The 144,179-nt window shown below is 39.9% G+C and overlaps 3 protein-coding genes across 7 annotated transcripts; all 3 read right to left on the bottom strand.

Annotated features, from left to right (window-relative positions):
• Positions 1–41,287: 41,287 nt before the first annotated feature.
• Positions 41,288–46,340, bottom strand: DUSP6 (dual specificity phosphatase 6). Its single transcript, XM_071549941.1, has 3 exons — positions 45,410–46,340; positions 44,366–44,803; positions 41,288–42,944 (listed from the first exon to the last, which is right to left on the bottom strand). The coding sequence occupies exons 1-3, from the start codon at positions 45,810–45,812 to the stop codon at positions 42,637–42,639; spliced, it is 1,149 nt and encodes a 382-aa protein (XP_071406042.1). The 5' UTR covers positions 45,813–46,340; the 3' UTR covers positions 41,288–42,636.
• Positions 46,341–83,240: 36,900 nt separating this feature from the next.
• POC1B (POC1 centriolar protein B) lies at positions 83,241–135,957 on the bottom strand. 5 transcript variants are annotated; one of them, XM_071552111.1, is made up of 12 exons: positions 135,849–135,957; positions 135,522–135,606; positions 126,814–126,985; positions 125,867–126,046; positions 124,025–124,132; positions 123,075–123,190; positions 122,558–122,691; positions 121,745–121,813; positions 118,912–119,064; positions 111,689–111,775; positions 86,377–86,559; positions 83,241–85,138 (listed from the first exon to the last, which is right to left on the bottom strand). In XM_071552111.1, exons 1-12 carry the CDS (start codon positions 135,861–135,863, stop codon positions 85,037–85,039), a joined length of 1,404 nt encoding a protein of 467 aa, XP_071408212.1. In that variant the 5' UTR covers positions 135,864–135,957; the 3' UTR covers positions 83,241–85,036. The 5 variants fall into 5 exon arrangements, with proteins under 5 accessions (XP_071408212.1, XP_071408213.1, XP_071408215.1 ...); XM_071552112.1 differs by having other exon boundaries at positions 135,818–135,935; XM_071552114.1 differs by lacking the exons at positions 135,522–135,606; positions 135,849–135,957 and adding an exon at positions 127,079–127,153.
• On the bottom strand, positions 130,441–135,470 carry GALNT4 (polypeptide N-acetylgalactosaminyltransferase 4). Its single transcript, XM_071552110.1, has one exon. It carries the CDS (start codon positions 135,014–135,016, stop codon positions 133,265–133,267), a length of 1,752 nt encoding a protein of 583 aa, XP_071408211.1. The 5' UTR covers positions 135,017–135,470; the 3' UTR covers positions 130,441–133,264.
• Positions 135,958–144,179: the final 8,222 nt, after the last annotated feature.

The raw sequence follows: 144,179 nt of genomic DNA, 5'->3' as shown, positions 1-144,179 counted from the left end.
CTCTTATTGGCAAGTGGCAGTCCATATTGAGAGGAAAGGTAAAATTTCACTTTTGGATTGACAAAAATCTTGACCATTTAGAATTATTAGTAGGATTAGTCTAGAAGAATTTCTGAAGGGACATGATACATGAGAGCCTAGGCAGGCAATGGTCATTGCCGCCTCATGTCCCGTGTCCAGCTGCAGACTGCTTCTCTTGGGACATAGGAATAGTCAGTGCACTTCACAGTCATAACAAGGGCAGTGTTGGAAGCCTGGTGCTCTGTGCTAGTGGGTGATTGCATGAGGTTCTGTGAACTGTGACCCCTACTCCTAACTCTTAGCATGCCATATTTTGGGGCAGGTGGCCATTATATGTGGGCAAGCTTATCATGTACCTGCTTTTAATTTAAAGGGGTCCTGGGTTCTGGGGTGTCAGGCCTGCTATCTCCCACCTGGTGTTGCCTTCACCATAGGCTGCTTCCTCAGAGGCTTGAGTGAGGTTTTTCTGGGTGCTTTGAGCTCAAGTTATGACCAATTTGTTAAAACTATCTGATTTGCAGAGGATTTCCAATACTAGTTTTGCAAAAGTATCCAGACCACACAGGGTCCAAGATAAAGTTTTGATTGCAACAATAACTTTTTGTGTCACTGTTCTACCAAGGAGCCCAAAAAAATCTGCCTGTTTCCATAGTGTTACATGACAGAAGCAACTGGCATCATGCAGGGTCCTTGGGCTTAGAATGATGACTGATTCCCCCTACTAAATGATATCTGTTGCAAAAGAGTTTTATGCAAAATGGGCAGCAAGTTCCTGAGATAAGCAGGATAAAGAGTGGTTAAAGGCAATAAGCCACAATTTGAAAGTCTTAGGGAACTAATTCAGTAATCAGAGCAATATTTGCAAAATAAAGACAAAAGAGAGGAACGGATGTGCTGGCTGTTAATTGCAATACAGAAAACTGAGAACTAACAGATTGAGTAGTTAGAACAGCAAATTAGAAAGGAAGAGTGAATTTTCAACAAAGAATTGAGAACTAAAGGTGAATTAAAGGCTGGCAGCAAGTCTCAGAAAAGGGTGTATTTCAAAAACATAATATAATTAATGCCACAGTGTATAGAGAAGGCAAGAAAACACCATGAAATGCTATTACAAGGTAGTGATCTAAACCCCATAAAAGTCTGCACAGCCATATATGACAGCAAGTCAGATGGGGGCATTCAGAATAGGCCAGATGGGTCTAATGAGGAAGTCAATAGAGTCAGTGACTCTGTACCAACACAATACCTGGTTAAACAAGAAATCACTATTGATAACACACTCAGAGAGGAACCACAGAGATGAGACACCACTAAAGTTCATGATTTTAAGACAGATTCTCTGTGACAAATTCAGATAACCTGTCAAGGACAACCTAGGGAATCAGTACTTGAATTGTTGTACCAGCCTTGGTATGACAGGACAGAAAGAGCAGAGGCAGAAGATTTAGCCCTAGGCATTGCAATTTTCCTCATCCTCCAAGTGAATGCTGCTCAAACCTTATGGATTCTATCTATTAGATCAACAAGAGGGATTCAATATCAAGACTGGGATGAGGAACCCATATTATCTTGGCAGGGCCCAGATGAATTGCAGGGAGAATGTTACAAGCGGCTGTAGTTAACACAGCATTGAGCTGGGCAAAGGTGATGAACCTAGTCCTTGAGACATTCCTGCTACCTCCCCTGATTTGAGATCTGTTGGAAAGAGGGCTGTAGGGATAGGAAAATTAGTTTTTGTGCAAATACATCTTGCACTGCCAGTGGAAATCCTCTTTCTTCGAGTGCTCCCACAGACCATTTTGCAAATGCAAAAACAAAGCCCTGACATTTTAGACCCTGATGGTGTCAGGTCTTAGTCATCTTGGACTGATCCAGAAGTTGAATAAGTGATCCATGACAACAATGGACTTAACCAACTAAATAAAATAAGACTGTTAGTGAAGTTACCAACCAAACTGAGAACAAGTCCCTATCTAGATCAAGGATGCACTAGCAACTTATTTCATGTTTACAAATGACAGGACAAGAGAAAAGGGTCTCAAGATACACCAGGCCAGGTTCAGATGGGATATTAAGAAAAATTTCTTCATTGAGAGGGTTGTCAAGCCCTGGAACAGACTGCCCAAGGAAGTGATTGAATCACCATTCCTGAAGGTCTTCAAAAAATGTATAGACATGGTGCTTAGGGACATCGTTTAGTGGTGGACTTGACAGTGTTAGGTTAATGGTTGGACTTCATGATCTAAAGGATCTTTTCAAACCTAAATTATTCTATGAATACAAGTACAGAAGAGTCTTGTGTCAAATTCTGGTTTTAATTGCATCTGTGTGAATCTATTACTCACAAGCTCTGCCTGAAAGCTAGCTGAATCAGAAGGTCGTGATTGGCCTGTGGGAACATATTATTTATTACTGTGAAGACTGCTCCAAGTTCTGCTGGTGCTTTTGCACTCCTCAAGGGATTGCATTTTTTCTGGAGTCTGATAGAGATTTGGCTCCTATTCCCATTTTAATGAGCAGTCCTTTACCATATGTGGTAACTCTTGGAGCAGCTAGAATAGAAATTTTGTTAACAGCACTGAATAGCTTTACGCATGAAAACAGTGAAAAAGTTCTGTGATGCCACTTCTATTGTGCAGTTTCTCAGTGTTGTCCTTTACAAAGGAGAAAGGTCAGAGGAAAAATACGAGTTACAGATCGGGTTTGTAAGTTGTCATAATATCTGGGATTGTTCAAAGATGAGGTTTTCTTTCAGGCACCTCTAGATAAAGAAATATCTTGTGTACTTTCAAGACTCCAGATATCACCAAAGTAATTTTGATGTTCAGTGACTAACTTGAAAGACTTACAGTGCAACAACAAAACATTTGAAGAGCACAAGGCCTGCTTCAAAAATAGACATAGAACAATTGCAGCAGAGTTCATTAAGAAGAAAATTTCTTTATTATGTTAGGAAAAGCATGGCAGTTCCATTAGGAATAGAAGAAAGACTCCCTAAGCCTTTAAAGCTTAGCGTATTAGGGTTTATATTACTCCTAAGGAATTGATATTTATGCCTTTTTCTTGGCTTTATCACAGTTGCTAGGTAACAGAGATGCCAGTGACATGCTAATCTTTAAGGACTGAGATGGAAGAAAATTTTATCCAATAAGGGTATGTGTGAATGATTGCTCTTTTTTTAGCCCCACTCTAGCAAAAAGAGGAGATGGAAGAACACACTTAACAGATCTTGGAGATTTCTGCCTAGTCCCCTCTGATAAAGTTTTAACATCAATTGAAGTCATTGGAAGAATAAAATTCTTTTCTCACATTCCTTAAAAGTGACAGAAACCAGCATAAAGGCAAATGACAGCCCATTTATCCCTCTGTAGTAGGCACTGGTGTCCTGGTGCCCTGCCATTCCTACAATTGTCTCTCTAACCCCAAGGACCTTGTTCCACTTGCCCACAGCTGTTTCCACAAGCTCATTTCCTGCCTTCCCTTGACCTTAGAGAAGAAGAGAGCATCAGGTGCCACAGCTGCAGTTTTCATTCCTAGTATCCAGCTGACAGAGTTTAGCTTTGCGATTTACAGGTGAGGCAGACAGCGGGGGGATTTTCTTTTCCTCCCGTGTTCTGGTGGCCTGTTATTCACCCATCAAAGAAGATGAAACAGTGGCAGAAGCAGGTTTTAATATTATCAAGCACAAGTCATTAACCTTAACTAGACAAGAGGAACAGCCTTCTGGACCCCTTTGTTATCTCTACAGGAGACAGAGGAAATGAAAATGCAACTTGCCTCTGTGAGAGGTCTGTAGAGCTCCAAGTTCATTTCTTTTAGTACCTTAGGAAAGGAAAACAAAGATGGATTTTATGTTGTAGTGCTTTGCTACTAAGATTAATGGCTTGTACCACTCATAACAACTATATTATTCTTGCAACAATAAGAATTATTATCTAATAGTTTTTGCATTGTTCTTCCCTTGTACTCACAGCTCTGGTGTATCTGTCGCACAACTGCTTGGTTGGAACAAAGATAAAAAATGGTTTACTTGACTAATCTCAACTTTTACCTGGCAAAGAGCAAATATGTTTCTCAGGTTAAGGGATAAGCACAGTATTTTGGGGGCTATCTCCACTTCTGTTGATTTCTGGGATTGATTCTGATCCATGTTTATTCTGCCTCTTGTTCACATGGTTTACAAAGGTTTCCACAAAAAGGGCAAACTGATTTCAGCAAACATTTCACCACTTAACTTGCATAGAGACATCAGCAAAGGTACCAGACTAAGGCCATCACTGAACAGTTTCTTAAATGTGAACTCCATTGTGTTCTTGTAACTGGTTACAAAATTTGTGTGTATCATTTTTGTTCCATGGGTGTAGCAGTGTAACTCTAAGAATTATACTACAGTTACAAAGATTTTTCTAATTCAGGTAAAAAGAATTGGATCATTATTTTTTTAAACATCTTGTATGTGAGAATTCATGCCCATGTACCAGTAAACAAAAGAAATCAGATGTGGAATGGGGGACTGAAATAAAATCTTTTATATTCGTATTTATATAATATTTGTAGAGAACCTTACCTAAATATCTAGAGGATGTAAATCATAAAGTGCTAAAGCACATTAAGTCAGGTATTGCAATGCCTATGCTGTGTTTTACTTGCCTGAATCCCAGAGGGAAATCCCTAATTGAGAGTTAGGTATTTACCTCTCCTAAGCAGCTGATATTCATTAAGATGAATCCCAGCTTGGATTAGGCAGTGACATAAAACAACCAATTAGAAACTGCACAGAAGACTGTCTCAACTTACTTCCTTTTCAGCAGTTGAGATCCCACTTCAGAGCTAACAGAAAGTATCCCTAACCCCTTAGGATCTCAAGCTCATATTGTTTTTCTTACAGCTCTCCTTTAAAGAGCTGTCCTGGTTCCAGCCAGGACAGAGTTCATTTTTGCAGTAGCTGGTATTGGGCATGGGTAGAACCCAGAGGTTATTCTATACCCCCACACATAATTTCCAGAGATGGAGGGGAAGGGCTCTCTTCCAGGTTGGTGTAGCATGGCAGAGGAGAAGTCAGGTATTTTCAGGGGTTTCTGGAATTTTTTACCTCTTTCTTGTACCCTCTCTCATTAGTATTGTTGGTGTTACTGTTCATTTTCTTACCTCATTGCTGTTTCCAGTAAGTTGTACTTATCTCAAACCTTGATCTTTACCTCTGCCTCCAATTCTCCTCTCCAGCTTGCATCAGGGGAAGGAGAAGCGGAGAGTGAGTGGCACATGGTTTGGAGAGTCTCAGTGGGAGCACTAAATCGGGAAGTACCATTCCTAAACCATGACATAAGCTGGGGAAAAAAATTACTCTTTGTCTCTCTGCAGGAGTGTGCAATGAAGATCTCTAATTCCACAGGCTTTCTCCTAGGAAGTGGGAAGTTGGGATATCAGTCTTTCCTACTCTGCCACAGCTGAAACCTCACCACACTTCTCAGCTCCCTTTTGTCTTCTAGATCACCAAAAGGTTCACTGAAAACACAAAAACAGCTGCGTGCTTGTGGTTTCCAGGAGGTGCAGTCAGGACAGGGCTGGGGATGTCTCTCCAAAGTCCAGTGGCCCAGATGCCTGGAGAAGAAAGGGAGTTTAGGGCTGCCCCTGCCAAGGCTGTTGGAGACAGTTCTTTGGGTACCAAAATACCATCAGAGTTCAAAATCCAAGGGCTTTGTCCTGTAAGTTTAAGTGTTAACTTAGGTCACTTGACATCCTGACAGCAGGATGGTGATGGGTTTTAATTAACATCTGCCTGCATGTTAACTAATCATAGGGTAACCACAGAATGTGGCTCTTTATTTTGCATCTACTAGGTGCTGGGGGCTTGGGAGGAGTTGAATAAACCTGAATAGCTTGTCATAAAATCTAAGTACTGCAAGAAATTAGGAATACATCTTTATTGCTTCCAGATCAGACTAAAAATACACAAAGTTGTCCCAGTTTATAAAAATTTTTTTCCTGCATTAACGTAAAAGGAAACTCAGTGTAAAATTTTCTTTGCATATCATTTTACACTCTATCATTCTGCTCTGTTTGATTTATACTACATTTTTATGCACATATTTTCCAAGCAACTAGATTAATAATTAGTAATTATACAGAGAATTAATCACATGCACAAGCCACAATTTTTTCCAGTCATACATATATCTGCATTTTGGAACTACTATTTTCTTTTACATAAAGATAGTCCCCAAACACACACAAATTTTCTTTATGTAATCAGAATGTCATGGACTAAAATCCTGAATGATTTAACCAACTGCGTAGAGCCATCCAACCTGATTCTCCATTGTGCACTGCAAACGATGCAAAATGAAGGCGAGTGAAATCATAGCCCAAGTTCTTCATGCTTGACTTGTGGAGAATGATTGTTCAAAGTGAAAAGTCAAAGGCATCAGGCTTTTGGTAGTATGAAGAACATGGAAAGAATTTTGCTCATAATGCCCATTATGATATTGGGAAACATATACCATCACCATGCCTGCGGCTGCTGTTTACAGAAGAGTTGCAATGAATAATAAGGATGTCATTTTGCATTACCTGGATCTGCAAGAAATTGTCCATTTGAGGGTCTAGGTGTTTTTAAGTATAGAGTAGGAGAAGGTATACTCCTGTAACATGTTTCAAAATATGTCTTACACACTACATTTTTCTTGTGTCATTGATGATTTTCCATTTAGATTGGCAATATATTTGAGTAATACAGCCACTGTAATTCTTTAATGTTGTAAATACGTACAGTTACCTATCTATCTGCCCAGATATACAAATTTATCTTTCTATCTTAGAAGAATCTATCTGTGCATAGACAGATAGCCACAACATTTATAGGATAGCATATACACATGTCTATCTTGAAGGTCTCAACCACACACATCTTTTCAAACATACAGAGTAAACATCAGAAATCTTCTAGCCTGGAATCTATGCATCATTTCAAGCTTATGAAAAGTCATGATGACACTATGTCACCAAAACTTTTACTCATAATTTTTTACTTTACTTTTCATTTTAATTATTTATCAAAAAAATATTTGCCACTTTTAACAATAGGTGTAACATGATGGGGTTTTTGTTACTAATTATTCATACTCTCTAGTGCAAATACACACAGTGACACTAATCACATGGCCTGCTTATATCTTACTTTCATTTTGTGAGAGACTCAGAACTTTCTTACCCTAATGAAGCTGTTAAACAACTCTGTATTTGTCACAGTGTAATAGGAGCCCAGTCAGTGCTAGCTGATGCCATCATTCTAAGGGCCTGTTGAATCAAGTTATTCAAACCTCCATTCACAGTAGTTGCTATCAAAAATGCAGTATTTTAGCTTCTTTTTGTAATAATTAGGAAACTTTATGCGCTCTTTTTCCTGGGTCTAAATCTCCTTTTCTTTTATAAGCATTCAACACTTGCCCTAATTTTTCTTCCAGGCCAAAGAAAACAACAGTCATAAATTTGTGTTAATGTTTACCCTTAAAATTTACACCTCCTTTCTCTGGGCCTAGGAGAATACTGGTGTATGTTAGGCTGTCATGCAGGAGTTACAACAGGGACCTGAGTGAAAAAAAGTCATTTTATAGAAGGTAGTGTTTTTTGAAGCAGTGCAGGAGTCAGTTAGTGAGCATCATACTGACCAACATGTTGAGTGATGTTCATCACCGAAGAGCTCCCTTAGGTGCAGTTAGTTCCTGCATTGTAGATTAGTGGATCATAGCAGACATTGTAGGTGCTACACTCTATTTGATGCTACTATTTTACCACAACTTGGAAGGACTAGATTCTTTCCTGAAAGGCATTTTTTAAGATGTGAAATGATTTGTGCAACCATAAACTGCCCTCCTTGTGAGGGGAGGCACACTCCCATCTGCAGTACTGCATGCAGTTCTGGTGCCCACAAAATAAGAATGGCATGGAACTGTTAGAGCAAGTCCAGAGGAGTATGACAAAGCTGATAAGAGGACTGGAGCACCTCTACAAAATGGGCTGAGGAATCTAGGGCTGTTCAGCCTGGAAAAGAGAAGGCTGCATGGAGACCTCATTGCAACCTTCTAGTATCTGAAGGGGGCCTACAGGGAAGTCAGAGAGGGAGTCTTCCTCTGAAACTGCAGTGATACCACAAGGATTAATGGGTACAAACTGAATAAGGAGAAATTTAGACTACATATTAGGAAAACAATTTTTACGGCAAGGGTGGTGAAATACTGGAACAAGTTGCCAGAGAGGTTGTGGATGCCCCAACTCTGGAATTGTTCAAGGACAGATTGGATAAGGCCTTGAGCAACTTGGTCTAGAGGGAGGTGCCCCTGCCCATGGCAAAGGGGTTGGGACTAGATGATCTTTGAGGTCCATTGCATCCCTTTAACATTTTTTGATTCTAAGATTCTATGACCTTGAAACAGCCTCTACTATAGAGGCTTTTCAGAAGATGGGTCGTTCGCAGTGAACTACTGTCGAAGGCACCAAATCAGTTCTGTGAGCTGCTTGCCAAAACACAAGTTTTGACCTAGAATTTTATGTCAATCAACATGGAGGATTTTTGTTGGTTACCACTGAAGAAACCCCAGTTTCCTGCTCCACCACACTGTCAAACTACTGTTGACTCTCAGGTTCGTATTTCAAATGGGAAAGAAAGGAGGGCAAAAGCAATTAAACTTTATTCGTGTGGCTGCAGCCAGAAGGAATGAAAATATTTCTACTTTGCAGGCACCACTTGTATGTTCATGATTTGAGCAGTTTGATCTTAAAATACAGGGCTGCAGTGAAGTGACAACAGATGACATGATGGAGCTAAGAAGAAGCACGCAATTGTTATGCACCCTCCAAAACCAGAAAAACCTCCACCCCCAAAAAAATTCCTCCCTGAAAAGCTTTTTGCAAGCACAGAACTTAGAACTGCAATAGAGGTCATCACAAGGAATATTACACCCACTGTTTGGTGCCACTAAAGCAAATCCAAGTCTATGCCTGCCAGACTTCCTTTTTACAGATCTCCCTTATCTTCGTACAACACTTCTATCCATTGTGTTTCTTCTTGGTACCTGTTAGACACCAGATCAGTAATTGTTGGGTCAGAACCACCTTGTGGGGAGTGCATGTGTGTGTGTGGGTGTCTGTGAAGGGGAAAGGGATGGGTTGAACCTCACAGAGATGGAGTAGCATCGAATCCCTCATGGCAGACCCTGGAGCCCACAGGAGAAGTCCAGGAGTAGATGTCAGTCACAAAGAGGCCAGGAAAACTATGACACTCCACACATCCTGGAGCCCCTGATCCAGGCTCGGATTGGCAGAAACAGCAGGAACACTGCCTCTCACCCTGGCCTGGAGCCCCTGAGTGGTCAGTGGGACACAGGTGCCATCTGGGGGGGTTGGCCATAGGGACCAGAGAAGATAAAACCAAGGCATAGGGGTGCCACGTATCATGACCCTGCCATCTGGATGAGTGAGAGCTGGCCATCCACAAAGTTCCAGTGGTAGCTATATGATCTGTCTCTTTCTGCTTCTCTCTTCTTACTCCCTCTGCTTCTCTTTCTTTGCTCCTTTCTTGATGCTTTGGGTTGCTTGCTTGGAGCTGAAGGGACTGGATTTTTACTTAAGTGTTGTAGAGGGCTTGGATTTTGACTTAAGTGTTGTGGAATAATATGTGCTGGGTCAGTATTGTGGTGGAACATTTTGTCTAGCTTGTGTGGTGCCCTTCTGAACTTTTGCCAAGTTCCTTCTTTTCTCCGTTAAATAATTAATAACACAATACCTCTTGGAAACAAGTCTGTGGCTTATTTTCTTGACACTGTCTCGAGGTATTAAAGAACCCTAAATATATATTTTAAAATAAAACTACTGGCTTCAGTAAAAACTGGAGTGTTACAATACTTCCCCACTCTCCCTTTTTCCCCTTTCCCCAGTCTAATTCTTTAGGGTTTTCCACCAATCTCTCACCTAAATTTTAACTCCAGTGCAATTTTCTGTAATACGTCCATTCCTCTCTTGGGTCACACAACAATTACAAACATGGAGATATCACACTTGTAGAGATGTGCAGCGTTGTATACTTGTTCTGCTAATCTAGTTCTTTATAAAAGCAGGCTGAGAGAGTGATAACTAGTGAAGATTCGAACATCTGAATGACTTGAAGATTAGAAGCTGTGCATAATTCAGTGTTCAGCTCTGAAGAAAGATGATGGGAATTGCAGGTTTATGTCCTCACATGCACTTTCACACCCACACATCACACATTTCATCAGTCAAATTTCAGATTTCAGAGATTAAAAGGGCAGCCTTTAGCTTGAGAGATGCAAAAACAGCCTCTACTTCTAGTAGCTGCATAAGATCTTGCAAAAATGAGTATAATTGGAATGGAGGAGATTTTTCTTTAAGACAATATGCTTGTGCTATTGTTTTTCTGTGATTAGTGACAAATCTCTCAATTTGACCTCTTAAACACCTACTAGTTACAGGTCAGCATTCATATGCTATACTGGGCAAAATAAAATTCAGTGATAAACCAGAGTGGTTTTCATGTTCCCAAGAGGAAAATTATTTTAAGCATTCTGAAAAGTACTTTTACCTTTTCCTTAAAATTTATAAATCCAAGACAATCTGATCCTGGAATTATTTTCATAACTTGCCTATGAGGTTTTAACTCAGGTTATCATTTTTTGATGAAGAATGAGATAGTTCCCACTCTGTGAAGTGTGAACTTCAAATTAATTCTTGAATTTAAGTAATCCTGCAACTAGTTTTAACACTTCTTTGAATTTTAAAGATTTATTCTCAGTAATATATTTGACATAAGTTTTGAATAGCCAGTTCAGAACTTGAAATAGTCAAAAGTTTCTGCTTTTGGAGTCATGGAATACTTGCTACATTTTTAAAGACTGCATGCTAAGTCTGTGTAATACATTGTTTTAGTTACCATGACTACCTCTAATAAATGTTTGTATACCTCAGCAGTGTCTACATCCAGTTAAAACCCCTTTATTGACATTCGCTTCCTGCTGCATTTGGCGCAATAAACTCAAGTCAGGAACAATTACGATTTTAAAGGAAACAGATATTGCATGTTCACACTTTCAAGCCTGTTTTTTCAAAATCCCTGGTGGTTAGAGTAGCACGTACACAATTAGAACATCCATGATTATTTCAGCCATTTATGTAGCAGCTTGTAGGAGGGCTGATGCTTGATTTGTGCATACAAATGCATGCTCAGGCAAGATTTAGTACCTGACTCAGTAGTGTTACTTGTGTGAAAGTACAGATTCCTATCAACCTGAAGCAAAAAATGTGCCACCAGTCCATCATGTCTAATAATTTCCCTGGAAATATCACAGGCAATGGACACAGGTTGAGACTGAATTTTAGGAAAAAATTATTCACAAGAAGAGTAGTGAAGTACTAGCAAAAGGCTGTCCATAGGAATGTGTGTTCTTCATCCCTGGAGGTTTTCAGGAGTTGGCTAAACAGTCATGACTGACCTGATCAGGTGGTGGCAACACACAACTGTATAGTATGGGAAGCAGTACACACTGAGCACCAAAGCTTCCTCTAAACATTTCAGGGACTTCTTTGTGTTCTTTAAACTTAAGACACCCTACTGTATGAATTGGATGTTATAAGTTTAATATTCCTGTGCATTTACATAACTGCATACGTGCACATACATATGCATATACATTAAAAAATTGCAAATGGAAATTCAACCTGTATCTTTAAGAAATAGTAAATATGCATGCCCTTTCATTCATACCTCTGCAGACCAGTAGGTCCCAAAATAGGACTTCTAAATATCTGCCTGAAGTTTATGTGTGTTAGCTTTGCTCAAATTTGGTTGCGGCCTCCACTGGAGCTTGCAACATGATTCAGGGAAGGGAGAATTGCAAAACATAGAGTGCAGCTGTCTGCAGCAGCTCAGGTCCTCCAGGGTGGAGGCATGAGCATAACCAGCTGCTGAACATATTTGGATTGGTTCTTACACTCCTGCCCAGGAGGAAATCAGCATCTGCTGGTTCAGGAGATGGCACAAAGATAAGATAAAAGTGTGACACATTTTCTAGGGGGTTGAGAGGTTTTGATGCTGTCTGCCTATTGCAGTGCAAAACTTCTAAGTTTAGATGCATTGGATATATTTATTAGTACTGGACTCCAGGACCTTCTCCATAAAGTTAGGCTGATTTTGACAACTAGACCAGGTTGTAAATAAGGAAAGTCCAAGATGGAGCAGCTGCTTTGAGCAATACTGATATATCTTTGGGTATGTGGAACGCAATGAGAAGGGGAGTAAACCTCTCAGGAAAAAGACAAATCTTCCATTAAGTGAATTTTGCTGTGCTGAGTTGATGCCAATTTGTAGTGCACATTTTGATGGGAAGAAATCACAATTTTAATTGAAGAGAGAGTTTTGCTCTGTTTCTCAGGCACTGCAATGCCACTCACAAAAAAAAAAAAAAAACAAAAATAACATCTGAGCTGTTACTTCTTTTTCTTTAGTCAAAACCAAATTCTTCAGAGAATCACAGAATATGCTGAGTTGGAAGGAGCCCACAAAGAACATTGAGTCCAACTCCTGGCTCTACACAGGACCATCCCTGAGAGTCACACCATGTGTCCAAGAGTATCATCCAAAAGCTTCCTGAAGTCTGAAAGTCTTGGTGCTGGTACCACTTCCTGAAGAGCCTGTTCCAGTGCCCAACCACCCTCCACATGAAGAAACTTTTTCTAATGCCCAACTTAAACCTCCCCTTAAACAACTTCAGGACATTCTCTTGGGTTCTGTCACTGGTCACTACAGAGAAGACATCGGTGCCGCCCACCTTCTTCCCCTCACAAGGAAGTTGTAGACCCGAGTTGTAGACTGAGGTCTCCCCTCAATGTCCATTTTTCCAGGCTGAACACACCATGTGACCTCACCACTCTTCAAGGCCCTTCACCATCTTTGTTGCCCTCCTTTGGACACTCACCAATAGCTTAATATCTTTCTTATATTGGGGTGCCCAAAAGAGCATACAATATTCAAGGTGAGGCTGTCCCAGTGCAGAACAGAGTGGGACAATCCCCTCCCTTGACCGGCTGGTGATGCTGTGCCTGATGCCCCCCAGGATACGATTGGCCCTCCTGGCTGCCAGGGCACTGCTGACTCATATTCAACTGGCCATTGACCAGGACCCCCAGGTCCCTTTCCATGGCACTGTTTTCCCCAGTCTGTACAAACATCTGGGGCTGTACCATTCCAGATGCAGAATCTGGACGTTTTCCTTGTTGAACTTCTTATGGTTGGTGATTACCCAGTCTTCTAATTTGGCCAGGTCTCTCTGCAGGGTCTCCCTGCCTTTAAGGGAGTCAACAGCTCATCCCAGCTTTGTACTTCTAGAAGTTTGGTAAATTCTAATTTAAGAAGCACAAAGGACAGACAGAATTCTGCATTCAGAATTTCTACTTTCAGAAATATTTACTTGCCTTAAAGGACACTTAAATTTTAGATTTAATCATCTCTTTAAAAAGTTAACAGTAAAAGAAAGAACATTTGACAGACTCATTAGCCACAAGACTTGTGGCCAATGGGAGTGTTTGAGGATATGTTTTGGAGTTTTCTTATGTAGAAATCTTACAGCAGCCAAATAAGCAGCACTGGCAGTGCAGCATAAAATTTTTTCAAATACTGTCTAGCATTTACTTTTGTAAGTGAACTGTAGCAGTGGACAGAAATATATTGTCAATATAATTGTAAAATTCAAAATTTACTTAATATTAATGTCATTGTTGCAAATACTATTTGTTCCAGGAGCTAAATACTTCAGTTTCCTGTCCTCTATTGTCAGCCAAGATACCCCTTGCAAAACTGAGCTTGAACTCTCTGTTGCACACCAAATGCACACCTTTTCATTCACCTCTCCCTGATCCCTGTTATTTCTGGCTCACTGCCCAGAGCCTGTTCTTTCCCAGAGCTCAGTTTTCCAATACATCCCACCTACCTCAGCTGGTTTTTGACAGAAAGGGGACAGTGGGAACTAGCAGTTGGCAAAGAGCAGCTCCCAGCAGATGCACAGCACAGGAAAGGAAGGAAATTCTGCAGCAAATGGTACAGATGGAGCCTGACCCTATTGTGTTCACGTGACCCTGCCATTCAATGAACAAATCCTTTCCTTAACCCTGCCAGCTCTTTCTGTGGCTGCTGCAGACCCAAGGCTAGTCAATATCTCATTACTCAGCTGGACACTAGAAGTTTGCTTTCCTAAATGTCAGCACAGCCACAGGTTTGGTCTGTCATGAGGAACAATAGCTTCTGCATGTATGAAGAAATAACCCTCAGAAACAGTAAAAGAGTAAAATAATGTGAAATTGCTAAGAATTACTTTAACAAGTTGTTAAGTAGGAGAGCATTCCAGATGAAAATGCCTGAACATTTTTTTCTTTTTTCTTTTTTAATTTTTTAAGATAAACACAACTGCCTTATTGCCAAGATTGTTGACAAGCAAGGCACACAAGAGTATATGCAACAAGCTGTGCTAGCAAGCAAAAAAAATCTAAAATCAATCTTCAAAAAACATCAGAAGAGACCTGTCTCAACCTACAATTTCCTGTTTACTTGAAATTGTAATATGCAATTTATTTCCAGTCTTGTGTTTGTTTTCTTTTCTATTTTTTTTTTTCCAAATTATTTCAATGACTTGCAAAAGCTGATAAGGAAGTTCATTACAAAACTGAAGTTAATGAAGGCAGCAGATCTTGATGCCTTACAGAATTAGAAAACTGTGTCCATGGAAACAAAAAGAAGAGCAAAACCTGAGATTCCCTTTTTCTTCTCTTTTGTATGATGTGATGAGAAATAATCAGTGTGGTGGTATCTAAGGACAAATATTTTGTTGTAGCAATTCCAAGACATGAGGTGTCAGGAAACTAGCATCAGGCAGGCTCCAAATCATGACACATACAGAAAAGTAACACCTGCCATTTCCCCAACTATGTGTCTTGGCATGCAGCTTTACAGCAAGTATCCCTAAGCTATCAATCTGAAGGTTTGTACTAGGTTTGTAGCTGTTGGTTCAACACGAAAACAGAATGTAGTTTTGATACTGGCTCATGGAAATATGACACAATAGCTCTTTAAACCACAAGTTAATGTGTCACCATAACTTCCTAATGTTACTAATGTCCCAAACATATTTTGAAATTTATCTCCCTCACACAACTACTTACAATTTATTTGTTATTGTGATCTAGAAGGTTACAGCAAATTGTGTGATGATATGTCAGCAAGCCTGACATGGCGTGGCTTTTTTCTCCAATTGTGTTTTTATCTTTCCAGATTTTTTCATATTATATTGAGAACAGAGGGCAAATACTAGTTCGCTATCTCCATAGAACACTATAGTATATATATTTTTAAATCTCTGTTTAAAGAAATCATCTTAATAGGCTAATTCCCTTCTCTTATTTCACTCTGACATGACTCCCAACAGCCTTGCAACATCTCCCTTACTCTTCATGTAGAAACATTGGCCTCCCATCCTTTTACTTTTCCCAGACAACTGCTTTCCCTACTCTTTTTTAATAGGTTGGGTTTTCTGTATTGGTCTTGGAGAAGTCTACTGAATCTTCTCTGTTGTCACAGATAGACATTAACCACCTCAGCTTTAATAAGTTTTTGTAGCCCTTTAATATTAAACCTATGAAGCTTTATATACATTTGGGAAATTTGGAGGAATGATTTAACAGACATAATCACAGCTATAAAAGATGAATCACAATGAGGTAAAACACACACACCCTCCTCATATATACCCATGCATATTGGTCATGAACACAGCAGTTTGACTTAATTTTAGTTACTAAAAACAAAGCCTTATCACCTACTCCAGGTAAAATTTTGCTTTCAAAATTTTCAGTCCTTTCAAGCTGAAAATGCATGAAAAAGTGGCCCAAACTTCATCTTGACCAGTATGTCAGACTCCCCAAGACTACTACACAGCTACTGCTTCTCTCTTTACATTTTCAGCTATTTAACCCAATCCAGTAATTTCTTCTTCAACTGTCTTGGTACTTCCTGTGAAAGCAACTCTGCTTGTTTCAAATATAGAGCCCATTTATCCAGCTATACTCCATGCTTGCCACAAGAGCAATGTCCTGAAGCCTGACTCTACCTCCAAATAATCTGAACAATTTGATGAAGTACAAGTCCAGTAAATGGTCAGCATGGGAACATCAGTAAGGTTTGATTTAAAAATCAAACTCTTCTTATTAGCTGCCCAAATGACTAGAGCTGAGCAGGAGATACCGAGCTGTAGCAAAAGTGATGGCAATTTTTCATTAAATTATGCTGGGTAGCTAGAGCTGACTTAGTTGGAAAAATACCCTTACTTCATCCTAATCTGAAAAAAAAATCCCTAAAGATGAATACACTTCAGCAATATTTTCTAAGTGTACCAAAAATACCCTGTCTACCCCATGCCAGTGATTAAATTCCTTTGCATAAACTTCAACATAGTTCTGAAAAAAAATGAGACAAATGTCTCAAGACAAATGTCTTGTAGCAACAGATAAAAATGTTCCACAATCTTACCTAGAGGCTTCATCTTTTAGATATCTTTGGAATATCTTCTACATGAAATCCTTCAACAGAAATTATCCAAACCCTTATTCACACTATTTGAACATATTTCATTTCCAACATCAGAGGGTCATTGACTTCACTGCAGTGTCAGAGATGTCCAGAGTGGGCTAAACAACACACTTCCTAAACTGGAAGTAACATTGTGTTGTTATGGTACTTAAATACTCCCCTTGGGCTAATTACCCTTGATTCAGGGGCACAATACTGTACTACCAGGTGTGCTGCTGCCAGGTTCCCCAGATAAGTCACACACAGAGCTAGCTCATGTACCTGTGCTGTCCAGACAAATCTCTAGCGTAATTTTTTCACTCACACTCCATAGAAAACTTTTTAGAAATCCAGGAGTATGAAGCCTATGCCTTTCTTTTAAAATTCTCCCTGGCAATTCCTGCAATTAGTCATGTGTGACTTCTTATTTCATAGCTATAATTAAATCATAATTTATCCTGTGCTTAAACTGTGATCTACATGAAGAGTCTAGCTTTCCCTGGATAGGATAGTTACTCCACTCAATAGTTTCCTGGATATTCCATAGGTGCAAATGACACGGTAAAAGAAAGATTTACTTCTGGAGAGTGATGAAACATCCCTCTTGAAAGGATGGTTAAAATATTTACACTTGTTCCTTTACCTGGGGGCAAGAAGTGTTTCTGGCACAAGAGTTTTATTATTTCTCCTAGATTTTGCCTTTTTTTTTTTTTCCGAGCTTGCTTCTGGTAAGATCTCAATTTCTTTGAGTAATTCTTCTTCCTACAAGGGAAAAAAAAATCTTTCCTATATCTATTCCTTTACTTTGCCTTATATGGTGAAAATTACTGAAATGTTTAAGCAATGTCTTTACAAATAAAGACATTGCCACCTTTTGGAAGCCTGACAACCTCTTTCAGATGTTTCCTGTTTTCCTATAATAAAAATGACTTGATGTGGGTTTGATTCCTGTGCAGTCTTTCTTTCTGTTAGCACCACCTGGTTTACAGCTATGCTACCATGACACTGCTAAAGTGACAGTCTGCTTAGGTTGACTGGTGGTCCTATCTCAAGAAGTACAAGCAGACCACACATATAGGGGAGTAAAGGACAAATACACTACCAGCTTGACTGTGATTACTCAGGAAAGTCACTCAGAGCATACCCAATACCTTAACCCAGAGATCATGCTTTCATTGTACTATTGCTTCTTTTTTTTATATTGTTTTATCTTTGAGGTCATTCCAGACAAGTTTCAAAGTTTACCTGTATTCTCTGACATCTGGTTCCTGAATTGTGATTACAACAATCTGAAAAGCAACTTTCAGATCTACCATCTTTAATAATTTTCAGCCAAGGTAGCAAGAACATAAAGCACAGAGTAAAAACAAGAAAAGCAAGTATTCTTGGGTTTTATTCTTGGAGGGTTTTGAAAATGTTGCTAGCTTTTTTAGATTTGTCTCAAATTATTCACCTTTTTCTCCCCCAGTTGCTGGAAATAGGTCTTCTCTAATTTATTTTCTTTCCCTGGCCAGTTTTGCTGGTTTTGGAATTCTCTTTCATCTTTATTTCCCCACTCTTGAACAAAATGGTTAACAATATTAACTTAGAGATTTGCTTAGGCATGATTATCCACCGTAGTCTTGGTTTACTGGGATACTCTTGATCTAAGTTCATATTTTAACCTTCCAGCTGACTTCTCTAATATCTTTGCACCTATCTAACTGTTTGGCAACAATTTATCGTGGTATCAGTTCAAATGACAATTATTTCCTAGCTCACCATAAGTAATTTTATGTTGAGACTGCAATTTTCAATTTTCAGTTTTTCTACATATTCTTTGTTTGTTACAAAAATATTCTCTGTGTTGTTTCTTGCTGCAAAAATATTCTCTGTGTAAAGTTGTTTCTTGGGTAGACAACTAGCAGAACATCACAGTATAAGAACTGATGTACTTTGATTAATCAAAAGTCAATTGAGCCCAATTTACCAATCTAGATAATGCATAGCAAAGGTTGTTTTACAGAATAGCAGAATCATATGCAATTAATTCAGTGATCTTTCCCAAGATATCCAGCCTGATTCTGACACTCAGCTCATGGACTTCCTGAACCAGAGGTTCCATCTAGTAGGCAAGGGTTTTCTTACAAGAATTTGTCTGATCTGTTTTTGAACACATGTAAGTTTTGGCTTCCAGAATATCCTGTGGCAGTGAGTTCCACTATGTGAAAATGTGTTGTGTGAAAACAATTCCTTTTTTGTGTGTGTTTTAAACCCAGTCACTTATTTGGGTACATTCTGATTTCCAAAATGCTACAAATAGGGAATTATGGTTCCAAATTTTTCTTTCCTTGCCCATATATATTTGAACTTCTTCCAAAAGCCCCAGCTCCTTTTTAAATTCAATTTCTTATCTATCTAATCCTTCTTTATTAGGAAGGAGATGAATAATCGTTTCCAAAAGGCATCGAGGGACACAAGTGAACCCATAGATTATTTGATTTGAGGATCAATGCTCAAGTTTCAAACACAACTTCTTAGTTATAAGACCCATAGTGGTGCTCTGCATCACTCTCCAGCCACCTGTTTGGCTCACTTTTGGACTTATGTCTTTAATGTCTCTAAAGAGTGGGGTTGCTTTTCAGTTTGCCCTATCAGATGAGACCTGCAGCTTTAAGCTATGAATCAGAACAATGTAACAAAAACCTCTAAAGGAAGAGTACAGCACAACATGGCAAGATCGTTCAGATCCAGTACATCTCGAGCTGAGCTGAGCTTTTGGGACACAGGCAAGCAGACAAGCATGTATTTACATAGTACGCAACTATCTCTCTGTTGCCACATCGTTTTAAGAAAAATGTGTAATTATTCCAGCGAGCAGTTTTACATCATAGGTAGGCAGACTGTCTGTGCTACATTTTAACAGCCTCTAGCTATAAATAACATTTTTAGAAAAGTACATTACCTTAGAAGGAGAGAATAGAAATGATCACCTTTCTGACTGTCTAGAAATATATTTAGATTCCATGTTTAAAGATTAAAAATAGACTCAACAAACGCATTCGGTTTTTGGCATTGGGTTAAGCTTCTGACCCAAATAATACAATTTACATAATAATGCCAATGGTTTATTAGAAGTTTCAAAACACATTAAAATACTAGTCAAAAATCCAAAATTTTAAAAGGCTCTTTAAAAGGTGAGAATTAGGGCCATGACACATTTTTTCCAGGAGGTAAAACACAGGTAGCTGACAGAGCTACTTCTCAGCTGCATACATGTACCATCCTCCCGATGGACACCCCTGCCTTGAACCAGGGACAGCTGAACCACCACAGATTTCAGCCTGAGTTTCCATCCAGTGTTGGGAATGGTTTATGTAAAAAGTCAGCCTGCAAATTCTGATTGTAAGGGGGACATTCTTCATGAGTCCCTGTCACATCAGGGATGTTATGGGCTAAAGCCCATATCCCTGCGGTCTGTGTCTATATCCAAGATAATGGGGCTACTTGGCATGTGGTGCACTGTCCTCTTCCTGGAGTGAAATAGAAAAGCAGTGGCTGCAGACTCTCACCTCTTTCTTGCTTTTATACCTTCAATTCTTCCTTTTTCACATAGTGGGAAGAAACACCTTGAGCCCTGTGGCTCTGCTTCTGCTTTTGTACCACTGTACCCATTCACCCTGTCCAAGCACCACTGGCCCGTGGACGTGCTGGCCTGCTGAAAAGGCTGAGTGCCCCACCTGGCAGAGCCTAACCTGGAAAGCCTGACATCCATTTGCTCAGCAAACAACTCTCAATGAAGTTGTATAACTACACAGCATGCAGCTCCCTACACTTTAGCATACCTTCTTACCCAAGAAATTGGATATAGCTTTGTAATAAGCCAAATGAGCAGCTTTCACTGAATCCAGATTAACCTAGCCACTCTTCCCTCCTGCAGTGTGTGGATGTTGAGGTCACATCTTTCATGAATACTGTTAGGATGAACAGAAAGGTCTGCACCAGAAGCCTGTGGCATACACCACTGGGACCATTACAGCCCTTCATGTTGTTTCTTTTACTTCAGTCCATCAAAGGTCCAAGTAGCCTCAGAAACAGCAGCAATGCTTCCAAGCCTGCCAGCCTGACCTATGACCAGTTGTAACCAGCAGCAGGTGGACAGGTGGAATTTGGTCAAGTGGACATGCATATCTCTGTGGAAAAAATTAATGGCCAGACTTATTGAACCAGTGAACTACCTATCAAACTAGGTTGGACTTCCACTTTCCGTTTATAGAAATGTGAAATAAACACATGCACACACTGAACCACAGCACCTTAGGAAAGAACAAGTCAAGGATGTAACTGGCCTGCAGCCCATACAGGATATTCATTCACACAGGATACCTGTGTTGAAAATTCCTTGCTATAAATTTTGTTTTGGTTGTTTTCTTGACAGAAGGGCAATCCCACACCCAGGCACTCCCCATATGTACTTAGAAAAGTTGTAAAACAAGCTCTCTGAGTCAGGAGTTACACATTGTGGGTAAATATACCTGATAAAGCCATATGGCTCCCCAAAAGAACATGTCCTTCAATGATACGTGGTGTGGGACTTCATTGGCATGCATGCTCTTGTGTCATGTCAAAGCCAGATGAGATTTCCCACGTGGGATAAATTGATTTTGTAGTTTATAAAGAGATAATGATAAAACAATATTTTGTCTTCTTCATTTGATTCATCTGAAATCAGACATTTTCACTTTCACTTGATTATCACATACTTGCCTCTGCTCCTCATCTGATCACCTAGAAAGAAAAACTGGTTCCTGATTTTGATGTCTTTCCAGACTTCACAATAGCTGACCTATTATGGTTCTTTATCTCAGTTATTTCTCAGGAAGGAGAGAATCACCACAGAGATGTGTCTAAACACAGAAACACTGAAGACATAAAACATGTTAACGGTTATATCACATGTATGCAATATTACCTGAGTAGCTGGGATTACAAGTAATATCCAAGTTAAAAACAAACAGCATCATTATAAACTGGGCAGTGAACAGACAGCTGGCTTCTAAAGGATATTCTACTTCCTGCTCCTTTCCACATGCATATTGTTTATTTTAAATTTCTGTGGGCTTATGCAAACTGGACAGTTCTACACACTTCTGATTAGACTGTTTAACTTTCTGATGAATGAGTGATACAAATTCCTCTTTGTGACAAAACCCAGAAGTTATATGCATTGCAGGCTCTGGCCACAGACATTTGGCTCTTTAATTCAAACTGTAGCAGCTAAAGGTCCTGGTGTGATGATGAAGAAAGAATCATCATCCTTGCTTACACACAATGTTCAACCAGTCAATAATATTTGATTTGGTTTTTTCTTATTTAATTCTCAAAACATCCACTTTAGTAATTGCTAAACTGGGAAATTAGAAGCCTCATAATAAGACCTTTCTTCAGTTAAATCAATTTCTCCACAGAGTTTAGTTCACTTTTATCAAACACAGAACCTCTAAAGCAAGGTAGGTTACACTGTCTTTTAGCATAAGCATTTCTTCTATTATTTTTTTAGTTAGTTTTCATTGCTATTCATTCCCATGAATATTTCTGATCTAATCTTTCTCTCTCAGGCCCTTACCCAGCTCTCAGCAAAATAGATGGGAACCTTTCCATTAATTTCAGTGGGAACTAAAGTGATCCCTAAAGATCAATTAGTAGATCACTGTTTAGTTATGTGTGAAGCTCTGCTAGGGTTGGCTTTTACAACTATTATGTTGGAGACATCCAGACTGGAGGTTTCTTTCCTGTAATTCATAGCCCCATTGGGTAATGCAATAGAATACTTTATAAGTGTTAATGTGAGCACCAATATCTAGACAAATATCTCGTTTATTCAATGCCATCAGAGGTCTTGAAAAGAACACGCCATAAATTCTTCATGATAAGTACCTAAAATAAGTGTCACTGAGACACACTGGATCAGAGCAGAAAGCAAACACAGTATCATATTCTGAAATCTTTAGTGTTCAATTATTATGCCTGAAGAAAGTTCCGTCCTTTTTGAAAGAAATATTTTTCTAAGGGTGACATTGTTGTAGTTTGGGATTATTATGTAAATTCTCTCCCCTGCCACTTAACTGCCCAGGCCAGCGGTTGACAAAAGAAGTAGTTAACTGTGATCGCTGGGGTGGGGGCAGGTTTGTCTCTTTTGGTTTTTTTTTTGGATATTCTCCTCAGTCTTGGCTCGGCGGAACGGGGGAGTGGGGGCTCCAAGGAGGCAGGCTGCCCTGCTGGTTACTGCTGGGGTTTTCCCTGGCTGTCTTGCCGCTGCCTACTTCGGATTACTTTTTCCTGCCGTGCTGCTACCTGCCTTGGATTTGCTGCTGGTCGCTCGTACCTTTTCTGCTTCTTGGACGGGGAACACAAGGGAAAGAGACTGAGTCCATCTGAAAGCCCACTGCTCGTCTGTTTCGCTGGAGAGGGACTGAAACTCACTCTGCAGCCAGCGGGCTGTGACAAGGACACTTAAGTATAACCTTTTCTCCCGGAGGAAAACCTGCTGGGTTTTGTTGTTGTTTTTTTTTTTTCTCTTATGGTGTTGGGGAAGTGGGTTGCACTAGTCTGTTTACATATATATATATATATATAGCAGTTATCCTTCTTGTATTAAAATTCCTTTTCTTAAATTTGATAAAGAGTGGTGTGATTATTGAGGAGGAGGCCCCTCCCCTGCTTGTGGGTAAAACATTTTGGTTTTTCCCTCAAACCGAGACAGACATTTACATAGATCATAAAATAAAGTCACACAAAGAGTGCATGTGGGGAAGCCAGAGCACAGAAATGGTTGCCTCACTCTTTTGTACTGCCTCCCAGCTTAGGAAGTTACAAACACATTCCAATTTCTAGATAATACACCTTTGTCTAGAACCAAATACCAACACTTTTTGTTGTTTTCATTGAATCAGTAATATTATTTAAATAGTATTTTGAAGAAACATTATTTAGAGATGGGGGAAAAAACAAGAAATCAAGTGAAGTACAGCATGTGTTTACCATGCCAATCTATCCAGATTTTTTTCTTGATAACTGTCTTTCAGAGTGAATGAAAGGTGAGTAAATCATTGGAGGAGTGTCACTGGGGAATCACTAATTCAGCAGAGAGATAATGGATAGTGTTGAAAGGGGAACTTCTGGTTAAAGGAAGACTAGGAAAGGAATTTCTAAAAGATCAGTGAGGGCCTGTCTAGTTCAATACTGTCATCAGAGAATTCAGCACAGAAATAGAAATGAGCTAATGAAAGCTGGTGACAATTCTTATTTGAAAGTATTTGTCATTACAGTGAAGGAAGAGGCTATTTTAAAGGAATAACTGGACAACTTTGAGGGCTAGAGTATTAGAAATGGCATAAAATGCAACTTTATTATTGCAAAGCCTTTCAATTATTATTAAGTAGGGGTTTTTTTCTTAAATACACTACTTGGAAATAAATGACAGGGAGAAATAACTGAGAGTATCAGTTACTCACAGGGTGATTATGATCGATCAGAGGCAACTGACTGTGAAGAAGGTAAGCACAGTCCCCATAAATCCTTTTTCCTGGAGAGTTAAAAACTATTAATGTCATTGTACTTGTGAAATCTCCTCTGTATATAGTTATGATTGCTTGTGTTCAAGAAAGATGAATGCAAGATGAAAGAAACATAGTGAACAAAGTAATGGCAAGCAACTGAAAGCATTTAACTTTTTTAACAAAACAAGAATTGTGAGGTGATATGTTTCATGCACGTCAGGGATTAAACAGGAAAGACAGAAAAGTAGTAGAGCTCGACAATGTCAGTATGATTACAGCCTAATATAAACTGGACATGGGTGAACATAGCCTAGAAATTACAAAAAAAAATTGTAAGCATCAGAATGTTGTGACCTGGAAAAAGCTTTTATTCTACAAGTGTGGAGCCATACTTTTGCAGTGGAACTTAAAGGGTTTATAAAGAAGAAAATACAGTGTGGGCACCTGAGATAGCAAAGATTTGCACTTCCATGCTGAAGTCTTATACACATTATGTTCAGTCTTCACTTCACTTAAAATCTCCTGGGGTGATTTTGATGAGCATATAGGTGAATCTGGGTCATTCATGAGCCCAACTAGTTTTTCTACCAGCCCTTGAGGCTGCTGGCTGGCTGAAGCAAGTTCAAGAAAAGATTAGCAATCATGCTGTAAGCCAGATGTAATTTTTGCCAGAATATTTTCATTTGCTGCAGCACCATGCAGTATAAACTGCATTGAAGAGATGAAACAAATTCTTTTTTCATTTCCTTTCTCTTTACCCTGTGTTTACCTTCATAAATTAGCTCATTACATTCACTGATGCACAAATATTCCCAAAGGAGAGAAATAGGGTAGTTCACACTCTTGACTTATTCATGCTAACAGTCAAACCTAGGATTCTCTTCTGTGAATACCAAAAAAGCTTTACAAGGGTAGATAACAGTAACCGACCAAGGGGAAAACAGCTCCCCAGTGAACACTCCACACTCAGCATGGGAGTGAACCCAAGAAGCACTTTATTAATGAAAGAACCAACCTATAAAGGGTTGGATAGGGGAGGTACTCGAAACTAGGTGGAAACCCAAAGGGGATTGGGGGAACAATGTGTTGGCAGCCATTAAACATCCAATAAGAACAGTCCTTAAAAGAGAAAGGAAATCTGAGGGGAGGGCTTTGGAACATGGATGTGATTGGTCGAGGGGTGGGGCAAAGTGGTTAACTGACAAACCAGATAGCCAATGGAAAAACACTTGTCTAGTGACAGGAGACCTGAACAATAGGAGGTCAGGGATTGGGGCAAGATGGGTGGAAGGAGCAGGCACTTTTCCAGTGGCTGTGCTGGCAGAGGCACAGGGACAATCCCCCTGGGTGAGGCAGTCGTGGTCTGGACCCTGGAGCTGCTGCATGGCAGCAACACTCGCTGCAGCGGCTGCATTGGCAGCGTGCAGCAGGGTCTGTGCTCAGGAGATGGCCCCAACACCTCAGCGGCATAGCATTACGGACAAACCAGAGGGGGAACACACAGGAGGAGAATGAACATGGGGTGTAGAAACCTCAGGGGGGTACAGAACTTTTCTGAAATAAAAACCATACAGAGAAAACAAATTAACTTTAAACTCCAATAGCTAGTCTCTCATGGATGCGGCTGGTAGAATTCAGGGTACCTTTCAGTGCTATCTTTCTTTGGCATCCATTTCACAGCATTTTCTCACAGAAATGATAGTGATAATGATGTTTCTTCAATAAATCCTTCTTGGTATCACCAATATTTCTGTTCAGATCTATAGTCTTGCTAGGCGTCTGTGTGGTTTACTTGTAAAGGCAATAACTCTCACAGGTTGTTGGAAGGACTCAGATACCAGCACTAATTTTTGTACAGTTTACGTTCACTAACAATCTTTTTTGCTGACCCTTATGTCATCTGCAAACATTCCTGGTGTTGTGTGAAGGGTGCTACCTTTGAACTAATTGAAAATAATTGAAGAAAAAAGTTATATAACTTACTAAAAAAAAAAAGTATAGAAATACTGTGATGAGATCACAAGCAAGCTCTCCCATGGCCTGGATAGCATTCCAGCCATTGAATAGACCTTCACTTTTGCCCTAGAAAAATTCAGCTGAGGCTACCAGGGGTTCCTGTATGTGTAATGCCGATGGGACTCACACAGTGAAGCCACATACATTTCTAGCCTGTGCAGCTGAAATGACAAACAAAAACCTGTCAAAACTTTCTACAACATAGAAGAGATGTGGCTACAGAAGGACTCTTGGCAGTCAAGCCCATTAATTTTGGCTCTCTGAATAAAGGCATGTGCTGTCCTACAAAAAAAGCATTCTCTTTCAGTTGTACAAGGGGCCACGTAAGAAAGGAGACAGACAAATATACAAGAGAGTGTGAAGAAGGAAACCTCTGATGTACTATGTGTTTCAGGTCTTTATCAATGATTTAACTTGTCTGTGGCAAGGAGCTGCTGTTTTTAGACCTTATAGTCCTCTCTGATGAGTGATTTGGGCTGTGTTGATTTATAGACTGAATGGTCTGACTACCTGCTTTGCCTAATTGATGTGCAATATCACCAGGTTTTTCCTGTGAGATACTCTCTGCAGCTTCTCAAATTTTGCCTTATGTCCTCTGTTCAGGCTTCAGCACATATTAGAAATACAGGATAAAGTTATACACACACTACTTTTAGGGACATGAGTCTGTAAGATGCCTGAACATCCAGGACCAGCTGCCGGAGTTACACAGGTCTGACAGGGAATGTAAACAGCCCACTTACCGAGCCAGTCACTGTAAGTTAATCAGTAAGAAACACCAAGATTAGAGCTGTGTTTGAAATATTTTTTAATTTGAGCTGTACCTGACTGACATCTGCAGGGAAAGGTCTTGCAATATACTTGAGCCTCAAATCTCCAGATTCTTATAGGTGGACAAAGTGAATATGCACTTTTCCCTTCTGTGGTATCCCTAGGGAAGGAACCAATTTTTTCTATTGCTGTCTAGTTGTTCCAGTGTCTTTCTTTTGCCTGCAGAGGATTAGAGCCATATCTCCCCTTCAAAGTGAGATTACATGGATAAGTATGTTATCAATTAGTCTGGAGTTGAGGACACACTTCCCTCTACTAAACTTTGAAGCAAAGAAGTAAAGACTGGTGAGAAAGAGAAGGAATTACTTCATGGTCTTAGTAGTCAGCCTGTCCCTTATAAGAGAGCTCTGCAAAGTGACTTTCAAAGTCATTGCAGTCCTGGACCCTTGCTGAACAGTGGCATCACTGACAGAACAGATCAGTCTTCTTGTGAGTTGCGTTTGAAATCTCTAATGTTGAGATCTTCTAGAGAAGAAATATAAACCATCACAGAAAAGCTGGACTTCTGAATCTCTAGGTTTTTCAAAAGAAAGTGGCCAGCACTGCTTTTCTGAGAGACTTTATGCTATGAGTATATTAAGCAGCATGAGAATTCTCCAAGGAACTTAGGGGATGGAACCACTACTGCTGGTCTCAGATGAGACCTGCATGACCATCTGTTCAAATAAGACCTATGTGAAAAAGCATAGGCATATAACTCTAGCGGCCAGGAAGAGTTTCAGATTAAAGAGGTAAGAACATACTGACATTAGCAGCTTTTTCCACCAACAGGGTTTTCTATCATGATTTTAAGTTAAGCTCCTCAGACAAACTTTGTTCCCTCTTTAGGATCAAAATCTGTGGCCTATAGACCTTGGTCCAGTCACATGCATTAGCTGTAATTTTCAGAGTCAAAAATAAGCATGAATTGTCGGCTTTGTCCACAGAAAAACACTCATCAAAAGTGCAAACACAAGAGGTCTCTGGAGGCTGTTATTCTGGGCATATACTGTCAGATTTTGGACCCTGCTGACTTCAGAGACATGCAAAAACACCACATCTTCACCACATGTATCTAAATGGCTTCGGTTTATATGCATTATCATCAGTTAGCTCACCTCAGCTGACTTAAGTATTTAAGGTGTAAGTGGAGATAAAGTAGTAAATAATGTGTTAACACTTCATTGTTACATACACAAAAAGCCTTTTGTCTTAATTGTTTCAACTGTGCCCATTGGTACTGATCATGTGGTGGTATAGGTGTCTCCTAGATACTGCAGTGATATTCGCTGTGAATACACAAACCTGGTAAGAAGGGTTAAAGAAATCATACTTGAGGAACTTCCATTTCACTCTGATCACACTACAAAGATTGTGAAAGCCAACAGGTGGGTAGAGGAAAGCAAGTAATGCAAATTAGGGAAAGGAGAACCAGAGAAAAATTTTTAAATGAGCATCACAAGACCCTCTGGATGGACAATCACCTTGTATCTGTCTGCTTTCTGATCATCACGCAGATAGGCCACAGCATCTGCAGCACTGTGCTACCTCAGCCTGTAGTTAAAGGACATGAGGGTGAAATGAGGTGAAGAAAAAAATAGGGAAATGGAGGAACTGGCAGTAAGGATTAATGTGAGGATGTATAGCAGACATGACTGGGGAAGTCTTATGGCCTTTTGAGAGAAACTGTGATTATCATGAGAAGGTCAGGTAAAAATGCATAGGAAGTTGGGCTTCCTTGTTCTGCTTCTCATAAAACAGGATATGGGACATATTTAGAATGGAACCAGCTCAAAATGGCAACAACGCAGACCTTCAGAGTACAGTCAAGCTATAATTTCATTACTATCTTCATTCTAGATTAGGCCAAATTTGACAACAGATGTAGTTGCACCTGTGTAGTAACCATATTCAAAGTGAAAGGGACATGCAGTTAAGCTTCCAATAAAGGCCCTTTCTGACTGGCTTCACTTCTAAGAACTGAGTATCTGAGTTTAAACTAAGGAAATATTGCCTGCATCAAGTACTGAATATGGGTTATTTTCAAGCATAAGTGATACCCTTGCCACAGTTGAAACAGGCCCCTGTCAAAGATTAACAGGCGTCTCCATAGTCACATACTTCAGCTCCCTGTTTGCTGCCAGCATCTGATCCTCTCATCATTCATGCTGCATATATGCTCGCTCACTCCCAGGCCCCCTTCTGAAGCAAAATGACTAGTTTTCTTGGAGAGGAAGCCTGGACGCAGTTCACAGAATAGTTTGCTCCAGGCTCCACTCCAGACATAAAAAATGGACTTGGACTGCAGCAAGTTTAACTCCCTCAGCCCATGAGAGTTATCTGATGTTACTCCCATAGGCCTTGCGTTCTTAAATCCCCTACACACTGTTGTGACACAGCACAAGTGGCAAAATGTTCGTTGAATTAGTAAATCACAAATGCTTAATAATTAGCTCTTGGTGCAATATGAGGCCTGAGGAGATCGTGGCCAAATACTACACCAAATCTGGCTATGCTGCCCTAAAGAGAGTAGTTACTCCTGCACAATGTAGACAGAAATCTTGGACCACTTGGTCTGAGTCAGAGACTACCCTTGGGGCAGCTGCTCTGGTAGCAGTCACAGCCAGGGCAGAGGCCGAAGCTCCCAACAGAAGGATTTTGCTTCCAGGCTTACAGCTGGAATTTGAACTATTCACACTGATAGGTGCCACCCCTCACCATCAGCTCTCACCAGGAAGACTCGGGTGGCCTCTCCAGCCTTTCTTCTCAGAGGCCAGTTAAAGTATTCTCTCAAAATAGATAATGAGGTAATAATTTTATTTTCCTAGTTGCTTAAGGAGAGTGTTAGAAGAGTTAATCCACGGATCAAAGGTCTTTGTTAGCAGAGAGTCTTTTGAATCCCATGTGTGCAGGTCACAAAAATAACACAGAAAACGTACAGACCTGAAAATAACAGCCAGCATGAAAACCAAATCAGCCACTACTTTCTAAAAGCATCTGGTGTCTTTTAAATGTTTAGGCCAAGTTTGATTTTGCTAGTTTATGTAGTCTGTTGTGATACTTAGCCAGCTACTGAATCTTTTCATGGAGGTAAAACTTTCCAAAAGGGCCTTAAACTCCAGTGACGGAATACAGTTGTTTGTATGTCAACTGCATCTTCTATTTATAGGATGACGAAAATATCCCCCAATCAGTAACTAAGAGATAGGCATTTCATAAAAATAGATTATAGAAAACAAGCAGAGATGAAGAAGGCATGTTTTAGGTTAATCAAAAGATTGACATTCCAAACTCCCCTCATAACATATATTTAAGACATTTGTAAATTCAGATAGTAAACCCATTCAGACACAAACACACTAACTTTACATAGGAGAAGGAATTTGGGAATTCAGGGAAAAGGAATATTAATATATCCTATGGTGAATGAACACAAAAATAAATTGAGGTTTTTAATTACTCAAAGTTAAATTAACTGCTTTCTGTGATACCCAGTAGAGTTTGCATGAAGGCATGTACCAGAGGTGAATGTGCTTTGAAAAGGTGTTGATTTAAGACCTGATTTGTTTGAAGACTGACTTGAAAGAATTTCAAAGGATGTAGCTTAATTAAAAATATTCCAAACTTTGCATTCCTCACAGAACCTTTTGACCTCTCACGACATTTAATGCTTGAAGGTGAGGAGCTGAGGAACTGCTGCTCACTTCACTAAAGGCACTCCTGATCCTTCGTCCTATGCAACAACCATCATTAATTGTTGATAGGTGCTCGTTACACTAAGCTAAAAGTAGTACCTAGAGAAGTTGCATGTCAGTAAGCTGCAGGCACCTACCACACTGGGAGTACTTTTCCTGGCTGTGCATCAAACACAGCTCATCCTTTCAGAAAAACCAAGAACAGAAAGTGCACTCAAGGTCTGTGCATTGTAGCCATTGCAAAGCCTGGCATTCCCACTGACAGAAGACTCAAATGGAACTATCCATTAACAGGGCAGCGAGGAGTCATTAGAGAGACTCTCCCTACCCCCACTGCTTCCCGTGAGGAATGGCTTGCTGTCACCCACTCCGAGGGGGCCTCTTGTCATGAAGGCTGTTTGCATTCAGTCAACACTTTGCTTTTATAGGCCTGTGGAGCCAAAGATTGCTAGACTTTTGAACCCCAGGCTAACTTCTGTCTGGTTACAGCCTCATTTTCTGGAGCCAAAATCTCTTTTAACAACTACCAAATAACAAGTAATTAGGGTAAAGTCTGCTAATGTTCTTTGGTCCTGGAGGTTGTGTATTCAGAACCCCTTGGGTTGAAGGTAGTATTACTGCCATCAAAGCCCAAGGTTACTTTGTAAAAGGGGTTGAACTCTAGGTCACGGAAATGTTAACTGGACAAAGAGAGATCAGGGCAGATAGTGTTAATATTAAAACTGTCCTACTGAGATAATGCGGAATTGACTGCTTTTGCTCTGGAAACTAGCTGAATAAAAGACGCGAAGGGAAGGCTAAAGCAGTTCTTTCAAAAGGTGAAAACATAGCAATAAAGGATTTATTGACTTTCTTTCATTTGAAAATTTATTTTTAGTCTCTTTATTCAGTAAGACAAAGTAAAATAACTTATTTTTCATGTCACATTGTATTTGGGCCACCTTGTTTCCTAAAGCTGTTTGATTTGCTAAATTGAATGAGTTATATCTTAAATATCTGCTCTCTCTCCTCCAGAAGCCCCAGTGCAAAAATTAATTAGAAATTCAGAAGTCTCTGCTCTTAGCTTAAGAGTCCTGGGGACAAATAAGACTTGCTAGGTGGCAGGAAGGATAAACAAGCTCAGACTCATGTGTACACGGAGGAAATATACTCCAGAAGAGTAGTGTCCATGCAATGCCCTGGATATATCATGAGGCTGGGGTTTGTGCCTCTGCTACTTGCGCATAGCAGAGGTCAGGGAGAGATTCGAATTTTTCAAGGCATTAGAGCCCAACCATTCAAAATCTTCAAACATTCAAAATAAAATCACAAATTTGGCCTGGAAATTCGTCACAGAGCAGGGCAGCCCTCATTCCACCACATGGAGTCACTCCAAAATTAATTCCACTCTTTGCCATTACCCTTTTCTAGTACCAAAGCTGACAGCTCGGACAAGATTGGCAGCACTTTGTTCTCTCCCAGGGCTGTGAGCGGGTCTTTGCCTGCAGCTGCAAGTGGATTTTAGGTCCCTATATGGGAGAGGAAGAGCAGAAATGTTGAGGCCAGCTATTTCCCATGCCAGGTCCTGCTGGGCTATGCTACAGCACCCTGGCACCTTCATCACTTTTGGGAAATGGGTGGAAATACTTTGGCTGACATAGGCAAGGGGTATGGAAACATGATGGCAATTAGCACAGCAGTCGAAATACCTTACCGCTCAGTTCTCAGGACAAGATGAATTTCATAGCACTGCAATGGCCAGCTGGATTAAGCCAAGTAGACAGAGCTTTCCACTTCCAAGCTGCGCTATCAGAAGAATCCTCTTGTGAGACTTCTTCAAAACTGAAGGCTCCCAGAGTAGCTGGTACAGGTGCCACCATGGGAAGAAAAAGTGTTTTATACAAGACAAATGGCAGCAAAACCCATCCTCATCTCTGTGGTGGTACACTTGATTGCACAGCGAAAGACATCTCCAATCCCATATTCTCCTCCCAAGGAAGTAGCACTGTATAGCTTTTCTCCTGAGCCATGGGCAGGAGTGTTTCCAGCCTCTCCAGAAAAAAGGGAGTAGTGAGTGTTTAGTCCCCTGTCATTTTATTGGCATTTAGCAGAGGTTTTAGGGACCCCAGATTCCCATTACCTTCATTAAAATTAAGAATTTCTCCATACATGAGCTATATGAAACAGACTCATTGATAAAAGCTTTCTTTTAATTACATCAGAGTAAAATAAATAAGTGGTAATAATTAATCATAGCATAAAGCATTTTTTTCTTTCTTTTGAAGTATTCTTCTGCCATAGACATAGAAAATGACAATTGCATTTTTATGTTAATTATGGCCATGTGAATTATCCCAGATACATGGCACAACAATGCTAAAATTCACTGAAGTGAAGCCTGTTTTTTCCTGAAACATAGCACAGGAACAGTGTCCACAGTACAACAGACATTGAGATATATTTCTTCAAGTTTCAGATTAGAAGTAACTGTTCTCTGCTGCACTAGCAACAACACCAAAAGTAGTTAACTTTTGCCTAGTTTAAATGCTTCACATATTAAATTAACCAGTGTAACTGTACCATGAAGCTGTCCTGTATTTGTGTGAATATAGCAAATTGCTCTTTAGTCAGATACTTCTCAGAATAAAATGCAAGCCTGTATCCTAATTCAAATACCTCTATCCATGTTCTTTCCTGTTTTAACTCTGAAAAATGGAATTTCGTGGTTACCATTGAAAATAGCCTTTCAAAATACCACACAATACTGCTTCAATTAGGTCACCTTTTGGTTTTAGAATATGATTTATAAGAACATTGTGGTTGTTGTAAAGGTCTGTTCAAAATGAGAAGAAAAAGCAGACAGAAAATGATACTGCAGAATAAAAAACTGTCCACCTTCTTTAAGGAACGTGTAGTTTCACACATGGATGTTACCCTGTTGGACAGCTGGCAAGACAGTTTGGGGATCTTGTGGGCTTGTTTCCTTTAGGAAAGAAATCAAGTGTGTGAGTCTGACATGCCCTCTTGTACCATCCCATTTTAATTCTTAAAGATTTTTTTCCATGAACCCAACAGAAGCAAAGATCAGGAAACACTTTCCTTGCTCAGATTCCCCCTAGCCTTTCTTTCCAATTAATTCTATGCCCAGACATTGGGGACATAGTTGGATTTTACAGCTAAGCCAATCTCAGCTCAAGCTAATGCCAAAAGATTCCATTCTGTCTGTCCTTCTATTGCCATTATTTGCATCCTCCTATTCCCAGCATTGCACTGTATCTGATATTTTTCTGACCTCATGCTGTGCTACATCAGGGCTAGATCACCAAAAAAAATACTGATACATTTTGCAGAGATTTACATAGAGGCAAGTGCTTCTGACAGCAAAGGAAGAAACAAGAGCACACAAATGAAAAAAGAAGGAGAAAGGGAATAGACTGCCTTTTTAAAGGCAGCTGATCATCTGATTGCCTAGCCTAACATCAGACAGTGCACTGCACTGTGACTGTCTGCTCCATCTCAATGTGATGACCATGACTATTTCCCTTATAGGCTGGTGATTTTTTTCTTTTCTGTACAAACAACAGCTTGCACATCATATTCTTGTTTTTGCATGCACAGACCAAGTATTCCAGTACTGCTCAAGCTTTGTCATGTACTCCTTGCCTTGAGCAATAATCCATGTCTGTTTTCTACCATCGTTGTGTAAAAGAACATTAATTAAACTCTCCAGTACTGAGTTCGAAAGAAGGAAACTCAATCTTTATCCAGGTCTGTGGTTATCAACAGATTAAAAGACTTGCCTGACAAAAATTGTAAATTCTAGGCAGCCACACAAAATCAGCTAGAAACTTTTATAGACAATGAATCAGTCCTCATCATCACTATAGGTAAAAGGCAAAAGGACCAGAACCGTCTGACATTCGCTTTGGAATAATACAGGTTCATTTCTATGTTTCTTGACTAATAGTAACTCACATTTGCAGGAATACATTAGAAAATCTATTTCTCTTTTTTCCCCCAAAGTAATGGAACTCACACACACAGCTCCTCAGCCTGATTCATCATTATATTACTTCAGCTTTATTTCAGAGACTCCATTTATAGTGCAGCAACAACATGAACTATGAATCCTGCCCATGATGCTCTCAAAAGCAAAAGGATAGGATGGTCTTTTAAGTGACTCATGACTTAGAACTCACTTTCCCAAGTCCCTGTTTGTTGCTCCTCTGTGGGACCAACTCCCCAGGGTATGAGGGCTCTGCACTTCTGAGAAATTGTTTCTTCCTATCTTTTGTTAAGCAACGAAAACAAAAGGACATTTATCTCCTTAGTTAATTCAGAAATTTCTAGTAATATGAGAAAATGCCCTGCCCAAGAATTCCTAGTTTCTTCAATCATTAGTGGATATTATCAATTATTATGCAGCTGATAGCATGCAGTGTGTTCTCACAGCCAAAAGAATGTTCCAACATCTGATTTTGCCAATAGTTAAGCATTTCAATAACTTTACTGACAAGGATTAGCTCACTAAACTCTGTATTAAGACTCAACAATGCAAGGATGTAAATAAGAACTGTAATTCTGTAATATAGCAACATGCACATAATTTAAGTCAAGTTACACACTGTACCTGGCTGTGCAGGGACTCAGGGAAAAAGGAAATTTTCTTTTGGCCTCAGACAATTATTATATTCATTATTAACATCACAATAATGTCCCATAGCTGTAACAAGCCCTCATTAGCCAAGATACTGTATAAACATACAAGATTAATAAATCTCTGCTAAAGGAAGTTTACATACACTTTGAAACATTAAAAAATGAAGAACTTGTTAATTTTATTTCACCGTAATTGACAGAGTCTTTTAAAACCTTAATGCTGTAACAACAAACAAGGCTTGAGTATGATATCTGTTACTCTTATGTAAAGCCATAGAAAAGTCATTCATTTAGACCTTAACAAAGAAATTGAAATATGTATTGCTGGCATGAAGGAAAAACACTATTAGAAGAATATTATTAAGAGTGCAATGGCAAGCACTTTGAATCTTACAGAAGACCTTATACACCCAGCTGTCACCTGAGACACTTCAACACAAAGTTTAACTGCTGATGAACCCCAGAAACAACAACATTTTCTCATCTCTGCCATTTCCAGGAACATCACCAAGGTGCTCTTTCTGTCAGTTGATGTGCATTTTCTCCTCTGTCAAATACCAAAATTGTTCTTAGGTGACTGTCCCCATTAATATTTTGTTCAGAGAAAATAGGGAAGTAAAGAATATTTGTACTGCACAGTGCAGGGACACTTGAGGCAGCTGTGATAGGTACTGCCCAGATACAGAAGTGGTACAGATCTCCAATCACACTTAGTAATTTTGGAGCAGACTTACTGAGCGATCCTCTACCTCACTGACACAGAATTACAAATCCCCTCCCTCCCCCAAGTGTGCTATTAGGTAGGGCTGGCAGCTCAACACCAAGAGCCAGCTCAGCTAAATCTTATTGCAGTTAACTTACAAAGAAAGTTGCTCATAAAGATGCCATTGCTTGGCATGATCAAATGACCATTGTCCAATAGCTCAAATCTTGGGCAAAAGGAGCTATTCAGGGAAGCAGCACCAGGAGCATTATTGACACACCCCGCCAGATTTTGAGTTCCTTCCTCCAGGCACAGAATGCTGAGGATGTTCAAGGAAACAGTAACAGATTTTGTTACACAGACAAAAAACAAGGGATTTTCTTCAGAAAAAAGGGCCAAGTCTTTGAGGATGACATTTTCAGAGGGATATTAATTTCTTTTCATCTTTATAGACCAGCCTGAGGCATTTATATTCAAGTCCAAATGAAGTCTAGCAAAGCTGGAAATATCTGAAAAGTGTCTTTTAAGAGGAAGAATTGGTTCATAGTAATAATAGGAATTGTCTACTGTCTGCTCAGACAGTAATTTGCAAATATTTCCTTCACATACAGTAACCTGCAAAATTTCACTTAAAAAACCTGAGTGAAGGATTGTAAAGCTGTGTGTGAAAGTCTAACTTGATGTTCCTGTTTTGTATTCAAGAATCAGATACACTTTGTATTTATTTATGACAAAACCATCCTGTACAGAATCTGAGTGTTACTCAATTCCTGAGGCTTAAATGGAATATCAGCTCACTGCTGGGCTGAATTTCAGTATAGCAGAGAGGTGCTGTGCTATGCTTCTTCACAAAGACCCTGGCTGGCCTAGAAACCTGTCAAACAAATTAATGTGGTAGAAATACTGACACAAAAAATGTAGTTTAGAACACCGACAACACAGGAAATCCTAACGAATTAAACAATTGCTGAAGTCTCACTGATCCTGATTTTTTTTTAAATGTGTGCTTGTGTTAGGTCCCCAGGACACTTAAACTGTCCTTTTTTATAAATGAGGAGAAAAGTTCTCTCTCACTATATTGAGACATTTTGACTTTCTAGCTCTATGTTTAGTTCAGAATATTATAACATTACTGTATGCAGGAAAAAAGGAACTAAAAACCAATGTATGTCGTTGATGGTCTCCATGTAGAGGCAGATAGTGTCTTTAAGGGCTTCAACAGTGTTACAACAACCAGTCTGTGGCAGAGACTCCACTGGCAGTCTCTACTGCTATACTGATTTACATAATTTCAGTGTCTAATCTACCAACTGAACAACATATGTGTTTTCACAAATACTAAATACTAGTCCTTCCAGTCTGTTTTTGGTACAATATCATTTCCCAGCAAAGGCAAAAATTGCCACCTTCAAACTACAAAGAACTTCTGCCCTGAGTAAACTGTGTTTCAGCCAGCAACATTTTTCAGATGGCTTCACTTGCAGATGGGAATTTATTTCTTAAGATTTGAGGTCAGCAGGAAAATAAAGGTAAAAAAATTGACTTCTGTAATGTCCCAAAATATGGCTTTAACAGAAAAACAGAGAAGTTCATTAAAATAAAAGTCTGGGAGTTAAGCAAGGACAGTGCCCATTGGACAAGGTGGAAGATCTTGGTAGCAGGACTTTGTAAAAGCACGTATGTCTCTGGCAAAATGAGGAAAGTGTTTCACAATGGTCTTCACGTTATGGTAAACAGACCTCCCATATAGTATCATTTTATGTGCTGGTATTTACACTGCTGGCACAGCTTAGGAATGGGAGAATGCCAACACTTTCCTGTGCTTCTTGTATCCTGAGGATGGCAGCCGTGAAGTAGAGCAGGGCACACTTTCTGTTGCATCTCTCAAATATAGTCCTGAATGCAACTTCTGTCATTAAGACATATTTCCTAAGCAGACTCCATACCCCCATTTTCCATCTGATAATCATCTCCTTGTGTGTGTGGTAAGTCAACATCCTCCATCTTTGCCTTATGAGGAAAAGCTAGGGCTGTGAGCACTTCAAAATTTCCTCAGTGCTTGCAGATCCCTATGATAACAAGCAACAGAAAGCATCTAACATGTTTTTTTCCTTTACTTACAGAGACAAGCCCTTCACTGAAAAGAGGGCAGCTCCCATACCAGCTTTCTGTCCATACTGTCTACTAAGTTACAGCACATGCTTATCTCAAATTTGGCAATGAAGCAAAAAGGCAGATGATGCAGCACTATCCCTTTCTGCCTGTTGCAGGGGGAAGAAAGGTTAGAGTTTGTAAAACCCAAAGTCATCACATACCATGAGAGAACATAGGTGGGTAGTTCTTATTTCCTTTTGGCTGTGAAGTGTTTGGAGCAAACTCAGACACCTTGCTTGAACGCAGCATTTCATTGGAGTCCCAGGAGTCTCTCATACGCATTACTACACAATGGAGGGATCTGGCCCCATACTGGTGTTTGTGGGGTAACTGAGCAATGCTGAGCATGCACATTCAAGGTCTAGGGGGGCACTGAACTGAGCTTAGCAATTTGTTCCACCATCTTCACTCAGGCAAAGCTTTCAGTGATTTATAGCAGTGCGAAGAAAGGGCTTCAGCTGTAGCTTTGTTTAAACGTTCACATGCAATTGTTTTTCTTGGAGTTCTGAATAAACTGTCATCACACTTCTCAACAGGGAAAAATTTTTGGATAAGCTATTCAGAGAAGCTGAAGAAATGTTCTCCAGACAACGATTGTTAAACTCAGCTTCAGTTTTGGTAAAAGAGCTGCCTTTGTCAGACACGTTTTCCATCCCGCCCCCCCCCCTCCCCTTCAAAGTAGGAGCCAATGCCCTGTGACACTGGACAGGCCCAAAGGAAAGGCTGCTTCTTCATGCCTGCCTTCCCTATTAGCAGCAGCAGAGTTCCGGGTGCTATAGAGAGAGCCCAGGGAACCCACAAGGAGCCAAATCTGCTAGGAAGTGGCAAGAGCGTAGCAGTGGTATTTTCTTAATTCTTTCTCTCATATACCTTTCCTGTAGCTAATTTAGAGGGGGTGGGGGGAGGTATTTCTCCCTTTCCCCCAATACACATCAGGCCTATCCCTACAGGCACAAAAGACTTATTTTTCCTTTACAAATTACTTCAACTGAGGAACTCCAATAGCTGCCAAACCCCCCAGAAGCCCAAGACTTCTGCTCCATCCCAGCAAGGGCTGCAATGAGGCAGGGGAGAGAGGAAGCAAATTATTTTGAAACAAGTTCTGCAGAGGAAGGGGTGGTGTGACTAGGGTAGAGGAACAGGACACACATTGCAGGAGTAAACAGAGCCCAGCCTCAGAAAAGCCATCATGTTCTTCTGTAGGATGAGCCATTCCCTGAACCATGCTGGGACAGTTATTCAGGAGCCTGTGTGGAGAAGGGTGAACATTGCTGGCAAGAGCCCTCATCACTTCTTCCTCCAAACTACTTGTAACTCAGAGCCAGCACATGACTGAACACCCTCATCAAAATGAGAGGTTGAACCAGGTTTTGGTTTGGCTCCAGTTCTGTTTGGGGGTTGCCTATGACCAAAAGCTGGTTTTGCCCAGTCCTGGTTCAAGTTCAGCCAAGAGTCTGAAACAGCCTTGGTTCAGGCCTTGCTCGAGGCAAAATCTGGAACAGCCTGACTGCTGTATGTGTGTGTGTCTAAGCAAAGCTGGTCTTCCGTGCTTGCTTGTCATGAAAAATGATGAATTGCAGAAGTACCCATTTGGTGTTAGTCATTCGGTGCAGCAGGAAGGAAGCAGGAAGCCCTTCTGAGCATTAACTTCTCAAAGCAGTTTGCAAAGAAAGCCAAGACTCTCTTCCCCTGGGCTACTCAGCCAACTCACTGCTCTTTACACCCTCACCTTAACGGGCACCAAGTCACAAGTAACATTCGCAGCTCCTTCAGCCGGAAATGTTTGCCCGGTGCAAACAGCTGAGGCATTTGGTCTCAGCCCTTTCTCTGTGCAAGGCGTGTTAAAAAAGGGGAGGGAAGAGGAGCCCTACACTTGCCAAACGGGAGACGCCTGATTGCACTCAACAGGTTCAGTTCACGCTGTGACCCTGCCCGGCTTCCTGCTATTCAGATGTGTTACTTCCCCTTTGTGGTAATGGCCTGTGGCAGCCAGCCAGAAAACACTATTAATTTCAGAAGTGGCCTGACAACAAACCCACAGCGAAACGAGAGGAATTGGCGGGGAGACCATCTGTTAACTTCAGCAGAACAGTAGGGACACAGCTATGTAGGTTCTACAAGGAAAGCAGATTAATAATCCACAAAGAGGAAACTGGCTAAAATTATCCACAGACCATATTAAAAAAAAAAAAAAACAACAAAAAAAACAACCAAGGGAGTCACTTGAGCTGCAGCTGGACAGGAAATTGCTAGAGCTGCTTGCAAATCTCCACTTTGAACAGAGCAGCATAGGGAATGCCAAGAGCGGAAACCGTTCAAAACTGGATTAACACAAGCCAAATTCAACTGCAACCCACTTCTACTTTCACAGTTTATGCACTCAATCTAGGCCACTACTGCATGAGACACTGACTCACTTTTTTCCCATGTTTTGTTTGTGTTTCATTTCACACACTTGCAGTTTCTAAAATTACTTGAAATGTTCTCTGGCTGCCAAGAGTTCTGCAGAACCTCAGCCGACAGCCCCAGCTGCAGCATCAGCCCCTCACCCTGGTACAGCATGCACCTTTTGGCACCACCCTGCCTTGGACCACTTCTCATGAGGAAGGATGTTAATGAATGTAAGTTGCAGCAGGAAGTTTTGCAATTGCTGCAATCTCCCTTTTTCCTTCAGCAAACAGAAATACTTGAAGGGTCCAAAAAGGAAATGAAGTGACTTAAGGGTATATAGGGACTTTTCCTCCACGCCTTCATTAAGTTGCAATGTGGCTGAATGGCAACAGAAAAATCATTTATAGGCTGCAGACTGTTGATGGATCTCTGTGAAACAAGTTCCTGCCAGCATCCATAGTAGAGTGACCAAAACTCACAAACAAACCCAGAAAATAGCAGGCTCCATACTTTTAAAAATAATAATAAAAAATAAATAACCAGAAAAAACCCTTATGGCCCAGAGTCAGGTGCATCCCTAGGGTAACAAAGGGATGCTGGAATATTTTGCAATTAACCTTAAGGCCTTCAAAAGCATTCCCTTCACCAAAGCAAGATGAGAATCCAGCACTTGCACCGTTTATTCATTTAGGCACCAGTGTACCAAAGGGGAAATCAAGGTTTTATTGTCTTAGGAGCTGTACAAAAGCTATTGAAAGCAATCATTACCTTTAAACGTAACCATATGTGTATGTGCAACTAACCATGCCCCCATAGAGGGGAAAGTGATAATAAACCAACCAGGTTCTCCATAGCCAAAAATAGTTATTTATTTATTAATAATTTAAGGTTTTACATTCTTATAATAAATTCCATCTTAGAACTTTTACACCGTGAATTAGACTCTCCCTTCTTGGCAACCATGTGCAGGTTCACTGTGCATACACACAGGTACAAATGTTCGCACATACTTCCAGTTTTATAAAAACAAACAAAAAAAAAGACGCAAAATATTGCATTTGAGGTGAAGCTCCCTGAAGAATTTGTACAGAGGTAATGCACTGTTTAGCACATCTGAAAGTTTTAAAAAGTGATCAAAAATCTTTTGCATTCAAAGACAAACCTCCTCCTAGATGATATATTTACAAAAGGTAAGGCAAAAAAATTAATTTAATTTTAAAATATATATATATATCAAGTGAAACCTACATCAAAAGCATGAGAAAAAAAATCACCACAAGAAAAAGAAAGGTATATGAAAGAAGAGACTCTACTTGCTCACAAAACATGATTTGCAAACTTCTCACCATTGCCATTTCTCCCTCATGGAAAGCTTGCTTCAATTTAACAATCAAATCCAGCATGCTGCAAATATATTCTTTGCCATAAAAAAACCTCAACAACAAATAAAGCAGGATTTATGGAAAAAACCAAAACCACAGGTGTCCCTTGGATTGATTTTTTGAATACATGTGAATTAAAAAAATTGCAAATCAATTTAAGGTTATTTACATTGATCAAGTAGAATACTACAAAACTCCCAGCAAACAAGTACTCCAAATACACTAAGCTGGATTCTCTTTCTTTGGCTCCTCTAAAAGAAAACAAACAAAAAAAAATAACCAGTCTTCACTGAAGACAAAGATATGTGCCACAGATCTGAGAGCAGAGAGGGCAGAAGGACAGTTCCAGACTCTAGAGAACACATGGCCAGCCTGTCCAGCCTCACATTATGCCCCTGGAAGTCCTCAGACCCAAGCCACTGCACAAGCAGTGATGAGCACAGTGCCCACCTGCTGCCTGCTCACTGTGGTCCTGCCCAGAGAGCTTGCCACATTCCCTCCCTTTGCAATAGCCGATTCCATACTGTGTAACCTTTCCTTGCCTTGCAGCTGCTTTTTGATAGCAGAGGCCAGAAAAGGAGAAAGCTGCATTTCTTTATCACTGCCAAAGAGAAACCACTGAGGAGTGATGCCATGAAATGGACAGGAGAAGGGAGGTGGTAGAAGCTCACGTGGACTGCAGAGAATCCACCTGGAAGACGTTCTGGTTGGAAGGGGTGGTGAAGTACAGCTGCTGGTTCTGCACTCGATTGTCACAGGGGCTGCTCAGTCCCAGAGTTCTCTCAAAGTCCAGCAGCTGACCCATGAAGTTGAAGTTGGGTGAAATGTTGGACTTCTTCATCTTGACAATATCATAGGCATCATTCATGGACAAGTTCAGCTTCTGCATGAGGTAGGCCACTGTCACTGTGACCGAGCGGCTGATCCCTGCTAAGCAATGCACCAGGACTCCACAGTTCTTCCCCCGTGCTTCATCTGTACAGGGAAGGACACATAAGACAAGGGGTTGGTAACTGATCTCTCAACACAAATGAGATTAGTATCAAGTAGGAAGAAAGGGCGATTCTGATCCCAGTGGTCAGCAGTGCAACTCAAGAGTTAAGTTTAACGGCTTAAAACCAGGACAAGAAGAGAATCCACTCCCTCTAGTACCCGAGTCCAAGAGCTGAGAAAACTAAGAATGAGACAAAGGGAGCAGGACACGCTGCGTGACAGTTTTAAAAGTCAGTTTTAAAAGACACACTTTAGCCTTGGAGATTTGCCTTTAAATTCTTACAGTCCCCTTGCCCCAGCATGGAAATCCTGCAATATGTCACTGAATGGCTTTTATACAGACCAGCAGACTGCAAAGGTCTATTAAATTATTCTCCAACTGTTGTGCAGCTAACAATGGAGGTATTCAGGCATTTTAAAAGAATGAGGGAAGTCACAGGGGACAGCCCATTAGGAGGAACAGGATGTCAACATTGGTTGAAAATGGGTTCCTTTGTAATAGGAAATGCATTACAATGCCTGGAGATTAGTTTCTTTGTGGCTTCCAGCCCACATTTCTTCCTGCTGGGCTCAGATTACCTACATTCTCCACTATCATTCAACGGGATTATAGCACAGCTTCCCAACGGATAATGCGATGCCCACCCCATCGCACTCCAATGGGTTAATTTTAGTCCTCCCCGAAACTAATGAGATTGCACATTTCAACCAGAACTCCTTGAGCCCAAAGGGACGGGTTTCCAGGGCTGACGGGTAATGTCAGAGGACCGGCTGACCGAGGCACCGAGACCGAGAGGTATATTATTATTATTACCACGAGATTTAATTAAAACTCTGACTATACATTTGCCAGGGATACTGCTTATGAATAACTTGCATTTAAAATTTAAAGTTAGGTTTCCAGATCGTTTCTTTTTTATTATACTGCTCTTCAGTAATCTCAAGGAGGAAAAAAACCAGCAAAAACACACACCAAAAAAAACCCTACCACACAAACAAAAAACCCTCCAATTGCAATAACAAAAAAAGGACAAATAAGCCATCAACCCCGGACTCATTTGCCCCTCCACTCCCACCCGGCCAGGAAGTGATTTAAGAAGATCCCCCAGCCTGTGGGTATTCAGTTGCCAGCTCCGCCACAAACGGCTCAGGGAGGAATTCCACAGCCAGACAAACCTGCAACCTGCAAAAGTCGCTTACAATTCACCGTGGCTCTTTAATAACCCCACAAACAGGCCCCATCCGCACCCCAACTTAAACTGGCTTCAAACCAGAAAAGAGGGCATCCCCCAGAGAGTGCCATAAACCCTGCTACCGCTTCTCACTCGAAATCTCCTGAATTCTGCAAAAGAAATGAATTCTGCTTCTTGACATATAGCTGTTAGCAAAGAACCGTATCTCACCTATAAAGGAGATGGCCTCAGGAAAGAACTGAGACAGATTTTGGCTCCAGTGGTCAGAGATCGGGATCTGTTTGTACTTGAATTCGCCGGCGTTTTCAAAGAGATTAGGCAGGTTAGGGGTAACATTCAAGATGTACTTAATGCCGAACTCCTCTAAAACGTCCAGATTAGTGGAGTCCTTGGCACAGCCTAAGTAGAGGTAGGGTAAAATTTCCACCGGGAAGGAAGGCTGGTTGTTGGAGAGAGGGCTGCCATCGGAGTCGGTGGCACTATTGGGGTCTCTGTCAATGTCAGATTCAACGTCTGATGATGAATCGGAGCTGATTCGGAGGCCTCCCAAGCCCAGGACTGGCAAAGGAGGAGAGCTGCTGCTACACGAACTGTCTAGGTTAGTTTCGCAGTGCAAGGCGAACTCGGCCTGGAACTTGCTAAAACCACCTGGAGGAAAAAGCAGAGAGGAAAAAAAATGCAACCTGATATAAGAGGGCAAGTCGACTTACTTCCCTGGTACAGTCCTGCCTGCAAAGGGGCGTCTGTTTCGTACCCTCTCAAGCCCCGAAAGAAAGAAACAAAAAAGTCACACACTCACGCAGACAGACTAACTTAAGGAAAGGCTAAGAAAATCGCCCGCTGCGGCGAAGGGCTCAGCACATTCAAGATTAAAGGTCTGTACCGCTTCGCCCTGCGGGGACCTCTGAAAAGATACCTCGGCGGCAATTCCTGACAGGCTCTTACTGGGATCCCCGTTAGCCCTGTCTTTCCCATGCTGCCCCGTAGTGATTCCAGACCTCGAGGTCTCTCTAAACCGAAGCGAGTACAGGGATGGCGGGGAGGAGGGGGGTGAGGAGGGTGTGAAGCAAGAGGAAAGGCCCCCTATACCGATCGGTGCCTTCCTGCCGCGTCAGTGCACTGCCCGGGGTACTCCGCAGACGCATCCCTCGCTCTCTTCCCCGGGCAGAGAGCGTCGGGACTCGTCTCCCTGTCCCCCGCAGCCCCGAGCCCTAGGAAGAGATCTCTACCCCAACACCGGGCGGCCTTTCTCACCTTCCAGATAAAATGCCTTGCAGCCTTCATCTTTGAGGCGCTTGAGAAGTAGCCCCAGCACGGACTCGCCGCCCGTGTTCTCGTTCCAGTCGCGGCTGTGCTCGTCGTACAGCACTACCGTGTCGGTGCCACACCGGCGGGCGAAGCGCTCCCGGTCCTCCTCGCTGCTGGCAACGAGGGACCGCAGGGGCAAGTTGCCCTTCTGCAGCCGCCGCAGCATGATGCCGGGGATAGCCACATTGATGGCCGACTCGATGTGGGACGACTCATACAACTCCTGCGGCCGACAGTCCATCAGCAGTAGCTGGTCGTTGCCCATCTCCAGCTGCTCGTTCAGCCAAGCCACGGATTTACTAATCGCCATTTCCGACGCGAAAGGGACGGGTCTGAACGTATCTAGCATGAGGAAGGACGGGGGGAGCGGAGCGTGCTCTGGAAGCGCCCCTCTCTCTCACAGAGGCATGCGGCTGGCTCGGCGAGCGGGCTGCACCCCACCAACTCTGCACAACTTATCTCCCTCCGCCCCAGGAAAATGAATCACGCAGCCCCCCCGCGCCGCCTCCCCCGCGCCGGGCGGCGGTGGAGTCACGGGGAGGGAGAAGCAGCGGTGGCCCCGGCGTGTGTGTGTATGTGTGTGAGTGTGAGCGCGCGTGTGTGTGTGTGCTTGCGTGCGCGCAGCCAGCCTGCCCTGTCTCCTCTTTTTTCTGTCAATGAATCCCTGAATGAACCTGCCTAATCGCCCCTGTAGCCCGAGCCCTTGGGCTTTTCCTCCGCCACGAGTGAATGAAATCCAATTAACGTGCCGCCAAGCGGGGCTCCCCGGTCCAGCACGGAAACACCGCAGCGGTACCCCTTCCCTCGCTCTGTTTTCCTTTCCTCTCCTTCTCCTCTCCCCCTCAGCTGCCGCCGCAGCCCCTCGGCCGCGGCCCCGGCGGCTCTCAATGGGTACAACCGCGGCCCCGCTCAATGGATACATTCTCCAGCGCAGCCAATGGGGGCGCGCGGAAGGGGCTGTTGCCACGGCGACGGGCCGGCTGGAACAGGTTGTGTTGATGAATCGTTAATGAGTTTGTCATTCACAAAAACGGAAAGGAATTTCCGCTCCGGATAAGCCGAGTGCAAACAAGCGGCAGCCGCGGCGCGGCGGGCGGGGGCGGCGGGGGCAGGTGAGGGGGCGCGGCCCGGCCCGGCGCTCCCCCTTCCCTGCGCCAGCGCCTGCAGCGAGCCGCTGCATTGGGGGAACAAATGGCACTTTTTCTTTTCTCTCCCTCCATATTTTCGCTCCCTAACTCAGACTCCGCGGGGGTCGGTCGTGTCCTCCTGAATTTCCCCGCGCTGATCGTGGCCCGGCTTTTCATTAGGGCGTTCCGGGAATCCCATTTTTAGGGAGGCGGGTAGGCTCTGTCCTCGGCTGATCCCTACGCGGGTGAAGGGTAAACCCCGAGCTAATCTCTTCCTACGCGGCCCGGCTTTAATCGCTGCGCGCAGCGCGGCCGGGGATCCGCCACGGCCGCAGGCGCAGCCTGCAGGCACGTTGCTGCAGCTCGGGCGGCCTCCCAGAAGCGTGCCCTGGGAAAAAAGCGGCCCATCCGGCTCCTCCAGCGTGCCTGTGACCGAACGGCACTTGCCCGGTTGCGGTGTGAGTGCTCCGCCAGCGCCGAGCCCGCAGCCGTACCCGGGGCGCGGGGAGCACCCGCACCGTCGCCAGCACGGCGGGGTCCGGCCCGGCCCGGCATGGCCCGGCCCGGTGCGGGCCCCTCGCACCTGGCAGCGCCCGCCCTGGCGCCCCTGCCGCCCCCCGGCTCCTCCGGGTGGGGCGCCCCCGTCGCCGCCGCCGTCCTGTGCTTCGCCCCGGCCGGGCGGAAGGGCACTGCGATCCGCCGCACCCGGAGGCGGAGGGGAGGGCGGCTGCGCTGAGGGGCCCGGCGGAGCGGCGCCGGCGGAGCCGGGCCTGGGGGGCACCGAGAGGGGCCGAAGGCTGAGGTGGGAGCGGCGGCATTAGCAAATGGGCAAGGGAAAAGCGAGGAGCGACAATAAATCGGGAGAAGCCTGGCCCAAATGCCAATCCCGCCACCAACATCTGCTTGGAAGTAAAATTGTTCAGGAGAGGCTAATCTCGCTTCCACTTCTGCTGCGCTTCAGGGCTCGCTATTTTTAACCGCAGCTGAAGGAGGTTCTTTAGGTAGCGAGTGGCTGGAGAGTGTGACCCTGGGAACAGATAGTGGCGTGGACAATCCTGTGCGTTCCGCACAGAAAACATCCGTGATGATAATTAAACTTGGCACATCAGTCGCTGCAGTTTCAAGCAAGGCTGTCACCCAGATGGCATTAACGACATCCTCCGCAGCAGAGATTTTGAGAGGATCCCTGCTTGCTACCTTTTTCAGAGGCTTGAAAGTGGGACTAAAGTGTTACACAAACCTTGCCCTGCCCCTAAACCGGAAGATTTTCTCTGAACGATGTTCAATTCACTGGACACACACCACACACCATGTCCCATGGTCAGTGGGGACAAGTTGTCCAGTCCATCCTGCCCACTATGGACCTACCTTTTGGTGTTGAAGGGTTTCCAGACTGTTCTTACCAGGTGCTTCACTTGCTGTTCAGCACTGTGTGTTCAGGGTATGATGTTTAAATGCCCAGAGCAGCAGAGCAGGGACAGATCAAAGCAGAAAGCAGGAGTCTATGATTTTATTTATTGAAGCTTTTTTTTTTTGAATGAGGGGGATACCTGCCTAGTAGTAACGCAACAATAAGTAATGACATCATTTAAAGAGATTTTAATCAATAGTACTCTCAGATCTGATTGAAATACTATGAGCATTAAAAGGTTAAGTACATGAAGGCAGTAAGATGTTAGATGAAGTGCACTCCAGAGAGTTGTATTTCCCAAGTGGAGCTGGAGACAGAGACTTGTAATGGTAGTGGCTATAGCCAGCTCATTGCATGGCAGGATTTTACAGATGGCATTTGGTGAGCTGAGATCCAGGCAGGAGATTTTGCACTGCAGGAGTTAAGTCAAATACAAATACCACCCTTTGAATATGTAGTAGTACTTCCCTCAGCATGCACTAGCAAAAGAACTCTAAGGGAGAATGAAAATTATTTGCCACCTTGTTATCTTTGCATTTACATGCATGTATGCACTCACTTTTCCTCTTTCTGTCTGAACAAGTCTGTCCTGTCAGTCACTGAGGGGTACTGGAGCAGAATCACTTAACCATGCTACCATCTGATGCTTTGTTGGAGACCAGATATATAACCAAGCTTTCCCAGGAGATCACTTATCCTTCAACTTCCAGAAGGTTTTTATAGTACCTGGACGAGCCTATTTCCATCAACTATGACCCTTTCATTCATCCAGTGACTGGCAGTTAGCTTTTGAAACCTGAAATGAATTTCTGGGTGGGGAGGGGGTTTGTGGTTGGTTGGTTGGTTGGTTGGTTGGTTGGTTGGTTGGTTGGTTGGTTGGTTGGGGGTTTTTTTGCTTCCTTGTCCACGAATAAGACTTCTTCAGTCCAGCTCAAAGCTTCATCACAAATAGCCAGTTTTACTGGCTTTTGGATCGTAAACATTTTGCCCATTCTTAGCACGTGTACAAGCTCCACTGCATCTCTGCTTATGACCTGAGTTTGTCTTGGGCAGAGATGCAGACACAGAGGACAAGAGCATTTCATGGATGATGGCGATGAGAGTTTAGTATTGCTTTGCCCAATTCCTTCATGTCTCCCTGTAATAGAAGCTCTGGCCCTGAATTAGACAGATAGGCTATCTACGTAGTGTAATGGGAGAGAGAAGTACCAAAAAGGCACGTATCTATGACATTTTGAAATCAGGCCAACTGGGCCTCTGAGATACTTCACAGTCTGGGATACTAAGGCAGAGATGCAGAGGCATCCTCAGAAGGCTAAGTACTGCTGAAGTTTCTTCTTGCCATAAACATCAGGGATGAGAATATTTTTTTCTAATGCAAATGCTTTCTTTTTCCAAAGATACAAGTTCATGCCTCTCTTCTACTTGATTTGGAGCAGAAGTTGATAGGAGTCTCTCTCTCCATGAGAAGAAGGGACATAAATAAAAAAAGGTTTTTCTGCTTTTTTGGTCAGACCTTCTGACAGCAAGGACTCCAGCCTTGGTTTTCCACATCCCACTGATGACCTGAATCAAAAAGGCAGAGACATCTTCTGCATCTGCACTGTTTAAAGTCAGACAAGCACAGTACATTCTGGTATTGCCTGTTGAAGAAGGCCAAGGAGCATGAAATGTGCTGGCATCAGGATTTTGGTTGAGATGCCAACTCAACTCAGCTCTAGAAATGCAAGAGCTTGGAAAATATAGGGAAGACAGGTTTCTCCACTGACAGGTCACACTTGGGCATGAATTTTGAGGATCATGACTGTCAGCTCTGACTGGACCAGCAAATTGCCCGTAATTCAACTAAATGGTCATTCAGCTTTAGATGTTGGAAGTTAGAACTTTACCTATTTATTTGTTTCTCTTATTTATCACTTTCAGTGAGTCATCAGGACAAACTGCACTCAGCCACTGAGTTCCCTTCACTGTCTCTTAATGGTGCCTAGTGGAATGAGCCCTTACTTTTACATGCTTACCTTAGAGTCTGTGAGATTCTCACCTTCAGGTTTATCTGTAAGTCCTTTATACAGTTCCTTTTAATTTCAGTAAAAATGTGCATCAGTGTATGCCTGTGTTGGTTTGTGTGAATGATCTATTTGAAAACAGAAATACACAAATTATCTTAGACCAAACTGTCCATAAAGTACAGTGCCATTGGAGCAAAACTGGTTAGTGCAAGATGTCTCAAAGGGAGAACAAAAGCACCATATAAAGCATTTTATTTGTTTCATGTTTGTTCCACAAACAATTTATGGAAATTACATTTAACTAGTTATTCAATGTCCAATTATTCACATCTAAAATAATTCCTGAAGTTGGAGAAATAAAACACTTGAATGACTCCATTGAGGAAATCCTTTTGACTCAAGTGCTTTCCTTGAAATAGCAAATAGCTGGATGACTTCAAGAACTATTTAATTGTGCCTTGCAATAAAGTAATGTAATTAGCAATTATTTAGGAATTATGCTTTAAAATACTTAATAGCTACTACACACTTGCATTTATTTCAGAGATTTTCTTTTCTTTTGACTTCTCATGGTACAAAAATGTTCCCTTCTGAATGCAACTAACACATGAGTTCTCCAAATTGTTCCTTAGGGTGGACAAAGGTGAGCAGTTTTGTTTGACTGGCTGCTGGATTTTCTTCTTAGACGACAAACTAAGCTTGTAGGAGGGCAGTGCAAGGCACACATTTTGCAAGGCTCATATTGGGCAGGCACAGAGGAAAGCACTCTAATATTATTTTTTCTTCTTTTTTCCTTCCCACCACATGCTGCCAGTGGTAGTGACAGTTTTGGTGGCACTGACCTGTTTATGACTTCACATGGCTTACATTCTGCGGCAACAGAAACATAGCACAGGTGGGCGGCTCTCTCTTAAAAATAATACACATGAAGAGAACAGAAGGCTACATGTCTGCATACTTTTCTTGTAATTAATTACATGTTCATTTGATAACTTTCAAATAAAAAATGGACTGTATAATAGAGGCAAAAAAGAAAAGCAGACTAAATTATAAAAGTGGCATTGCTACTGTGATCATACAAAATTACAGACACACCATTAAATTTGGTGGCAGTGATTAACAAATTCTCATACTAGTTGGAATGCAGATTTGGATGGTTCTGGTACCTTAGCTAAGGAATAGAATAATTCCTATTCAAAAATAATGATCCGTGGTGCAGGAATATCATGCTATTTTCATAGGAACAATGATGTGCTTATTATTATTTCTTTGCCAATACCAAAGAGTTCAGTAGTGTCCAGAGCATGTTTTCATGTGGTGCAGGCTGGTGTGTTTCTCTCTGCTGTTGCCTGCTATTCAGTGATAGCATATATCACACTATACTGGGCACATACATCACACTAGATGAGGCTGCTGAGAAAATGCTATAATCTCTTTAGTGCTGTCCATTTTGATCAAGGGCTTACTAGACACTAACATGTGAGCTTACCTGGGGAGGCATTAGTGCTGCTGCTAAAGTATGTTCTTTCAATAGCACTGTCCCATTTCATCCCATTCACTCATCTTATGAGGAAGCAAACCTGGCAGCATCAAGGAAGCCTAGAAAGCAGTTCTCTCTTCCCAATGCTAAAGATTTATTTTCCTCTGTGTTTATGAAATCCCCTGCTACCAAATCGCTCTCTTGTTCTGACTATGGGAATAAATCCTGCCCCTGGGATGGCTGAAGGCTTGTTCTAGACCATGAAAAGAGTAAACAAGGGCTGCATTTGCACATTGCAGGGTAAATCAGCTGTGCAGAGAGCAGAGAAGGGACAGCAAATTACATAAGAAAAAGATCTTCATCCTGGGACAAGCAGCATTTCAGGAAAAGAAATGCTGTGCAGCTATCTTATATTCTGGTTCCAAAGAGAGACAGTTAGTAGTCCAACCCAGGCATGAACAATTCAATTTCTGCTGTCTGTTTTTCATATGGTCACTGGAATGTGTCCTGGGGACCCCATGGAGCCGAGCACACATTTTGGCTCCAGGACATCAGAGAGGGAGGCACACAGACAAATATATGTCCTGGCCCCTGCAACTCCCATTTAGCACATATGCTTTACTTATCACAGATGAAAAATCCCTTGCAGGGACTTCTCCAAGGCCAGGAAGGACCTGCACCAAATGGGGTGAATGCATTGATAGAAGTAAGAATTTCCTTATTGCTGAATCTGGGGCTTTCCTTGGTGACCTGCTGCTGTTAAAAAAGGGTGGTAAAAGCTTGTTGAGGGGGAAGCACCAAAGTGATGGCCAGACCCAGGTGCTAAAATGTCCTGCTTTGCTTGAAAAAAAAAAGGCTCAAATCACATGCTGAATTTGAAGCACCAGTGGTGCTGGCTTCCAGGGAAGGGTATGTGACATAAGTCACTAAACCTCTGTGGTTTAATTTGTTACATTTTGCAAACTAAAAACAAACAGAACAGGCAAGCAAACAAACAAATAAACAAATCAGAACATAAAAGTGAAACTATCAAACAGCAGTGATCTTAAAGGGGTAAGTCACCACAACTCCTAAGTCACACGGATGAACCTTGTTATTTCTTTACATGTGGGAGCTTGAGAAAGTTTGGTTGGTAGGAGAGGGGAACCAGTAGAAAGAATTTGATATAAGTTGAGCAAGTGGGGAAAGGATAATGCCCTAAACATGGAGCAGTATTAAAAATGTCTGGAGCAGTATTGGGTTGTGCACATTAGCACAAAAGTATATATTTAGTGTGCAGGGTCCTTTTGAAAGACATATATCTCAAGGTATAGCCATAAATGGGTATGGAAGTTCTTTCATAGAATCATAGAATCATAGAATCGATTGGGTTGGAAAAGACCTCCAAGATCATCAACCCCAACCCTTGGTCCAACTCTAGTCCATTTACTAGATCATGGCACTCAGCGTCACATCCAATTTGTGTTTAAAAATCTCTAGGGATGGTGAATCCACCACCTCTCTGGGCAGCCCATTCCAGTGCCTGATTACTCTCTCTGGAAAGAATTTTTTTCTGATATCCAACTTAAATTTCCCCTGGCAGAGCTTAAGCCCGTGCCCCCTTGTCCTGTTGCTGAGTGCCTGGGAGAAGAGACCAGCCCCCACCTGGCTATAACTTCCCTTCAGGTAGTTATAGACAGTGATGAGGTCACCTCTGAGCCTCCTCTTCTCCAGGCTAAACAACCCCAGCTCCCTCAGCCTCTCCCCATAGGGCTTGTGCTCCAGTCCCTTCACCAGCCTTGTTGCTCTTCTCTGGACTTGCTCCAGCACCTCAATACCCTTTCTGAACTGAGAGGCCCAGAACTGAACACAGTACTCAAGGTGTGGCCTCACCAACACAGAGTACAGGGGAAGGATCACTTCCCTGGTCCTGCTAGCCACGCTATTTTTGATACAGGACAGGATCCCACTGGCCTTCTTGGCCACCTGGGCACACTGTTGGCTCATGTTGAGCTTCCTGTCAATTAGTACCCCAAGGTCCCTTTCTGCCTGGCTGCTCTCCAGCCACTCTGTGTCCAGCCTGTAACGCTGCATGGGGTTGTTGTGGCCAAAGTGCAGGACCCGGCACTTGGCCTTATTGAACTTCATCCCATTGGAATCAGCCCATCTCTCAAGTCTATCCAGATCCCTCTGCAGAGCCCTCCTGCCTTCCAGCAGATCAACACTCCCTCCCAGCTTGGTGTCATCAGCAAATTTGCTGATGATGGACTCAATCCCCTCATCTAAATCATCAATAAAGATGTTAAACAGGACTGGACCCAACACAGACCCCTGGGGAACATCATCTTTGATTCAGTATTTAGGAGCTTTGTAGTATAAAATATACCTTGAAGACTGGGTGTGTACGAGTCTAGTCTCTGCAAATGTTGACAAGACAGTTACTGTTGTTAAGTTTATATTGGCTTTGGTATGCTTAGGTATTTATGAGGACTTAATAGAACTGTTATATCCAAATACCAGATCATCACTCCGTATGTCAGAGCACAATGACATAATGATTACAGTACTGTTCATGGTCACAGTTTATGTTGCTTCCTTGGCACACTGGTATCATCAACACACCACAAAGGTAAAATATTAAAATATTACTTTCTCTGAGCAGTTTTTTAATAGAACTGTAAAGTATAAACCATTTTCACAAATTATTCTGGCTAAATTGTGCATAGCTCTATTAAGGGTTCACAAGAGGCTGCTGTAGAGATACCTTCAACCCTGTGCTTTCCAGTGACATATGTAGGAGCCTCCCTGCTCTTTCTTAGAGGTTTTTGTCTTGTAATCATTGTAAATGTTGGTTGGTTATTTTGCTTTTCCTTCTTGTCCCAGTTTGCAGCAATCTGATTCATTTCACATCAGTTCCATCAGATCAGAGAAGCTGAGCATTTCTGGATGGCAACAGGATTTGAGAGGGAATAAGAAATGTGCAGGAAGCAAGGACCAGGATTCAACAGTTCCCTTCTCCCTTTCCAGTCTCAACCAGAATAGTGTCTTAGCACAGGGCTAGGATGAGCTGCATGGAGGGGAGCGCTTCCTGCAGATAAGAAATTTTATGACCAGCTCTGATAACTTGATCCTGAAAAGTGAACAGCACAGAGGTCAAAATAAGTGGGTTGTAGATACAATTGCTCCTGCATAATCTTTCAGGAAGGAGAATCCAGAAGACCATGGCCAGCTGCATCTTTGGAGAGCAGATACCACCTGCAGTGCTGCCATTTTTTGCTGCTTCGTCCATGATGTGTGGACTGGATCTTGAAGATACAGGATTTTTTTTCCTGAGTGAAATGTAACTTTTGAATCAGGGAAATCACATTAGAATTATGCTATGGGTGATGTATCCTAGATGTATTGTAGGTCTTCAGTTACGTAGAGGGAACACTCAGTGAGTCAGCCCTGCAATTTTTTGGTGGAGCAGGTCTATTCCGGCATGTGGGTGTTCACAGAACAATTACGTAAGTGTCAGGGTAACGAGGAACTTTTGACATTTCTGACAGCTTAACTGAGTTCTTTTCAGTCAAAAATACACTAATTGTTGTTCCCTTGCATTAAACACACATCATTGCCTTAACTGGATTTGGGAGGCATTTTTTTAAGCATCATTTGTCAGGGCAAGATATAGGAGCAGTTTTATTCTTGAGAAGAGAGGAGATTTTTCACAGTTACAGTGAGACGAACATTTGTGAGAACCATTTAAAATCATATAAGAGGGTGCGAAAGTTGATATGCCATATGCCTGGAATTTACTATGGTAAAGCTAATTACTGCCACTGAACGCAAGGGCCCATCAGCATTTTCATCATCATACCCACCCCCAACACCTTTTTTTTTTTTTTTTGAGCTTTAGTTTGCCAGACTTTTTTGCCTGTATAATTTTTGGGTTGGAGAGTGATAAAGCAATCTCCAAAGTAAGGCTTGAAATATGTTGTCTGCTATATTCAAAGTGAGTACATTCAGTATCCCACTGAAGAATGGTGTATTATATTGTAAAGGTATCTGCTTTTCTGCATGTATTACAGAAGAAAATAAGAACTGGTTTGTCTGCCAAGAGCAAAACAGCATTTGTCAGTGGATTTGGGAGACCCAACTAATGACTGTAGGGTGTTTTTCATCTAAAAAAGTATGTTTCTTGAAGTCAGTCAGAGACAGGGGCTCTGTCTAGGGAGAACAGCGTACCAGCTGTGTTGGTGCCTGTCCACACACAGCATATTGGCTGTGTTAACAAGCGCTTGCTGAGGCTGGAAATATGTAACATGAGGACACTAGCAGTGACAGTATGTGGTGAGGAATCACTGGGATAACCTGTGTTCTTTGCATTCAAACCAATATGGCTTTGACTAGAAATTTTTCTAATTAGTGAGGACAACTTCAGACTGTGTGTTCTGCCTTAATGATGTGTTCATTATGAGAGCTGCAATAACAGATTAGCTTAGTTGGTTAGAGCATGGTGCTGATAACAAGATTGTGAGTTCAGTCCCTGTACAGGCCATACTCTTAAGATTTTGACTTGATGATCCTTGTGGGTCCCTTCCACCTCAGCTGTGATATCTATTCTGTGATAACTGGATACAAGGGGTGGGCAGGGTGTATGTGTGTGTGTGTGTGTTTGTGTGTTTGCGGGGACGGGGAGGGCTCGGGGCGGGAGGGAATGGAGTTGTTTATTATTCATCTCTGAAAATAGCAGAATCAAAGTCTGAATCTGAAGTTGCTGCAATTATTCAATGTCTTCCCCAAAACTCTAGAAAATTCTGGAAATCTGCAGCATGAACCCATAGCCTTATATTACTTGTAGTATGGTAGACTGAAGGGATTCATTGTTCTGATGTGGGCAGGAGGAATTGCTTAAATCCAATGAGCAAAAACAAAGGGACTCTCAGTGCCTTATATTTCTTCCCCAGGATTTATGCAAAGTAAATAAAGAAACCAAGTCTGCTGCATTGAGAGCTTGCAATGAGAGTGCTCTTTACTCCAGCACTTTCAAGTGCTACCCGTGTTGATTCGTGTAGTTACTTGGAGAAGACTAGAGGTAAATAAGCATGAGTTCTTGCATTCCAAAAGCTCTCTATGCTCAGTGATAAAACTAGTCTCTCTCTTAAGATTCAGAAACAGTTATTTAAAAACAATTGGTTCTACTCCTGTACATTCATTAACAACACATGTGATGCCTCTTCTATGTCAGATGAACAAGAGCAGTCACTCCCCTACACACATCAGTCAGCTTCAGGGCAATGTAGAAATGTACCACAGGGTATTTCCTCTGAAGGGTTTTGTAAGCTGGACTCCTTCATTTACTGAAAACCTACAAAACTAAACGTATGAATACTGCTTTATTAGTTGCTAAAGCTAAGAGATATATTGTTTTGGGGAAATACAAATTACTACCTGTTAATTGTCCCTCTCTATAGAGGAGGTATCTCTTGATTCAGTCACTGATGCTATTTATCTCATCTGAGTAAGATGATCAGTATTCTCAAGCTACAGACTGGACTGGAAACAAATAGAACAGAAGGTATTATGGTTTTAGTGGGAAGGCAACTGCAGGTAAATTGACCTGATTCTTTTAATGGATATGTTCCACAACAAACAGCAACTGTAACATTAAAATAGTAGAAAGATACAGTAGAAAAATGCACAGCCATTAGAAGTCTGTTTTGTGGAACCCAGTTTAGGTGTAGTGCCTCATGTCCCTGCAAGTGGTGTTACTGCAGATTTTCAAGCTAGGTTTAGGTGACACAATAAGGAAGGAACATGGCCTGGAATATGACCTGTTGTACGTGTTGATTGTCTTTTTGCCCTTCAAAGCAAAACCTACATTGATTTTGCAAATGAGTCAGTGAAAAAAATATATTGCATATTACTTTAGAAGGCAAATGGGGCCAAAATTGCAGAAAAATCAAACAAGATATTTTTATTCTCAGGGTCTGGGATTGATCAGTTGCTCTGATCATCCATTAACATGGACTCAGAAGATTGCCTTTAGAAAAAGGGGGAGATGAACTTCAGAACTTCTGACTACAGCGACAGCACAGATATGGGAAAAACAAGCCAGAAGGATCAGGTCCAGCTGTGGCAGGGTGAGGTCTCATCAGGGATTACAACTAAGGTGAAGGTGACCCCAAAATCTCCTGTATGCTAATGGGTGCCCTGTGGATCTGTGCAGATTCATCCTATGTCCCTTGTCTCTTTTCCTTCTGAATTCCCACCTGACTTTCATACTCAGTCCTCCAAAAATATGTGAGCCTTTCTCCATTCACTGTGGGTTGAAGAGTTTGCCTGCGAGCGATTCCTGGGTATCTGATGCATGTCCTACATGCCCTGTTGTGAGGCACACTGTTTGGGAGGGTTACAGGGGCTGGTGAGGAGGGAGCTAAGAAGTTGCTGAGGTTGCTTTTGCCTAAGGCCACCCCTTAGAGGAAGAACTTGTTTGGGAGCAGACAAGAGACTTTCTGCTCACTTGGGTGATGTTATGAACTCTAGCTGAGATCCATGAGGAAGGAGCAAGATCTAGACAAAATGGGGCAGCTGAATCTGAGATAATAGCTCCCCATGAAACATGCTGCCTTCTAGTCTGGTCTGAGCTCTTCTTACCAGCATGGGGACAAAATGGCTTAGCTGACAAATTCTTAGATAGAGACCATTTTCTTTAGCTCTGTAATCTGCTCTGCCAGGCCATTTGTGGAAACTCAGGGTGTCTGGTTTTGTTTCTGCTGCTGGGTGAGAGGGCACTTCACAGTCCTTCATGGCCATGGTCATTTGGAGGAAGTATGAAATGCTTCTTGAGAAGTGGCAGGGAGGACTTTGTTTCTTGATTCCTTTCATCCCCTCATTCCAAAGAAGGGTTTCTAGGAAGGAATGTGGATTTTTTTTTAGAAGACATAGCACTTCTAGAAACCTACAGTCACTGTATACTTGGAAAAGAGAAGATGGGTATGTCAGATAGGTGTTTCAGAAGATTGGTGCATCATTTCCTTCATTCAAAATGAGTTTCTAAGATCTATCTGTCAAAGATTTCCTTCAAGTGTTTTCTTAGCACGAGGTCTATGGTCTTCTGAAATTTCACAAGTTTTCATAAGAATATGTGGGCTGTATTTGCTATGGAGTAGCCCTTGGACCAGAGTGAATTTTACCCTCCAAAAATCAACATCAGCTGAAGCAATCCAAAGATCATGTCCAAAAAAAAAAAATTACCCCACTGTCAGTGACATTTTTGAATGATGGAAAACCATCCATATGGCTAAACAGGCTATCTGCACTCCCCCACAAGCAGTGACTTAGAGGATGAAAGTAATATTCATTCTGATCATCTGTTTTGTAACAGGGTATTTATCTCAAGCTTGCAAGAATGTCATTATTATTGAGGGAGAACGGGAATGAGCAGTAAGACAGGACCTCTTATAGGTTATTGGTACTGGAAAGTGATAAACCCGAAAGAAGGAAACCTGCCTGAACCCCACCAGCCCTGCTATTGCCCAGAAAGAGGGTCTGTGGGCTCATCATATTACAAGGAGTAGTAGGAGGAAACAGTCTCACCATGGTCAATTAGAAGTTCAGAGACTAAGTGGAGTCTGAAAAGTGGTAAGACCCTAAGAGGAAGGGGAATGGTGACACTTGTAATGTGTGTAAATAGAGGATTGTTTAGGAAAGGGACTGGGGACAGGATGTAAAACTGATTCTATGAGCACATCCTTGAAAGCTAATCCAGCTGCCCTGCAGGGAGTCCGGCAGTACAGGAGGCTGAATCTCAGTTCTGGGACTCTGATCCAGTTAAGCAAATGGCACAGTTCTGACTGATACTGGCACAGAGTATGGCTGAGTGGTTGTGGCTGACTAAAACCCATTGAATTTAAACTCCATTTCTGAACTAAGGAGCATGAAAATTTCAAAGCTTTTTCCTTCCAGTCAAGACTTTCAGGGGTTTTATTAATAGCTTTGTTGAACTGTGCTGCATTGATTTAAAGCACCTGTGCTTCTGAAAGTCAGGATTTTATCAATTTTTTATCACTTACACAGGAAGCAGAGCTGGCCTTAATGCTATTTATCCAGCTGGACATATTGACTTTAACTTAGGAGATCAAAGCATTTTGGTTGGGGATTGTGTAACATCTTCCTATAAGAACTGTCAGGGGTAAATTTACCAAAGCCTGAAACTTTGATTGATGATCATTTTACATGAGTGTTCAGCATCAGAAGGCACACAATAAACCCTTTCTCTTAATGGAGCTACAGGCTGTGGCCTCTTTAAATATACATATTTAGAAACACGTTTCCTCACCTTCTTGAATATAACAGTACACCAAACCCTGGAGGTGCACTTGAAAGTGAGCTTTCCCTCAGCTCCAAGGAGGTGACCCAAGATCCTTTAAGATGCAGTTGGTATAGTGCAAATTTGAAGCCAGTAAGAATAGTTACTTGTTATTTGGTTTTGAGTTTTTTCTTTCTTTCTTTTTTTTCCCCCTCTATTTTCTTGCCTGTTGCCATTGTAATAACAGCATTTCCCAGTAGGTAAGAGCCTGGAAAGTGCTCCCTCGGGAGATTCAGTCCTGTGTTCCCATGAGTCCTCCTTGCAGCACTGCAGGAAACAGCACAGCCTGGCAGATACATCCAGTCCTCCCTCTCTGAGGCTAGAAAAAGTGACTTGAATTCTTGTCCGGGCTTAAGGTGAGACATATCACCTTTTGTGAACCAACCTTCCCCATCTACTTATATGTGAATGACACTAAATATACTTGTTAAACACTTTGACATCTTATATCACTAATTACTGAGGGCTTGTTCACATACTCTAACTTTTCAAAGGCAAGAAACTGTCCCACTGCACTAGGGTAACGAGAAACTACACAGGAAGGAGTTCAGCAGGGGCTCCTAATTTAGGGTGCCTGCTGCCTCCTAACAGACAATACCTTCTACCGTTGGCTACAAAGGGACTCATGGAAAGCAGTCTCCTGATACTGTCTCAAATGAAGCCATGAAAAATATCTGCCCCAGCCCAAATGTAAATAAAACAACAGTGGTCCCCTCACCAAAAGAGGTGTGGCCAACCTGGATGAACTCTTCAAACAGTTGCCCTTAGTGCAGTAATAGGTGGCATGTACAAAATTAAAATAGATAAAATATGACAGACGGTTGCCTGAGTTTTTCTCCCAATATAAAATTAAACCCAAATAAGTAATATAGCATTATCCTGGCCCTATTACTGTCTATCTGTGGGTTTCAAAGCCATGCAGAGCTTTGCTCTGGTCTGAAAATTATTGCCATTGTACAAGACACTGTTACTCTTTTATTTTCACAGACTGGTCCCAAAAGATGGGTCAGCCCTACTTTGGCCCAACACATTCTCTAGCTGTGCTGAGGGTCCGCTTCAGGACTGAGTGTGGCTGTAGGAGCCATGCTGGCTGGCACTTACCTGTGACTTAGGCACCTGCAGGAAACTTGCTCCTACCCAGAGCAGCAAGAGCATTTTGAGTGATGCTAAAGGGGCTTGCTGCTGCTGCCACTGTTTTGTCTGATAGTCGCAGCCTTCACCCTGAGTGTGTTGCAGCCTGTTCACAGCAGACCTGTGTTAGTGCAGTGCTCAGAGGTCTGTTCTGCAGAAGGGTGGCAGTCTGGAAATGTTCTGTGTGCTTTTCCTTTATTTTCCTTTTTTTTAGCTACAAACAAAAAAACATTAAATAATTGGAGTGCAGATTGCGTGGCTCAAGGACTCAGAATGATTAAAAGCAGGAGCCCTATAGAGACATCCAGAAATTATTGTTTTTAAAAAGACAGGAACTTTGTCTGAAAACAGGATGACCTGCTGCAAAAGACGCCGACAAATCCCCGTAGAGCTTTAGAAAAAACAAGCAGGCGCCTGAGTGTGCTTTTTAAAAAAATCCTGCCTAGTAATAAAAAGGGTCGTGAGGGTAAACAGGAAAAGAGCACTCGACACAGCAAGCAGCCCAGAGGAGGAGGGGCTGGGAAGAGCGCTGATCTGAAAATCTGATATGGAAACTAAAGGGTAAGATTTCTTAATATTCCTCAGGACAAACTCCCTGTGAAAACACAGCCTTAATGCAGCCTTGAGTGGCAGCTGCCCACTAGTTCCTGTGTGCCTTTGTTCTGGTACTATGGAGGGTGTGGGAGGGTAGCACAAGCTCCACAAGCTTTGTTGGCTGGATTCTGTGGCTCTAAAGAAGTGTCAGTTCTGACTTGCTTGAAATACAGGCTTAAGAGACAGTTCTGCTGCATAACTGTATTTCCTGACAATGAAATTACCACAGTTCTGCATACCTGTGCAGTTATACTGCAGTACAACTCCTCCAATTTTAGTGTGAATCTCATCACACATGTTATTTTCCAATAAGCCCTAGCTCCCCAGGTTTTGCAGTTTCATGGATGGTCTTAGTTTTCATGAATCTGAATCCAGTCTTTTTTAGCCTTCATGCCTAAGAAAGAAAAATATTGAAATCATAAAGGCAGCATAGCATAATGTGTATAATAAATCCCTATTATTGCTATGTTTTGGATGGTGATTTTTAAAATCAAATACTGTTTTGAGGAATCAGAATGTTGATATTTGGGTTTGATCAAATTATCACTTTATCTTGTTGATAGAATTTTCAGACTCAAATACTAAGCAGGTTTCCTATTGGAACCTGCATACTGTCAGTGAGACACCTGTATCAATAAAGGTTTTGGAATAGGTCCACAAAATCAGGCCCAGGTATGCAGAATCATGGAATGGTTTGGGTTGGAAGCCACTTTAAAGCTCATTTACTTCCAATATCCCTGCCAAGGTCAGTGATGCCACCCACTAGATCAGGTTGCTCAATGCCCCATTCAGCTTGGCCTTGAACGTTTCCAGGAATGGGGTATCCACAACTCCTCTGGGCAACCTGTTCCAGTGCATCCCCATCCATTGAGCAAAGAATATCTTCCTAATATCTAATCTAAATCTCTTCTCTTTTAGTTTAAGACTGTTTCCCCTGGTCCTATCACTATCTACCCATATAAAAAGTCACTCTTTCTGTTTTTTATAAGCCTCCTAGAAGTACTGAATGGTCACAATGAATGACAAAATCCTTTGCAACAGGTTTCTCCTTGGTGCTACTCAAAAGTCAAACACTTCCTCAGAACTGAAATAACACTTTAGTAGCCAGAAGTGGATTCAGAGGGACATAAAATCTGCTGACAGTAAAAGATTCTTCCTCTCAAGAGTAGGGCCCAGTTCTTATGAAAATGCAAGTGAGAGATTTGGGCTGGTGTCCATGCTTTGGCTTCATGTTGGGATGGAAACTGTTCCCCTCTAGACACCAAAGTGCTTGACAGAGTCAGCTCAGCTGCAACAGCTTTTCTACTGTGGAGGCTCCTGTGGAAAACACTGCAGTTCAGACAAATCACAGAATATTCTGAGTCAAGTGACTGAGGACCCACAAGGATCATTGGATCCAGCTCTTCAGTGAATGGCCCATACATGGAGTTGAACCCATGACCTTGGTGTTATTAGCACCAAGTTTTACCAACTGAGCTAGTTTTAGGACTGTGTCCTTACAGATACTGACAGGAGTTACAGAGAGGCTTTTGGATCACCTTCCCTGGATGCAGCCCTAAATCCCTGGTGATGCACGTCAGATGCCTCAGCACTCCATGTCCTTGTGAGTGTTTACAGCCCTGGCCTGGGAGTGCCTCTGTATCCCCCTGTTGCCTTCCAGAGAGGCTCCAGACTTTTTGAGTGGCAGGGAGCAGGGAAGGAAGACTTGTTTGTGAGTTCTTCTGATAATGGAAAATACATTAGTCTCCACCCTTTTCTGGGTATTGCTTTAAGGCAGACAAAGAACAGCTTCTCCTCACCCAGAAGGAAGGTGGGTGCTGAAAGTGCTCGGCGCAAGGGCTGCCCTGAAGCTGGGCATCTCGGACAGAGGGCTACTCTGCAGCCAGTCACAGGGATGACAGCTACCCCAGCGCACTTCATCCCCTGCATCTGATGTGAAACACCTCCTGCTCTGAAGCTCTTTGGTTGCAATTTGCAGTCGGTTCATCTGCAGCATTTAGTTTTGCACCAGCTTTAACCCAGTACCTTGGGCAGGGTTTTTTATCCATTCACTTTCTTATTACATAGTAGACTTAGATTTTTTAATTTTGCTTCAGTAAAAATGAAAGGTGATTGGTTACTGTTAGTGTATGTGGCTGCCCATAGATCAAACACTTATCTGTGAACTGTGCCCTTCAGGACTGCACTACTTGAGACTGAGTTACATTGTAGAAACTATTTCTGAGAAATAAAATTAAAGCCGAATAAATTTTTATCTCATCAAGATGGATAGAAATACCAGCTAATTAGTCCACTGGTTACATAATTATTTGATACTCGTATGCATGCTCTCAGGGATACAGCTATAGGAGCATGCTTCAGTTCGCCACTTTAACTTCCAAATTCACAATGAACACAGAATACAAAAACGTACTTGTAGGGTGTAGATAAGGATGTCTGTGGAAGGATTTTGAGAATTTTATTCTTACAAGATGTGCTTGTCCTTCTTGGACAAGCAAAGATATGATATAATTCGTATTAGTCTAGGAAAAAGTAATTCTAACTAGACATGCCAAGGTAGTGACATCTTGATTTACAGAAGATTGTAAAATAAATGTGCAAGTTACTTAAATATATCATTAAGGGAAAAAAAATCCTTCTCCATAAGCAAGATGCACTTTAAACTCTGCCTTAAAATCAATCCAAATTGGGTGAGATGTCCCAGGTCCTAAATTCCACTCATTACTTGCCAAAGGAGCACAGAAGAAGCAGCATCACTGGAGATCTAATATGGCAAAAGATGTTTCATTTCTGTTAAAAAATGGTGAGTTCAGGGCAGCTGCTTAGATTTCTGCAAGTTATGTTTTTTTCCATAGCTCTGTCCTAAGTAAGAGGTAGTGACTTCTGTTTGTCACTTTTTATTTGAACAGCGGATCTTATGAGCTTTTTTTTTTCATCTGAGGGCATTTTAACTTTGTAAATGAATGGTTCTTCTCACCCTCTTGGAAGGCAATCAAGGAGGACTGATGCCATTAGCGCAGGGTAACTTTTAGGCTAGCACTGCACTGTTTAATGGGCTATGAAGTAATTGGCTCTTTTGGTGCTTCCCAGCAGGGTCTCTGGCTTAGCCCATTGTTGCTCCCTCAGCGGCTGCCATGCCTACGCCCCACAAATGCTTGGAAGACCTTCACTGAAAAAAAAAAATCCATTCAAACCAGCCATTTTGATGCAGAAAACTTAGTGGTTTGGATAGTGAAAATACAGCCTAGTCACTTTACTGTCCTCTGCCCCAGGGTACAATGTCATTGGCAAGAGCCTGGCAGGCAGCACAAGGCTCATGCTGGCAGGAGATAGGTGCAGCCCAGTGCTGGCATCCATGGCAAAGGCAGTGGTGTCCTCTACCGTCATCTGAGCTGTCTGCAGGGACTTCTGGAGAGAAGTTGGGAAGAGAGCAAAGGGGAGACAGTCTGTGACTAAGGCTTGGTGAAGAAGGGGCTATTTGAGCAATAGGATAAGGCTGGCAGGGACAGACCCCTGGAGACCATCCAGTCCAAGGCCCCTACTCAGAGTGGGGTCCACCAGAGCAGGATGCCCAGGGCCAGATTCTGCACTTTTAGCTGTCAGTCTGAAGTTGGAAGCCTTGAAGCCAGAAGTTTGGCATAACATAGCTTATGATAGACTTCTGCTGAGAGGGTCTGAGCTATGTGGGATGATGCCAATTGAGGGAGGGGATTATCCCACTCTGCTCTGTACTGGTGCGGCCTCACCTTGAATATTGTGTGAAGTTTTGGGCACCACAATATAACAAAGACATTTAGCTATTAAAGAACATCCAGAGGAGGGCAGTGAAGATGGTGAAGGGCCTTGAGGGGAAGTGGCTGAGGACACTTGGTGTATTCAGCCTGGACAAGAGGAGACCAAGGGGATCCCTCATTGCAATTACAACTTCCTCATGAGGGGAAGAGGAGGGGCAGGCACTGATCTCTTCTCTGTGGTGACCAGTGACAGGACCTGAGGGAATGTCCTGAAGTTGTGTTAGGAGAGGTTTAGGTTGGATATTAGAAAAAGATTCTTCAGCCAGAGGGTGGCTGGTCATTGGAACAGGCTCCCCAAGAAGTGGTCACATCACCAAGCCTGACAGAGTTCAAGAAGCATTTGGATGATACTCTCAGGCACATGGTGTGACTCTTGGGGAGAATGCTGTGCTGGGCAGGAGCTGGACTTGATGATCCTTGTGGGTCCCTTCCAACTCAGTATAGTGTGTGAATATGTGATGCTCTACAAAGTTCATTTCAGTGATGTTTTCCTTTGTATTCCAACCAGTCAAGTATTATTATCTTCTTGCTCCAGATATTGTTTTACATTATCCTTGCCATATGCAAGAAAGGAATGGTGCCATTCTGATCTGCTGTCATAACAATATGAAATATTGCTTGGGTGATATTCAAAGTAGATTAAAACTGGGACTTTCTACTTTAGCATGATTTTCAATATGTTGAAATTCTTTTTTTTTTCAATCTAGAAAGCTATAGTTTTGTTACAAATTAGACATTTCATCAGAAATGGATTTTCAAACTATATGTGTTTTATTAATATTTATAAAAAGTCCTCCAAAGTAAGATGTTAATTGATAATTTCCTTTTATTATTTGAGATAGTCTGATTTATAAAAATAAAATTTGAGGGTTTTGGCCATCTAGATACTTAAAATATTCAGTGTGGAAGGACTCTTGGAGCCAGCATTGCCGCTCTCTCTTAAGTCTTCATTGACTTCTGGGGACAGAACATTATAAAAACATGAATGCTTTTAGCAAATCCAACATTGAAGGATGCTATTTAGCACAAGGAGTTAAAAAAGAAATTCTGTGAATATAGAAACTCTGGATAACCATCTCTCCAGTGATATGTATCATCTGTGATATAGTTTAGTGGTGAACACAGTGGTGGTGGGTTAAGGATTGGATGATCTTAGAGGTCTTTTCCATTCTAAATTTTATGATTCCATGATCAGTTATACCTGAGTTGAGAGGTGTGATGATGGAGAAGCCAGTGCAAGGATTACCATGGTAAGTATCTGTTTTCCTAACTTTATAAAATGATATATGGATTTCCTTTGCTGAAGGTTGGCTACTGGTAATGGAAATAATACAGGTACAACTGCTCCTAATTCTCACAGAGGGCTTAGGTATCGCTGTGTTGCATTCCCAGAACTCTGGTTTCTGAAGAGATGGGGGTGGCTGTGGAGGCAGCAAGCCAGTGTTCCCCAGGCAGGTTCTCTGCTCCAGCTAGTAAATCCTTTGGGAGCTGGGCTGGTAGCACAATGCAGTGAACTGGCACTTCAGTGGCTTGAAGAGGAGCTGGCCTGGGCGTAGGGTTCATGCTCTGACAGAGCCACACTGGAGACAGCCTGGATCTCTCTCTGTGGTCTCAGGAGGTGGTGCACTTGTGTCCCAGCCAGCTCTGTGTGGGGCTGATGGGTTTGGGCATAGCCCCATGGGGAATACAGTCATTCTACTTCTTTCCTTATCTGACCCTGGAAACAGTACAGGCATGGCTGTGTGGTGCTTCCCACAAGCCAGGAATCCTGGCTGGTTTGAGCCATCATCCCAATGGCATAGTTTTTTTCCCCAGACAGCTCAGCAGCCTGGACACTTAGATAAAAACAGATTTGAGACAAGCTGTCATCACTTATAACCCTGTAAGAATTAGACATATTTGTTATTCTTACAGGGGCATTTACAATACTGGGGAGGTGGGACTTTGCATCACAGTGTTTACATGCTGTCATGCTGTGACCTGTACTGTACCAGTCCAGTCCCAGATGGGGATGGCTTCTTACCCCTTCCCATCTTCATTTCTTAATCAGACACAAGCAATGCAATGCTGAAAGGTGCAAAGTGAAATATAAAATGATTTATTAGAGTATGTTATACCATTTCTTAAAAAACAATGCAACTAAACACCCCCCTACAAACAGAATAGAACTGTACCCCCCATGTATCTTGGATAAGAGCTTATTGTAGAACAGAAAGAGTTCCTGAGGTGTTTGATCTACAAAGTGCACATTACGGCCTTTCCTGGTGAAATTCAGAACATTTTCAAAGATTTCTGGCTATGTAGATGGCAAGTTACTATTGACTAGATGAAGTGATGCCACAAGTGGGAAGTGATAGATGAGGAGACAATGACAGCTCTTGTGGCACGAATGGAGGCATCTCCACTGCAAGCACAGGGACAGAGGTATTTTGTTCAGTCCAAAATTGCTTGTAAGTTGTTGTCCAGAGTCACAACTGATTGAAATAAAGCTGAACTGATTACTAATAATGAATCTCTAATCCCTTTTTCATAGTCTGAATCTGTATATCATAGCTCCAGGTTAAATCATATGTGTTAGGAATGAACATAACTTAGGTAGAGCTCAGAAGTGCAGATGACTGGAGAATCATATGTTAATGAGATAAAAATTGTATTTTTCCTCCCAAGTACAAGGGGACTATTTAAAGAACAGAATTTTCCTTGGGGGAAAGACCATTTCTAAAGGGGTTTTTTCCATTGTTTCTCAGCATAATTCAGCCAGTCAAGTAAGCCAAATTACCAGGAACAGGGCAATATCACCTGTGAGGGATGCAAAAGCAGCTGGAGAAGGAGAGGAAGATAATCAGGGTTTTTTTGGCAGGGTTCTTGAGCTAACTCCTGAAGAAAATGAAGCAATGTTTAACTGGAGTTGAGAGCTGCTGCATGACGGGCAGGAGGAGACAGGGGTGTATTTTCTTTTCAAAAAATGATCCTGTAGTAAAAGAGGACCGATAACTATGAGGAGAAAAAGATATATAAGGAACAAATGGTGAAAAGGCTTATTAAGGGACAGAAAATACCAGGTCTTCTTATGTCCACTAATACTCTTTCCAAGGAGCTGTGTTCTACTGCTAATGGATAATCTCAGACAGGGAACGGCCAGCAATGGAAGGCATTTCAAGAGCAGGGTGTATACAATGCCAGTACTTTATCTCCAGGCCTTGGTGGAGGAAAGGAAGCAGAGATAGTGTCCTGATGGGTAATGGCAGGCATAGATATGATGTTCTTTCATCATGCTTTTTTATGGTGTGACAGCTGGGCTGAACATGTTCATTTGTATTGCATTGCACAGTGTGTGAGTGCTCAGTGAACATAGGCAGGTATCTGAAAACAAGGTATTAATAAAGGCTGCAGATCAGGAGCAGAGTGACCTAAATGTGATCAACAAGTAGGCTTTAATACTGCACTGCAGGACAGTAACTCCTGCACTAAAGCAAACACAGGGGCAATTTGAACATGTGGGTTACTGGCTTCATGCACTCTGGCAAGGACCTTCACACTGATGTTTATAAACCATCCTAAAGGGTGTCTGTGAATAGCACAGGAATTGAGCAAGGGCTGCCTAGTTCTCCAACATACTGCAGTTGAATTTAGGGGGTGAAGTACCTGAATTGGGCTTGGGCCAGCCAGCAGCAGTCCAAACCCAGTCAGTCGTGCCAGGCTACACACCTGTGCAGATGTAGCTTGGGTAAAGTCCTGCACTGGGGCTACCACAGCCTGGGCAGCTTTTACTGGTAGGACTTTCTGAAGAGAGCAGAAAGATACAAAACTGGATAAGCAGGACAAGCAAGGAGGAGAGACTGAAGTCTGTTCTGTAAAGAGCCCAAACTACAGAAAAATGCCTAGAAATGTGATTCATGAGAGCAAACTGTTGCACATGAAATGCTCTGCTGTGATAGGAAGTTGAAGAAAAAAAAGATTGGTGACTTTTTAGAGGAATTACCAAAGTGCCAGTATGAGAAAATGAGCTCTTGGTTTGCCATAAAGGTATTTGTTAAGCTTTCAAATGTTGAGCAACAGGAACGTAAAACCTCTTTCAATTTGGTGACAAGAGGCATCTGAGAAATAGGCGTACTCATCTGAATTAAAAATCAACTTTTGCTAGACTGGTTGTTCGTGGCAGGTTACACCTGCTTCCCACCTCATGCCTTGCTGCCACTCTGTCTGGAGCAACATGCTCTTAACAATAGCTGGTGGCTGGAAGGTACAGTGTGTGCTGCACTGCTCACTTCCCCTTCCTCTCAGCCTGATTGTTATTGCAGCAGTCAGGAGCAAGGAGGGCTCTTTAACACCATTAAGCTATGAGAAACTGTGGCAGTGAGGATCTGACTTCACGCAATATGAAGTTGAAGAAAAATATTTAAAGAGAGAAGATGCCTTCCTGTAAGTACTTTGTACTGTAAAGTGTATGTATATACACAAACACTCACATGCACATGCATCCGGGAGGAGGCGTGTGCCCATGGGGGAAATCCTGTCTGCACCAAAGTCAGTGACCACATTCCCACTGACTTTGGCAGAGCAGAGCTCACTCTGTGCATGTGATGGGACCTTGTGCAAGTGTTAAGGCACTCTGGGAGCACATTTACTCACTGTACTACTGGGCAGGGCAGCTGGGCCATGTTGGCAGTGCACTGAAATACAGCTGGGACGTAAGGGCTTGTCCCCAAGCCAAGCCCCACACCGCATTGCCGTGCTGTCACAGCTTTCTGCTTCATGTTTGGGCTGGAGCAGCTTTGCCTGCCCGCAGGTCATGATAGCATTGCCGGGGAGTGACCTTGCCCATCTCAAGGGACTGGCAAGGGCCTTTGGGTGCTTGTTTGGCTTTGGTTTGGGAATTTTTGTTTGTTTTTTTTTCCCCTTGTTGTTTGTCTTTTGAACATTTGTTTGGATTAACCTCAAAGTTGGTGAACTGCCTTAATTTAGTTTGCTCCCAAAACAGGTAGAACAGTTTTTGAGGGTCAATTAGAAGGGCCAGCTAGACCTTGGATAACCTTGATACTATATTCACTGATTTAATCTAGCTTATTTTACCCTTGGCTCTGCCTTTGGTGAGGCAGAAATTCAAGAAATGTACTTCTACAGTTGACTTTAATGGTTACTGTCTTGAAAACTACTATTTTAAGGTTGATTATAATTCTATTCCAGTTAATTTTTTTCAACTGTTTTGAATTTTTGCACCTCTAAGCATCTTTCAGTGATAATATAGAAGAAAATTTAACATCCCAGCATAATTAATATAAATCTTGGTTTCCTTAGGTACCATTTGGAGATCAATTAAAAGTAATTTAGGGACCCAAGCTTTAAAGACCTGCTCTAGCATGTTTACCTATAAGGTACCAGAACTTAAGTGGCTATTTTCACCTCAATCCTGGCAGGCAGTGGGCCAGCCACCTGATTTTATTAACAGAAAATTAGCATTGTATCCATAATTGAATTAATATTTAATATTGATTCCATAAGGATTCCTCCTGCTCATAGCTATCATTTTGTAATAGCTGAATTCTCCTTTTTTTTTTCTTCTGTCCTTCTCTGGCACCACAGGTATCACAAACCAGCATCACCAAATGTGACAGGCACACATTCATCGCCTTCATCCTCACAGTACACTGCCCAGCTCTGTGGAGCACAGAATTAGGTTACTACCAAAATCAGAGCTGTGATTCCTACAGGCAAGCACTGGTGCATCCATGTCTAGGACCCGATTTGGGGCAGTATGCCAAGTTCTTTTGAGAATTTGGCCCAAACTGTAATCCCCATGACTGATGGCTGCCCACTTCTGAAAGTCTGCTGCAAAGTTACAGGGACTGAACATTTGAAAAATCTGGAGATAAAGGCCAGCCAGTTAGTAGAGTGCTGCCTCAGTTTGAGTGCGACATGAGGGACAGCAGAACAAGGGTCAGAGTTGTTTGTAAAGAAAAGCAGAAATATGTTCAGAGTAATAGACAGAGTTTGTTCAAGTTTCCAAATGCTTGGTGAAACCAAACCAAAGCAGGAGTGATACTAAAAAATGTCAAGCATACCTAATTCTGTGTAACAAGTATAAAGTGTTAAATCACTTCCAGAACAAAGTCTGAATTACCTTTAAGATGAGCATGTCCTCAGTTCCTGTGGAAGAGCTCTGATCCAAGAACCTTCCAGTTGCTCTCGACAAATGCATCCTTACTTCCATGCAGAGCTCTGGTGCCTTGGCCATTACCTGAATTTCATTTAAAAAGCTGGTAATATTGCAAACTGATGAAGAAGGAAAACTGCTGAAATGCTTTGGAGCTCTGAGTGGGTGAAATTCATTACAATTTAATTCATTTTTTTCCTCATTCATTTTAAAGATGTGTATGAACTACCTTCAGAATGCCATTATCATCTGTAATTCCTTTTTTATATATTCTATACACTCTCCCTTTGGCACACCCTGTATAGGGAAGCCTGTATAGGATAACACATAAAGGATTGTGGAAACCACTCCATAAAGATGTAAAGTGCCATCACTGCCACAGTATCTACAAACCACATTCTGTCAAGTTTACCTTTAAACAATGACCTCATCTGCCCCTGAGCATATCTGGATGACCCCAACATGTGTTAGTAATACACTGCAATGACATACATGTGTACCCATATGGTCCATCCCTGCACTGAATGGCACAGATTTCTTTGTTCAGAATCACATTAAGCATGTGTTTGTTATCCATGTTTCTGCTTCCCCAGCTTTCCTTTGATATAAATTTAATACAACTTTTTTCATCATTATTTGAAACAGAAACTCTGGGACAATTGGAGCATCAAATATAGGAAATATGGAAAAACATTAGGCATGCATGTGTTTTATGCATGTCTAGGCCATAATTAAAAATATATATTTCTCAGAAGAAAAATAACAGCCTTGACTTTTTTTCAGGAACTACAGACCTAGAGTTTGGGTCAGGCTGCAATGCCATGGCACTGAGCTGGTCAAAGCCTACTGCAGAGGGTTTGTGTCAGGAATTGCATGAGGAGGTGCCAACTGGCTTCAACTCTGCTAAAGACATTTTATTTTAAGTGGGCTTTTATCTTCTAAGTTCCCTGCAAGTCCTATACTGTGCCATGCATAGTTTTGAAAAATGAATGGAAAGACACTTATGTGAAGGTTGGGAAAGATGCTTATTAAGCTTTGCATTTCTCATTAAATGTTTCTGAGTGACACATTCACCTGTTATTAGCTTGCACAGTGTGTGAAGATCATGCTACTCTGTGCTTAGCCTTTTAAACAAAATTTCTGTGATTACTGGCCCTGGTTCCCAAAGCGACTCTGAGAAATGAACAGGGCAGATGGAGGCAGCCTTTCCCAGTAGATGCTACAGAACATTTCTGTAATGATTTAAAGCTATGTTAAACAATAGCTTGTTCACATTCAAATGCAGAGCATCCCAAGATGCTGCATGAGGCAGGGGAGAGAACTGAAATTGCTTTTGTGGTGATCCTACGCATAATTAAAGGCTTATGTCTGAATCTTACAGCTAACAAACTGCTGTACAACATGGGAAACAGCTCCCTAAGTAGTTTTTTTACAAAACACTAAATATACTATCATAACAATACGACCTAACTAGCCAGCTGCCGATGAATTATGTACATGTGGTTTTGTGGATATCATGTCTCCTCTCCCCCCTTGAATCCATCTCTTTCTGATACTGGAAAATAGCAAAGATCCTCCAAGGAGCTGCTGAAAAGTTTAATAAAAGTAAGTCGGAGGTGCTTAATCTGATTTTGCAATCTGGCTGCACTTTTTCTGAAAATCGTGATTGTTCCTTTGGCAAAGTTCAGGGCAAAGTGAGAGCTTTTAGTGTGGCCCCAAAGAGGGGGGAGAAAAAAGTCGCTTGCTGTCTTCTCTTTGGCATGGCAAATAAAGGCAAATGTGTGAAGGTATTAGAGCCCCACTGCAGAGCAGGAAGAGGAAAATAAATGGCACCACGCCATATGCCCATAATCCCAATTAAAATGCATTCAACTTCTTTTCTCTTCTCCACAGCTTCCCTTTTCCACACCAGTGAACAAGCATGTTTGACAACAGAGTGTGGGAATTTCTAGTTCACTGAGCAGGTTTCCTTTCTCTTTACCCCTGCATCTACCTGAGGCTGCAGCTCCAAACTCTCACCACACAATTTAAAGTGAGCTCTGTCTCCCCTCACCATACAGCTAGGCATTGCATACCATGCCAGGGACTCCAAGGGAGCAAATTGGGAAGCAGCAGACACAGCTTGAGGTACAGCATTCTCAGTGGCAGTGGAAAATCAAAACTTTTAGGCTTCCTGAAGATGCTGTGCTTAGCTCAGCATCTTTCCAGGCATCTTTCCTGTGCTTGAGGGGAAATGGAACCTTCTGCTTTCAACAGGAATAGAGAAGCAGGCACAGCAGCCAAGGTGATACCTTCTCAGTGCCACTGGCAAGAAGGGGGAAGGGGGAAAATGCTGCTGGGCACAAGACTGGAAAATACCTTGGAGTCAGGGGGGTCATGAACACATGAATGAAAGGTAGCATGAGGTGTTTATTAGAGGCTGAATGGATAGAGGGAGAGGATGTTAGTGTGGCAAATCAATCTGCAAGCACCAAATTGATTTTAAAAATGAAAAAGGATGCAATCACCATTATAAAATCAAATAGGAAAAGCAACAAATAAACATGGTTTACAGTTCATAAAACTCTGGTTACATACATAGTAGAATGCTTTTCTCAGGTAGGAGAACAGGCAACTTCATCTGCAGCTTTTCAGATTTCTACTTTTCACAGTTTTAATGCAGAAGTAATTACTTCCCTATAAAGGTCCTTCCCTTCCTATTGACATAAAAGCTATTGACTGGACCTATAATCACAGCATTGCTTTTCATTGTCTCTTGATTTAAACTCTCAGTTACTCCCTTGTAAGGTCCCTCAGCTCTCAATCAAGAATTCAAACCACTTGCTTATAACTTTGCAGTCTCCAGGTTTTGGGTTTTACATCCCCCTCCTTGCCAGCCTTTTCAGATCTCCATCCCACTTCTTCCTACACAGAGTACAGCTGCCAGGCTGATGATACAGTTGCAGAGAAAAAATTCAATTCCCAAGAGTTGCCTTAGTAAAAGGATTTTAACATACAATTCCAGATAGTTTCCTCTGTATGCACTTTCTTTATGCTTTTAGGTTCACCACATCAACCTTTGCCTCTTGAACAGGTGAAGCAGCCAACAGCAGAAGCAGGATATTAACCTCCATGCTCCCTTATGCCACAGGGAAAGTGAACAGTTGGGGAAAACACCAAGCAAGTGGCTCAACAGATGTTTAGTTGAACTAGAGACTGCTCTGCAAACAGGTAAGAAACAGGCTTTAATGGATATGGGTAATTTCTTCCCTTTGCCCCAAGCTTGACTTCTCCCAACACTACAAATCTCATTTCTTCTCCAAACTTCTCAGTGTCTACTTGTACAGTCCCTAGCCACTAGTGTGATTTTTCAGATCTTCTGTCTCCTTACCCCAGTCTCAACCTCCATGCTGAGCGAGTCTTGTCCACATTGTATTCGCGTTTGACCTGGCTTGGGTCATTTGCTGTGACAGCCTTCAGTGAGCTGCCTGCCTGTGTCCTCAGGAGAAATGACTCCTGCACCAGTTAGATCTCATCAGCTGTCTGTATGTTTTCTCATGCCAGAAGGTCTCCAGGAAAGGTTCAAAGTGGGAGGTCATATATCATCTCATTCAAAACGGGTGAACATTTCTCGAAAATTTCATCCTGAAAAGGATGCCTAGCATGGAAAATTTCATTCAAATGTAGGGAGAATTTTGCCTACAGCCCCTTACAAAAAGAAATGCAGGAAAGGAGGGCTATTTGTAGCATCCCAAGTCTGTGACTGACATAACTGTAGAAGCTCTTGCCCACTGCTTTCCTAACTAGGAGTAAAAGCTCCCAAGTGAGCTAAGTAATTCTCTATGTCAAGCTGTATGAACTGTAATATTTACTTAAAATCCTCTTACAGACAATATCCTGATTTAAACTGGACCCCATAGTTGTTGCAAACAATGTCACTGTTATACAGTTTGTTATCCCATAACAGCTGGCAAAAAATGAGCTTGGTAATTCACATGCAACTTTGAAAATGTACCTACATTTCTAACTCTGTTACTTACCATGACTTCTTAATGGCCACTTAGGCAGGCTTCTACTGAACAGGATTGGTACTGATGCTTCAGGCAAATTGAAAGAAACAGGTGAACAGCTGGCAGGTTTCTCCTGGCCTAGGCTGACTCTACACCCATGGTAATTTTTTGCTGTGTGACTGTGGAGGCCATGGTGCTTCTGTTGTGTGAAGCAACCGTGAGAGAAATCTATGAGCAGGCACAGCATTTTGAGATTGCCTTATGCTATTCAGGGTTTGGCAGGCCCATTGTTTATACAGCATTAATACCAAACTGATGCTTTTGGGAAACTCCACCTATGAGTGATCCAGAAAACTTCCTGATATGCCCAACAAGACTTCAGCCAAGTGAACTAATTGTAATTTGCAGAATAATTTTTCAGAGGAAAAGGATGGGAGAGAAGAGAGGGTGAAAACACAGAGCAGAAGAGATAAGCAAAGAACTGATGGGCTACAGTAGGACAGACAATACAGGCAGGACAAAGTAATAGTGCAGAAGGAGGCAGAGATTGTGGGTACATTTTTGAAGACCGAACAACCTTATTATCAGAGGCAGTACTTGAGCAGAATAGGATTCATATTTGTCCTCTCTTTATATCTCTCTCTGCCTGCAGTCAGCTTCTGCTGGCATTGTCTCTTCGTCTCACACCCCTAAGACTTGAAACCACTTCTCCTTGGAGGTTTCAGGGTCTGGCAGGACTTACAACATAGCCAAGAAGATTACACTGGGACACATCACTTTCCCAATTATTTTTGTAGCTCCTGTGACAGCAATACAGGCTGATCTTGTTGGCTGAGTTAGCCTCTTGAGCAATCCATTTGCAGATGTAATGGGTTCCTGATTGAGAAAATACTAAAACTGAGAGGTCTGGAAAAAATGAGATACTCTAATGCTTAAAGAGAGTATTAAAATGACGCTTACAGCTGGATTCTGTTGTTTGGTAAAACCAAGACCAAATGAACTCCAAAGTTTAAATCACCAGATCTTCTTGATGTTGGCCAAATGCTTCTTTTCAGTCAGATGATTTTCAAAACCAAGTTAACTCAAGTACACAGACACAATTAACAGACTGATGCTCATGGACTGAAGTTAAAACAAAAATGTATAGGAGGAGGTTGTTAAAGGTTAAGAGTTTGGAGTACAAAGGCAGATAAAGGTGACTGCTTACAGTGTGAGCCCTGAGATGAAATCATCTGCCTTCCCCAGCTTGCTTCACCTATTGAGCCCCCATGATCTCAGCACACACCTGCACAAGGTCCAGTCCTGAGATAACCCCACATTAAAGAGAAGAAATGAACAAGGCCCAGCCCTCAGATAACCCCACACTAAAGAGAAGAAATTAAACAACTGCCCTCCCCCAGATGATTCAGCCTGAAGCACAGAGAAACATCTCTGGTTCCAAGGGAAAATGGAGCAGATGAATCAGGGAGCAGCAGCCAAACCATCAGGAGCCAGCCACCAAGGTGGCTTTCTAGAGTACATCTCTGACTCTAAGATCACAGAAACAACCTCATGTCCACAATTCTAGCATCCATGAGTGACCAGGAGACAGAAGAGAAGTTGATGCAGCCTCTGTCCCAGAAACTGGCCCGGGAGAAGTGAGTGAAGGAGGCAGTGCTGAAGGGCACTGCTAGTACCAAGAAACTGCAATGCCCTCAGGCATTTTAGAAAACAGAGGAGACAATACTGGCCCTGGGAGATCTCCTGAAAATGGTCAGAAATGAAGCTCAATGTGGTATGAAAAACATTTCACTTCCAGGGCAGTTTAACCAGAGCAAGTCTTCTGGAAGCGAAGAAAGCTGCTCTGGGTCTTCCACATAACGAAACATGGGACTGAGCTATGAACAGTCCTTACTATCAAAATACATAATTGGTAACAATCAGAAAAAGCCAGGCAGAGCCACTGTGCACTTATGTCAAGACCTTTCCCCTCTAATTTAAAAAAAAATAATCAAAACATAAGTCAGGAAGAATCACAGGTTCAGTCCAAAGCCATCCTGGAGCCATGGAGCCTGGAGAGCTGCCAGGCAAGCTGGCAGGAAGTCACACGGGCTTGTGATGGAAACCTGCCTTGTGTTTCATCGGAAGTTCATTCAAATAGAGACTTTTCTACAAAACATTTTGCTTACAACAAATTGGCATTCTCTGACAAAAACCTGTGCTGTCAGACACATCCAAGCCAGTGTTCCTTATCGCAGAATTGCTCCATATCACAGAATCCATATCCTTACATAATAAAAATTAAAATTTAAAAAAAAACACCAACAAAAAACTAAGAAAAAACCTGGCTGTGCCATTGCTAACATTAATGGGCTACATTATTTATAGTTTTGTAAGACACTCCTTATATGGAGCAAATCTTAAAAATGAGACCTGATGCCCTCACATATTTCAGTCTGACTTTTCTCAGTGCTGAAGGCTCAGATGTGTTACTCTACAATGTGCACAAACATAAACGTAATGGTGATGTTTTGACTGAAGATGGAACAATTTTACTGTATCCGTCATCTTTTCATTCTGGATAGCATTTTTCAGATATTACAGGCTGTTAGTTTTGAATTCGTCCTTGTTCCTACCAATTCCATTAGATAAAAAAATACAGGTAATTTCTCTCTAGTACTCAGATTATGTAACAAGGGCATAACTCACTCACTTTAAAATGACTAACTCAAACATTTAGGGTAAGAGAAGTGTTGAAAATGTACACACAACTTGAATAGCTGAGAGCATTTTACTTTATAAAATAAAAAAAAAAGGCAAGACAAAGGATATTTCCTCTTTTATGGTTTTGAATGCTACTGGAACTCTCTTGTTCTAGCATCTCTTCTAAAGAAATACCTAAAAGGCTGTAGGATAAGGTCTGCATACAAACTGTAGACCCAGTCCTGCTTACTCTTCATTTACCTGAGTACCAGAGCCAGACATAGGAGGCCCTAATTCAGATAGCTGTGAAATAGATTGCAAAGTAGTTCCTTTGAAAGAAAACAGACATCAGCTGCTATTCAAATTTTCTTTCTTTGGCTCTGAGTTATGTGAACACAGAACATAAGATTAAGATATTTCCAGCATGTAAATTCAATCATGTGAGAAGTCCCACTGATTTCAGCCAGTGACTTCCTATTGAGTCAGCAAAGTACTTATGCCTGCATGTGATTTTAAGATGAGTAATCTCCATGGCTGCGCCTGCACTGGCGGGTAGGTACATCAGGCAGGATGTCCTGTGGCCCTGGCCCCCAGCATACGCCCTGGCTACATCCTGGCTCTGGTGTGGGACAAGATTGGTGTGACCACAAGTTCCCACATGCTGTGCTTTCATTCCTGTGCCCAGAGCCAGCAAGAAGTGCACTGTACTTTGTGAGAGTCTGCAGCCGGGCTGATTGAAGGGATGACTTGGGGGTATCGATGCTGCTGCATGGCCAAAAGCCCATCTCCATGCGTAGTGTTACCCACAGGCTGAAACTCTTTGGTAACTTGGAGCTGTACTGTATCAACCCTGGCTCAAATGAGACTTTCACAACTTCTCTAATGAACCTCTCACAGTCTTTCAATAATGCGGCTATTTATAGGCTAGGTCTATACTGAATACATTGCAGAAGCTGCACAAAAGCAATGTTTCAGCAATGAAGCTGTAGAGACACCAGAGCACTCAGTATGGTTACATACACTAAGTTATGATCTACTATGTTTTGCATGATTAGACTCACTGCTTAACTGAAAAGTTAATGGCATCTTACTACATTTATAAAGTTTTCTTAGAAGTGAAAGCTGGTTTTGTGAAGTACAGGAATTTTCAAGTCTTACAGACTAATGGCTAAGCCCTGCTCTTGCTCACGTCAATTTTAGACGTAGCATCACTGAAGTTTAAGAGAATATCCCAGTAATCAGTGCAGAACTTGGACACAGAAACCATCACCTAACATCTAATTTTTCAACTTATTCCTTTTAGGCTCTAGAAGACATCTTGGGTCTTGTGGTCACAGCATGTATCACAGGGGATATTAATATTAATTAAAGAATGTTTAAAATATTAAAGAATGTCTAAAAATATATTTGACCAGCACACTCATTAGAAAGAATTGCTACTGTTCTTTTTACCACCCAAGTCCATTACATCTTAGATGTTTCTATTTGAGATTTGCAGGATGCAGGTAGCATGAAGCAGCAGGACCCTTTGCATATGGGTCACCTGAATCTTTCTTAGAAGAAATCAGAGAAAGGATTTTGTTGCTTTGGCCTTCCCAGACTTGTCTCTATGACTTGTTCATGAAGTCCCAATAAACAGCAGGCATAGAAAAATGCTTTGCTTATAAACGTTACAAATCTTTTTCTGAATCTTCTGAGAGAATTGACATTCAATGTAGACATTGCAGTAAGAATTGTAGGCCTCTGGCTTCCACCACTGTGGCCAGAAAAGGGTTCAGTGACACCCTTTAGCACAGAGACTCTCAGTTCTTGCTACTTTCTCTGGGTCCTAAGGTTTTATCTCTACAATGAGCAGGAATTTCCTCTGGGGAATAGGAAGAACAAAAACTGAAGATAGAAATACTATTTCATTACAATACAAAGCACAAATCGATGAAAAAGCCAAGGGTTGTCTTCTCTTCTGGCAACTGCTTCCTCTTTAGCAGCTCAGAAGAGAAGGTCAGTCTCTCTGTTCTACCCAGGTCTGTAAGGACACAGGCCGTAAAGGGACTTACAAACCTACTAGTTGGAGCTGCAGAATTCTATATTTAGATGGCATTGAGACTCTCCATATTTCTCCTCAGTCCACTCCTGCTTCTGCAATTGCACTGAGCACTCTGATGCTCAGGTCCTTGCTACAGGCACGGCAACATCATATCACCCCCCAGTAATCAACAGTCTCTGTATCCCTACTAATGCCAGTGTTCCCAGGGGATTCTTGAACTACATATTCATGCACTGGTTTAGATCATTGCTGCATCCCAGAGAGAGCAATTTTATATTCAGTTCTAGGCAGGTGAGTGACTTTTGTAGGATGAAGTTAGGCTCAAACTGAAGTTCTTCTTGCAGTGGACTTGTATGAATAGCCTAGAAATTCCCAATAACCCTTGAATAGAACTATTAAACTATCAAACAGCAGCTCTTCTGACCCTGACACACCCAGATGGGGTTTTTTCCACCTGTCTCATTAAGTTTTGTTTCTGAACAGAGAGAAAATGAAGTGAGTCTCATAGAAGGTTCCTCAGTGTTCACCAGTAAAATTTGACAGTACCAATAAACAATCAAAGCTTTTACTTTCACATTATTAAGATGTTTAACTGTAGGTACAATATTAAGTTATAAATATGCTCTGTAACATAATAAATGCAGCTTATCACTCACTAACTAGTTTAGAAACTCCTTTTTTCTGCTGGATTTAAAATTTCTGGTGAAATCGGTGAGGAGTGTATCAGCATATCCTGTTAGCTGAGTCAATTGAAATTGCACCTGTTCTTGGATGCAAGTCATAACAAATGCAACCCATATACATTGTGAAGAAAAGGACTTGTATGCACTTTTTCCAATTAACATCTGCCTTTTGGCAAGTCGTTAACCTATTTTCTCACAAAGAAACAGCTTCAATTGTATTATGCACCCGAAGCGTGCAAAAGTCCCTGAAGGGGTACTCTGACAAAAACATACTGTTCCTGGATCCGATGCGAACATACATATTCATTAATTGTTTGGGGCAATTAGTACAGAATTTCTGATTTTTACAAGTCTTACGAGGTAAACAGGTTACATAAGTCTATGTCCCAGGAAATAGTCACATCCCTGCTACTGTCATTCAGCAGAAAAGTCAAGAATGATTTGATGCTGTGAAATGGCAATGAAAATAATTCAGCAACACTGTAATAAGACTTTTAGGAAGAAAAGAACATGGATAACCCTAAAAGTATTCCAGCATTTTTATTCATTTGAATAAATAACAAATAAAGATGGCAAGTTTTGTTGCACAGGTCTGTTCCAGACATCCTAAAATGGCAGTGAAAACCTATTCTACCACAATTTTTCAAGCCTGAAGATTAATTTAATTGGAATTTAAAATGACAGTTTAAGTTCCTTACCATAAAGATGATAATGAAACAAGGAATTATCATCTTAAATGTGTAAAAGCAAGAAACAACAATCCCCCCAAAACAAGGGAGTTCTTCAGTTACATTCCTGTCCAGAACTGGTTTTCCAAAACCCTAAGTTTATAAAAAATATGTCAACAATAGTAAAAAGTGAATACTGAAGATTTTTGGAGAATGTAGTGGTGTGCTTTTTAAAATAACAATAAAAACCAATGAAAAAAAGAAACAACCTCAAAAATATTACTATAAAGAAAACCCAGAATACAGTTTGAGTTGTCAAGTTGGTCCATAAAGCACAATGGATTATTGGCATAACTGATGTCTCAGTCTGACATTGCCCTGGTATATGAAAAACTATATTCAGATCAAAAAGAAAAAGTGATGTGTCTTAAGGTACAGCGTTGCAACAGTTTGCCATTCGGTGTTCACTCCCACAGTGATACTTAGGAACATCTAAATGTGCTGACAAAGGGAATACATATTGCCACCCAAAATGAAAACCTGAGAAAAATACCTTTATTGCTGCAACATCATAATTTATGCAATACCCAAGATAAAAATTCCATTAAAATTCCACTAAACTTTGATGAGAATTAAAAATAAAGTTTAAGACACGGTAATAACTGGCATAATTTCTTTCAATTTGGAAAAGCGGTTTTGGTTCAAAATGTCTTTAGATGTACATTGCAATGAGTTGCTGAGTTACTGCATAGTGCTTTGACACTGAAGGAATTTGAAGTTGGGTTCCTCCAGAGACAGTCTCCCAGCAAAGATGGCAGGAGAGTTTATTCCTGCTGCCATGTTCACTCTCTCACCACACAAACCTTGGGGGTCTACTCTGTGTCATTCAAACACTGGTGGTTATTCTTTTTAATAAGTAATTGAGCCATTTTTGCAGTACCTGGCCTGAATGCTGGAAGCAGTTTTTCTCCAGCATGGTGGCCTATTTACATTTACTATCAGAGGGACAATTTAAGTTTCAGGAAAGTTGTACTGCATCAGGTACATGGTTCAGCTTGTATAAAGAATGGGTGCTCAGTACGTCACCACAGTCTGCAATACAGATATAATTTTCATAATTTAAAGACCCATGACACTATTTTCTCACATGGTGTAAAAGCACAATTAAGGCTAAACAGCAGTCATTCTCTAAGTTTTATAACTCAAATTAAGTCACCAGTTATTTGTCAGAGTACAAACCCTTGAGTAAATGCCTCTGAGAGTTTAACCAGCCTCTTCAGGTTCTTTTAAAGGAAGATTTCCTATTTTGTAACTTTATTTCACATTATATGGATCAAAAGATCACTAGCCCATATCAACGTTTCTTTAAAAGAAATGTCAACATTAGCTGGTTGTGGCTGTGCTTTAGGAGACCCACCACAGCTTGAGGAAAACAAGATCCATCCTGTTCTCAACCAACCACAACTAGTTATACAGACATCACAAGTGTCATGCATGTTGAGTTTCAATATCAACAGACCACCCCACAGAATGACAAAAGTGTGTCTTAATTTCGAACTGTTATGTTAGTTCACCAGATTCACAAACAGTAGAGGAATAAACTGGATTAAGAAGTAAATGCTTCAGATAATAGGTACTGAAAAGAAAGAAGGATTCCTGATAGGAGCTAAGGCAGAAAGGAAAATTTCAGCAGAGATTTTATTAAAAAATACGAAAGTAAAAGAAATAACCAAATCTTGTAATAAATAAGCCTGAAAAAGCTTTAAAAACACCTACAGATTTAAAACATATACATATTTATAGTCCACTAAGAGACAACAAGAAACAAGCAAAAAATTGTAGCAGCTACATGGTTTTCTGTTTTCTAATGGAGACAAGAAAAAGTAAAGACCACAGGAGTATTCACAAATGCAAAAAGCAAAGTACATTTGATCTAAAAGATAGCATTTACATAATTGTGTGCTACACAGTATTATAAACAATTGCATAATCAAAGGTCAGGCTGAAATATATAAGACCATTCTTTCACAGAAAATCCATGGCTAAGATGCTGCATAAAAATAGTTGCATCCAAAATTTTTATAAGAGACTGCTTCTTTTCCATATACAGTAGTACTTAAGACTGAGCTGAAAATACATAGTACATGTTGGTAAAACTCATAGCCTACCAAGAAAGTGAGGTGATGTCTGGCTATCTGAAGGTGGTTACTGTGAAAAAAAAAAGGAAAAGTTATACAAGAAAAATTGACTGCACATTTCTGTGGCTTGAACTGCAATAGTATTTGCACAGTGAGCTTCTGTACCTAAGCTGAACTCCATTGATGTTAATGAGGCTCAGCCTGGGAAATGGGCTTTATCTATATACAGTTAATTGCAGAATTGGATTAAAATATTCCCTCCATTTAAATTGCCCTATTTTCAACATACATGTGAAATTGCAGAAATGGATGACTACCTAGTTTTGACTGTGGATTTAAATATGTGTTCTGAAACTGCCATTTAAAAAAAAATAATAGATAGACACAAGGAAAATAGATGTTTTCCATTAAAAAATAAGACTTAAAATCATCTAAGAATTGCAATTTTATTAAAAAATAAGACACAAATCAATATACACTGCAAAGTCTTTCCTGACTTATATATGTATTCATAATGCATTATCTGACAGGGTTCACCCATAACATGCAAAGCTTGAGCATGTGTGGACATTCTCGCAGGACATGAACCTTTTGTATTTATGACCTAGACTTTGCATTATTTTTTGTTTGATTCAAATATATTCTCCAGGAGTCTGAAGTTGATTTTTATTTTTCTAAATATGAAAAATTAATTTTTATGGAAATGAGATAAGCAGAAGTGATCAAATGCATCAATCAGTCTTGCAGCTGAATTCACACAGACGCTTCAAAATTTAAGTGACTTAATTTTCATATATGTGACTAAAAGTTTTCACACTACATCTTCTTGCAATTGTTACCAAAATGTTTAGAAGATATAGAATAACTTGCTACTTTTTGGTAAAATACTTGACAGCATCTAAGAGTCAAAAAAAACCTCTGGCATTTTTAGAATTAGGTCTTATTTAATTTAGGTTTTTAAGTCATGTTGCCTTAGCACAAAGAACATTACTTTCACAGTCCTTGCCCGCATTTAAAAACCTGCATAGTGGACTTCCATAACTGCTATTCATCTAAAAATACGTAGTTAGTGGCTTAGTTATATTCAAAGATCTTGTTAGGTTGAAATAAGAGTCCTGTAACAATCAGTTGGAATGACTTTAGAAAATATTAAGTTTTGGTTGGGCTACATTTCATTAAATATATACCCAGAATATCTGCTTGCCACCACTGTTTAAACCTTTCTTTTTTTATTTCTTCAGTTTTTATTACATTGATTTGATGTTTTTGCTTATAGTAAAATCCAGTGCAGTGTGAACTTATGAAACATATTCAGCAATATAGTTAATTTTCATCTTTTATTTGTCCTGTCTCCCCTGAAGTAATATTTGTTGATCTTCTAAGCATTCTTTCAATTTATCTTCAGCTGAAGTCAGACGTTCTTCCAAGACTGAAATAGTCTGCATGAAGAGGACAATAATTTCAACTGTTTTTTTATTGCTCACATATTATAAAAGTGTGTAGCATAGTAACATAAGGAAAGTAATTCTAACTTAATAGGAAAAAAAATCATAAGGTGGCTTCTCCTTAGGTATTCCACTATTTACAACTGTATTTAAAAATTATGGCTTTGTATCGATGGAGGCTGTCTAATGGTTTTTAATGGTTTTCACAAAATATTTTCTCTGAGAGAGAAATACATACATGTATAATATAAAATTACTCTGAAATACTATGTGAAATTTGAATCCATGTTTCAGTAGAAAAACAGCCATCACTGGTGACCTCAAATGATGTCTTCCAAAAGCCTAATAGAAACTTTAAAGGCATCCCCCCCAAAAAAGGAAGTGAGGGAAAAAAACCCTATTACAAGGCATTCTCTAAGAGATTATCTTAATCAGAAAAGGTAGGTTTTTGTATCCAGACTGGCAGTTCCTTTTCAATTCAATGTACCACACAAATGATTTTCAACTGATGACTTGAGCCCATACTCCCAAAACCTGTTACTTCAGTTAACATACATATTGTAAAAGAATACAGGGAAAAAACAAAAAAAACCCAAAACCCCAAACCCTTAGCTGCTCCCTTTTGATTTGGTTTAATGTTAATATATTACATACTACAGAGTAGTATATTAAAATAGATTGGTTAAATCTGGATTAATAAAAAGAAGTACTGAGCATTTGCAAACAAATGACCCAGAGTCACTGAGACTAGTATTTGTGAAGTTTCATTGACATGAGGAATTATTCCACTGCTTAGATTCCTACCTAAGCCAATACCTTGAACACTAAGTTTGAAAATGTATTCAGTGGTACATTGGCAATTTACTTTGTTCATCCTCTGCTAACGCATGATTTTTCAAGCTGGAACCTGACAATGTCTGCTAAATAACTGGCTTCTGACAAATCTTTGCTAGATCTTACTACTGAAAAATAGTGATTCTCTTCCTCCAGAGTTAAAAATTCAACAATTTATACACTTATATATCGGGAAGCTTTCACTTTAGCAAACACAATACAAGTGATCAATATTTGCTGAAAGGAAAACACCAAAACAGTCACTCGACTATACAACTATTTAAAATAACCCCATAGTCTTTAATGTTCTGATTTATGAACATGATTCCTGGGGTTTTTTGCCAATTGACAGCAGTGTCATTTTCCACTGCAAGTGTTATCTGTTATTGCCTACTTACTAGAGTTAACACGTCCAGCTGTCCGACAATGTGCTCCAAAGCACTGCCCAGGGAGGAGGAGATGCCTGTTTGCTTGTCCCCATTATGCACAGCTGATCTGCTCTCATTCTCTGACTTCCTTTTTGAACTTCTTGCCAAGACTGAAGCAGGGGGCTGGTGCAGCTCTTCAGTTTTGCCATCACCCTTCAATACAGAAACACCATTTGAAGAGTCAATTGCCTTTGTCTTCATTTAAGCAGAACCATCTAATAAGATAGATAGAAAACTCCAGCTTATAATTTAAAAAAAAATCTATTTACACATAAATGCACATACACAAAGGCCTTCAGATTTGTTTTTTGTACTAGGTCCAATTCACAACACCTCAATTTGTTCTGACCTAAGAGAGAATTAAAGCTCGGATTAATACAGTTCCTGAGAGGTGTCTTCTTCAAAGTGGTAGCTCAAGTTGACAAAAGAATTCACTCAGAGTAGTCATATGGATGAAAAATCAGTATGTGACTAGATGACCACAAGGGTTTCTTCCAGTTTCATAGTATGAAACCCTTGTTAAGTATAAATTAACCTCTTATTTCAGCATTAGAAAAGTAGGTTTTAGTTGTTTATTCAGTGATGTTGCTTTTTGAGGAACTGATTGCTTCCGAAAATGGGAGAAGAAAACAATGTAAAGTTGAGAGAAATAAGTTTGATGTATAAATATTGCTCCAGGGTGAGAGAGTACGATCTTTTCTATCACTGTGGTTTTGTCTGTCTTAAAGTTCTTAATGGCATTTTTGAGTCATGAAAGGTTAAATCATCACTAATTCATTAGAAGCTCCCTCACAACAACTTTACCTGATTTATTAGTGACTTTTTTACATTTCTTTGAAAGCTTCTTCTACCTTCAGATAATCTTAGTTAATTTTTACACAAATAAATTGAGATAGTATTTATTTCTAATTATATTACAAGTAATCACATTTACAAAATAAACCTTTTAAATGGTTAACAATTAAACTGTTCCTCTGCAATTTATCAGCGGCCCATGAAAATATCCATTAGCTTCGCAAATGGGAAATTTTAGTCTCATCCGATGTATTTAAAATATATAATATTTTCAATGTATCAAAAATATATATTTATTTTGTAAAACTGAGCAGATTTTCAAAAGAAAGAGTCTTAAAATCACTGTCAGCTATTAAGAAAAAAAACTTTCCTAAATCTATAAAATTATCTTATAGAATGTAAATTGCTAGGAAGAATTAGTGGCAAACTTTTACAAGATTACCTAGACATGTTGATGAGTTTCTGCTGAATTATGCATAGTTGACCCTGCTTTTGAATCAGGTATGATCAGAGACTAATGGATTAAATACTGCCACTATGATAATGTAATTATTTTAAATATAAGTAATACTAAATCACATCAATATTATCAGGAACTTACACTGCTGCATTATCCACAATACCATTCCAGTGTCTTCAGTACCATCCTGCACAGTCCTGACCAACTGATGTGCACTGTTCTCTGGACTCATTGCTGGTTCTCCCAAACCTTTTCTTCCCTAAATGCTGGGGTTGTGCTGTCTATGTCTGTGAGAGTCTAAAATGGCTAATGGCTTAAACATTGTTAAGATCACCAAAAGACTTTTTTCCACTGTTGCAAACTGCAAAGAAGCAACTTCTCACCAAAGCTGATCCATCCCTGATTATGCCTACTAATTTGGACTGTGACAGGAATGTGAGATAAGAGAAAGTGGAGAAGAATCCCAGGAGAATAATGTATCCACAAGTGTCAGAGACTGGAATGCTAATGGCTCAGACAATCGGGTGTGCAAGTTGACGATGTAACCAGCCAGGTGCTGAGGGCCTGGACACCCAAGACCTTGGGCCACAGGCTGGGTGTCGAACAAGGTAAGAAGAGAGGCATATCCTGTGAAATGGAGTAGTTTTTCTTTGTTCTTAAACAAATGACTCAGCTGTGATGACTCCCCTTTGGGGAAGCACGGGGACAATTCACACATAGCCTGAAGATACTCATCTCTGCTGATGGACCATAATGGAGTCAACTGTGCTGACTGTAACAGGCAGCTTTAACACCTTAGAAGATGTCAAAGACTTCATGAAATGTCCCATGATCCAGTTTTGTATAATCCATTGTGAAACTTCTTACTGCAGGGGTGGTACCAGAGGCGTTCCCATATAGCCTATGCCAAACAAAAGACACAATGGACTTTGTCCAACATACTTGGACTTGCCCTGCCATAGACTTCTCTCCCCACACACAGGATTCTTCCCTCACCATCAAGGACTTCTTCCATCACTGCACCAGACTTCCTTCCACTTACACAGGCTTATTCCCTCACCACCCTGGGCTTCCCTCGACAGCTCTGAACTGCAACCATCACTTTGACAAGACTGAGACTCTCACCACCAGGAGGACCACAAGAAGAGGATCAACAGGAAACCATTAGAATCCATGAAGTGATCATATTTTTCCTACCTAATCTGTCTCTCTGTCACTCTTTCCTCCCTCTCTTTCCTATTTCTTTTTATCTCTCTCTACCTCACATTTACTATTCAATAAAAATCCGTACTATTGACTTCAGCATATGGTCTCATTTGCACCTTAATTCAGGCAGAGACATTTCTCTAATAATGTTAAAGAGCCTGATCATAACAACATCAATGACAGAAAGTAAAGCAAGAGACAAGTTTTGCCCATCACCTACCTGGAACAGCTTTTTGTTTTACTTGCAGAGCACAGGAGCAAATCAAAAAATGCCACAAACTAGAGTCAGTAGAAGATTGTGGGTCTAGGGTGGAGAATGGCTGAAAGCAGAGATTGTGGTGAGGTAAGGGGGCATAGAAGAAAGTCTTACCTCCCTCTCTCGGTTGAAAGTTCCATTGCATAGTTAAGTTCTGCAAGGACAGGTCTCAAGTCCCCAAGGAAGAACCCACAAAGTGCAGAGGATGGGGCTGATAGAGGGAGATACCCACACATATACTTCAGACCTTAACTTACAGTGCTACAAAACCACATGGAACCCTTCTCAAAGAGTTGATTGTACCATGGTATTTTCTGGTATCACTTACATTGATTTCATTATGAAGAAGGAAGGTAAATTAACAGGAAGATACCTTCAGCTTCCTTTCAGCCCTCCTTTCTGTGCTTGGTGACCAACTTAGGCAAATGAAGTAGGCATGTCAAATAATAAATGGCTGATGCAACAAATACTGAAATCCCTCAGTGATGTGTATTGATGCCAGGCTCTAACAAAAAATAAAAAAGTGTGCTAGATATCAAACTACATATTTCAAAAGTCAAACATCCAAGGCTGTTCTACAGAATGCCCTAATCATTTTAACCTTTCCACTGAGCTACAGAGAACTGGTCTTCTTAGTCCCAGTCTACTTAAATTCATGACTTAAAGTGAAATGTCTTGTCAGCCAGGCTGCTCCTTTTAAAGGCATGAAACTATGGAAGAAAAGGTACTTTTCCAGACATGCTGTTTGAGTTTTCTCACTAGTCAACAGAAAGCTTAAGTTCAGTGGCTAGGATACTCAGTCAGGAGCAAGTAAGTCCTGCTCCCATGAGAGGCTTTATTTTATATATATATATGTATATATTTATACATATATAGATATATATACATATATGACATCCGATCCCGTCAGATCTCGAAAGCTAAGCAGGGTCATCCCCGGATTAGTACTTGGATGGAAGGTCTCCTGGGAAATGCTGGGTGCTGTAGGTTCTAGTCCTGAGGACTTCACTGGCACCATCCAAGCTTGCTCGGCCTTGGCAGATGAACCTCAGGACTTAAACGGTGAGGCCAGTTCTGTGCACGCTGAGCCTAAAATCCACTGTGCAGGCTGGAAGGGCACACCCACGTGGGGAGAGCCCTTCCCAAATCTTCATTTGCAAAGTTTGGCCATACATACACATACATACATACATACACACACACACACATATATATATATATATATAGAGAGAGAGAGAGAGAGAGATATATCTATATAGATATATAGATATAGATATATATAGATATATAAAAAAAGCAGATTAAATAAATAAAAACTCTATAGGAGAAGGGATATGAAACCATAACTTTCCCACTCCTAGCAAGATTGTTTAATTACATCTCTCTCTCCAGTACAATGACTTTAATTTTCTTCTCAATATGAAAAATTTTGGTATATCAACTTCAAATTATTCCAAAGAGTTGTATCCTCTGAAGGAGTCACTTCTTAGCACAAAATGAAACAGAATACAAATGGCTTGACTTTTGAACAAGGTAGGCAAAGGATGAATTTCCCATTTAATTTTATTTTGCTTTAGTTCCTGCATTGTGTGAGCAAGATCCAGGTTGAAACCCAGGTCTTCCCAAAACCAATGTCAATAAGCTCATTGTAAATAAACCTAGTATCATTTGTCTAATGTTAGCAAAGCTACTTATATTAATGTTTTGGGAAGTACAATAATTTTCCTGCCTTTGAATGATACATTTGTTTTGACTGTTATTAATTACTTGTAACTGTAAACTTCAACTGATACTTTCTGATTTTGTGTAAAGATACCGAGTTTTGCAAGTTCAGTGTCCTAAGAATAATCTATTAAACCTCAAGTACTCAAAATTAATAAAAACAGATTAACATTCAACTGCACTTAAATCTAAAAATTGCTGTTATTTGAAGTATTATGATTTAAAATTAATTTAAATGAATGGAACGGGAGAGGAAAACAATCTTAGGTTATTAGACATTGCCAAGTTCTAAAAACAGTTCTACTCTGCAGTTGGTATTTCTCAATTCTTTTCAAACAACATTGTTGTACTTCATTCTGAAAATAAAGTTGAAATTTCAATTTCAACTCCCACAAAGTGATTACAAATTTTGTTCTTAAACCCAGCCTTAAAGAGATTCTTCCAACTCAAGGAGGAAAGCTGTCAATTCAGTAAACAGAGAAAATGAAAGCTACTAAAAATCTCACCAAACACTTTTTTGTTACCATAAAATTGACCTAAAGTTCACTGTATCAGACAAAGAGGCGAGGAAAAAGTGCTTTGCATTTCAGTAAACTGCCACCGACATTACAAGTCAAAAATAGTAGAAAAGTCTCCTTGCAATTCACTGGGTTAAACAGGAAATTGAGCTTCTTCTGTTACATAACTCATGACTTAAGAGCCCTATGCAACATGGAAGTACTTACAAAGTAAGGCAAAGACCTTGCTGTTTGTCAGAACTCAAAGTATCAAACATAGACAAGCAAATAATGAACTGAACTTTGAACTTGCAAAATTTTTAAGAGGGAAATGAAATGAGACTGTTTCAAAATTTCAGCTTACCTAACTTGTGTCCAAAATGGTTATATCATATTCTGGAAACTTGTAGATATTTTTAAACATCTGTCAGACATAAGTATGTTGCTACATCTTTGAGATACCTGCTTTATATTTTAACCTTTCCAAATATCTAAGGTTACATTTTCCTCCAGCTCAGCAGAGAGTCCAAAACTGATGAACTGAAACCTAATGAAATACTCAAATACTAAAACCTTGCTTTAAAGAAGTAACACTAGTCTCAATAGATTTCCTTTACCTTTGCATACCAATCAGTTCATATCCAACACTTTCTTTCAGCATATTATTTTAGAAAAAAACAGTTCTTTTTAAAGAAAGTCTTTCTATCTACAGCCTATTTCACATGAAGTGTTTCAAGAACTAGATGTTGTCTTTCCTTCAAATTACCCCTCTTCTAAAGTACTTTAAATATTTTTCATACAATTGATAAACAACAATTCTATATGCTGCCAGCAAAGTAGTAAAAATGTTTCATAGTTCAAGAAAAACAAACTATTCTGAGAAACATCAGAGCTATAGCTTATTTTGAGAGAATAAATTTTTATGACAGTCAATTTTAAATTGTTACTTCTGAGCAAAGCTAAGAAGAAAATTAAAATGTACACAGTTTTTCTATTCACAGCCCATTAGTAATAATATGAACTCACATTTGCACAACTTCATTCAAGTTACAAATAAGAAGAAGGAACAGATTTAATTAATCAATAGGAAGTCATTACCAAGACATTACCAGCAGATGTTCAGAAGAAAATTAAATTTAGCTTATAAATGATGTCACAAACAGCAAGCCATAATTGCTCATCTTTGTTTTCTGTCAAGCAAAATAGCCAAAACTCTGTGGGTGGTACTTGATCAATTTCTGAAAAATCCTTACACATAACCTTATCACCTCTGCCTGTTCCCAAATGTTTTCCCATGAAACATTCACAGAGCAGACAGAAACAAACAATGCATCCCAGTCTCCCTTTGCTTCATGATGGTTAAGAATAGAACCTGAGTAAATTGCATCCATATCTATAAAGATGTGTGAGCAGATTTATTTATAGAGATAAAAAATTCCCTCAAGGGGAAAAAATAGAAAAAAATACAAGTCTCTGTCACTCATTTGGGTATCAACAGTCTTCAGTCTTCTAAGAGCTTCAAATTTGGAAAATACAGACAACAGCTTCCAAATACATATCTTAATCATCTCATAATTAAGACGGGCTTATATGAAAAAGTGACATGGTAAGCTTCCTAATGAATCACAAGAATTGGCATGGATTGCTTTTTTAAAATAATCTTTTAAAGTTTGAACACATGGTACATTTGTCTACTAATACTAAAACATTTCTGATACTGTGTTTAAAACAACTGCAAACAATTAGTCATAAGTTGGGCATTAAACTCAAACAGACCAAAGAGCAAAGCCGTAACAGAGTAGTCTCCCACTTTACCAGATCTTGATTTCCTATGTCTTTTGGTTATTTTAAATCATGGGAAGTTTCTCAGAAGTAATAGTACTATCATTATCACTGCTTTTTTTTCCTCCTCTTGTGAACCTACCCTCGAACAAAAAATGGTTCACTGTTAGGCTGACACTGAGTATGTTAAACCACTATTTGTGTTATCAGTACCTACTGAAGAAAACTTCCCTGTAGTTTCAGCTGATGACAGCACTCTTCATTTCCTCTTCTCTTGCACGCACACGAATCAGCACAACAACAACATACCATGTGCGAGCTGCAGCTTTCTGCCCCATGCTACTTGATTAGGTAGTTCTGGTATCATTTATTTGCAAACTTTAGCTGAAGTTTTGCATTCAAGCAGTAAAATAAAGTCCTTGGTGGATCTAAAACAAAGTACTATTAAGCATCTCTAGCTTGAGCAGTCCTCTTTCAGAACTTGTAACATGGAATTTTGCACTTAATTAAAAGTCTTTCACATCATCTTATGCATCTGAGTCTTCTCCAGCTCTTAAAAGAATGGCTAAGCTAAACCTCAAAATGTAAAGCACTTAATGTAAGTGCATCACATTCAACCTGACACGGAAATACCTTGAAGGTAGCACACCCTTCAGTTTAGAACCTGACCACCACTAGTGGTAGCAGGATACAAACTCACTGCCAACAAATCAAGCCAGACTATCACACTGTATTCTTCCACAAAACAGGCATTTTCACCCAAAATGGAATAGCACTTCAAGTCTTGAAAACAACAAATTCAGCCTGAAGATAACTGAGTTTATAGCAGCCACAAGGGCAGTACAGTACAATGAAAACTAGTTGGGGGGGGGGTTTATATTATTATGTCTACAAAATTAACTGAAATCCTGATGCACTTACAGCTATGGTCTGATTCATCAGATTTATTTATTTCTATCAGGATTACAACTATATTAAATTTAGCATTGCTGTGCTGGCATGAAATAATAAACTCTTCCCTTCACAGGCACATCTCAAGATATCCTGACTAGATAGTTTTATGCAAGGAAGTTATATCATACTTTACAACAGTTCTTTCACACGCCTAATGAGAAGCTGGCTACATGATGTTCTTACCGGCTTTTTCCCAGTGTGCTGCTCCTGGTCTGAGAAAACACTGTCAAACAGAGTACATTCAATGCACTTAGTATTTTGCAATTCCACCCATACAGAACCTAGTACAGAACAAAAATATATTCTCCATATTCCATTCACAGAAAAAAGAATCAAAAATCAGCCTTGTTTTCTACAAGAAATATAAAAAATATTTCTATATCCCTCATGAAAACTCCCAGAAGTCAACAAATATTTTAGTGCATCCAGTTAGAAAGAAATAATATTTCTGAAGCATTTTTTCTAAACTCTCAGATCATTAGTAATAAGCTTTAATTAAAACTAGGTAATTTTTTCTTTTTAGTTTGCTCATTGATGTTAATTTCTAACATCAATACTTCTCTGCATCAGCTTAAGCTTTTGGAGAAAACTAAGGATTTCCCTCCACAAAACAATCAGTACTGGTGACAAATTAATAATTGATAATTAAAAACAAAACCCAAAGAAACAAACAAAACCCAACCCAAATCACGTCATGAACATGTAACACAAACTAGACAGAAATCACTGGAGGTTCAATTGCCAAAGGTAAGAATCCTCTGCCAAGAAATCAATTCTAAAATAACAGTTCAGGAAGACCATATTCAAACACTTTCATAAATTATAAAAATACTTGCACTGCAGGCACTAAAAAATAACAACGCACTCTACGTAAAAAAGGCAAAGGTAGGCAATAAGTATATCTTCAGCTTCAGCAAGAAGCTCTGCAAAGCTCAGGGCAGACAACATTAAACTACAGAAGCATTTCCACTACATACCATTACAAAATAAAGTAGCAAATTTTAATTTAGGCAAGTTATTTAGGACTGCATGTGTACATACCCAAGTGAACATCTTATAGCTGAAATCAGTGCAAAAATTTCAAGTGATGGCTTTTTTTTACCATATACAGTCCCAATAAAAATTGTATTACATACTCTGCTTGAACTTCTTACCTATTCTAGGGCAGGGAAAAGCTAGAAGATAGCAGGAGGAATACTTATAGCAGAAACTGGAAACATAATGAAACACAAGAAGTAATGACACCAAATTCATAGCTGTATTTGGACAAAGCCTCCTTTCTACTACTATAAATAGAATATTCTGCTATATTTTATATTAAAAATATACTTCAAGTAGCGTATGGGAGGTTCACAGAGGGCATCAACTACACAGGGGAAGGAGACAGGGTTAACCGCAGAGTGTGAGGGGTAGCACAGCATCCTCATCAGGAACACATCTACTCAGAGAAACGACAGCCGTTCTTCTAGATTGTGTGCACATGACTCCTTTCTGTCCTCTTCCCCCTTCTTAAGAAACGGACAAAGTCTTTAGAGCAATAAATCTAACTGAACTTTACAAAGAAACAGTATCTGCTCACAGCACAATTTATTGTACAGAGTCTTAAATTACATGTAAGGGGCAGCTCTTCATCTATTTCATTCAAATGCCTGGCAAAGTCACCTAGTATATCCATATTCCAAATGAATTTACAATGAGAAGAGCCTGTTCAGCAAACCCAGAGGAATTTCTCATTCTTGAAGGCATGTTTACTCCTAAGATAAAAATAAAATAAAATCATCTAATTTACAATATGCAATTTATTTCTCTTAGATAAGTGTCTCATACTTAATCTATTGCAGCAAAACTAATCTTGAACAACTTATGCTGTATGTAAATTGTAAAAGTTAAAGGAACATAATTCTGTCTTAAACCCCACCTCTCCATGAGAATGAACAAAAAATTACTGAAGACAAAATAATGAAGAAAAAAGACTGCCAGAACAAGAAGAACTGGACAATGTGAGTAATGTTCTCCTAAGCCCTGCAGAAAGCTGAGAAGGGCTGCAGTCCATGCACTCCAGCCTGCACAGACAAGGGGTCTGGTGCTTCACAAGGTGCTGCAGAGCCTCCCTCCATGCACCAACAGATACTACATTGGCAGAACCCTCTGCTGTAGAAGGAGCACTCATATACATATCTACACACAATTTACTTTCAAAGCTATAGGCAAAGTTAACAGAAACTCCCTTCTGCCAGCACAGCTGCACCTGTACCAATGGTTTCTATCAGGATAACAATGTCTGTGCTATGGTATGAATTTTCTTTTTCTGGTACTCTGTATCAACCTAACAAAACTTTACTGCACAGACAAACCTAGACTGCCTCCCGTTAGAAGATGCTTTGTGGTGCAGGGTGTCCACAAGAAGATTTCACTGAGAAATCTCCTTTTATTTAGCTGAGATCTGGCAGCCTTCACTTCCCTTTAGAGCAGGGCTAACAACAGGTGGGTATACCACTTGACCAAGTGGCTATCCTGCTTCTCTGGAGCAAAAGAATCTCTCAAATTCAAATTATTTAGAAGTAAATACCAAAGAGTAAAAAGCATTAGAACTTAAGTTAGCGATCCAGCATACCGTAGTCCAAAGTTCAATCTACCACCAGCACAACTGCTTGAAGACTTCGCCAAAGAGAGAGAGGCTACTATTAGGGAAAGGAGAACAACAACAACAACAACAGCTTAGAACTAAAAATCCATGACTATAGCCATGAAAAAAATATTTTACTATGTAATAGAGGAAACACTCAGCATTTGACCAAGGTTTTTGTTAATGAAGTGTTACACCTATAACATATGAAGGTTTGAAGAGGACATCAAATACTTTAGGAACAAGTGTCACAAAAAAGGATAAAATGAAGCTTCAAAATTTTCACTGAAAAGTCAAATGTATGTGCTGTTAATATATTTCATATAATACCTGGAGAAAGTAGCAAAAGTCTACACTGAGCTATTTCAGTGCTCAGCATAAGCAATATGCTGAAGGTTTGGACAAGCTGTGCAATTTGCCCAGGTGAAAACAATACTCAGTGTTTCTGAGCTTAGTTCAGAGGTGGGATTTTTAAAAATTGCTTTAGTAGCACCAGCGTAACTTTGTACTTAAGTCAGTTGAACTTTACAATTTACTACAACAGGAATCAAATTAGGGAACTGCAGAAACTGAGAAATTTAAGAATTGCATACAAATATTCAAGAAATGTTAACTTCAGAGTGGTCTGACATGCGTGCTACACTCTTGAAAAATAATTTATTTTAATTAATGTTCAGTTACAAACTTCTGTCAAAATACACACATTGTTCAGCACCAATTAAAATGCTAAATGTCTTGGCACATAAAATTGGTAAGTAGATAGGTTCTACTTAGCTGTATTAAAGGAATTCAAGCACGATGAAAATTACAGTTAAAGCATTAAGGTTGCCAATAATAACTTTATTTTGAAATGGTTCATCATTTTCTCCCCGTGTTGGGCTGTGACACTTGGAACTTTGTGAAAACCAAAATAAACATCTGACTGATTTAGGAATATGTTCTGTAGTTCTGCCAGTCTATTAAAATCAGAATTAAAAAAAAAAAAACCAAACCCCTAAAAATCTCTCTGTGATTTGCTGAGAGAATGAGTTTCATAGCTCAAGCAATTCATTAGCTATAAGGATCTAAAGATTTATGTTCTCCCTATTTGATGCTTGATATTTCTATTTTAGCCAATTTCTTCCTACGTAAAGTGACAAATACTAACAAGCTATGGAAGGTGACTAACTGTCAGCATGGGATAAATGGCAACACGACTCTGAATTTTGGTGGTCAGAACAGGAGGAAAGACAGGGATGGTGGCCGACTCAGTGTTACAATTTCAAGAACATCTGGCATTCTTAAATTTCACAGGAACATCTTGATCACTGAATCTGGTCCTCAGGGATGAGAAGGAATTTGCATCTATACCATTCTCACTGAACAAGCTTTTATTTTGGAACTGACAATGTCTCCCATGGTGAATTTCTTTTATGATTATTTATTTAAATTTTAATGATTAATGTCCATAAATATGGACAAAATTTAGCTTTACAGATTATGTTATAGCCAAGTAAAAGGATAAAACCTTCCCATTTCTGCATCGACAGATGCTCTTAATATCACAATGATCACATCTACAATCCTGTTGACTTTCATTAAAATAAATATGGATAGATAAGTAACAGAAGTAGTCAGATAAAATTTTGGGGTTAGTTCTTCATTTCTGAAAACGATGCTGGGAGGAAGTCCCTTTTCCCCTTAGTTCTTTATGTGAGAATGTCTTCATATTATTAGTGATGTGACACAACTGGCTATTTTGCAGTCAGCTTTCCTCCCTGCCAACCCAAAAAAGAAGGTGGTGAGAGGGATATCTAGTACAAAATCCTGTCTCTCTCACCAGCAAAGGGCTCCAAAGACCAGAAAATTGAGGAAGCCCTGCCTTGTGATTCTTCTAAGATTTCTTTGCCACTGAGCTGCAGAGCTGCAGTTGGCAAACATAGCAGAAGGATAACAGCCTGGTCCAGTGTTCATAATAATCCACAATTTCATGTTCCAGATCCAACTGCTGTCAAACTTATGTGACAAGAAAAGCTGAGGTACTGCAAGGAGATATACAACTCCAAACAAACAAGAGCAATGCTTGCTCCTTCATTCAGCAAGGTAGAGCATTTTTTGCACAGAACAGGCTCACTGTGGACAGGCACATCTCTCCATTTAATGTAGAAAATGATAATGTAATTTACGATTTTTTAAAAAATAGAACATAATAGAGCATAACATCACATAGGCCAGTAAAAATACTGCAAAGAAGTATTAGACAGTAAAGACAAAGTAAAGACAAAGAAATATCTCCTTAGAATATAAGGCTATGTATAAAAGGTTATATATTATTCTTGTATGTATTTTATATATATCTAACTTTTTTCTATCTGTGTAATAAATTACAGCTCTGTCCCCTATAATATGCAAAGCTCAAAAACTCTGTGTGTGTGTGTATATATATGTTTTAGGAAAATAAATGGAAAACACTAATTAAAGGGTTTACCATTTGAAGATAAATACTACATTCCACATGGTCACATTGCATTACTTTATTTATATAGGTTTATATTGATTTGTTAAACACACATGTAATTCTTCTGCATACATTCCATATTTAATTATATTTGCTGTTACATTATTAACACTTGAGGTATGTTTGGTTCTTTTTGTTTGTTTTTAATAGCCACACATAAAACATTGATAAAATTACTATCCTCTATGCATTCAAAATGGGAAACATATGACAACACAGTTCTATTTATATATATACTAAGTCATTGTTTTACTCATCTTCCAATTGCTCCAGCATACAAAATGTGTCTTGGAATTCTATTTGTATTAGTGACATCCAGATAAAAACCGTCACACTCTAAAACCACATTCAATACCAATTGTCTTTATATAGCTCTATTAATTCAGTATATTCATGTATGAATGCTGTATCAATATCCTGACCAAAACCCAAAAGAATCTACATCGCCAACTACTTCTTTTTGGTGTCAAGGAACATCCACTAACGTGACTGATCACACTGGCAGACCAAACCAGGAGCATCAGTATGTTGCACAGATAGGACTGAAAGCCACAGGTACATTTCTTATACTCGAATGAAAACACAGCAACACTGGCACTCCTAGTCTCTGCATCTTAAGGAAAGTAATTGATAATAACAATGGACAACATTAACACAAGTATTTTCTAGAGATCAATCAAGCTAAGTGCATAACACTTACAGATAAGATAGTCCTGCTAAGAACGGCAGCCTGAATTTTAAAATGTGCTTGTGCTCCACTGTGCTCATGCCCACATGGCACTTTTTTGAAAGTAAAGCACGTTTTCTCTAAAGAGCTAGAGTATCATACTATTATATCCCCTTTGTTCATTTCATTTGAATAAGGCTGACTCTGTGCTTCCAACCACATAGAAGAGCTAAATGACAAATAATCAGCTGTACAGTATCAGTTGTGACAGGCAGTCATCTAGTCAAGATGTGGAGATGCCACACTCAGGGAGTGGAAGAATGCATATCCTGACTGTGTGCTGCACTCCACACTTGATGTGAAAATGACAATAAAATGAAAGCAGTTGGCATTATAATCCCAGATCAACAGCTGGCATTCCAGTCCTAAATGTCAAATTCTTGTTGGGGATTTAAAGCCCTCTTAGATAAAACTTACTGTTGCTTTTTACAACTGTAAAAGGCCAAATAATATAAATGACCATAAATTAGAAGTGATGAAACACAGGTGATTGGGATAATTGAAGGTTTTAGCAAAAACTCTATAGACATTGAAACTAGGAGGAATAAAAAGGACATCTTAGTGCACTTTCCTAAGGAAACAATTCTGAGGTTATCATTTCTGCCTGCTTGTCCCCACATATCACTTATAGGTTTTGAACTTGTTGCAGATGTACGAGGTTCTGGTGGAGGAAAAGAAATTCTAGAGGGAGCTGATTTCATATAAGGTCCCTGCTGGCTAAAGGAGAGAAATCAGTAAGTAATGCCATGGGGGCAAAGGCTCTGGCATAAGTTTACACACTACAGAGACTAGAGATTGCATGAGAGAAACAGAATTTATAATTACTTCAAAGCAAGAGAAAAATTTCAAATAAAACATTATAGTCAACTATGAAACAGATTTACAGGAAGCAAGGCAACATAATTTCTCTGACTCAAGGACTATCTGTACTTTACAAATATCAGAAACAAAAGAAGCCCCAGAAATGGCAAACTTATTAGCTAGAGATGTTAAATAATTATGCACAACTTTTTTTTTAAGCAATTAATGAAGTATTTTTATCTTCCATTTCAGAAGACAATAAATGCTGTAATTCCATTTCTGGAAAAATACACTCTATTTCAACTGTAACAAAAAATACTATTAAATAATTTACACTGCATGCAAATACTTTTAAATCCTGCATTATGCAGTTTGAACTCAATGGTTTTGAAATAATTCAACAAGTCAGATAATAATACTTATTTTTAATATATCCTGTAATAACAAGAGAAAATACCAGGGGAGTGGGGAAGCTGAAATTCCATCAGTAGTCAGAAAGGATAAACAGGATAATTGTTTGGTCACCGGTCACAGTCAGCTTGAGAACTGTCACAGGGTAAAAAACTGAAAAGCTGATTTGGGGCATATATAGCAAATATTTAAGGCCTAACATCCAAGCAATCAATATGGCTTGAGAAAAAAAAAGAAATGGTCTGTCAAAATGAAGACGTCTCTAATGAAATATTTAGTCACACTGTTCCTGATAAAAATACTTCTTTTTAAATCTACAATATGCATGCTACAATTTTATTAACACATTTTATAATGCTAATGTTTCTTCAAACAGTTAAATCAGAAAGTCTCTGATCCTGTAGGGATTCTTTATGCCTCATTGGTGCTGTGTGTTGGAGGGATGCAGTCTACAATGGTATGGATGATTCTCCTGGTCCTGGAGTTTTAGTCCATAACCTAGGAGAAAATGTGCTCCCTGCCTTCCCCTACCACGTGGTCACTGAGAGCCCCAGAGAAAGGACACACAGAGACCACCTGAGAGGGAGTGAATCAAAGAGAGACTTTGTTTGTGGTCAAGGGTTTATATGGACTTTGGAGGGATTCAAACCCACCAATAAGAGACAAGAGGGGGGTCTGGCTCTGGGCCAATAGGAGTAAGATTTACATTCAGTAGGAGAGGGTTTCAGGTAACATGATGTCACAATCTTCCTCCAGCCCCCCCAGCTTACAGGGGTATTATGGGAAGAAGAAACAGTGACTTAGCAAAAAAGGCACTTCACCAGACCTTCTGTGCATTCAAACATTACAAACATCAGTTGTTAAAGCATTATCAGTGGCTGGTTAATTCTCTTCACAAGCCCATTTCTGGCAGGACTCCTTCCATGCTATATATTGTGAATCGATCCTGACAAGTCTCTACATAATTAAACTGGCTTTAGTGATTCTACTGAAATTTGGTCTTGCTTTAGTCCCAAAGTATCGACAATCTGGAAAATTGAGTTTACAGGTGACAAAAAGGCATCCTGGAAACAACTAAAACAGTCAGGTTTACTTGGCAATCTAACTTCATTCAGCAGTCAATATGCAACTTATGTACAGATGCAAGACATCAGAGAAGACACTACAGAATAATACACTATAGAAAGCACACGTGTCGAAAAGATCTACAAAGACATAATATATAACTGGGCAAAATGATAAAACTTTAATGTGATAAGGTTATTGGGTGAAGAATTACAGTATATTCTTACATGCAACTATCTGAAACTACTAGACAAAAAGTATTGTACTGCTCCATTACACTTGTAAGAATAAATAATGTCTTGGAAGAGTTATCTTCTCAGTGAGGAACATTTGATACTAGTTTATCTAAGAATAGGTTAAAGTAATTCTTGTAACTCTCTGTGGCAAGAAAGGGGTGCTCCTTTACAATAAGAATACTGCAACAGTTAACTCAGAGTTGTATTGCAATGTCTATGGGTCAGGTACATGACATGCAGTATTGAACTCGCATCTTGGCGCTCAGGAAGTACAATTCCCATGCAGTTAGAACATGCCAAAGGACAGCATCTCTATCCCTACATCCCTCCTTCACAGCAACCCAAACTGCTACAACCAGAGAACCATACTGTGAAGGGATACAGAGAAAAAAAGAACAAAACCCAAACCAACCAAACAGCTTTTCAGAACAGTAACGCCATGTATCTCCACTGATGGTGTCACTCAGCTCCTCCTCTTTTCTTCCCCCCAGGTATTATTTATTGCAAAATGCATAAGGGCAACAGAATCCAGTGTTTCTCTTCCAGAAGAGCAACCTAATGACTAGCCATAGACTGTTTCTCACTTGCTTTTCTCTGATGTCATATACTTTCAACTTTTACTTTACAGTGCTTCTAATTCAAGCAAAAGAATGGAGCTGCCTCCATTCAGCCTCTGTCTGTTACCTGCTGTTTAGGTTACACCCATGTAGACAGAAGAAAGCAAGCTGAATTCTCTTAGGCTGAAAAAAAGTAACCGAATCCAACACACCTACAGCCTGAACAAAAGGAAGCCATTACTACCACCTCCTTTGCTCATATTTTCCCCATTGCATCTTAAGATGATGTTTGGCTGTGTCATACATGTACACCTGTATGTGTTACAGCACATTGGATACATGGCTCCATGGACATTGGCCCATTCAGTCAGGTTACAGTCAGTGCTAAATCTCCTCCTAAATCTCTAAATAATTTTTTCCTCATTATTTCCTTTGTGCTCGTATTAGTGTTCAGATAGCTAAACAGAACAGGGAATTGACTTGGATGGAATTAACCAGATAAAAACAGTTGTTAAAAGAACTGTGAAATCATCCTTTAGCATTGTCCAACCTAATTTCTGACACCAAAAATATTTCGGTGGAAGATACAAGTCAAGATGCTTCCAGAGTTTTTCTATATCAAACACCTATCTCAAAAAGGAACATTTTTGCCCTTGTTGCTCAATCTTGTTTTAAGCAAGCTATGTAATTGTTGAATCTGACTCAGTGTTTGCATTATCTCACATTAAACAAGTAACTACATCTCCTACTGCAATCTAGATAGCAATGCAGCATGTCTTCAAGAAGAGATGTGTTAGAACAATCGATATATTTGGAAAACACTCAAACAAGCTTTTAGGCAGAAACCACCGTCTGGGTTTAGAGATTACCGTACTCTAAGTGATAAAGAGAATTTGCTAGCACTTTTTCAAGCACTGTCATTTAGGAAAAAAAGCGCAAATATTTAAGCAGAATTAAAGTGTTTGCTTTTGTATCAAACTTGCATTAACAATTTTGAATAACACATTGGTTTTAGACATACAAATTTAATTTTATAGTCAAGTTTCTACCACACAGTTGCAAGTATGCAGTGCTCAACTTAGACTCCAGCAGTATTAAAGAACAAAGGATAATTCAAGGGCAGTACTTCAGCTTTAGCATCTTGTTTTCTGACATGCTTGATCTGTAGCTTAGCTTTATTATGCAACTTAAGAAAAATAAAACCTTGGAACCTGCTCTAAGAGAGTCACACATTATGAACTAAACTAAGCATTACCTTGTTTCTTAGCCCCACAAAATGTGCAATCTCGGAACTCAAAGTTCCATGAACACTATGGAGTTCAAAACTTGTGTTATTGAATGAAAAAAATTAAACCAGATTCTTGCAGGGTAACAGAGTTAGTTTCATTAACTTCCATTAAGCTAAATTACTCAAAAATGGCATTTAGATCAGTACTAATTCATCATCTTGGTCAGCAGGAAGCTCATTACAGACTGACAATCCCAGTGACAGAAACACTTTTTTACAAGTGCTAGAGTAGTAATTTCCTGTGTGAAAAGCTTGTTGCTGTTCCTGCATTCCTAAGGGGATGCTTTTTCTCAAAGGATGTTACTCTTCCCCAGGAAGAGGAAGTAACCAGTTGTTATTGGATGTGTGGGCTGATAGCTGTCGGGCATTTTCTGCATGCCACAGAATCAGCTGTGAGAACTGTGAACACAGCTTAGATTTCCAGTCAAAGCGGAGGAGAACATTGCTTGAGCAGACAAGGTCAGAGTGTACATGTACAGCACCTCAGGAAACTGAAAGAGAAGTAATACCCGGAACTTCCAACCCTCTAGTTCCCAGAAAGGTGCTGATTTACTAAATGAACAATATATAGACATATAGACATGGATCAACCTGAAAACCATTCCTGAAGCATTGCATCGTTGCCAGGATTAAGACCATACACAAAGTAAAATTTTGCCAATTCTAAAAAGCCAGTTATATTATAGAATGTGTATGCGTGTAAATTTTTCCTGTTAGGACCCTCTCCTGAGCTTCCTATTCTATCCTAACTCAAGCTGCCTCTGTATGTGCTGTGACACTGTTACAGGGCAGGTCACCAGCAGCTAGTCCATGCCCATTCCAGTATCAGTGAATTCAGCGTCACATCCCACTGGCTTTTGCTTAGGTTACAGTGATAATATATTTCCTTATTCTAATTGCTTATTTCCAAACTTCATTAAAAAACCAACCCACAAACTAATTGATTCTAAAATTATTAGGGAGACAGAACAGTGACACACAAATAAACAGTACAATCTCCTAAGGTACATTTCCTCAGGAAAGGAGGCTAAAAATAGTATAGGAAATATTCTGACACTCTCTAGGGCCCACATTCAGAATTCAAAATCCAATGAAAACTTTACTTTCTCTCAAGCTCTAGTTCACTCAGAGAATATAATGAAGCCTATTAAGGAACATCAGGACATGTATTATTACTTAATTATGTAGAGGCACAACATATTTCCTGTTCTCCCCTTGTAAAATAGCAATTACATGCTGTGTTAGAACAGGAATGCTGCAAAATTCAAGGACCATTTGGATCATATTCTTCTTTTATTACATACATTGAGTTCATCTTCAAGTATTTGATCTTTAAGCTTTATTTGATGATAGTGGTATCAAAGCATATTGCTTTTAAGATACAGTAAACAAATCTTTTTAAACATGCCTGTCCCTCTACAGCAGCTCAAAACAGAAGTTTAGAAATTCACTGTTCAATAAACAAAACACTTAATCTTTTTGGCACTTGTGACAGAAGACAAGTTATTTTGTCTGTATACACCATATCTTCTTTGGAAGGTGTTTTGCTGGGGAACAGAAAAAGGTATCTTTACTGCCTCATGGGTTTTCCAGGTGGATTAGGTGTAGCCTTTGGGAGTAATGGGAGACTTCCCTTCCTTAAGAGCAGCTGAACATGTTTAGCTGCACAGTTGTGGGAAGCAGGCAGCCTATCCTCTTCCACAACCCACACACACTGTACCTGTATAGCACACAAGGAATAGAAAAGTCTGCCTAGAGTGTGCTGTAAGCTGATACTAAAAATTGCCTGTCTAAAAGCAAGATTGAACAAGGAGAAGGATTCACTTGCACGAACTACAGAAAACGGTTGTGCTGTCGGATGAGCTCTAACAAGCAGTAAAGGCAATTACTCTGCACAGTGAAGATGCCATATGAGTTTTAGTCCACCAGCTGTTCCCTTATGAACTGGACTTCAGCCCCAGAGGAGATGGTTTATGGATAAAAGTGCTATTATTCCCTTCTCCCTTTTCTCCTCCCCTGAACCTCACTGAAGACAGTTGGTGTTTATTTGCATGTAAGTCTGAACCCAGGAAAGGATATAAATCAGAATAAATTTGAAGTTGCATGGTAAGAAAATATGCAATGTTTTTAGATTTTAAAAATAGTTTTTAAGATATAATTTCTATTGTCATCTTCTCCTACAGGATTCTAGAGTTGTATTAAGCCATGCAAGAAAGAGACATTACTCCAAGATCTTTTCAAATTAAGTTTTGAGGAGGAAGAATAGGAGACTAAACTTTCATGTAAACAGAAATGGAAGAATAGATGAAATTTTTTCATTCATAATTGCTGTCTTTCCAAATACATGTGCTGTCTTTTAAGTTGTGAGGTTTGGGATTTTTTTGTATTTAAAATAACAGCAGAGAAAAGTGTGTCAAAAATATCTAAGCCCTGAAATATATACTGCAAAAGCAATGTGTACAGGATAAATCAAGAGTACGGATACATCTATTTTTTGCATCGACACCTACTACAAATGCAGTACAGATAAACCTTTCATTTTAGAACTTAGTATGTTTTTTTTTGCTCCAAACACAAACAATCCTTATATTTCCTCATTCAGTAATTAATCCAGTCTTAACTTTGTAGAAGTTGCACTGTAAACAAAAAATAAGCATGTCATGTTTTCAGTGTTAAATAGCATTGGAAGAGAAAGAACAGCAAACATCTCCCAGCCAGCACAGACATTCTGACTTCCAGATTACAGTACACTGCTTTGCTTCCTCCAAATCCTGTTTACATGAGCAAGGGCAGGAGATGGAACATTAAAGAGCCTCTACAGTGATTTCCTGCTGCTGTCGGTAAAAACTACAGAGACACCATCAACTTTCCCTTGTTCCCAATAGCTTATCAGGGACCAGAGGTTACCAACATATTGCCTTACAGAATTGAAAAAACCCAACCTCCCTCTAGACTAAAACTAAAGGATGAAACAGAAGGAAATAATCCCAAAGGGAAACAGAATTCCAATTTTTCCTCTTCAATATCTCAGAAATTAAGCTTAAGCAGCTTGATACACAGAGAAGAGGAGGTGGGAGAAAGGCAGTAATGCTTTCAGTCTTCAGTGAAATAGAAAGGACAAAGAAACACAATGCCCAGCACCCAAACCTTGACCCCAATTCAGTGAACATTTTCAGAGTGCAAAAGGCTAGAACACACAAAATTACTAGTAACTGCAACATATGAAGACTCTTATCATTGGAAAAGTCAGGGCACTGCATAAATACTAATTAGCTAAGCGTACATGACTCATTTTTACACTAGTTTCAGTAATACCCAGGAGAAGTGAATAAATGAATCATCAAATTCAAAGCTATTTCCTAACCATAATAATACACAGACAGGAGGTTCTTCATGTTTTTGTGATTGTAGTCCAAGAGAAAGCAACTCCATATTGAAGATTACACTGAGTTTTTATACTGACATAACAACTACATTCCTTTCACTAAGTTTACAAAGGAATTTGCATCAGTGTGAATCTGAGATTAAAACAGGTTTTTTACCATGTTCAAAAAGAACTGGCCTTACAACTAAGTTAGAACACAAGATGAAAAGATAAGGTGTTTGCAATTCAGGCAGTTTAATAATTTAAGTGTTTTCCAGCAAAATCCCTAACAGAACATTCGTAGCTGCACATCTTAGCTTAATCTTTGAAGCAAGAAAATACAACTAAATTAAAAAAAAAACATGTAAGCAGGCATTTTAAGTGTGGAAGTTGTGATGGATTGTTGTTTTTGATGAAGGAAGAAATTAAAATTCCTTGAGAAGAGGAGGAGTAGTGGGAGGAAGAGGTAATACCAGTATTTTCTCATACAGCTACAGTTCAAAAATATAAATGGACTGCTAAGAAAATATCTAAACATAAATTTTAAATTCATAATAAAAAATCGAGAGTGTTAAATTTTTAAATTTTTGTTTTTCAAGTCCTCTCCAGGCAGACTACTGTCAAGAACAGGTGACAGTGATACTTGATTACTTGATAGCTTAGTTATATGGAGTTCTGTGTTCTCTTTCAGGCTTTTTCATCCCAGATAGACATTGACATCCTGCAGCAAGTCCAGTGGAGGGTGAACAAGATGGTGAAGGTGCTGGAACACATGATATAAAAGCAAAGGCAGAGAACCAGGTTTGCTCAGCCTTAAGGAAGAGAGGATACAGGGAGATCTTGCTGCCATCTTAAATATCTAATGAGTGGATAGAAAGAAGACAGACACAGATACTTATTAGAAGATCACTGTGAATTAGAGGCAATAGGTATGTTGGAAAATAGGATATTCTAGCTACATATTATGAAAAAAAATATTTCCATCAATCAAACACAAGTGCAAGCTGCTCAGTGAGGTGGTGGAACCTCTAACCTTACATATTATTAACAAATGAACTGGACAAGGGTTTTAAGAACCTGATCCAAGCTGGCCTTTGTAAGTGAAAGGTTAGAGGAAATGCCTGCAGTCATCACTGCCAACCTATACTACTCCATCATTTTCATTAACAAATCTTTACAGAAGGGAAGAAAAGGAATACCTTTTTGGTCTGTCCCAAGTCATCTTAGAGGCAGTAATAGCATAATTCCCATAAAGTGGAAGGACAGGACACAATTCCAGCTGAAGAAAAGATTCTCAATAAGAAGAGCACTTTCTCTTATTTCCTGGACCAGATTGAGACCTATGGAAGTGTGCCCACTGACTGTCAAATTTTGACAGCTATTCAACAAAACATTACGAGGTTTGGCACAGACTTCCCATTTTCCTGAAGATATTTCAGGGAGCTCAACACAGAACCTGCAAAGGCTTCAATGTTGTTATGTGTCCCAGAGAAACTGTGAGTCTTTAAATACTTGAGACAGTGATCTAAGAAAGGTTGTCTCTCTTCTTCGGTAGAAAAACTGAAGTAAATATGTTGATTAGCTACTTTCAGTGTTTGAGAGACTTGCCAATGAGTTTTTAAGACCACGATGCATCCCATGTGTGATAAATACATTGAACAAGAATTTTAGTAGAAGTTGGACCAAAAAGTCATATAGAGCTTTAACATGGGTCTTGACATGTTTGCAGGGAAAAAAAAAGGTGCAGAGCGATTGTCTTCGATAACCAGTGGAAAAAGAGTAACCCATTGGGTTGGAATCAGAGAGAGGCACGAATTAGGGAGGATTATAAATTAGATTAGAGGCTTGCAACCTCAAGTTAGAGAAGGATTAAGAAAAAATGCACAAATAAAGCACAAAAGCAGTACCACTCCAGTGAAGACAAACTGTGTCAAGAGGAAATCTGGCAGTAAAGGTGTGATTGGAAGAAATCCAACATCTGGCCTTACCCCCTTGTTTCTTATGAAGAACACATCAAACCTCCGTACATGAGTGAAATTGGGCCAATTTCAGATTAAAAGGTCCAAGTCACTGAGATCCAGAAACCTTTAGAAATAAGACACAAAGAATCTAGGTGGCTGGCCTGATTTAAAAATGGGTGATAATTCCACAAACAACAGAAGCTAATAATGCAGCAGACAGATGACACTAAAAGATGAGTTGACATTAGAAAGCAGGGAGGACCAGATAGGTTGACAAAGTTGGAGAAAGTGTTAAGGATACAAGTGGCAAAGAAAACACGCAAATGATTCCTGAACTTGTGTCAACAGTGGTGTGTTGAACAGGACAGTTGTCCTTAAGGCTACAGTCTCAGTAGCAAGGATACAGCAATGTTTCTAGATGGAAAAACATGTAATGGTGGACATTGAAATGCAGAAAGGTGAGAATCAATGATGAACAGTAGATTAATATATTGGAGGGGAAAAATAAGAAGCACTGATTATTGACATGGTCAAAAGGCAGGTATTTTGAAGCAACATCTTTATAATTAATATTGTAAAGCCAGACAGCAGTCAAAAGGATGTTGAATCTATTGGGTCAATGTATTCCTACAATGAGTTCTGGACAAAGTTTTATAAGCTGCTTTCATATTAGAAGAATTATCGCAGACTGACTGGCAGACTTATAGGTACATAATAAAGAATTACAGTATAAACATACATTTGAATTCTGTAATGAGCAGCAAGTGATGAACAGAGTATTTAAAAGTGATAGGAAGTCAATAAATTATACACACTACAATCCACTATCAGTCAAGCCTACTAAGTAGATGTCCTGGGTTGAGCTGGCAAAACGCCAACTGTTCAGGACAGAGTGAAAAAGGCTCCTCCTCCCCCCAACCAGCCAAGGGAAAAAGAAGAGGGAGAGAAAAAAAACCCCTTCAAACCAGGTTTATGCTGAAACTAACTACATGTATTTATACAGAAAAGAGAAAATGAAGAGAAAACCACAATATAACACACACTTACACAAGTTATGTAAGTGTACAAAATACTTTTGACATATGTTATCTTAAAGAACTGTATTTCCATTGTGAAAACACAACACAACAACTGTTAAACCTTAAAATACATTATCACCTCTCAAATACAAGTGATTATTTGTTTTGAAATAAAGGTTTCTCATCAGCCTCTGTATCATGATCTTAAAGGATTTTATATAGTATCTTCACAACACACCTTTCATAAAGCATTCATGACAAAATAGAACAGAAGAAACCAAACCTGCTGCTTATTCACATGTATTAACTCTTCAACCACACAAACTCTTTTTATCGTAACTAAAATTCCTCAAGATACAATTTATGCCTTCACAGGAACAGACTCAGAGCTAAGAGAAAAATTCTCATTTTAATCTAATTCTAGAACAGCATGTCTTTTAGGTTTCATACCAAGAGAGCATATTTCTCCTCCTACGAAACTACCGCTAAAACGTTGCCTTCCTTTCCTCCCACATGCCATACCAATGTCATACGTACAGCTAACATTAGAAGGCTCTAATCCTATCACTCTGTCTTAAAATGTGTTACTTTTTTTTCCTCCTAGAGAACTATTAAATGCCTTAAAAGGAGAAAAACTAAAAAGCCTTTTTTGGAATTATATCAGTGAGACAGCTATTCTTCAGGTTTCCCATTATTTGTAGATAAAGACAGAGTTACAAAAAGTGTTTGAGAATAAACCACAAATTTTAATGGTAATATTTAGATGTAATTAGCATGGGCTTATAAATAGAATTTCTGTTTATATAGGGGTAAAATTACAGGTATAACATAAATGCTATTACACCATCTTCTGGTTAGGCTTGGTAACTGTAACAGAAAGCTTAAGTTTGGCATTTAGGATATTGAGTTCTGAGTACTCATCAATTGTTAAACACATATTTCATTCATATGAACAGAAAGAGCATGTTTCTGACAATATGTTAGCTACATCTTATCATTTTTCTTTGGGTGTTTTTGTTTTTCTGTTTTTGTTTGGTTTTGTTTTTAAAGCAACTTACCAGAGTACCGAAGGATGAAGTGGATCTAATCTCTGTGATAGGTGGGTCAGGTGTTTGTGTATCAGTCACATCAAATGTAGGGTTGACCTGTTGAATATTTATTATGATGTTACTATTTCAACAGCAGCATGGAAATGGAAATACGACTTAAAAAGAAATGGATCACACACTTAGCAGAGTCCAGGTCAATCAGTTCCTAACTCACATTCAAGTTCCTCAAGTCATGTACCACAAACAGATAGACTGTTGACATGCTTACTCCTTATGTACCAACTTTGCCAAAATAACTTGAAAAATACCATTGTGGAAATTAGGTAGGAGGTAACACTGGAATCTCTGATAAGTTAACTGACCAAACAAATGACACTGTTCCTGAAACCACAGGAAAAACTACTTTACACTGGGACAATGTCAGAGGCTGATTGATCTGACATCTCATCACAACATCTGCAATTTTGCCCTTAGTATCACAGTTGGACTACTTGCTTATTGTCTGTTATAGGACTTAATCTGTAGCTTTAGTTATATTTTGGTAACATCCTTTCCTGAAAGTGAAGCATTAACAAAATATCAGAGAATATAAAGTTTGAGAAAGCTGCTGCTTTTATGTATCTTATGGTTTCACCTAAGAATCAGATTAACCTCTCTATAAAAATTTTTGTGTGTATTTTCTCTACCAATATATTGTCTAGGTATATCACAGCCTAATATGTTTGCCTTCTCAGTATGATGTGCAGAATTACTATTTTCATTATTTTATGAATTGGCAAAACTCACAGAAAGACTAGACAACCTTCAAATCGCCAGGAAGTCTGATGTAAAAATGAGTGAACTTCTTTCTTTTCAACTTTTAATCAGCAATACAACAGCAGCCTTATCAGAAAGAGCATTAATTCCAACCATTGTATTGAAAGTGGAAAAAAGAAACAAGAATCCCAAAACTCACACTTACCTAGTGATGGGGTTATATTTTAGTTGCTGAAAGTCTCTTGGATTACAAGGGTAATCTTATTTTGCCTTTTCAAGACAAAAATCATACCATTTCATCTGACTGCCACAACTCTGTCTCCGCCAGAGCTCCTCACTCATCAACTGTTTTAGTGTTACTGTTTCCACAAGTTAAAATCCCTGATGGTAACATCTATACATTGGCATATAGACCTTTAGGTCACAGACATGTTTGTTTAGTAGCTAGAATGCGATCTTATATCTGGAATTAGTAGCCAGGGAAGGAGGGCAATAGCATCTTGTATTGCCTGAAGACTTTTCATTCAGTTCATTTGGATTTCTGTAACTCACCTGCAGAAGTTTAGCTTAAAATTAATAGAAGCAAGAACTTCCTCAGTAAATGTTAGTGGAGAAAGAAGACAAAGGAAATTTACTAGCAAGCTAGAAGGTAAAGAAACATTTAAATACAGATATTACCAGAGTATTCAGGGTGAAAGTGATTCTCACGCTTTGCAGCACTTACAAATGAGAGATGACAAGCCTTCCTTAAGGGGAGATCTTAATTCTGTTTTTAAGCTTGTTCACTTTTCTGACTAGCTCTTCCTTTGATTCAGTTTCAACAAGCCATTCTTCATCCATGACCTCTTTTTTTCTGTCTTCAGACTATAGTTGCATCCATCAAGAATAAGCAGGGACTCGGGGACAATCCGGAAAAGCCATTCTGCTACAGGGCCCTCATAGGTGAGCACTTAAAATTCTCCCTCATTTGTAGATATTAGGATCTACTCCTTCATTTGTAGATATTAGGAAAAAGTCATGTTTTCTTCCAATTTTTTCAAATACATTTGGAGGAAAGAAAGGAAGAAAGGAGAACCAAAGCCAGGTAACAAGGTCTAAGTAATAACCTTCTATTTAGCTAAAAGTTCTACCATTTTAACTGGACTTCTGCTTGACATCATCTCAACAGAAACATGATTAATGTAAGTCTCCTCTTAATAGAGTATTGCTTACCACTTTTTCAGTGTTAAAGTGAGGAAGAAACTGCATCTTTTACTTTTTTCCCCTGTCTATAAATACCATGCCTATTGAGATTAAACAGGCAACTGTCTCAAAGAGCTTACGCTTGTTCAGTGCCCATCACAACCAGAGTAATTTGTTTCTGACATTCAGTCAGTCCTGCAATAAATATAATTCATGCATTATTAGAGCATCAATCTTACTACAGGCAGCTAAGACTAAAGTAATTTTCTGACATGCATCATTTGAGCACTAAAGAGAGGACAATGCATCTGCAGGATTCTGCAGAAGGACAGCAGGTGCCTAACACCTATCACTACTTTAATATGGAGGAGCTACTGTAGTATTATTACTAATAGCTCTTGAAACATCCTCTTTGAGATAACATCTCCTTGTTACATACATCAAAGATATTGCAGAATTAATAAAATCCTTTTCTTGAGACAAGTTGCTAAGTAAATATATGGTACTATTAAGTTCAGAAAATGCACTCTTTATGTGGAAGTGTCACATCCTGGAGTTGCAATGAAAGTTCCTCTGCATATAGAGCTGCTTACTATTTTATCAGAGACAAAAGGATGATGAGGAGCACTGTAAACACTGACTACTGGTGCAGCAACTATCATAAGCCATATTAAAAAAAAAGAAATATAAAACCATTAAGCAACTAGTCAGAAAGAACATCTAAAAAAAAAGTGTCTAAAGAAATGAACACAAAAACATGAAGGCTGTAGAGAAATCCTTCTTACAAATATTAGTTTAATATAGCACTAAAAATGAATGAGATAATGGAATTACTCTAAATGTTAAAGTTCCAAATGACTTGACATTTCCTAACAAGGTGATGCAGTTGGCTGTAAAATAATCTTACCAAACATATTTGAAAAGACTTAACTTTAAGACACAAGACAGAAAAACCAGAAGACTAAAAAAGCAAGGTAGGGAGAACTGTCATGTATTAAAGGTTTTCAAAAGCACTCTTTCAAAGCTTTGCTTTAATTACCTGGCAAATGCATATATAAGTATTTTCATTACCATCTTCTAATATGATAATACAATTATCACATTTTGATCCATTACACAAGAAAACATATTTGAAGAAATGTTTCTATAGAACCTTCCATGCATTAGAAAAATTAATAAAATTAACAGAGGAAGTTTTGAACGACTCTCACAAAGTATTTCCTAGGAAAGTGATACAGCTACCTGTGAAACAGTGTCTCCAAACATACCAAGAGAAAATCATTTTTCAATTTGATTAAACACTGTTCTTTGTTCTAGACTAGAGCCCACAAGCTAAGCAAGCCATATATTCTTTTTTCTACTGCCACCTAGTGTACATGCAGATTTTCATCTAAGAAAATATTTACAACCGAAATTACACTGAAAATTTAAGATATAACTAAATCAAGAGAAGCTATTTATGCTCAAGATATAAACTCTACGTACCTTAATATTGTTCAATCCTCAAAGCTATCTTTTGAAAGGAAACTTTTTTCTATCTTTCATCTATTATAAACAAGTCTCTAGCATAGGAAATGTCAATTTTGTACAAACATGGCAAATTCAGAAATACAATTGTCACCAAGTGGAATGCATTTTTTAGTATATTTCAATAAAACTGCATTGCTGATTAAACATACTGTTTTCAAATAACTCCAAAAGGTCCTTCTGTGACAGAGAGACAATGACAGGAATTTACCTCAGCTAAACTTAGACATACTGCTAGACACCTATATTTGAGCTGGTCATCCAAGATTACCTCTACAGTCAATAGAAAAAAGTAGGTGCCTTCAGAGAGCAAGTCATTTATTTACATTTCCAAATAGTCTGATCAGTGCAGTTGGAGAACAGTTGTAAAGATTTGTAAGAACAGGAAATTCAACACTTAAAATTCAGGCTACTGTTGGTCTGAAGAGGAGGAGATACAAGTAAGGAACTCCTCATAAAAGTTAATTATGTGTCAAAAATAAGTAGGTAGAGAGAAAAAAAAACTAGAGAAGGGGACTTTATTACTGGTTCTGTGTATAGCTTGGAAGAGTGAATACAGAAAAGTTATGAGGCAAGGTGAAAGTACACACAAGCTCTGAAGGCAAAATACCAGGTGATACTTGCAATACCTAATGCCCTTGTGCAAGCTGCTTTATTTGAAACAGCATTTCCAACACTGTTATGTGTGAAAACACTGCAACTGCGTCTCTGATCACAGCTGAAGAAACCAGCTCGGCATAACTCAGGGCAATGCATTACAACACATATCAAGTGCCTAGATGACATTCTAGTGGCTTGTAACAAACTTAAATGGTCATCTATGCTTCTAAATATCCCATATCTGAACTGCCTCCTCTGCCTGCCTATAACTCTTGCATATGTTACCAAGTCTCTTAGAATACTATTACTTCTGTTTAGTTGAGATCAATTATATTACCCCATTCATAGAACTGTGAAGACAAAGGAAGAAAATAAAGAGAAAGGAAACAGTTCTGCATATTATCTGAGGTGTAGATGAGATAACTAGGAAAAACTGTGTCATTACAATTGCTATGGTGTAGTGGAATATATCAACCAGAAAGACTGGGGAATCTCCATCCCTCTTCAAGGCCCTCTAACTAGACACAGCCAACTTTATGTCCCACTGACAAGAAGAACAGATGATCGATCTCCAAAAGCTCCCTCTGACATATATGTGATTCAATCCTTCCTTTCCCTTATATATTAGAAACATGATGACCCAAAGAAAGATGAGGGTGGTATTGTGGTGGAACCGCCTAATGCTAAAATTCTCTCCATTGCCTCTGGCTTAGAAAGAGGTTGGGATATTAAAAAAAAGTTTTAACCAAAGAAGGACAAAAATACTTTTTTTTTCCTTCTTCAGAGTACAGCATAGCACAGGGGGGCTAGACATGATGCTTTCTCTCAATTACATGAGTAAATATTTAAGAAGACAGAACACGAAAAAATTTCAAGCACCATTAGTGCCACTAAATCATAAGACTGCTGGCAGTAACCTGATGCTAGCTTTGTCTTGATAATTACGTTTGTGCTCAGTTGATGAGGTCTGTTCTTCCTCATCATAACAAAAATCTCGTAAGTTTTGTTAAGACAGACAGGAGGGGCAATAAAAAAACCAGGAAAATACATACGGAGCAACAAAACTTGATAACTTCAGCTTAACTTTGCCTAAATTACTATATTATTACATTAATTCTGAAAATCAGATGCAAAACAGATCCGAATAACTATTACTATGTTATTTAATTACAAATATAAAAATACAGTACATGACAATAGTATGAGTCTTGTGGAACTATTAGACCCTGTTTTGTCTCAAAGAATTTAATACACTTCATTTTTATTTGAAAGAAATACATTCTACTGACAATGCAATGTTAATAGAAAACTAAACACAAAACCCTATTCTTAAAATCCTGAAATCAGGACAGAAAATATACTACGACGAGTCCAAAAGTTTGCTATGACAAATGCCAAAGTCATAGAGTGCTTTCACCACTCTGGAGCAGCTAACCCAGGAACCCATAAGCAGCTACAGATGCTGCAGCCATGAATAAATGCAGACAATATGTTAAGTGAATCTGTCAAAGCTAACATTCAACTATCACATTTCCTTGATGTGCCCTTTCAGTATTGACAATGAGGTGCTTCCCAGCCTTAGTTTAACTTTAGCCTGAACTCATTAGTGCTTTTCCAGCGCTTCTCAATTACCTGGGATCAGGAACAGGAAAAAATATTCTGAAAAGTTGCTTTAGAATATATTCACATCTTTGCCAAGCACCTGAGCATCAGAGGTCTGGAAATACGGACCTGAAAAGTAAGCTACTGAACCCTGCAGATGAAGGCTACTGTGTTTATTCAGCACATGTTATAACTGGGTGCAATCTGAATGGAACTTGAAACAAACTGTTGATGTGGCAAGAGTAGCTTAAATCTGCTGGCAGATGCTGTGATTGAGTTTGTTCTGGCACTGACCAACTATTCTGAAGGCTGGTACCAGTAAACTTAACTTCATTCATTGACTTTACAATGAATATGAAAGTTCAGCACAGAAGTTTATTTATGAACCTTGTCATACATGCAGTTGTCCTGTTCTTGCTTTGACCAAAATGATAAACACAGAAACCTTCTCATCCAACTTGACAATAGAACCAGGCACATGAGAAATCCTAGTGATGGATTCTATCAGAGTTCCCCTCCTCCACCAAAGTGTTTTCAGTCTTTATACTATTCATATTGCGCATATTCATATTGCATACACACCCATCCACCCAAAAAACCCCCTCAATATCCCCAAATGTCAATGTTTAAAAACTCTGAGCAGGAAACAAATGCCATGGGAGCAGTATCTACCTTTTATATTAACACAACCAGGTAATGGTGAATTTATATGGTACTCTGGTAGTATATGACAAGAACCAAAAATTTTCAAAATTCATCTCTGATACAGCTCTTTAACAGTAGAGGCACCTGGAGAAATCAAACTAGATAAAAGTACAGGCAATCACCATGCAGAAGCTCTATCAAGGACAGTCACAAATACAGCATAAACAATCAAAGGCATAGTACTGTTTACCAATTTGCTTTTAGACAATCTGACAAACAGAGGATTTCTTTCAAATACTGACACAGGATACTTGATATTTTACTTTGGTTCTCTAATTTCCAATACTTGCAAGGGATGCCAGTAGCTGCTTTGACAGTAAAGTAGTTCAAGAATGAAGTTACCAGGAAATCAGACTACATAGTGACATAAAACACACTACTAGCCTAGAAAGTATTTCTAAACTTTTAGACAGATATCAAGATCTTCCCATGATACCTATTGGTCTTGGAAAAAGGAACAACTTGTGAGAACCAAGCATGTGACTTTCAGTAACAATGCCACTTTGTCCTGCTTATAATGATGTATTTTGATTAGTATTCTAAAGCTCATTTTAAATCCAGGTACCTTCTGCAACACTTGCCACGTTGCTTCAGAAACCAGAATATCACCCATATTTTGATTAATTCAGATGTAGAGTACAGACTTATCCAAGAAGCATGAAAGGAATTTCAGCATAAATCTGACAGCATCAGCTAGACTAGTAACCTTAACGTGGATTCATAGATTAGGGTTGCTTCCAGAATATTATACATAACGATAAAAAGCTCTCTGGTATGTATAGAACACATTTAACTATAAATGCCAGACAGTCTTTACAAAAGTTTCTAGTTTCCTATATTAGATAATTTATTGCACTCACCTCAACTGACTCAAGTTTTTCATCATGGACATGAGGTGACCTCGGGTATATATCAAGAAGATGAGGAGGATCATCAATATGTGTTCTTCTAAAATTGTGTTTAAGAACTTCTTTATAATCAAAAGAATCAAAGTTGGTTTTCCACAGTAATACCTGTAAGAAGCCATCATATCAGTAACAACTTGAAGTCTATTCAGTGCTCAAAACATAACTATTCGGTGAAGTCTGTTATTACTAATAGAGCATTACATCATAATGAGCCTGCAGTGACCATTTAGTCTGAGCTCTACTACAACACAGGCACTTCCCCAGAGTATCTTGTGCCTCAAGTCTGAAAGATGTGGTTCAGTTTATTAAAAAAAAAACAAAAGAACCTCAACTCTAAAATATGTCCATAATCATAAAACAAAGCAAGATTCTGTGCCACTGGACCTGTATCAAGTTACTTTTCTGCCAAATCAAGAGGTCATATACTGTTAAGTTTCTGACCCCTACAAAGGCTTGCAGGTCTAACAAAAAAGTTTGAGGGAATAAGAGGAGTGACAGAGTTCCACAGAACTCTAAAACACCTGGTTCCAGTGTTATAGCAACAGTAATCTGTTTCTGGACCTTCTCTAATTAGGTACAAACAATATACAACAGTCACACAATGGCCAAATGCAGAAGTAAGGGCATAGTATGCAGAGGTAGTCCAAAGGTGTTCTATCCAGTCTTATGGATGTTCTGGGAAATCAGACAGTAACACACACTACATTTTCAGTAACCTAATAGTCACAGTGAATTGAGAAGTCCCACAACTATTCTCCTGGCAGACCTGGAAGAGGGCTGTGGACAGGTCAGCAAAGTAGGATGTTTGTGCAGTACACGTGTATATACACCAACAGAAAACGGACGCTGAGGAATAAAGTTCTTAGGTTTACTGTAGGTAAAGATACATATACACTGGTAGTTACATAACAGTGGTTAGCACTGAACATTTTAAAAGTGAAAGTTACAGCAAAATAAGTAGACCTCTCCCACCAAAACTTGCATAAAACAAAGGGAAAAACTTCAATGAATCAAGAAGGCCTGCTTTTGAGATAGCTAAACCCAGGATTCAATATCAGACCTACTAGGACTACTTTCCAAATTCAACATTTAACTAAGAAAGTGATTCCTGATGAAACTGGATCTTCCCTCTCATGCATTCAGCATGAAAGCAGTACATCAAACTGTCAAGAAACATGACAGTTTACAGATTTTTACCTATGCTCTCCAGGACCCCATGCACCACCAGTTCTACAGCATGGAATCAGGCAAAGAGAAAGGCAAAGACATGACTGCACTGAGCATGCATGTAATACAGGGGTCACCAAATTCAAAAAAGTTTGCAATGTGACAGGCATTCCCAAGGTATGTTGGCATTCAGTTGGGAGGCTGTGTTAGGCTTAATACAGTAGGTGTTTTCCATCATCAGAGTTTCTCAGATGACTCTTCTGTCATGTGACCTAGTTTAATAGATGCATTTTGTTTCCTCTAAAGTCAAGTATAATATACCAATCACCACAAAACTCAAAATGAAATACTAATGAAAGGTAAGGTCAACAATTCAGAATTACTTAGGAATCTAAGTTGCATGTTGGAACTTAAAAAAAACCTATTAAAATTTTGAGTATGGAGAAGAAAAGATTAGACCAGTGGGTCAAGAAATAAATAACCCTTGTTCCTGTTTATTCTGCGGCTTTAGTTTTTTGTTGTGGTTTTTTTTTCAGCAGGGGGTTTGGTTTGTTTTGTCTGGGGGCTTTTTTCCCACTTGTAAAATTACTGTTGGAAGTTTGGTAACCTTTTCACTTTTCCAGTGGTTGCAAATCTTGGCAGTGCTTCTTACTTAACACTTTGTGACAGACAGCAATTTTAATTTTTTTTTTTTCTTTGAGTGCCTTCAAGTCATTCCAGAAAAGTATGCTACCTGAAGCATTAAGTAAAAACCAGAAACAGACTGCATTCTTTCTAATGATACTGAAGTTTTCAATTGAAAATATATATCATTTTGCAAGACCGTCTCCGTTACTAGCTGAAATTTCAAACTCCACAAAACCGAATATAAACATGAGTCATGGTAAATTCAAAAGATGCTAATTTCCACATTATGGCTTTCTCTGTGGACATTGAGCTTTTAGCTTTTTATAACAGAAAACAGTGGAAAAGACAACTAACACTAATGTACATTTCACACTGAAAATTTCATCCTTGTTCTACAAAAGCTCTTTCGTTTGGAATGATGATTCCAAGCTTGATAGTACTTTTCTAATTTACCACATCAGATGAAGATTAATTATATGACTTGCTATCTAATTTAACTTTTTATTTTAAATACTCAAACAGCTCTTTCCTGTGTAAAATTCATTACTGTTCCACCAAAGTAAATTAGTAAAGCTAACACAAGACCTTTTTTTCCAATTCTAGCCAAGGTTTTCCCAATTCTAGCCAAGGTTTTCCCAAAAGTACAGCTTAATTCTTACAAATAAAGTATAGGGACTTCAAAAGAAGCGAAAATCTAATGGAGCAGCTAGGCCTTAATACTAACTGCAACACAACTGCTTCATTGACTCTGAATTGCAGCACTTAAAATATTTTTACTTAAAAATCATTCCTTTATTTTAGTATTTAAAATGGAAGTAGCTAGTATTGCGGTCTTCTCCTCATCATAACACCCAGTAGAAAGTATACATAACACACTAGTGGACAGAATGCATGTAAGGACACTTGGTCTGTTACTGTGACATACTATACTAAACGCCCATCCACTGCAACAAACATTAAGTCATTTAATTTAAAGAAAAATACCACAAACCTGAGCATCTGCTCCACCTGAGGCAAATTTTTCACCACCTTTTGAAAAAGCTACAGAAAGTACAGGTCCCTGAAAAAAAAATAGCATATAGTAGAATTAAACTATTACTGTAATCATGGTATTTTAATGCAAAGAGAAAAACACTGGCGCCATTATCTAATATAATAGACTGTTCCATTTTAATAAAATAAGCAACAATTTTACTGTAGTGAAATTTTTGCCAAACAATTTGATTGAAGAGTTAATATTGCACATTTTTGTAAGGTGCTGCATTACAATCACTATAATAAATACCAGGAAAATACTGGCATTTTCGTTAGATTTTATACTTGAACTCTGCAATGAAAAATCACATAATATGTATTACATTACTCAAGGCAATGTATTTGAATGATTCATTATCAAAAATAGGGTTTGTTTTGCATTAAGAGGAAAGGGAGGAAATGCCTGTCACTCTTCACAAAAATTACCTTCTGTAAGCTTCCCCCTCCTTAGAATAGACATAAAGACTAAGTGCAAAATAACATGATTTTGAAAATCAAGAGTGGATTTTTAATTAATTCAGAACATGAGCTATTACTTAACATTAAGCCTGTAAAAGTGACAGGTAAAAAGCATGGCCAAAGGTAAAACTGATGCATTTCCTTAACCACTTATAACATTATGCACCTATAATATGCATTAATACAACACCTTGTTATCCACTAAAGTTTAAGCACAAGTTGTAAGATAGAAGACAAAATGGCATAAATGCCACTTTCCCTCTGAAAAGATACTGAATGATCTCCACTTAAAGGGGACTACTGTGTATACCTTGTGTCCATGGAGAGTGTAAATAAGTCTTTCTTCTAAGAGGTCCAGAATCTTAAGGGTACCATCAGTAGAAGCAGTGATGAGGTAGTTACCAGAAGGATGGAATGATACACAATTAACCCCTGCTCTGTGAACTAATTTACAGAAGACAATATTCAAAGGCTGTAGATATCTAAGAGGAAATGTACACTTTATTTCTTTGCTCTTTTCTACTTCTCAAAGAATACCCTACTTCATTTAAAGGAAAAACAACCAATGTGCTGGGGCACAGTAGACTCTCCAAGTATTTGCTTAGTTCTGTTCTAAAAAAATTAAGAGATGCAAAGAAATAAAAATTAATTCAGATTGGATTTTTAGGGTTGCTAGACGACAAGAAGATACTTACAATATGCCAATATGACTTGTTTCTCCACTTTCCCCAGTAAGGAATAAAAGAATATACTCTTAATAATTAAATCACATTTCATTGCAAAGAGGTCCCTTGTAAAGAAAATAAAACAAACTACATTGCTTTTACCTTTGAAATGCTGCAGTAGCTTGTTAATTCGAATATCCCACAGTTTCACTGTATGATTGGAACCTGCAGAAACTATACATGTTCCACTTGGGTTGAAATCCACAAAATTTGCAAATCTAAATATAATTAATGAAAACAGATTGATTATGTGTTTCCATAGAAATATTTAGGTGTATATATATAGAGAGAGAGATAAAACCCACAATATTAATACTGAGCAGCTATAAACTTGTGTGAAATCCACATATATGGAAACTCAAACACGGCATTTCAAGTAACTGAAATAAGCGTAAGAAAACAAGATGTACATGATAAATCAGAGTGTATATGTGGCTTTTGTTAAAAATATAGTATAATTGACCCAACTCAAATCTTCAGAGTTTGTGTTGGAGTATAAAGATCCCAGAACACAGGGCTGCAAAGAGTTTGAAAGCAACAAGGATGAAGGCAGCCACAAAGTCAGTAAAGCACATGTACAAGACATATATTCCACTGACTTGTTAATTAAAACTCTGCTTTCAAGATGTTTAAGAAAACTGCATATAAGTAAAAGCAAGTACTTTTTAAACTTAAAGAAGGTAAATCACTGAAGCTAATGGAATATTGTTTTCATCAACAAATGGAAAATTGTTAAACTTTTCTTCTTGTTGAAGCATCCAATATCAAATAGCATTACCAAAATGAAGGGAAAGCATGAAAATGTTCCAAAAATCCAAGAATAACCCTACTTCTGTTTGGATTATTCTTGATTTCTGGAAAACATGTAGAGAAGTGCAGTCAGTTAACCTCTTTAGAACAACACTACATGAATTATTTTACTTTAAATGGGTGGTAAAAGTTTGATCTATTTTCAGATTTAACATATGCAGATGTTAATATCACAGAAGACTAATTTAATCTCATTAAAATTACACATTTAAATGTCTCATTTTTTTTCTAGTAACACCTACCCTTCATAATCAGAGAAGCTATTAATACAAGTTTTATTTCTTGTATCCCAAATCTTAACAGATTTATCCTCACTGCAAGATGCTATTATTCTTCCATCAGGTGAAAATCTGCAACGTGCAAGTGCATACATTATTAAACAATTGATAGTACCTAGATTAGCATTAGAGACATGTCACAAAATACCAGATCCAAGAAAGCCTGTTTGAAATAAAGACATGCAACATTTAAAGGACATTTGAATTTCTCATATTTCTCAGGGAGTAATAAAACTGAAAAGAAAAGCTTCTGCCATTATTCGTCCCCGCCTCCATTTCACCAGCAACTACAATTAAAAACAGAGCCATAAGCAAGAGAAAGAGAGGGAGAAGGGGAGGAAGGTATCAGCAGCCTAAGGATGTCATTTCAGACGCCAAAGCATTTATTATAGAAAACCATAGGCAAAAAGGCAAAGAGGACACAGTAGAACCTTGTGTTTAATTTTAACCAAGATGTATGTTCTTGATGCCTTATCTCGCGTATCCCTGTGAATAGAGACACACTGAAGACACGTTAATGGAGAAAGATAATAGGGTTTTATTATGTAGAAGCTTCCACATCAAACCCAGGGGGTTTGACCTTTAGGTCAGGAAGTTACAAGGTTTTTATACTTGCTTTTAACATCCAATCAGAATTCTCTTTTCCTCCTTAATGCCCACCCAAAAGTTCTGTCAATCTACCCCCTTTGTCATGGAGGGGGCATTTGGGCCTTCTCCTGTTGTTTGTCTTCTGTTATCTTTCAGGTGTCTGCTCCGAAAAACAGCTTGGCCTTGACAAGGCCTGGTAGTGGCTCCCAACTTGTGAGAAAGGCATTTAATATTCAGACTTAAAATCAGAGCAACTCAGCAGAGACTATATGATTCTAAAACTTTCTAAAAGTACATAAAATTCTTAGGCATCATTCTCCTCAGGGTTCTCCCTAGCCTTAAAACTTGTTAGCAAAGCATTCATGGTTACTCCTGGACTAGCAGAAGAGGGTTATAAATAGGAAAATTGATTTGCCTAGAATTTGCTGAAGCGCTATTATTTCACATCTTAAACAACTGCAAAAGGACATTAGAAAACTGTTTAAGAACTTTCACATGCAATTTCCTAGAGCTTTTCTTTTACTTTTCAACAATCAGATACTTTGAAAGTTGGTAAGGCTCTGCACTTCACCCGCAGTAAATTTCTTCCTCAAAGAGGTTTAAATCAAACATCTCTTAGCTGCAAATTTTTCATTAATAAGGAGAAAAGGAAAAAAAAACCAGCAAAGAACAATCTTTTCTTGTCTTTGAAGAGCTGTCCTGTCTTTAGACTGTGAATCATAACTTGCAGTCTAAAGGCCATTTCTTTTACCTTTTCCAGTTATGTAAGCTTAACTCATTTTAACTCATTACCATTCTTTTGTGCCACTAGTGCTCCAAGGATAGTTGAGAACACCCCTGCCATGCATAATAAATCTAAAAACAAGGGAATGCTATGAAATAAGTTAATACAGCACAAAACCAAAAAAGACTGAGGGAAAACAGAATACTGACTGAAAATAAATAAAGAAGACCCTAATTGTCCTTTAAAGTAAAAGAATAAACACACAGCAACAGATTTAATATGTATATATATTAACACAGAGCAAGCTTTCATACTTCAGGTAGGAGACATATACAAAACTTGTGTGCATGAAGTTGATTAAAATTTAATTATTGGTGACAGATCATCATTTGTCTTTCACGGATTTTTCTTCTTAGCTCTACCCAGTGACATAAAAACCCTTTGCTTTGTTAGGAGTTCTTCTACTTTCAGAAGAGAATAAAAACAACACTTACTTGGCACAGAGAACCCAATGAGTGTGTTGGAATAGGGTAAACAAAAGGCGCTGACTGCAAACACTCCATATTTTTATTGACCTATCATTGGATGCTGAAACTAGAGCGTAGCCATCATGGGAGAAGCTCACACTACGAACAGACGCTGTATGTCCTTTCAGTACCGATGATTCTCCATGACTAAAGGGTGGGCAGGAAGAAACAAACCCCCAAACAATAAGTCACAAACCACAATTATATTAAACTTAGAGTTTCACACCCCCTAAAACTCAACATTAACATATTTAGAATCTTACCCAAATGAAAAAGCAGCACATAGAGGCTAAATCTTAGTGTCACCATTTTCACTTATTTGTATATTATAACATTCTTTAAATTGCATTTAATATGACCCAGTTTTAGGGAACTGTGCAATTAATTAGCAACATTAGCCCTTAGTACCATTAAAATTAGTATTTGAAGATTTTTTTATACAGTAATCTATAAAATGCTTAAAGTTAAGGTAACATCAGTTTTTCTAAGATCATTCTGAATGGCTCATAATCACTGCTTCTTAAGAACAGTCTAACAAGGCAAGCTGATTAAAAACGTTTTTTTTCCCAAAAGCTATTTTATTTCCTTCGTCACTTGTCTCCTCGAAATGAAGTATAGCCATGCAATCCTTACTAAAATATAATCTCTAAGCCAGAGAAATACTGCCAAGCATAGTCCTACAGACATGAAATTGTGATCTCTGAATTGGTGTATTTTTCTTTTGAAACTACAGAATATTCAGTAAAGACCAAAGTAACACAGCAAAGAGCTGTGCTGTTTGTGGTCCCCAACTTCTGTTTCTGTCAAAGCCCAGGCACATGGGAGTGAAAAAGAAACTTTTCTTGAGCAATGACTCCAGTATTCACACTGCACTTTAATGAAACGCGTATCTGGCACTGCCCAGTTATACTCACATGCAAGGAATCCATAGTCTGACAGTGTGGTCTTGAGAAGATGAAGCCAGTAGCTGCCCATCCGGTGAGAACTCTACGCTGGTCACTCCTTCTGCATGGCCTACAAATCTGTAAGCTCTGCATTGTGTCTTCAGCTTCCACACCATAAGAAACCTATCCAAAGAGCAGGTAGCTGGCAAGAAGTAAAAGATATTCGTAGTCTGCTCATTGTTCTTAGAAAAATCAGAGTTAATGACTATGGATTTGGACTCAACAGTGAACTTACTGGGTTTCAGGGGGAGGGAGGACTTGTTGGGTTTTAATGGATACTTGGCCTGAGCAGAAGCCTGGCATCAAGCAATGCCAAAACCAGGCTTTTCAAAAGGTATTACAAAACTGGGAGGAGTAAAGGATTAATTCCTAACAGGTAGCTCTCCCACATATTAAGCAAACTGTCTTACAAATACTTGGAAGACAGAGAATGACAAATCCAAAGCCATGCATCATCCACATCATTAAGTACAAATTCAGATTTGGTGTTCCCAAATACTAAGAACTATAGATAAATTCTTAAGTAATCTCATTTTGATCTCTGAGATGGAATTTTTTTCAAGCATCAAGTGTTTAATTCTGAAAAAAACAAGCCAACTTACAACATAATTTGTAACACTTCAGATATCTACACTAAAGTGAAGATGTCCATATGGTAATTTGATAATCCTATTCAAGTACCAATTTCATAATACTAACATTTGTCTAGTTCAAAACACAACATAAAGTTGTTAGTCTGGTAATAGAAAGAGCACCCTTTTTCTTTGCAATCACTTTATAAGTGGACTATACTACCTACATTCAAAAAGGCAAACATTACTTTTGTTTGATCATTTTCAGGAAACTAAAACCAGCAAAGGCAGTAACCAGTTGAATTAAGCTGGCATGTGTAATATTCCTGTGTCACTATTATCTTCATCTCTGCTAAATGCTAGTATACAGGACATAAATAAAACAAGGTATTCACACTCCCATCCGTCAGTTATAAAATTCCTATCCCTAACAGAGAAAAGGAGGGAGAAGAAAACAGGGACCTCCTGAAAATTGAAGAGGACATGAAGAGGAGGGCTCTTCTCTTTCCACTCTTTTTCAAGCACCAACACAGCACAAATGAATTGAGTTTGTTTACTATCATGTGAGTCAAGACAAGCCTCAAACAAAAGTGTTAGAATATTAAATACGAGACATTAAATTCCTTATGAATTTGATACAGAAGTAATATTTTTATTCCCCAAAGACTAGCTTCTGATAAAAGACATGAGACCAGATTATCTCTATGCCCATATCAATAGGCCTATATTTGACAAAGAAATACAGGATATTTTCACCCACTTCGATTTTTCAGAACTGTATTTTACAGCAGGCTCTTCCTGTTGAAAGAATCCCTTTTTCCCTTTGATTCAGAAAAACGTGATCTAGAATGGCATGAAACTGAAAGGAAGAAGTGAAGCATAAGCTAAAATAGAACTTGAAGGCATTGGAAAGTTGGAAATGTGAAACAGACAAGACTGATGGTTTCCAAAACAAATAATTCATGAACTACCAAATATCTATGGTACCTTATGAACTGCATGAATGCACAGTGCAGTAGCAGCTGCCTTTGCTTTCAGTTTTAAAAACAGAATGAAATATTCTTTGACAGATGACAGTATAATACATTCAAAGCCTGGTTTCTTGTAGCTTGCTCTTTCACAGATAGGTTATCCCAAGGTTAATGAGACACAAGGAGTGACCAGAAGTTCTTTCCGTGGGACATTGACAATCATCTTCCTTGTTTTCCCTCTGGACTATGTTGCCCGTGCTTGCACAGCATCCTCTCTCCATCCTTACATGCATTTCTCTTGAAACCATCTGCCCATTATCATGATACACAACGATTATCACCATCTCCATCACTGCAGTTTCAGCCCAGCCAATACCACCCCAGGGCTGATGGAGGGAAGAAGTTCAGGATATGCACAGGAAAGGGTGCGTAACTGACAGACCCATTGCAGAAATATTTTCCTAAGGCACACAGGCTGTTGTTGCTGTATATTTGAACAGCATGGGAGAGACAAATGCAAAGAAACTCTAAGCCAAAACTCTGCATCTATAGAGAACTTTGGCCCCTATCCTGTCAGAGAAATCAAGCCCCCTTACCATTAATGAAGCTCAGCCAAGGTAAGCTATTCCCTGTTGAAGAAGGCTGAAAACACTTTTGGTGCATACAGCTAACACCCAAGCATTTCAGTGTAATGGTAAATGTCTTATTTTAACCACAAGCAGAAAATACAAGAGTCCATAGGTTAACTATGTTTCCAGCAATACTAAAACAGCTTTATCCATGAAAATGTATTCTTATCAAGTAAACTTCACTATTTCTCTCTACTCCATTCTAAGGGCTTTTGCCTACTTCATAACAACACTGCTTCTCCAATTTCCTCAAGTGCAGTATTTTAAGGATGCACAGGTGATGCATTCTGACAGCACCTACTGAGTATATCAGCACCCTACAGTGACTTTCAATTACCAGATCACCACTAAATAGTCCACAACAGATCTTCAAAGCTAATTTAAAGTACTGGATCTGAAACAAAATAAATAGAGAAGGTCCACAAGAGCTTTTTAGGATGTGTGGTAGCAGGAGCAGGCCTGTTGCTCCTTAGAGAACACATGACACAACCAGTACCATGTTTAGAGGTGAAAGACAATTTGTCCTTACTATGAAACTATTTGATCAGCTGCAAAATATAACTAAAAAGTAAAAATCTGAAAATTCACACTGAGCTAACTCCAATATGCAACTTAGTGCAGTTTATAACATGAGTGCCTTTGTTTAAAAAAAAAAAATCAGTGCTTCTGTACACATTTAAGTATGGCTGATACATCACTGGGTAATTTGCTCTTCTGTAATGAATTATAACAGAATTGAACACCAAAGAATAAAGACTTGGCCTTAGGCAACAGCCAAGTTTACACACCACTTTGCTGCAGATCTCTAAACAAATATCTGAGCTTTACATATGACACAAAAAAACCCCTTTGTGCTGTTTGCAATAAAGTTCAATTTATAAACTGTGACTATGTATACTATGGTATACACTTTCTTATATACACACGTATGTATGAAGACACAAGTTGCCACAATACAGAATTACCACTTCACTCCCACAATACCACAGTGGTGACTAAGAAAGTTGTGCAAAGATCAGAACAGACAAACTCAGCCTGGCTTTAACAGCCATGTACCTCTCTCAAAATGCTGAAGCATCTCCAATAAAATTAATTGCTCAGTGCAAGAGTTACAAGTCAGTGCATATGATGGTGTTTGAATATTCAAACACCACGACTACCAACAAATCCCCACACTTCACAGGAGCCCTGCAACTCTCAATGTGATAAGGTGCAACATCACAATACAAACACATTTGGGAATTGCAAGATTTCCTGTTTGTTCAAAAACAATTATTAATTGAACTTCTGTCAGGAAAGTCAATCCGGAATTCTAAGCACAGTGGATAAAATACAAGGAACTTCTAATAATTCACATAACTTCAAGTTCATGACAGTTTTTATTGTATACTGTATGCAGTAGAACTGAAGAGTCAGCACACTAGTAACATTTAGTATCATTCCGGATTTTATTTTTGAAAAAGAAACCCCAAAGCCCTGCACATTTATTCAGTGTTAAGCTTACATTCAATACTTTTTAAGTCACTTAGAATCAGTAGTTTAAAATATGTACAAGTGTTCACCAAATTTTCAGTCTAAGAGAATAGAAAACCATTCAGAGTTTCAGATTTTCCAGAAATCTGTACATACTTAAAAATAAACTGGATTGGAGTATTTCTGTAGAGTATCTGCAACTCAATTCAAAACTAACAGAACTTGACATGGCAAGGTGTTTGTTTGGGGTTTTTATTTCTTCTCTCTTTTTCTAGTCACTCCTCCTTTTATTCCCATAAGGAAGATTTTTTTTTAAGGCCAGGTTATTTACTTTTGGGGTTTTTTTCCAATTAGTTTATAAATAACTCCAGAAACAAAATGGGAGGTCATGGGGAGGAGGAAGCATTCAGACACATACAGAGAGAATAACTTTCAAAACTAAGAGGCAGATTCACTTAGAATTATTGCTTAAACAGATAAGGAACACTTTGAATGTCCATTTTAACATGAAGGTAGTTCTTTGTAAGAAATGCAGTTTTTGCCAAGTGCTACAAAATTAACTCTACAAAAGTTGCATAGTCTACATTCATATCATTTAATTATTTTCATCAGAGGAAACATGCATTGCATATACAACTTATGACCTGCCATACAGGAGAACATAGGCCTTTTTCCCGTCATTTCTTTTGAATGTGACAGTCTACAGCAAGCTTTTCACAAAAGCCCCATACTTTATTTAATTAATTGCCCCAGTACATAATGACTGGCTACCTTTTCAAATTTGATAAAGTGTTCATAACTTGCAGGTTCACAAAATAATGTCTTAACTACAGAGTGGAATGGAATTTTTCAGGAATGTTTCCCTTATGTATAAAAAGTTCCCTTTTCAGAAACAAAAAAACCCCAAAACCCAAATGAACACCACCCCCCTCCCCCTCCCCCCAAAAAAAAGCTTAGGAGAAAAAAGAAAAAAAAATCAAATTGCAAGTAACTGCCTAAAAATAAGTTAAAGACTTAAGAGAATCCATGCCACACAGTGGCAACCATTTTTACCACGATTCAATCCTACATCCCAAGCTCCAAATTTTCCTCTTCTGTTCATTTTCTACCTGTTGCCGCACAAACATCTCAATGCTTTCAAACCACTAAGATTTAAGAATATGTCTTAATTTACTCTTGCTTTATTCTTGGCAAAAGTTCAACTGCATCAGGTCTCACCCCCTTTTAACCTTCCACCTACTAACACCTCCAGCAAATGCACACCTACTTGCTCACTAGCTCAAGTTCCTACCTACCAGCCCCATGTCAAGAATTACTACATTGTGGCTACTGAAGAACATTTATTACTTCAGTGAAAGCAATCAAAAAAGCTGGAATGCCCAAAACATTAGGAAAAATATTCAAATTAAATCATATTAAATCACATAAAGCTAAAAAACAGATACTAACACTAGATTTTTCTTCAAATACACAATATATCCATCATATATACCATATATAATCGTACTCAGATTAGTGACGTGATTCAAGAATCAACATTCTTCAAAACTCAGCATAACAGGCTACAGTAAACATTCTGAATAAGGCATTCTGTGAACCAGCTTACCAACAAAACTTGGTTTCCTCCAAGCTGTCCTTTGCCTTTTCAACTCCCCTCACGTCAACTAGTGGCAGCTTCCCAACCTCACCCAAGGTCTCCCATGGTACTGGTATGACTAGAAAGAGGCAGCTTATGTTGCATTATTTCAAAATACTACCCAGGGCTGATCCATTCCAGCTGTTGCCAAAACACAAAATGCAAAATAAAACAGCCCAAGTTTTCCTCTATGTTACATTCCTCTACACTGCTGACAGACGAAATGAAAAAAAAAACATACCTGGTCTAGAACACGTAACGTTTGCATCCCTAGGATGTGAAGCTGAGCATGGAAAAGCTTATGTAGAGGCAACATAAACATTAAACATATAGCTGAGAAACTCTGGCAGCTAATGCAGTTCTGTGCTTTCCTTCCTTCTCCATTACCTTTACATAGAATTCTTACTTTTAGCCGTTCTACTTTTTCCCATTTGTGGTACCATCAGGATATCCTTGATTCCACTGCTACCACACTCTTATCTAAATGCGTGAAAGCTCCTGACTAACCTCCATGAGGTAAGATTTTTACAATAGGTACAACACTGTAAAGCAGTGCCAAAGCTAATCTACTAAATAAACATCCTGTTCTGCCATGTAATATAGCTAGTTGTTACCCTTAACTGCATGTACATTCCCAGAAAAATGCAGAATATTACAAGGCTTAGATTCAATTTCCACATCAACGTCCATTCAATCACATGCCTTACTTAGGGTGTTAGACACATGTTATAATGCTTCTGCAATAACCTTAACTTTTTGTTCTGTAAGTAAGGATTTTTTTACTTTCACTTAACATGATCTTGCATGATTATTGCATAATTGAGTTTTTCTAAGACAAAAAAAATCCCTCCTTAGTCCACTCAAAAGCCTTTGTTTTACCAGAAGCCAAGCCAAGACAAAGTAAGAAAAAGATGAATCAAAATTTTACAAAAATAAAAGGTATTAGATCTCTGTTCCATGTCTTAGAAACCAAATTCCAGGATTTACTTTTGCTTTCCATATGGTTGATCACAACAGATAGTTTCTACACCACTACAGAAATGTCTGAAAACATTGCAAGGTATTCAAACGCTGGTATCTCCTCACACATATAAAAGCCTTGGAGATTTCAGTCCATTCAATTCATACTACCAGCAGTGATTATTTCTCAAATTTCCACATCTGGTTCTTATCTGCAGCATTACAAGTGGTCATTTGCACATCAGCACGCCCCTCAGTTGTGCGATAAGCAGTAAGGCACTTCCCTGAATGAGGATGATAAATAGTCCCATCTTCTTTAAAATGCCAGATAATAATTTCTGGGATAGGAGATCCATCTTTTGGGCAGCTCCTCATACCTATGAAATCTTCACGGTCAGGGACTTCAGCACATAGCTCAGTTACAGAGTTAAATCTAATCTCCTGATTTGATGTATATTCAAAAAATTGATTGCCTCCCTGACCATGACAGCCAAAGAGAGAAAGGTGAGACCCAGTAGGATTATGTTCTTGTAAGACATAGTCGAGGCACTCTGAAGGTATTCCTGTGCTGCGGATAGCACCATGCCAGCCTGGACGATCTTCTGGTACATGCAACTCAGCAAACACATTTTTTAAATACCACTTAAAACTCTTGCATTTCAAACGCTCTCTAAGTATCTTTCTCTCAGAAATATCTCCATAGTTTTCTTTTCTTGCTGATGGATTTCTGTTGTAGAAGTGATCCTTGAACTCATCCATCCACACCTCAGCAGCACGTGCTGTGTTCTGAAGGAAATTTGGTCTAGCATAGGGTGCACGCTTAGGAAACACATGGCCCACATGGGAGCATGGATGAATTTCCAACATACCTCCACACTGCCAAACCCTAAATGACAATTCTAAGTTCTCCCCTCCCCAAACATCCATTCCTGTGTCATAGGTACCCAAGTACTCAAAATACTTCCTGCTGACAGCAAACAAGCCACCAGCCATAGTTGGGGATCTGATTGGGTCAGTTTCATATTTGCGCCTGAGACGTTCATGTTTAGGCACCGAATGCCACTGGAATGTCAGACGCCAGTCAAATCCCCCAATCATGGGCTCCGAGGTTTGCATGTAGTATTCAAATGTTTTCCAGTCAATGGTGTCAATGACAGGACAAACAATAACCGTCTCATTCTCAGCAATCCTCTCGAGCAGTGGTTCCAGCCAGCCTGAGACACATTCACAATGACAATCTAGGAATGTGAGGACATCACCAGTAGCAAAGGTAGCACCAATTAAGCGTGCACGAACCAATCCTTCTCGCTTGTTTGTTCTTATCAAACGAACTCTCTTCAGACTGCTGATGTATTTTTCAAGTTCAGCTTTCAAATACACTTTATCACTCAGGTCATCCACCAGTATGATTTCTTTCAGAAGCACTGAAGGTGATGTTTCAAGAACACTATGTATTGTCCGCAGCAATGTTGACCAGGCTTCATTGTAAAAAGCAATTATAACAGATGTTGTGGGCAGTCTTCTGTAGTTATAAGATTTACTTTTACAGCCACTCAGTCGATTATCTACAATATGCCGATGGAGAGAGATTTTATCACTTAAATAAATATTAATTGCATACTTCTCAATCAGCTCTTCTTCCTGTTTCTTTTCCTCAGGACTCAGCTGTGGGCGAGAGGGTTTACCCCATTCTCCTGGGGCGTAAGGATCAGGCGGGGGTTTGTCATAAACTGGACGAGCCAAATCTACAGTTTTTTCTGCTCTGTCAGAAAAGCGCCTCTCCCATTTCGCTTTAGTGATGCTCTCTCCAGCGAAGGAGGCACCGAAGGAAGAAACCGACAGCTCGACCACAAAGTAAGCGATCATCAAGAGGCCAAGGAACACGCAGCTTTTGCGGACCCACGTCCACCTTCTCGCCAGACGGATCCTCATCGTAGGTTGAAAGCAGCTCGTAGTAGTGAGGGGCTCCGTGAACTCCTGCCGGCTCTGCCCGCGCCCCGGGCGGAAGGGACCGCAGGCGATCCCGGCTGCAGGCTCGGCCCGCCGGCAGTTCGCAGCAGCCCGGCCGGGCCGGGCCGTGCCAGGGCCAGCAGATTCCACGGGGGCCGCAGCGGGAGCGGGACGGCAGCAGAGACACAGAGAAGCCCCCTGCCCCTCCGGCCTCGGCGCTCCCCTTACTTCCTCCTCCTCCTCCTCCTCTCTCTCTCGGCGGGACAAACTCCTCCTCCCGCCTTGTGGTTTGCTCAAAAAGTTGTCGCTTAAGGAAGAGGCAGAGACTCCTGGGCTCTCCCGGCCGGCGCGGGAGCCGGCCCTGCCTCCGCTCCCGGACCTGCTCCCGGAACCGCCGCGCGGCTCCGGCAGCCGCCGGGGACAGAGGGAGGGAGGAGGGAGCGGTTGCCCCGCCCGGAAAGCACACGGCGGCTAGCCCCACACTCACCCAGCCCCGCCGCGTCCGCGTCGAAGGTGACGCCGGTCACCGCCGCCATGTGGCCTCGGAGGGACCGTATCAGGACGGGGTCCTCCTGGGGGAAGAGGGTGCGCACGGTCAGGCTGCGTGCGGGGACGGTCCCCCGAGGGCCGCTGACGCCCCGCGCGGCGGGAGCCCGGCGGGCCCGGCACCGTGAGCGCTCCCACCCGCGGGGGCAGCGGCTGCGGCCGCGCAGCCCTCAGCACCGGGAGGCATTCGGGGGCCGCAGCTCGCCTGCCCTCCGCCTCGCTTGCCGCTGCCCTCACCGGGAATCGGGGCCCGGGGCCGAGCCCTTACCAGCGCGGAGGCCATGGACGGAGCGGAGCGCTGCCCGCCGAAGCCCCCGCGCTCCGGGCCCTGGATTCGTGCGCCGCGCCACCAGCGGCTGCGGGCCCGCCCCTGCGCGGCTCCCTGCGCGGCGCTGCGCGGGCGGGGCTGCGCCGCTGCGCGGGGCGCTCTTAAAGCCGCAGCGGCCGCAACGTGCATGCTGGGGTGTCTGTGTCGAGGGGCTCCGGCGGCCGCACCGGCACTTGGAACCTCCGCGCTTGTCCGGTGGTCGCGGGACGCTGAGGGTGCCCCCAAAGAGCGCGGTTCGGCGGGGGCTGGAGCCGGCGGGGGACCGCAGCCGCCGGTGGGACACTCGACCTGGGAGGGGTGGGGGTATTGGTTGAAAAAAACCAACTCCCCTAAACGATTTTCCCTCTCAGGCAGGGAAGGGCCCCCAGTGCTGGGCTGGTTCTCGGGCCAGGTGGTGGCCGTAGGTATTGAGCTGGGGGCCCGGGTACTGTCCCGGCCGCTCCCTGGGGACTGTCCGGGCAGCTGCGAGCAAACCTGAAGAAGCAAAGTCTTCAAGACAAGTGGAAGGTCTGGTTGCCTCGATATTACCTCGATTTTATGACTTACAAATTGATGCAGGACAGCTCTGTTTAAAACCTCAGACTGATTTTGTATTGAGCCACCTTAGGTGGTTTGGCCTCTTGTCTTTTTTTCGTCGGTTGTTTCTTAGCCTGATAATAATTTATAGATTCTTCACGTCAGCAATCACGTTTGTGTCATACAGAGTTGTCTTTAAACAGACCTTCAATGCTCTAAAAAGCTTCAACTACCTTCAAAAAAGAAAACATAAACGCTACAATGTTACTGTTAGTAGTGCTGTGAATGTTTATGTAGCTTCATGGTAAGCTAGATAAGGAAACTAACCTCACTGGGAAAGTGCTGTTCCAAGAGCTATGCTAGTAAAAAGTGGGATTACATCAATTAGAGAAAAGGAGGGAAGGCTGTGATGTCAAAGCTGTCATTGGATACGCAGGTGTTGCTGAAGAAGTATGTGTGTGTGTGGCTAGGCATTGCGAGGCAAGATTTGGGAAGGGCTCTCCTCGCATGGGTGAGCCCTTCCAGTTTGCGCAGTGGATTTTTTAGGTGAGGCACAGCGTGCGCAGAACTGGCCCCACCCTTTAACTCCTGAGATTTATCTGCCACGGCCGAGCGAGCTCAGACAGTGAAGCCCCTGGTCTTCCTAGCAGGTGTCCCGTCCGAGTACTGCCCGGGACTGACCCTGCTTGGCTTCCATGATCTGGCGGGATGAGATGTCAGGGAGACATTTAACTGCCTACTGCAATAACCCTTTTTCTTTTTTAAATCCAGTTTGCATTTTACAGTTTCTTCTGACATTAAACTCTTACATCTACAGAATCAGGTCAGTAATTAGGCCAACATATAAGAATTGTCACTTACAGGACAGTTCCAAATCAATTGTGTTTAACCATGAAATGCCCATTTAAAATAATAATTTTAAAAGTGGTGAAAAGAGCAGGGTTGTTACTATAAGATTTCCATGAAAACCTACCAGCCACTCCTTAAGCTGGTGTTATGCAGGCTGATAATTTGCCATTATAGCTTCACAAAACGAAAGGTTTTTGAAAAAAAATAAGTGTGGGACAGGACACGTTGACTTTAACTCGGACCTAGTGAAAGCTACAGTTTTGTGGCAGTATTTGTTCTTGGTTTAGTTTGTGGTTGGAGATTTGGTTTTTTTTTTTCTACACAGCTCAGCCTCCCATCCTTTTGTTTTAGTTCCTGTGATATAATTATCACAAAGTAAAAGGTAGCATTAAAAAAAGTTGGTAATGATAAGACTGAAATTCACTTGGCCTCTTCACCACTATTGAGGTCTTCCAGCTTTTCGCAGCAATTTTTTTCCAGCTATCCTCTTTCTCCCAGGTTTTATCAGCTGTAAATGGTGTGTCCTCTCAGGGAGACAGCCAAGCTACATTTAGATCCTGTCCCTCAGGGTAACAGGTTTAGTACCAAACTGCATGTGATCTGAAGTTATTCCATGTCTTCTCTTTTTGTCATCTCCTGAATGAAACTACACTCTGTGCTACTTTAATTGCGTATTGTGGTATTTCAGTATTTCTGGTATCTTGTGTTTTCAGGTTCAGATCTGTTCTGGAAGCTCCTTAAAACCCAGTGGACAGAAACGTGTTATTGTATTTAGAAATTAAGTTAAATGACAATTCCCAGTCATACTTAATCTTTTCCTTTTGCCTTCTTCACATCTGCTATGCTTGCAGCAGCTTAGTATATTTTACTAATTTTGTGGTACTAGCAATGAACTGGAATCTCTACCTTCCCACAAAATTCCTGAGTTATAAAGTGCCAGGTGATAGGCATAAAGCAAAGGAAGGGCTGTGATTACAGAGAGAAGAAGGGGGGGCATTCCCCTTTATGCAAATGGATGGAAGAGTGTTTGTCAAATGATAGGACTTACAAAGTTCGTTCCTTGCTGTTTCTCCTCACCTGAGAGTGCTTTGAAGACTCCTAAATGCTTGTGGTTAGCAAAGTATTCCCTTGTCACAGACATATAATTAGCTATAATGACTGTAGTTCTAAAGCTGACAGGTAATAGTTTTTCTACTGATTATGTTTCCTCATTAGGACATATAGATTTTATTTTTAGAATTATTTTAAGATGAGTGTAACTCCTAATACAATTATGAGTTGACATTGTCTTTTTAAGGTTGAGATTAACTTTTCTGTGATATGTGAGTGCAATTTATTGTGATAAATTGTTGTGCACTGTAATGACAATGATAAATGGTGACTCAGAAAATATGTTCCAAGTGTTGTGTCTCAGTAGGCTGCTGTTTCAGCAGCTGTGGAGTTTTTTTTCCCTCTGGCACTGTGTTAAGGTAGTACATGTCCAGACAGAAATCATGTCTACAGTAGAACACTCTAAGATTGTAAATCCAAGTTCATGCAGGCTGTATGGTCACTGTAGGAAAGGACCCAGTAAAAGCATGTGTAAAATTCAAGGACACATGGACAAATTTGCTAACTTTGGTGCATGTATGTTGCAATGCACATATTAGTTATGCTGATCACATATGCTTCATAATTGATGTAATACAATGCATGTGCACAAGGGGCAAATGTAATGTACTAGCCCATCAAAAGTTCTCCCATGTCTAAAATAAGGACTTTTAACTTAATCCTACTTTAAAATAAAACTGAGAACCCCAATTTTAATTATATGGGATGATATTAGGAGTAACTGTGTTAGCAGCAGAGCTCTCCAGACAGCTGAGAGGCCTTTGGCCCTTGGGCTATTGGGAGATGGTGGTGTGCTGTGGGCACTAGAGGGGAGTGTGAGATATGCTTTGCCCGTGTGGTATTGGTTATTCATCCACCTACAGGCAGGAAAAGAATGCAGTCTCAGGGCACAAAGATTTAATTACAGGCTGTCTTACTGTTGTAGAAGCATTATACCTTATGCCCCCGGCCTCTTTCCAACCTGTGACCCTAAATACTAAGCCTGTAAAATAACTTGTGGAGTAGTGTTGGTTTTGATTCTGTTGAAATTTTCATATCAAAATCCCATTAAAGGCTATTTGCCAACAGCAGCAAGAAAATGGAAAAGAATATCAAGTAGGTGCATAAAGATTTGAAAAGCAAAGATAATTTGAAATATAAAGATGCTACTCTTGATCTAAGAAACATCCCAGGGTTTGAGGGAATTGTCAGGTGTAGTTGCTAAGCCATCCTTCATCATATTTAAAAAGTCATGATAGTTAAGCTGTGGCTGCCATTCAGTGACTGGAGTGACCAGTGACTACCAGTAACTACCTCAATGACTGGAGGAGAGGGGGTATCACACCCTGACCCTGGGAGCTTCTGACCAGTCAACCTCACCTTGGTGCCCTGCTCATGGAGCAAGTCCTCCTGAAAGTTATGTCAAAGCCTATGGAAGATGATTATATGAAGGTGATTCGAAACAGTCAACGTGGCTTCACCAAGGGCAAATCATGCTGACTAACCTAGTGGTCTTCTATGATGGAGTGACTGCATCAGTGGGCAAAGCAAGAGTAACTGATGTCACTTACCTCAACTTCTGTAAAGCCTTTAATGCTGTCCCCCACAACACTTTTGTTGCTAAATCAATGTGGATTTGATGGATGGACTATTAGATAAATAGGGAATTGTACAGCCACAACCAGAGACAGCAGTGCTGAGTGGTGTCCCCCCAGGTGTCTGTTTTGGGACCAACAGTATTTCATATCTTTATTAATGATGATGCCTTAAGATTTTATGTATTTGTAGATTTTTATATAGCTGTATCGTTTCTTGCATTTGAGGTAGCAGCTAACAGTTTCTAACCTCTGTGCCACATTCCTGAATTTCTGTCTCAAGGGTGAGATAGCAGCTAGAAGGACATAATGATACCATTATAGTCAAAGCAATAAAAGACCTAGGGACCTTGGAGAAGCTCCAAAGAAGGGATGTGATGTGAAGATGATGATGTTGAAGAAGTAAGGGGTCTTGGGAGCTCTGACTCAATTCCAGGGGGGCATGCCAAGGGCAGACCTGAGGGAAGTTCTGGGGTTGGACAATTCTTGGATTGGATGTAAACTTCAGTCATGGTAATTAAGTTATAAAATTTGTAAAACCCCTGTACAAGGTGTGCGTACATATAATGTCTACACCTACCTGCTGGCATGTCCATATACTGAAGGAGACGGGGCCGAAGCAGGGACCCCCATCCCCTCCCAGACAAGCCATGAGGAGGCTCAGGTCCGACCTGAAGATGCATGAGGCCATCGTTGGGGGCAGGCAGCGTCTCTCTCTATACTTTGTACACTGAAAATTCTTCAGCAAAGACCTGCTCTCTACCCAAATTAATGTCTCAAAAGATTTTTGCCTTGATTTTAGGCAACAGTGATATAGATAGTGGGATTGAGCGCACCTTAAGGAAGTTTGTGGATGGCACCAAGATGAGTGGTGGATATGGGGAAGGGTCCAGAGGACCTTAACAGGCTTGAGGAGTTGGCCTGTACAAACATCGTGAAGTTGAATAACTGTGAGTGCAAGGTCCTGCTCCTGGCTTGAGGCAATGCACTGTACCAGTATAGATTGGGAGATGAATTAATTGAGAGCATTCCTGTGAAGAACGACTTGGGAATAACTGGATGAAAAGCTGGATGTGACCCGGCAATGTGTGTTTATGGTCCAGAAAGCCAGCCATATCCTGAACTGCATCAAAGGTAATATGACTACCAGATTGAGGGAGGTGGTTCTACCTCTGCTCTGCTCTTGTGACACGCCACCTGGAGTGCTGCATGCAGCTCTGGGAGCCCCAAGAAGAACGTGGACCTTGTTGAAGCAGATCCAGAGGAGAGTCACAAAAATGTCCAATGCACTGTTGTAGCTGATGTATGTTTGAGATTTTTCTTTGTTCAGTGTAGGGATTGTATGTGTACTGAAGGATAAATAAGAGAACTTAAAGTGCCTGAAGGGAAGCACCTGTGAAAGAAAAATGCATAATTTAAACCCAGCACTTTAAAACAAATAATCATCTGAATTAGAAGCTGAGGATGACAATTATTCTGCCGCAGAACTTGTCTTAATCAGAATTTATGCAAAAGTGGGTGTATTATCAAAAGTTTTTTTCTGTTTGTTCCTTTCAATTAGATGCTTTTGTATAAAAGATACGTATCCTTCTAATGACTGTGGGGATAAAATCCCTTAATGTTCCTCCTTAAGTACCCAAGCAGCGCAGTAAAAATACTGACATGGAAATATGCAGCTGAAGCACGAGCTGAGCTGCATTTAAACTTCTCTTTGTGTTACCTTCAATATCAGACTACAACTCTTACCCTTCATAATGTGTGTTCATTATTTGAATCTGAAAAAGCTTGCAGTCACTGATTGTTTTCTGATAATGGGACAGGTTTTAGAAATTTTATGGGATAATCTTATTATGCTGTTTTACAGCAGTGGCATTACTGTGTGGATGAATACACACAGACAATTCCAAATTTAAAAGTCATCTTTATCTTTCTTTTTTTTTTCCCCTAATGCTTTAATGCATGAGCGATACCAGTAAGGTTTGCTGTGTTGCCAGTAACATGGGTATGTTGGTAAGTATAGTTTTATTTCATTGTACTTGCATCCAGGTTTTCTAAAAATAGCTGAAGTAGTTGTTTTCTAAATAGATAAGTGGTATGGTAGCTCTTTGCCACTGTATACAATACCTGAAATTCTGTCATGTTGCAAAATTCAGTCTATTGGAATCAACAAGTTATGTCAACAAATTCTTTGGTAGTGTGTGTTTAAGAAATGTTCATGTATCTTCCTTGCTTCCTGAGAGCTAGAACAAGTTTGGTAGAATTTAGTACACTGTAGCAGCGGTTAATACAAATTTATTGATGCTTCAGCAGGTGCCATATAGAATCATGTTTATAGAGTATCTTCACTTAGTACTGCTTAAGAACAGCATCATCTACTCTAATGTGGATATTAAGTACAAGAGTGAGTAGATGAAAATTGATGAATTGTTGTCTGGAGATGCCTAGTTCTGTGATGTATCTGTCTAGGTATGTATTACAAGGTAACACCTCACCTAAAGGAGAATGAACTAGGGAACAGAATAAACAGGAACAAGGAGTAAAAAATAAGACATCTAACTGGAGAAATGAGCTCTTGATATCAGAGCTCACCTTATTTTTGAGAAAAAATGCAGCTTATCGAAGTCCAAATTCTGTAAAACCAAATTCTGGCTTAGCTGACAAATTTATGAATAAGAGGTGGCAGTAAGTCTGTTTGCTGGGTGTTAATGAGGAACTTGGTATTTGCACATAGCAGAATTCATGTTAGTACATATTTTATAAGTTCATGTGGTTTGTTTTAAACAAGACTATATTAAAACTGTATGGGTAAGGTTTCCAACCGTTAAACTGAAGATATAGAGAATATAAGGCATGATAAAACCTTAATATGTCACGCCTGACCCAGTTTTTTAAAAGAAAAACTACTACATACATTAGCTTTAAACAGAAAATGTGGAGAACAGCTGTTTTCATCACCTTCAATTACAATTGATCAATGTATTTCAGGAACTCAAAAGGCTGTTAGGAACACTCAGAAACTCCCCCTCAAATTTTCCTTTGTGCATAGACAAACAGAGTACGAGACAGAAACATGAACTGGAAGCTGTGTAATATTCCAATATCAGTGAGGCTGGGTAGTTGATGATACACCAGGGAAGACCAAGGACAAGAATGCGGCATTTTCTTCTGTACTTGCTTTCACATTTCTGTAGAAGCATACATGATGGTGAAGGCTATTGGAAGACTGCTGTTGAAAATATGCACTCCAAACAAACTGATTTTATGGAGAATTATAGAAAAGTAGGATTAATGTCTGACTCACAATTCTCATTTCAGGGCTCTAAAAAATTACTAGTGTGCTTCCAAGGAATACATGCCCCCCAAAATTATGTATGAATAAAATTTAGAGTTATAAGTTGCTTTTTTAAGAGAGCCACTTGTGACAATTGCCTATAAATGTGCATAACACAGTCCAACTTGGCTTGTTACATTTTCTGTTCAATAATCCTGATACCATTCAGATTCAACCAATGTTTTGTTGTATGTCATATCTTGTTCAGATCCCATTTCTTATTGTACTTTTTCATTAAGTTTGAGACAGAAGTAGTGACTTCTGTCATCTTAGCTTGTTAAATTCACATCAGTAGTATTTTTTTGTGTGTCATAGTTTGGGTTGAAAGCAACCTTAAAGATTATCCAGTTCCAATCCATATCTGAAGATCTTGTTTTCCACTAGCTATTTGTTAAGGATTTTTTTTGTTATATCAGAGTCATATGGAAGAATAAGAGAATGCCTGTTTCTGTGTTTCTTGCATTGCCTTTGATATGGTGGTTTATAGCAAGAGATATATAGTTATATAGGCGGTGCCTGGATTCACAGTGTAGTTTGGGCCTAAGTCAGATTTCAAAGGGTTTTTTTTAAAATACCTGTCGCTTTGGTTGATAAATTCTAAATTTAAGTGTCTCCTAGCTCAGGCTAAAGCTTAATGGGCAGTCCAGTATCAGCAAGCAGTGTCAATGTTTGTGCATTAACAGTATGTCTATTTATGCCAGTTTAAAAATAGCTCATCTCAGGTGCTTTAAAAATTAAATTACTGTGTTGATTTTCAATTTTCTTGAATCTGTGCCCCATATTTAGACTTAGATGTAGGACCAAAACAGACATAAATAAATCTAGTGGTGAGCTGCTACCAAAAGGGACATCATTACACCTTCTTTTTACATTGGTCATCTGACCTGGGAA

This window comes from Pithys albifrons, chromosome 3, assembly GCF_047495875.1.
Source record: "Pithys albifrons albifrons isolate INPA30051 chromosome 3, PitAlb_v1, whole genome shotgun sequence".
NCBI classification, from domain to species: Eukaryota; Metazoa; Chordata; class Aves; order Passeriformes; family Thamnophilidae; genus Pithys; species Pithys albifrons.
This window is presented reverse-complemented; position numbering and strand designations above follow the sequence as displayed.

What these genes read in the sequence shown, in the direction of transcription:
- DUSP6 (XM_071549941.1), bottom strand. Translation starts at nt 45,812, where the DNA reads ATGCTAGATACGTTCAGACCCGTCCCTTTCGCGTCGGAAATGGCGATT. An exon ending in CAAGGCATTTTATCTGGAAG is followed by an intron (nt 44,804 to 45,409) that starts GTGAGAAAGGCC and finishes TTTTTCCTCCAG; the next exon opens with GTGGTTTTAGCAAGTTCCAG. An exon ending in TGAGGCCATCTCCTTTATAG is followed by an intron (nt 42,945 to 44,365) that starts GTGAGATACGGT and finishes TTCCCTGTACAG; the next exon opens with ATGAAGCACGGGGGAAGAAC.
- POC1B (XM_071552111.1), bottom strand. An exon ending in GCTACTGCAGCATTTCAAAG is followed by an intron (nt 122,692 to 123,074) that starts GTAAAAGCAATG and finishes TCTGTAAATTAG; the next exon opens with TTCACAGAGCAGGGGTTAAT. An exon ending in AAAAACTTGAGTCAGTTGAG is followed by an intron (nt 111,776 to 118,911) that starts GTGAGTGCAATA and finishes AATATTCAACAG; the next exon opens with GTCAACCCTACATTTGATGT.
- GALNT4 (XM_071552110.1), bottom strand. Translation starts at nt 135,016, where the DNA reads ATGAGGATCCGTCTGGCGAGAAGGTGGACGTGGGTCCGCAAAAGCTGC.